We start from the raw sequence: 121896 nt of genomic DNA, 5'->3' as shown, positions 1-121896 counted from the left end.
CGTTGTCAGGCATAAGGGTGGCTGGGTTTAAAACTGAAGAAGTCTTGAAAACTATCAATTCTGGGTCTAGGAGCAGGGCCTAATAGTGTGAGATTTTAGCACTCACATTTTCAGGAGGGGTTTTGATAAGAGTCTCTAAACTGTGGGAGGTCACTACAGAAATCTTCTGTCCAAAAGTGAGGTGTTTTTTTTTTTTTTTTTTTGGCCTCTTTTAAGTAGCATTGCCACAGCGGCCAGAATTTTAGGCATGGAGGCCACCCTCTTGTTACTGGATTGAGCCTTTTGGAAAGATAGGCTATAGGCCTCTTTCAAGAGCCAATGTCCTGGGTTAGGACTCCTTTGGCAATGCCCCTGAGTTCATCTACGAACAAGGTGAATGGCTTGGTAACATCAGGGAGTCCCAGGGCTGGGGCCTCTCTCAAGGCCCACTTGAGCTGCCGCAAGGTCCAGTTTACATTTATCAGTCCAGTTTAGTGAGTTTTTTTTTAAGGGAGCCCTACAGGGGTGAGCTGTTTCAGTAAAATTTAGAATCTACAGCCTGGAGTATCCGACAGCTCCCAGAAATTCGCGCACCTGTTTCTTAGTTTCTGGGAATGGGATCTGCAATATAGCCTGGACACTTTTTTTAGACAAAATCCTCCTTTTTTTTTTTTTTTTTGCAATTTGTAGTCCAGATGAGTCACAGCCTGACAGCACAATTGTGCCCTTTTAGTCGAGACTTTATAGCCTAATTGCCCCAAAGTCCTTAACAGTTTCTCAGTTGTCTCTTGACAAGCTTACAAGCTTCTGTGGGGGTCGAGGCTATTAACAAGTCATCCATGTGCTGGAGGAGCACTATCTCAGGGTGTTTTTTTTTTTTTTTTTTAAAGATCTCTTGTTAATGTCTCATCAAAAAGAGTGGGAGAGTTCTTGTAACCCTGAGGTAAATGTGTCCGGGTCAGCTGTTTTTTTACCCCCGTATCTGGGTCAGTCCATTCAAAGGCAAAAAGAAGTTGACTCACCAGAGTAAGTGGCAAAGTGAAGAAAGCATCTTTCAGGTTCAGAACAGAGTACCAGGTGTTCTCAGGATTTGGCACTGTTGGGTATAGACTCAGAACTCATGTATTAACTCTCCGAGATCCTGTACAGAGCGATAGTTATTTGTCCCTGGCTTCAGTGACTAGAAGCAAGGGCATGTTCCAGGGAGAGACACAAGGAATGAGAATATCATTGTCTCTTAGCCTCTGCATGTGGACTTTAAATCCCTTTCCGGGCCTGCAGGCTTATCGGGCATTGTCACAAGCAGAAGGGGCATGCTTGGGGTAAGAGCTCCATCAGAAGGGGGACTTGGCTGACTGCTAGCCCTGGAGGATTGTCTTCTGCCCAGACTTCTGGAATCTCCTGATTCCATTTGCCCAACAGTTTTAACTCTAAGTCAGTTGTGAGGACTCAGGTACGCTGGACAAATTTCCCAGTAGACGGTAATTTTTTTAGTTTTAAAAGACCTTTTGTGCTATCTCTATCAACTGGCTGAGGGGCATTTTTTTTTTTAAACTCTCAAACCTTTGTAATCTTTTTTCTAACATGTGGGGCCGACTGAGTTGCAAAGAGACCAACTGGCGATACTAGGGAAACCTCCTTACCTCTGGATGTCCAATCGGCTTGGGACAAAAGGACAACATGGTTTTGGCATTCCATACCAGAGAGCAGGCTTTATCTGGATGGCACACCACCTTTTGTCCCAGGGTGCCACCTGGCAGGCCATCATTTTACTGAAATTACATACTTAACAAAAAGAAGCTTTTTCATAGGTAACAAAATTGTGCCATATAATCTCCCAGAGGTCCACAGCACATGTGAAAACTTATATCTTATCTCTATTATCATCTATAATCTCATATTAATGGAAACACTTTGCAGCAAAGGTTTAGAATCTTATAAATAAATCTATCAAAACTGATCTAATACTGTCAAACTTTGAACACATTTACTTCTTGTCAAACCTGTTGTCTTCAGTACTATAAACCAAGACAAAATTTATATCATCTCGAGCTTTTTATAACTTACAATATACCTCTAAGTTTTATCTTTTTTTTACATTTTGGCACAGCAGACATTTTACTTGAAGACAAACCACTTTTTTGTCCCTCTTTTTTACTATCACCAGTTAATTATCTTTTTTTTTTGCTTCTCAGACAACATTAAAACTCTTAACAAAACCCTTGAAGTTACCTTCTAGTAGTCTAAAACATATTTAATTAATTTTATGTCTTTTTACCACATTAAAATGCTGGGTTTTTTTAAAGCTATAACCTTTTAACTGGCTCAATTACAGTATGACCTGGTTTTTACTTGGTAAAGTTGATATGATTCTTAAAACCATAAATATACACATATATGTGCACATATATTTACTTTTTAACCAGAAAGAAAAATACTCCTTTTAAAAGGCATGCCAAGGTTGCAAGCAATCAGTTGAAGACTTACATATTAAACAAGGCGCCACAACATTAAAGACACAAACAAAGGGTGCTTTTTGCACAGTTTGGTGAGCTAAAGGAAATAATTTTTCTTATTATGAAGCTTGAATCTAATAAGCCATATGGACCCTGCAACAGAAATGGGCAACAAGCCCCTAAGTTAGTAACAAATCCAAACAGGCAAACAATTTTAAAGAACAAAAACACTGCAATCCCTTTGTCCATTCTGGGCTCGTAGAAGGGGTTCCTAGGAGAGAATGTTCTGTTAGATTTAGGGTAACCAAAAGGAGAACAATTAGAACAAATGGACAAACAAACAGACATACAAGACGAGACAAGCTGCAGCAAAAATGGCCTTTGCCCAAAAATTAGTCAAATTTTGGGATCTGGAGGAATTAACAAATTAACCAACAGAGTGGTTCCTCACCCGGTGCAGAGTCACAAATGGCAAAAACCAATTGACTCTGTCCTCAGGAGGTTTCACTTCCCAAATTAAGGGCGTCCCCTTCCAAACGGAGCTGTTCCCCACCCGGGGCAGAGTCACAAATGGACAGAATTTGTCCTACAAACCAACTGACTCTGTCCTCGGGTGGTTCCCGCTCCCAAATTGAGGGCGTCCCCTCAAAATTACAAATTGACCGCGGCCCAAACAAATCCTCCAGAGCACTTACTTTCAAATGTTCAGAAATGAGTCTGGGGTCTTGCTTCCATCCAGGGCGAGCCCCCAAATGTTATAACTTGAGCCCCGGTATAAAATCCAAGGAGGCAAGAGACCGAAAATTTAGTGGCAAAGGCTTTATTTCCAGGCCTGGCGACCAGTCTCCGGGAGCCAATTTGGAGACTGTCCCCTAGGAGCTGAAGGGAGGACTTTAAAAAGGGGCTGGAGGAAAGGGCGGGGGGAGAGAAACAAAGAAACCTGTAGAGCCATCAAACTTGTTGACCCGAGTCTGGAAACTGTATTGCTGTCTACTTAGCTCTGACAATCTAGGGAGTTTCTGGTGTTTTTTAAAAATTATTTCCATCCTGCAGACTGACATTATCTCAGAGTGGCACGTCTGCAGCAATATTTGGAGAAGAAAGTGGACAGTTAATTATCTCAGGACAGCTTGTCTTCGCTAGTGAGTGCGAAGGGGTCACAAGTTATGAGACGCTGGAACTTAAGTTTTATGAAGACCTGATATCTAACTCATTGGATACATACAGAACAAAAGGAAAGCACCGATTGGGGTTTGGGCCATAGTATTACCCGGTAATTTGTTTAAGATAAGCAGTTCTTAAAATTGGGGCAGGCTCATTTTACAACAGATCATCACCGGGTCAGGGGGAGGTCACCAGAAACCCAAATTCTTTATGGCCTAGATAGATAGGTGAGGGGAGAGGGAGGCAATAAGGCGCCATACAGAACAGAAAACGGCGGTAATGTGTCAAGGTCAGGGTAAAGGGTTAAACTCACACGCAAATCTCTCTGCACACAAGCAGGTTACTTTAAACAAATGTAAGTTAATTGCCATTCTAGTTTTCCTTAGCTCTTTAGCAGAGAATAGAGGCTCTTAGCAGTGATTAACAACCCTTGTTAGCTTGTTTTAGCACAGCTTCTGTAGTTTGTAGAGAGCAACAATGGTTAACATATCAATTAGGTGAGATTCTTGCAATTCTTTACAGAGGAGAGTGTTGCTCAACAGATCAATTAGGTCCCTTAACATATCAGTTAGGGAAAAAGGATAAAACAAACACATTTAGTAAGCCCCTATACAGGTTTGCTATAATACACATATAACAAAGCTATTTTGTTAGGGTACAACAAACTCAAACTGCATGGGAAATACTTCAAAGAATCAACAACTGGGATGTCATCTTATTAAAAAGTTTTTGCACACTAAAAGAAATCACCAACAGAGTGAAAAGAAAACCCACAGAATGGGAAAAAAAAAATTTAGCCAATTGTTCCTCAGACAGAGGACTTCTATCTAGAAAATAGAAAGAATTGAAAAAAATCAGAACCCCTACATTCAAAGGACCCAGTCCAAAAATGGGCAGCTGAGATGAATACGCACTTCTCAGGTGAAGAAATATGAATGGCACTAAACATATGAAAAAGTGTTTCAATATCACTTGTTATTGAGAGATACAAATTAAACAATCCTGAGATTTGATCTCATCTGAGAAAGAGTGGCTATCATCGAAAAAATCTACCAATAACAAATGCTGACAGCACTATGAGGTAAAAGGAACCCTTCTCCACTGTTAATGGGAGTATAGACTAGTGCAATCATTGGGAAAACCAGTGTGGAGATTCCTCAGAAAACTAGGATTGGAGGTCTCATTCAACCCAGTTATTCTCTCTCTGGGTATCTTCCCAGAAGAATGAATAACACCATACCACAACAATATATGTGCACTCATGTTTATAGCAGCACAATTTGTAATAGCTGAATCTTGGGAAAAAATCAGGTACCCATCAACAAAGGAGTAGATTAAAAAAGTTGTGGTCTTTTTTTAATATAATGGAGTACTACTCAATCACGTAGATAAACTGGAGACTTTTATAGGTAAATGGATGCAACACAAGATCATACTCATATAAGTGAAATCAATCAGACTCATATGTGTAAAAGTCATACTGTCTCACTAGTGTGAGAAACTGAACAATAGGGCCCAAAATGTATAAAAGATATTGTGAATTAGGAAGAAACTCTTCAAGAAAAAAGACAAACTGTGATAGGTGAAAGAGGAAAGGAAGAAAGACAAAATGAATATATGTATATATATATATATATATATATATATTTAAACAAAATACTTAAGATAATTATACAGCTAGCTTCTCTCTGTTTCTTGAAAATAATGTTTTGTGATAATATTTTTTAGACGAGCTATCATGCCTGTGTCTTTTACTATGGATAATTACTGACAAAGAAAACAATATGCAATGTATCAACTATTGTAGCTACCCTACTAACCCATTTTGATATTAGGTTTTATTGTTTATCTTTTTACTTTTTAAAATAATAATAGTAGTCAAGAAAAAGTATGCTTAGGAAACAACCTGTTTATATAACAGTCTCATCAGCATCTTAAAAAGGACATCCCAATTTGGGGTTTTTAAAGCTGCACAAGTGTAAATCGCACATGAGACAAATTCCATCTATTTATAAGATCTTGTGGTAGGACATGGAATGCTTGCAACACCTGTGGTCTCCTTTACACAGATAGTCAGAAGCAGATCCTTACAGAAAGACTTCCTGTCCTTTGATCCTGCTATCCTAGCCCCTACCACCAATTGAAGAAGGGCTGGGTCCTGAGTCAAAGCATTCCATGAGTGACTGGATGGAAGCATTTTGACAATGCTTTCCTTTCTTCCTCCCTGTTTCTGGTTTTTCTATGAATGTAGTATACTGTACCTGCCTAACAGAGACCTCTGCAAACATTCACCTTTCCTCTTAACTGCTTTCTTTCTAACTTCAATCCTGTTTGTCCCCAATTATCTATTCCTCTGTCACTGCATACCTTTCCGGATCTTGTCTCTTGGGTATCTATTAAGATCCTTTTACTTTCTCCCTAGCCTTTGCTCCAAACTAAGAATGACATATCTTTACAAAAGCGAGGGTATTTTCCCCGCTCATTCCTCGTTTTAGTAAAGGAGTAAACCTTGTAATCAAACAATAATCTAGAACATTCTTCTCCATAAGGGCATGAGTAGACAACTTGGTGAAATGTGTTGATCAGTTTGTTGTTTCCTGTTAATTTTTTAAGTGCTGAAGAGGACTTAATTTGAGTTGAAAATTCTCCTGGTGAGTGATCTTAATAACATTTCAGCCCGTGGACACTAGAAGCCAAGCTTCTGTACCAGAAATAACTAATGAGATCCTGTCCTTACTTTGGACTTCTACTTTCTGATGTAATTGCTCTTGTCATTTCTGCTGAGCCCATGTGATGAGTCACTGACAAGTCGTGTATATCTCTCCAGCAGAATGGCATTTCTGCCTCTGATCCCTGATCATTTGACCATTTCTTTGACCATTCTTTACATCTTTAATCCCTAACCATTTCTTGTTTAAGCATTCTAATTCAGTCTATTCTTGAAAATCCATTTCCCTGTAAGGAAAAACGCTGAGTGGAATTTAGCTATTGCTCTTGGGTTTGACACATCTGCCTGTTCTGCCTCTAGGCCATTTCATTGTATTATGTTTCTTTTTCTTGACCTGCTGTAAAGACCTTTTTCAAAGCCAGAATCATCTCTGGGTTGTAGAAAATCCCAGACAAAGTTGTGGATTTGTACAGGGGCAGTGAAGAAAAAACTCCAAACTGTTTCAGAAGAGAATGAGGGGTGCTTGGACTATTAAGACCCAAATTGTACCACTTAGCCCTCTTCTCTGCCCCTGTATTGTCTTTGGCCTGATCATCTCCTTTTCTATGGCTAGTTGGTTCCCTGTATAAGGCTGTGTTTGGATACATGGAATTCATTCTGGAGCCCAAGTTTCCCTGGGACTGTTAGTCCTTCAGCCTATGCATCTTAATGTTTAGAATATTCTAAGCACAAAACTGTCTTCAAATTAACATCTTGTCTAAGTTCCTCATTAAATGTTCAACCTAGGACACACAATTTGTACCTTTCATAATATAAGAGCCTCCTTGTCAAGTCCTGGTGTGCCTTCTCCATGTATCCCTAGTCCCCTTCCATTTAGGTACCCACATCTGTGCATGAGCAAAGGACAATACAGATGATATCTGCCACAGAAAGGCACAATATAGGTATAGGGTCCACAAAAGGAGACCTAAGCATTTCAGACCACTCCCATTGGCGATGACAATTTGTTTTTGAATCACAAAGTAGCAGAGAAATTTGGGTATGATATTTACTCAATAATCATCTTTCCATTTCCTTCCTAACACAATCAGGATTTTATTCAGCTCTTTATCCACCACTGTGCTTTGGGGAAAGGAAGCTAGCCACACCCTCAGTCCCAAGAAGGGGTTACTGGTTAGTCTAAAGCAATTGTGGTGACCTGGTTCCTCTGTCAGTGCCTGGGTATGTCACACAATTCTAGTCAGTGGCAAGAAGGAAAACCCTTCTTGTTAGGTAGGCAGAAGTATTGAGGGGAAGGGCTTCTCATTCTTGGAAACAGACAAATGAAATGCGAAAGCCCTATCTCATCCTTTCTCTGGATGTTTCGTGTGTCTGTATGTGACCCTTGTAATTGTTGCAGCCATATAACTTTCAGGCCAAAAACAGTCCCAAAGAACAAAACCACAGCCCTATTTATAGCCTACTCTGTCTCAGAAAGTTTGACTATGTAAAGAAAAATTTCAGCACTTCTTTTTTCTTTTCTGACAACACTGAACAGGAAATTTCAGCATTTTTGAATCCAGATTTTTTATTACTTGCAGACTGGGGGCTGAAGAAATCTCTTTAGCTTAAAGACACATACATTTCTAGGGTTGGCCTCTGTCATGGTTTATGTTTGTGTCCCCCAGGCTTCATGAGTTTGCATTGTTCATTTGTGATGGTTCATTGTATAGTGCTTGGATTGATGGTGTCAGTGCTCCACCCACATAGGGGTGGAGCCAGGATGTGATGTAATGGCAGGAAGAAGGTGTGTCTCTCTCTTTGCTGGTTTGAGTTTGCTGTTGGTGGCCGCCATGAACTGCAGCCCAGCCATGCCTGCCTGTCTTGGAGCCAACTGAGTGTGGACTGAAACCTCCAAAAACTGTAAGAAATAAACCTTTCCTTTCCCAACTTTGGGCTTCAGGTATTTTGTCTCAGTGACCAGCATAAAGTAACTAAGACAGCCTCATTCAATGAATGGACATTAAGGAGGTACAGAGGACTATCCTTGTGCATTGGTTGATACATTATGTCAACTCGAGAAGTTTAGACCTTTAACTAACTGACTCAAGAGGGAGTCAGGGTCCTCACTGTGTATACTTGTGCTCAGAAGGAACGCTCAGAGATGATGTGAGTGCTACACTTATCCAGAGGTGAGTAGTCTGCTTACAGTATGAGAAAAGAGACTTGGTCTTCTTCCCCTTTTGCTCTTGTCACTTTTGCTATCTTCTGCTGCCTCAAACTGTTGCCCCTGTGCCACACCACCCTGCCTTGGAGCCAGCTGATCATAGATTGAAACCTCCACAAACTGTGAGCTAAATAAGCCTTTCTTTACTTAATTTTGGACAATCAGGTATTTTGTCTGAGCAATGAGAGACTTTGCCTAAGATACCTTAGGCATCATAGATAGAGCTCCCCATGCAACCCACTGAAGCCTTTATTATAATTGTTTTGTAGTTCAACTGCATCCTCTGTCAAGTTTGGCCCCTCACTCCTTCACAGGTGTTGATCCAAAAGGCACTGTGCAGGTAATTTCCTGCATGCAAATATCTTATCTGTGTCTATTTCCTGAGAAATCCATTGTGTGATACAATTTGCTCGGTGGAAAGCAGACTCTTGTGTGGTAAGAGAAGAAATGAGAGATTAGTTAGGAGGCCAAGGCAGTTAATTATTAAGGCCAGAGATTCTGGTGGCTTGATCTAGCACAGTAGACTAGAACTATCAGATATCTATGGACATGCAAGTGGAGATGTTCAATAGGCTGTTGACTCTATGTATTATATTGGAGTTCAGAGAGGAGGTTGCAACTGGTGATATAATTTGAGAAGTCATGGGGTTGGGGATAAATAGAGAATTTATCCTGAAAAACCCAAACAGTAGATGTGGAATCCACACATTTAACCATTCTCAGGTCAAAAATATTTAAATTTTTGTGTCTATATTGAATTTCACAGAAGTTTTTCTTGTCCTTATTCTATAAATGATACAGAACAACAATTATTTACATAGCATTTACACTACATCAGGCATCATAAGTAACCTACATATGATTTAAGTATATAGAGAATATGTATTGGTTATGCGTAAGTACCACACATTTTTATAAGGAACTAGAGTATCTAAAGATTTTAGTATCCATTGTAGTCCTGGAACCAATCTCCCATGGATAGTAAAGGACAACTGGATTTGTTCAATTAATAATAATTGTGATTATCAAAAGAAACAGCTAAAAACCATTGCAAATTGTGTAGTCAGATTATGGTGATTTCACTGTAACCGTTCATAATAATCACCAGTATTATAGCTTTTAAATTATTATATCTTTATGTTAACAAAAAGTAAATAATTTAATTGATTTTTGGAGCATCAAATCTGGGTGTCACACATGCTAGGCAAGCTTTCTACCACTGAGTTACATTCCTAAGTCCTAAAAATAATTATCTAAAAAAACTTAGAAAACATTTCTGTTATACACTTTTGATGTTTGAACACCTGACTAAACAATCTGCTGCTGTGCAAACAATATTTGCTTATTGTCTGCTACTTCTCAAATTTGAGACAGTGTCCATTAATACACGTAAATGTATGGTGAACAAAACAAAGAGAGATTTGTGTGAGCAGTAAGTGGGTGAGTGTGCGGTGCAGGGAGCAGCTCAAGCTGAAGATTGATCACACATGTGAGGCTAGAGCAAGGTCAGCCCTGAGAACACAGAGGGCTTGAGGTGAGCTCAGCGAGTAAGTTGTTAGGCAGAGGGATTTCACCTGACATCAGCCTTTTGAATGACTGAATAAACACACAGCAGTCATTGGGCAGATTATTTTCTCCACCAAGAGAAAGGGCTCCATCTGACCTCAGCTTTCTGTAGTTTCACTCTTGTCTTAATTTCTTTATGGTTCTTCCCTGGGAGTTTTCAAGAACCGCACTGGATGTGGCAGATGAAGAGAAAGTAGATGAGCAGATGGCTATGAGGAGGGCCAATCGCCGTCTAGGTAGGGAACCTGGGGGACTCTAGCAAGGACTGGTTCATCAAAGTGTAACATTTTTCTATTCCGTTTTGTCACACTGAAACATTACATCAAAAAGTCTCATGGATTGGAGTCTTTTCAAGTTTATCTTTGGCTCATGAAACGGGGTCCTGGCAGATCTCTTCCTAGTGAATGCCTAGCTTCATCAAACCCGGTGAGTCCTGGTAGAAAGTCTCCTCTGACAATGCAATTCTGAGGCACAGCAACACAAGGTTAACTGCACGATGTTGGGAGTTCAGTGACTCCTCCCCCATCACCTTTTGGGCTGCTCTTTCTGCACAACTCCTCAGGGGCAGTTTTTTCTTGGCCCTCTTCTGTAGCAGTATCCTTCAGTACGTTACCTCTTTTTTTTCTCCAGATCTGAAAATGGAGAAAAGAGGGCCCCAAATGTATTCCAGAGTTCAGCAGGGACATGCCTAAAAAGACATGTATCATGGCTTGACCTCAGAGGAGGCCTTCCCTGTTTGATAGAAGTGTATGAAAAATTGTGTGGGTGAGAAAGCTACAAGATAAGAGAGGGGGAATGCTGTGATGACTTCTGTTAGCTTTTTGTCTAGCCAGTGGACTGGGGCCCAAGCACCTTCCCTTGGAATTGTACCTGCAGGCTCCACTACTCCTACCTTGGGTGCCCTCTCCTACTCTGAGTCTGGAGAACGTCTGCATGTGCATTTAGCAACTCAGCTCCAGAATTTCCTTCTTTGGGAAGCCAAAGAAAAGAGAGTGGACTCAGTCCAGTGAGGCTCTTCCCCTACCTTTGCAGTTGGCAGTACTAATCACAGTAAATGCCATGGAAGGGTAGAGTGGCAGGGCAGCAGGCTCCGTGTGAGGTCAGCAGTTGACAAAAAAGGAGTTAAAATGCCCAGTGTCCATCATTTCTCAGAGATGGCTCTGCATCAGGGTACAGGACTGAGGCGCCATGTCCAATAGCCTCAGCAGCCTTCTGGCCTCTGCTCTTTGTATAGGAGGCTCTGCTGCCTGAGCCTGAAAATGCATCTTGCCCTGAATTTCCTCTTGTTATCCTCCTCCAACCCCTGAGACACCCCACACTTGTCTAAACCCCAGGTGAGGATGGCTGGACCGTGGTGCACAAGCCCTCCTTCCTAGCTGAACACTCCCTAACAATTGAGGCTGCTGCTTTCTTTTTCTCACTCTAACCACACCATCATGTTGCCTCTGACCCAAGAGAAGGCGTTGTGCCAGATGTGGGTCCCTTTCCCTGCCTCTGTCACTGTTTCCATGGACACCAGTCCACAGAGGGTGTTATCTGCTGCACACTCTAAAGCATACATTTGATGCCAAAAGACTGTTACATGGTTCCAGTCTATCTTTATTTTTTACCTAATGAGAAATTTCTATCATAGACTCATGTGGGAGGGGGTCAGGATATGAGGGTGCAGGAGGTTGACAAGTTTAAGAAGCTGGGATACCATTCCTGGGTGTGCACAGCATCAGTCCTAGTCCTTGTGAGCTGGTTTGAAACTGGATTTTTTTCTGTGTCTGTACTTGTTAACTCTAATTCGTTAATTTTGTATTTCATTCAGATACTCAGTTTCCCTTAGAGACTGGGAATGTCATAAATGATTGAACGAAATAAATAATGAATAAATGCTTCTCTCTTGGATTCCAATTTAAATCCAAGGAGCCCTGGTGAGTTCTGAGGACTGGTCCTATCAATTATTTCTTCTAGACTGACCTCTGGCTACTAATTGACTCATTTAAATTCTGTCTTTTGAGGACAGTTTATAATGGGAGTAAAATAATTAAAGAGCAGCAAACTTGAATTTGTGGTTGGATAAATTTGAAGTTATTTCATTGTCATTATGATACTGGACAGCATATGAAATTGTGGTCCTGAGAAATGACAGTGGGTTTTAATTTTTAGCATGCAAGTGATGTTTCATTGCAAAACCTGAATATTAATAGTGATCCTTGATCCTTGCTGGCTTAGATCTCTATCTGTATCCAAAAACACTGGTTTAAGGCAGTACTTGCCAATACTTTTCACACCCTATTGCACAGAAAGAGGATGATTGTATTTGTGTTGCACTCTGGATAAATGAGTAAGGTGGTCATGTGCCTGAATGTGTGTAGCATGGCCACTCAAAATCCTGGCCCTGTGCTTGGTGGGATGTTGGACTCCATATCTCTATAAACATTTAATCCATTTTTAGAGGGACCTATCATTTGGGAGAGACATTAAAGAAACATTTCAAGAGATTTTCCATTTCATGTGTTTATGGAGAGAAAATAAAAACAGCATGAAGAGACTAGGATAGACAATCAGGTGTGGGGAAAAGACTATGAGGATGTATCTTGCAGGAAGAGCTGTTTCATCAGGATTTAGCCAAGCAGGGAATGGAGAAAAGAATCTTCCAGAGACAGGGAACTGAGACAGAAAGGTCTGCATATTTTTGAGGATTTATGAAAAGAACTAGCTCAGTGGAAGGGAGGGGCTTAAGGCCAGAGAAGGGAAGCTGGAAGGGGATAGAGCATACAAGGCATAGGGAGCCAAAGCATATCAGATCCAAAGTGTGGTGAGTAACTAGCAAAGGGAAGTGAGCCTGGACTGACAGGATCAGATTTGCATTTTTAAAAGATCATTTGTCCTGCTTGAATAGTGTAATAAAAGGGAAAGTAGACCTTAGAGAAGCAAGGCAGAGCCTGTAATGTTATAAATCATTAAAAGTTCGACTACCTGCTCCACATTCAGGTGCCTGGAATAGCAGGAATTTAAAGACAGGCCATTGCTGGTGTTTAGCTTTCATTTTTCACTAACATCAAGTCCCACACGGTAGGCTGAATGATGCCTCACTGAAGATACTCACATCATAATCCTGGAACCAATAAAAATGCTATCTCATACGGCAAAAGAATATTGCATAGATCATTATGTTAAAGATGATAAAACCAGGAAATTATCCTGGTGGGCTCAATGTCATCATAAGGGTCCTCATCAGAGGCAGACAGGAGGATCCATATGAGGAGTGGGAGATGCATCTGTGGAAACAAGAAATGGGAATTATGCAGTTACAAACCAAAGATTGTCAGCCGCCACCAGACACTGAGAAAGGGAAGGAATGGATCCTTCCCTGGAGCCTTCAGAAGGAACCAGTCTGTAAAACTCATTTTGAACTTTTAATCTTCAGAACTAAAACAATAAACTTGCATTTTTTTAAACCACTAAGTGTAGGACAATGTGTTACAGGAGCAGTAAGACACTAATGAAACCCATAGAAATCAAATGGCTGCCATGGTCAGGGTGTTCATGAGAAAAGCTCCTTTGCCTTCATCCATTCCCTTTGTCTGGCCTCTAACAGCATACGGTGTATTGGGTAATACTGAGAATTTTACTGGTCCCATCTCCCAGGAAACTTGCCTTCAGGATGCACAATTTTGGTTGCTCTGCACAGCCTACATACTGGGCCAGTCTAATACCAATTCCTCATTGTGCCCATCTGAGGCCTTATTTCTTCTCCTGTGTTTTCTGGCTGATGTGAAACTATAGCCCATAGGAGCCAGCAGAATCTACACACAGGCAAGAAGACCATTTTTGTTCATTTGCTTAATATAAACTTAGGTGACTCCCAGACATATTAAGTGTATACTACTAGACTGGAATACATAGTTCACCAATTAGGATGTCAATCTTGCCAGGGGAAGAATTGCTAAAATTCTGTGTAGTTCTGCAAGGATCTCGTAATTGGAACCCATGGGACTCAGGCACTGCTCAAGATGCCAAGCACAATCAATTGTATGGCTTTTAAAAATTTGTATAGCCTCCAATCCAGGGTGTTTTGCTTACTCATAAGGCAGTCTGAGAGAAACAAATATATCTAAAAAATACAGTGTGTGAAAGAAACAAAATTTGGCATCACCAAACTTGAAGAGTCTTGCAAATCTCCAGTATATAATGCTTATGGTCAAATTTAAGAAGTTGGGCTTCCCTCCTTCCTTTCTGTCTCTCTACATGGTCAAGGCAGTTGTTGAAAATTTTTCTCCATCCTCCCTTATCCTGACTTTCTCAAATTAGTTCCCTGCCCTTTCTAAGGTTAATGCAATTCCATCTCTGAGATCCTGTCAGATTTGTCTTTGCCTATTACCTAGGTGGATACAGTGGAGGCTGAGGAACCCAGCAGCTGTAACAACCACACACACACACACACACACACACAACTTCTAGGGAAAAAAGGGCAGAAGAAAAGTTGTTAATATTAAGTATGAACATTTTTAACCCATTTCACAGAAAGTAAGTGATCACAGGCACAAGTGTTTGCAGGAAGTTCAAGGTGAAGGTGCCGCATCATGGTTGCCCATGATGGAGTCTGGTTTCTATTGAAGGAAACAGCAGCACTTGGCCAGAAGATGGCACTCTTTTAAAACAAATGTAAGCAGTCTCCTAGCATGGGGGCTCGGAAGATGGTTGATAGGGTGGTTATCAATCCTAGTTGATAAAGATCTGTAGGTACAGAGAAGGGCAGAACAAGTAAGAGAGAGTAAAAAATTGGTGGAGTGAATTGTGGTGAAAGGACAAATGAGTCCTTAACATTTGGTACTGATTGATGTTATTTGTTGTGGTCTACTTTAGCCATGCCATGCCATGTGTTTTTTTTTTTTTTGTTTTGTTTTGTTTTGTTTTGTTTTGTTTTGTTTTTAACTTTCTCTGTCCTATATGGAACCCTTTCTGATTTGCTGCAAATGCAGATGCTTACAGAGACTTGAGGCCACATCCTAGTGGTAACTTCCCATTAAATCTCACTCCCTTTGCCCACGTTCACAGTAGCATATGCTTTTTTTTTTGTAACAGCACTGACCACAGCCTCACTGAATATACTGCTTGCAGTCTACAGCAGACTGTGCTGAATCACAGCATGGTGGCTACCTAGCACATGGAAGCTGCTCAGTAAGTTTGTGTTGAATAATTGTAAGAAACTCCAAGTGGTAACTTCTAATAAATTTACAAAAGTGCTGTTTGGCTGATACTTCTCGAGTGCTTGATAAATTAAGCCCTTACCTGTACTGTCTTTTACCATACTCTATAAGGCAAGTATTCTAAGTTTTAGAGTTGTTGTCTAGGGCATATAACAGTAAATGACACAAGGTTCATGTGTTCACTTTGGTGGTATCAACCCACTCTTTACTGTGCTGCTATGGACCTAAGTACCTCTCTCATTCTCTTTCCTTAATCCTCACTCTGTCCTCCTCCATCATAAACTCATGCCATTGTACTCCACTTAACTTTATCTGTCAATCCTAGTGGTTCATGGAAAATATCAGATGCTTACTAACTAGGAATACTTTATTTCCATTGAGGTATGACTGTAAAGGAGTGTAAATAAGTAATCTATGGATTATGTATACATTAAGGAAGGATTTATTAGGAAGTTTCATAGTGCACCTTGAAGGAACAATAAATTAACTAATCAGTGTTTTTACATGAGGGATCCAAAGCTATGTTCAGACACCTGGCTCCCAGTTAAAGCAACTAATTCACACCAGCTGTCATTTTTAATTCCGCTTTTGCTTTTGAACTCTGAAGAGAATTGGCAATGATCATAGAAGAGAAAAACCCTGAGTGCTGATAGAGGAAGAACTGTTGCTATTAACTCTTACTTTCCTTTGTTTTTATCCTCTTCAATGTCTTGGTAACTTCTGGCTAAGGTACATGTCTTGGTTTTTATGGCCACCGAGCAAACAGTATGGTTTTAAGAGGCTAACCCAATGTTGATGGTATGTTTACTGGAATTACATCATAACCAACACAGATGAAATGTTGACAGAAGAGAGGCAATTTCTATCTCATTGCAAGGAAGCTTTTCCCAACATCTGGCACCAATCTCGTCAATCATGACATTGACATAGCAGGAAAAACTATCTGGAGGAGAGGGTTATCTCTTGAGGGCCAGTAAACAAGAGCTTTTTTTGTCTTTGTTTTTCCTTTTGGCCCTTCCAATCAATACCTCTCTCACCTGCTTCAGGTAGTTTTATGAAATTGTTGCAATCAAAAGCATTCAAAAAGAGTTTGTAATTCAAGTGATCTCTATCTACCAAGGGACTTGATACTTTGTAAGGGACTTGAGGACAATTTGGACATTTGGGCTAAATGTTCAATGTGTTTTGATAGGTCAGTGTTATAGATTGTGTTTCGATGTCTCCCCAAAGCCTCACATGGTCATAGGTAGTTTTTCTCAGAGATGCCTGAATCTACAGTGCATGATGAATTCATAGTTTAATGCTGGGATTAAGGGTGGGTGATTACTAAAATTGTCCACTGATTGGTTTGGTGCTACCCTAATCCAAGTATCCTAGATATGGTATGAAAATGGTTGAAAGATGCTGTTAGGATCACTCTTGTTACTTTTGTTACCTCGTGGGTGCCATGAACCCCTCTGTGACCCCACTCTGCCATGTGCCGTCCTGCCTTGGAGCCAACCAACTAGGGATTGAAACCTACAAATTGTGAGCTAAATAAATCCCTTTACCTTTGAGTATTGGATATGTTGTCTCAATAAAAGTAACTAATACAACAATCATTTAAAGGAATTAGAATGTAAATGCTTTTCAGAGAGGCACATTATTTCCTAAGCCAGTCATACTTCCCACTACACGTCTCATGCCTGTTGCCATTCATTTTTAGCAATATATCTTCTAAAGACACTAGATTTTGGACTCCTGTTTATACCTACAGTACATATTTTCCCTTTAACCTGTTAGAAATCTGTAGATGGTACTCCAGGATAGAAATTGAATCATTTCCAGAGTTCCTTACAATTGTGGCATTTTTTTCATATATGGTTCAGAAATTTGTAAATGTCCCTTTATCTAATAGGGATAAATTCATAGATAACTCCAATTCCATCTATTCAAATAAAAGCTGAAGTCCTTAATGTCTAACATGTGAAAAGGCAGCTTTCTGCAGGACCAAAGGTACAGATACTGTGGTTCTATATGCTGCATTCTCTACAATATAGGACATCTAAATTCCCTGCTGTAGTTCTTCACTCTGAACTGCCACTGGTCTTGCCTCAACCAAGGTAGTACCCTTTCTCAGAGTGGTTAATGAAGGGCTACATGAAGCATACTTCCTTTCCTCAGTGGGGGACAACTCTGAAGGTTTTCCTCACTCTCCAGTGGGATCTCCTGAATTCTCAGTCACACCTACATTAGACAGTCTCCTCCTCCCTACTCTTATGTATATTTCATCACATCCTTATGTGTATTTCCTGAGCTCTGACTCAAATAGACTTTCTGCCTTGACTCATTTCAAAACTTGTTTCTAGAGAAACCCAATTTAAGGAGTGAACAAAGATACAGAAAGGCTAAATATTGAGTCCCTGCCATACCAATGAAAAATAGAAATAGTACTAGCAACAAAATGCATAAATTACATAATGCTGTCATGAGAAAAATCCTTAGAAGTTTGGTGCAATTCGTCCTTTCCCAGATGGGGAGAAGGACTGAGGCAGAGAACCCAAAGTGATGTGCTCAAGGTATAAGCTAATTGGTGAAAATCCTTGGTTTCAGAAGCCTCATCTGTAGCCTAGTCAGGCTGAATCCAATATTCCAGTATTTAATCCATTCCCAGACAACCTCAGGAACATGAGAGTCAAACTCAATGTTGAATTTATTCTCAATATCAAATGCTTTTTAAAGCCTATCCTCCAGAGGGTAATGCCACAGTCACCTCCTGCTGTAAGTAGCTACCAAATCTTTTTTCATACTCTTGCCTTTCATTTCATACATTCATGCATTTCAAGAATGCACTCCATACATTCTTCAACTGAGAAATATCTATCCATTTCAGATGCAAATTGTTGCAATTAAAGTGCAGACACACTTTTGATTGTGTCTTTAAATTTGGGAGGTATGATTTGAGTTCTTTATTCTAGATATGTCTATACCCACATCTTTGAGAGTTCTACCTATTCCCTCTTCTATTGGAGTTAGTGCTTCTGTTTTAATATTTAGATGTTTCATTTTGATTTTAGTTTAGTGCACAGAGAGATATGGGTCTAGCTTTAGTATCTGGCATGTGGAAAGCTAGTTCATTTGAGAGATGCAGATTACAACAATGTAGAGACTTCATTAAGAATGGCTATTATCAAATCAAACAGTAACATGCTGGCAGGGCTGTGAGGAAAAAGGAACCCTTCTCCACTGTTTGTGGGAATATAGACTCCATTAATGGTAGCAGTGAAACTAGTATTGATATCAGCGTAAAGGTTCTTCAAAACACTAAAATTAGAGGTTCCATTAGACCCAGATAGTCCCCTTCTTAATATCTTCTTAGCATCTTCCTGAAAGAATTAAAGCATCATACCACAGTGAGATATATATATATATATATACCAATATTTATAGCAACACAGTTTATAACAGCTAAATCTTGGAAATAGCCCACATGCCCATTAACCAATGAATGCATAAAGAAGATATGGGTTTTAACTTGATGGAGTATTACTCAGCTATAAGGAGGATAACCTTGAAACATTAACAGGTAAATGGATGCACCTTGAGACTATACTCTTACGTGAAATAAATTGGACACATGTGTAAATATTGCATTGTTTCTTTGGTGTGAAAAACTGAAACTGTAAATAAGGACCAAAATGTATTACAAATATTGTGAACTAGACAGAAAATATTCAGGTGGGATGGGGAACCTGGGAAGAGAGAGTGGGAAAGAAAGGAAGGGAAAAGAGTAAATACAAGAAAGAAATGGAAAGTCTGTAGATAAGGAGGTGAAAGCGGGCTTAAGGGATGAGAGGGGGAATGGGGAAAAAAGAATCAAGATATATCGTGTACAAGTACAAATTCCCTATGGTGCATGTTATCATTATGTATGTCTAAAATGTACCAATACACAATTAAACTAAAAAAATCTGGAAGAAAAAAGCCACTGAACCTTCTAAATAGACCCATAAAAAGCAGAGGCTATGAGGCTATGAGGCTATTAAGGGTAGCAGTGTACTTTATTAACAAACAAAACAGTACCACAGAGGCAAAAATTTACTTTAATGGAAAATCACACAAATATGCATATTAGCACTGGGGCAGATTTCAGTGGAGTATAAGACCTTATTTAACAATAATTGTGACAAGAAGATTGAGTTTTTAATTCTCAACTTAACTTTGGGGTCAGATTTCAGAACTGTGAAAGAGATGTCTCAACAGAGCCAGAGTAGGTCTGTCAGTCTCTTAAACTGACTTTTGTTTCTCGTCCAGAGAAAACATCTATGGTATCTTCTTTGTGTGGGTTAAGCCCACACATGGTGGGTGTTCTCAGCTCCAATTTCATGCCTAAGTATGTGTAGAGTGGCATTCATTTTGATACCCAATCTGTGGCTTAGGAGGGTTGATCTAATTCAGATGAATTCACTGGTTTTCTAAAACTTAGAGAAGAGGGGAAATTGCACCCTCAGGAGGCCTCCAACATCCAAAACTTCAATATGATAACAATCTGATTATTGTTAAAACTGTTGCCAGTTCAGAAGTTTAAACCAACATTTCTCAAGGCATATCAAGACTGAGTTAATCAGTACATGAATAGAAACAACTGCAAGTGATTAGGGATGAGATTTCTCATAGCCGTTTGATATGACACATGGCAATTGCTCATGTACTGGAACATATTCAAGCCCTTATCAAAACTTAAGTTAGCTAAAATGCTCTTGAATTGCAAGATAAAAGGTGGCAGAAAAATTCAGCTCTTTGCTCTGAGGATAAAGTAAACACTGGAAACTCTCCACATCAGTGTAGAGACTTAAGTTTGCATTTAGGATAAAATTAATGTTCTAATAGACTTGAGTTGGCTGATTTTATCTAGAAGTATTTAATTCTTCTTAAATAAAAACATTTTTAAAAGAAAATATTTTTGTTTTAAACCTTTGGAAGGGGCTTTTGAAAACCTGAATGTTCTCTCTCTCTCTCTCTCTCTCTCTCTCTCTCTCTCTCTCTCTAGTTCTGGGAATTTAACCCAAGATCTTGCACTTGCCAGGCAGGCACTGTGCCACTGAGCTACATCCCCAGCCAAAAACTTGAGTCTTTCAAATGTGAAGAACAGGAGGTGAGTACTGTTCTGGGACCCTGATCCATAGTGGCAGTTGGTCACCCTAGAAAGTTGTGAACTTCTGGGCTGTGTACCAACACTTCATCAGTTCCTAAAGATGTCACAGGCAAAGTCTTAACTTACTCCAGCTCTACAGAGAAAAACCAAATGATGTTTCTGAAATCATTAGGTGTTTTACATTAAAGGTGAGAAAAAGACAGTTGCTTCTCATGAACACTTTAACTTCTTGAAATCAACAGAGCAATCACAAGGTTTTAATAGAGTAACAAGCATGAGTTAGTCTACACAGACAAGACAGAATTTGGTCTTACTGAAATTAACTAGATAATTCTTTGGGTTATTTTTACTTTAACACAGACTGAGAATAAACTGAAAAGCGCTTAAATCAAGTGCACTTAAATGGCCCAATGACACAACCTTTAATTCACCCTTTCCTTTTGATGGTGGTTGGTGGTACTGAGAATGAGTAAGATGGAAGCCAGAAGTTGAAACTTCAGGACTGTGGCAGTAGCTTGTACTTTTGCAACACAAACCCGAAGGCAGTTAGCGAGGTTGATATTCCAATAATCTTCAGGAGGCCAGGCACAGAAGGCAGGTTCCTCTCCAAGAAGGTACGGGTGATCTCAACTGATGGAACATCCTGGATGAATGAACACATTAATTAGCAGAAAACTTTCTCCAATAAGGAGAAACAAAACCAGTCTGTATTACTGTTCATGGATATACTCTCGATAGTTGTATCTATAGTAAAATCAGAGGTTAAAAGAAGGAAGATGTGAGTTTTATGTGCTGGTGTTAGTATACAGAGAAGGAGCAGTGAGACATACCTTGCACTCAGGTTCTTGCACCCATATATCCTCCTTGGCCACCTTCCCAAGAGCATTTAAAACCTGAAAGAAAGTGAGCATGGCTTTATGAATTAAGATGGTATAACACATTTACTTTTAACAGATTTAAAGTACTATGTTCATAGAAGAGCCCCGTGAGTGAGGGGTAGAGAAATGAGATGACCAGATTCTTTCAGTGTCAAGAGCTAGGGATTAATGGCTAAAGAAATATATTAGCCATGAAGAAGAATGAAATCTTGTCATATGTGACAATATAGATGAACTTAGAGGACAGTGACTGAAAGAAGCCAGCTACAGAAAGATACACACTGAAAGCTCTTATTCACATGAAAAAAGCTAATGAAGTTGATCTTGTTGAAGTAGAGAGTAGAACAGAGGCTAAAAACAGTAGGAGGGAGTAGGGATAGTGAGAAGATGGATAATAGGTACCAAAATACAGTTTGAGAGGCAGAGTAAATTTTAGTGTACTATAGTACACACTAAAAAGGGTGGGTACAGTTAACAATGCTTACTTCATATTTCAAAATGGCTATAAGAGGTAATTTTAAATGTTCCAAATAAATGATGAATGCTTGCTGTTAAGGAAATGCTAATTACCCTGATTTGATCACCATACACTATATGCATATATTGACATTATCATACTGTATTCCACATATATGTATGATTACGATGTAGCAGTAAAAAAATCCAAACATCCAGCCTCGTAAACATGTTATAAACCCATTTTTTAAAAAAAGAACCAGAAGGACTAGATGCTAAAAATGTTGCCATAACTCAGGAGCAAGAGTGCCTTGGCTTACCTCTCTAGCTGCCCGTTCTCCAGCCTCAACTGCTCCCTCCATGTACCCGCTCCACTGTGTGGCAGTCTCTGTGCCAGCAAAGTAAATCCTGCCCACTGGCTGGCGAATCACTCTTCAAGGGAACAAAAAGGTCACACAGATTACATGGGAAGGTGCTGAGAGGAAATGAGCCTTTACTGCCTTTACTCCACATAACACAGGTAAACTCAAATTATTCACAAAATACCCACGTTATGGCCAAAGTAAAAGGCCAGCCTGTCTCTTGCTTCATGGGTCTGTATACAGGCATCTTAACATTCAAGCCATGGAGAATGAAACTGTCAGATCATCAATCACTAAACCTGATGTTGACCTTTCCCAAGCCAGCCAGAGTCAGTATGTGAAAATATGCATCCAATCCACAATCAGATCTTTTGGCTGTGTTTGCTGTTTGCAGTCTATTTTATTTCATACACTATTTTTCTGAAGTTTGCATTTTTTGAGATCACACACAGTCACAGAGCCCACTCTTACAGGCACTCCCAGTGTATCAGTACAGACTGCTGTGGCAAGGGGGAAGACAAGAGATTGACTGTCATTTCTGGCAGAAGAGACACCCACAGGATTATATGATGTGTCTCATTAAATGACATCCCCCATATAGTTTCTCTCAACTTTTTGGGGGGACTGGGTGAGGCAAGGAAATGAGGCTCTTCTTACAAAGAGGTCCTACCAATGAGAATCAAGGAAAAGCTGCACCAAATAGCCAACTGTCTTTTCCAACCTTTTCACAACTGACTCGTGCCAAGCTCGCAGTCACTTTTATGAACTCTCCTACGGCACATCCCAATCCCATCCCAAAGGCTTTCACTACAACCCACTGGCACTCATTTTTCAATCAAGAGTCCAAACTTCATCTATTCCTGATCCTAGTTCTATCTTTTAGATTCCAATAACCACTCTAGAACTAATCCCATTATCACTAACTAAATTGGTTTGTTTCAGATAAGAAAAAAGACAGGGTTAGAACTGCAGCTCAGTGGTATGGCATTTGCCTAGAAAAACATGTGAGGCCCTAATTTCCATCCCCAGCATCCCTTAAAAAAGAAAAAGACAAAAAGCTTTCCAAAGGAAAGGCTAACAAGTGCTTCTTTCTCAGTGGACCTTATGTTAATTTTCTAGCTTTGTTCTTCTGTAAACTAGACAAACCTATAATGCCACCTATGGGACTGGATAGCACACTGCTTATGCCATAGAGGTCTCCTCTCCTACTTGTATAGGCAAACTGCATTGACGCGAGGAAGACTCTGAAGGAATTATAAAATCCTGGTAGGAAGCTGTCACTTTGGCCTTGAGTGTAATGTCTCTTATAAGCAAGTGACCCTGAATGCTACACCTATGAAGCAGAGATCAAGGAACTTCTAAGTCAAGGTGAACCCCTGGCACTATTTGTATCTCATTTCTTCACCTCTTAGCCCTTAGCTGTATACAGCAAGTCCCCCACACCCCAGTCCACCAAGAAGATTGTCTAATATTCCTCTGCTGAACAGAAAGCCATGTGAAACACATCCAGTATCCTGTGTGACTGGTGCCAAGGAGCCCAAGGTGATCCTGTGGGATTAAATGTCAAACTAAGCTCAACAAGGGCTCTTGGAAGATACCGCAGTTTGCCTTATCTCACCTATATGGCTGACATATGAAGTTCTCTCCAGTCTTTGTCTATTCTTGTAAGTGTTGACATCTTTGTTCTTCTAGGGACATCTAGAAAGGTACAAACTATCTGGAACATTACAAATAGGAATGCTGACTGTTTCTCAAATTCCCACTGAATGCTGTTTCTTTTAGATGTGGGGCAGGTCTTGCATTAATTGGTGGGCAGTACCTTCCATACTGGGTCATGATCCCGGGAGGGAAGTAGGCTGTGTAGCAGCCCCCAGAGTATTGCTCCTCACACCAGTTCTTCTCTTCATAATGCACAGGCTGCAGGTCATGGGGAAAAGATTCCAAAGAGAAAATAACATTGAAATACTACCAACCAACAACAAGGGCTCTTGTGTACTTTAACAAAATATTTATATTAAAAATAAAGAAAACTTCATTTTTCTAACTCATTAAAGAGAAAACATGATAGTACTAAGTAATGGTATTTAATGAAGTACTAAGTTGCAAAGCAGGGATACTTTGATGTTTTTTCAGCCTTTTAATTAAAGGACATATGAAGTATCTCAATATCAGGGAGAGAAAGTATCTTCATTCTGATGCTCAGGAATACAGAGCTATGTCTTCAGGAAATCTCATCAAAAATCAGTTGTGGAAGGACTTTCTCCAATCTCTGGAGTCTCTAAAACAATAGTCTTTCTTTTCCCCATTACCCAGACAACGTTGCTGAGGCTGGGAAGAAGCAGAAGCACAGTGTCTAAGAAGACCCTGTCATAATCACTTCCCTGAACTGAAAAAGTACATGATAAGAATCCTGCTTTAGAAGGGATGATGAAGATGAAAAATGTTTCCTGGGTGACATGAGAGAATCTTATTTCCCTAGTACTATATTCTGAAAGTTTATCACATGAATTGTTCAAGATAACCAAACCCCAGCAAAAAAAAAAAGTCTCCATCTTTTATGGGGTCTTCAGAAATAATTTCCTTCTCTTTACTGTTTTCAATGGTGAAAGTATAGCTCTCAAATTCCTAAATGAGTTGTGAACTGAGTCTTCATGTGGAAAAATAAATTGGCGTGGCTTTGACCTAGGCAAAGAATCTATATTCAACTTATCTTGAAAGTATATACTATGGTGCCATCACCACCACATAATGAAACAACTGGAATTTTACTTCACAGTAGGCAGTTAATACTGACATGAGGGCAGAGGTTCTGAGCTGAGAACCAAACTCACCCATCCTTGACATACTAACTGCAGCTCGAGGCTGTGATCACGATTGGCTGCCAGGTATTCATAGAACCTTTAACCAGCCTAAAGAAAATACCAGACATTCCATGCACCTGCCATCAGTTTTTAAGAGTGTTTAGAATTGCTGAAGTTAATCCTTCAAGAGAAAGACATCCTTTTCCATTGCCTTCTTAAGACTGTCAGGAAACCAGAATCTGCTTTATCACTTAGAGGGTGTAGAAAGGAGCCTGCAAGGGATTGAAGCTGGGGGTTTCTTACCTCTAAAGCTTCTTGAGATCCCAGCACTTTGGCATACAGTTCACAGATTTTCTTCTTCCTATAAGAAAGAGCCCCCCAAAATGGTAATAAGTAGTGAGTGAGTAAAGATAAATATAGTGGGTTCTATGGTGCTTGCCGATGAACTAGATTTATCACAGAAAAATGAAACTCAATGGCTCTCTATAACTATATAAAAGGAACAAGTCAATGAATTTCTGTACTCAGATTAACTTTGTATGCCTCAGTATAGTTATTTGACTTAAATAGTCAATAAAATGTTCCTTCTTTTTTATATTTTCACCCCTTTCACTACCTGTTATGAGATAAAAACAGGAAAAATAATACTAAATTAAATTTAGTATTAGGAATTGACTCTATGTAACTTTTCTGTAATTGTGAAATTCTGAAATGACCCCATGTATAAGCCTACAGTACAGTATATCCTATTTTTGTGTTTTAAACATCTACAAACTTACAAAAAACTCATTTAATCTTTTAAGTGTAACATGTGCCATTCTTATTTTTCTGCTTCTGTCCGCCATCAAGTGCATGCTCCTGCGTCTGAGCATAATCAAGTCTTCTCACAAGTTTCAGAATCAAATGATTCCTGGCCCAGAAGCAAAATCAGAATCATCCCAATTCTTCAATGGATTAGGATGAAGACTGGTAATAAAATCAGGTAAAATTCCGAGACACTGGAGGAGGATCAAGCTGAGACTATAAGAATTGCATATGAGCTGCAGTATGCTTATCCCCTTGGAGGTCACAAGATGATAGGTTATCATGGTCAAGTTTATATCATCATATCAAGCATAAAAAATACCATTGGCTGGACAGTTGAACATTCTTAATCAGGAATCTTAATCTTTTTCTGTGATCAGTACTAATGGATCAACAATAAGTATTTGAAACCTTAAAAAAATGTGCTATTCTTGAAAAGAGTTACAGTCATTTCAGTCTCACAATCTGTCTTTGAACACAATAGTCTTTTGAATAGTTACCCTGTGCTCCAAAGGGTACCTGGAGGGTACATACAATACACTGTGGGATGTTACTTCAAACATGGCCTTTGGTTACACTCGTAATTCTTTAAATAAATGAAGAGTATAAAATACGGCACATGTTATGTCTGGCAAATCAGTAGCAACATTATCTTAACTCTTCTTGAAAGAAAAAAAAAAACACTTTAAACTCAGAACCACTTCTGGTGAATTTTTTTTTAAAAAGTCTAATTTGCTAAAGTCATCCATTTTAGAAATTAATGGTTCTATGCCAGAATTTGTTTGAATAGGTTTACACTGAACCATTACATACTTTTTATATTTACTTTTTTAGCCTTTATATAGTTTAAGCACACAAAAGTAGCTGGAAAATATTTGTTAAAGACTAATAAGCAACTGGAAAGGACATTTGCTAAAGAATAAGGCAAAAAGTTTAATTCAACTCTGTAGGACAAACACTAAAAGCTAGCAAGACAAATGGAAAAAAATACAGTGTGCAGTGAAAGGGACATTTAGCTTACTAGTAACAAAAGAAAAAGATTTTAAAATACATAATTTTACATTGCCAATTACTTTAGGAAATATTCTTAAAACATGACCCTGATTTCCTTAGATAATGTGGGACAAAGGAGATACCTATCAATCTAAATACACACCATTTATAAAACTCTCAGAACTTCTATCTCATGGGTATAGAGGATTAAGTCAAGAGAAGGTGGTAGAATTATAAATGTTGCTTTTTGTTATGCCCCTTTCCCTTTGAATGTTTTAAGGCAGAAACAAATGTCACTCTGAGATGATATCACACAATGTAAGGTAGATATTTAAATTTCAGTTTATTCAGGAAAGTTTGGCTCTGCCTTAAGAAAAACTTTTGAGAAGGTTAGCCACTGTGTGAAGTCACAGCTAAATGTCTACCTTCAGGCTGGTATTTATTTTATTATTAATAAAGAAAGAAAACAGGAAATCCAAAAGAAAATGTCAAGCTTAGTATGGTGTAATGAAAGAGTATATGTTATCTGCTATTCCTGACTTCCATACAAGTTAGCTACGATGGTTTGAATTTACATGTCCCTCCAAAAATTCGTATGCTTGAATTTAACCCCCAAGGTGATAGTATTAAGAGGTAGGACTTTTGTAGAAATCTCGTCAGGAGGCCTCAGCTCAGTTTGTTTTCTATGATTTTCCTCCACACATCTTGTAGGAAAACTCTACTTCTCAATCAATGTAAGAAAAGCACAAACATGTAAAATTAAATTAATGCATACATATGGACAACAGGGTATGCTAAATGGGGCCCATAGCACAATACCGAAAGACTGATTTTTTGGGGCTGGGAATATTTGTAAAGTACTGTTTTTACCAATGCCAGTCTATTATTGTTATAGTGCAATATAAAGTTAACCTTTTATAAATTTTTCAGATATAAATTCTTTACCTTATTTCCTTATGGAGTTTAGCAAGCCGATCAGCTTTCCGGGCAAGTATGAAGCTAGAATAAGAGGCGACATTTAAATGAGTCATTTATCTTAAAAAATGCTCTTCTTTTTGAAGTGTTCTTACTGCCATCAAGCCCTCTCCTAAACACCATATTGTCTTCCATCTCCCTCTATGTCCAAAACCATGCTAGGGCTGTAAGCTCTTAAACAACAGGTCACCTCCTATACAATATTTTACCCCTAAAGCTTAAATATAGTAGGTATACAATATGAAATCAAATGATGGATGAACCAATGTTGCACTAAATGATTATTGGCAATGAGTGTCACCTGCTAAACCCTTGATAAAACCTGGCCAAATATTAATATGGGTCCATACTGGATGCCATGGTGGCCCCCAATGTCCCCTTTCAGGACCAGTACCTGGTACCTTTCATTAAAAGTGAAATCTTTCCCCAGAAATTACACTAAGTAGCAACAGAAATGTCTGGGTCAAAGCTCCCCACTTCCCTGGAGGCAACTGGTGCTAAATGACCAGCTCTCAGGTAGGATAAGCACCAAGGTCAGTCCCCTCAGCTCAGTTCAGGAAAACTCTGAAAAGCTACCCCAGCTCCAGAGCTTTGAGGCTTTTAGAGCACAACATTACAGTCCAACTGTCCCTCAGCCTGATCCTGATTTGTTCTCCTCCCCTATAGGTAGTAATGCACATACCATTTCCAAATAAACCTGCTGTACCTAAATCTCCATCTGTGAGTCAGCTTTGTGGGAAATTGACTTAACAATGGTCCTCAAAGAAAGTAGGTCAGAAAAACTAAGTTATATTGTTTCCCTTTAATCAAACAGATTTTATTTATTATACTGATATTACTAACTGAATGCATATTTTGAATAATTGAATTGTGATATAAAATCCTTAAGTATCATTAGAAAGCTTTCAGAAATCCAGTGAGGACTAGAGACGTAGCTCAGTGGTAGTATTTGTGCTTAGTACAGAAATAAAAAGTCCAAATATACTAAGGACAATGAAGTTCGTTCTCCATTTTAAAAAGTTTTTATGGGGTTCGGATGTAGCTCGGGAAAAAATTGCTTGCTTCACATGTATGAAGCCCTGGATTCAATTTCCAGTTGAAGAAGAGTTTTTAGATTATATGTTTCTGTTGTTGTTCTAGACCAAAAAGGGACTAAAATAGTATTTCCTCTTCTCTCCACCCCAAATTAAACTGTTGCTCAATTATACTGACAATTCCTTTAGGGCTGTGATTTGAGATCATTATGAAAAGCAAAAATACAAAGTGTATTATCCCAGAGAATAGTTATTCAGAGGAAGTCAAGGTCTAGTTAAGAAATTTGAACTACTGAACTTTATGGGATATAGTCATAATTTTATTTAACATCTTAATAACACTCATTATTAATGATTGAAATTTTAGGCCTATGCAAGATTCACTAGGTTTAGACTTATACAGTATTTAAAAGAAAAATCATCAATTTCTGATAAAAGATTGATTTATCTAGCAATCTTTTTAGTCAACTCATCTTGTGCAGTTTTTATAGTTCCTTTTCAAGAAACTGTAAGTTTCTTACTAACAATAAGTTAATGACAGCTATATGCGTCAAATCTCAGGTCTTGAATGAAATAACCTCAACATTCAACTCACCTATTCCACTTCCCAGAAGAATTAAAAACATCATATCACAGAGATATATGCACCCATGTTTATAGCAGCACAATTTGTAGTAGCTAGATCTTGAAAACAACCCAAATGCCCATCAACTGAGGGATGGATAAAAAAAGATGTCTTTTTTCTGCAATGGAGTACTACTAAGCCATAAAGAAGGATAAACTGGAGCCTTTTATAGGTAAATGGATGCAACTCGAGACCATACTTATAAGTTAAATAAATCAGACACGTGAATAAACATCATATCATCTCACTAGTGTAAGAAGCTGAAAGAGTAAATACGATCCAAAATGTACAACAGATATTTTGAATTGGGAAAAAAAACTATTTGAAAGAAAAAACAAACTGATGGGAGAAAGGGGGAAAATAAAGGGAAAAAGAAAAATATATTTATACACAAGTTATTTAAGACAGTTATATAGCTAATTTCTCTTAGTTCATTGAAAAGAAAGGTTTGCACTAAATACTGTTTGGACAAGATATCATACTTGTATCTTGCACTCTGAATTACTACTAAGAAGACAACAATATGCAATGTATTAATTATTATAATTCTACTAACCTGTTTTGGAACTTTATTTTTCCTCCTTAAAATTAAAAAAAAGATAATGACTATAAACAATAAAATAATAAAATAAAATAAATTGGCAAACAAAAACAAGCCAAAAAAATCCCCCAAATCTGCTTTAACTTTATTTGGTAGATTTATTGTGGAAATAAAAATGCTAGCCTTGTGTTGGGGACATTTCACAGTTCTAAAGTGCAAAGTCCCTTCTAGTTTCTATAAGGTAATGGATATCAGATACAGTGCTAGGCGGTTATCACCTGTCTTTGAGGCTTTTGTGGCCAAATGCAAAGAGGAGGGCAGAGGCCACGTATTTTCAAGGTTTTCATTATAAAGAACGAAGTACAGGGTTGGTCACTGTCTTGATAAAACGAGAGAGAAGCTCGCCAATAGGTATGAAGGAGAAATTATAATTTCTCCTCAATCTTCATAGATTCACAGTTGGGAGACACTTATATAACAAAAGACAGTTTAGCAAGAGAAAAATAACCAAGTTTGTTATCATGTGCAGTTCAGATCATGTGGAAAATACCCTGGTGAAAAGCAATTCAAGGGAGTGTTTTACGAGTCTGTCTTATATAGTATATTGAACAAAGAATGGTAAATTTTAGAGCCAAAGGAAAGCAGTTTTAGGCATCTGAAGGTGGAACACTGGAAAGGTGAGTATTTAGGAAGACATTAATGGAATAAAGTCTGCTTGTAGATTCCTCTGGCTCTGTCTCTGAGCTGGTAAAAAGTTATTTCCAATACAGCAGAATTTGCCTTGCCTTCAGGTGAAGATGGGGGAAGGATAGAGAAACCTTTTGTCTGTAAATCTCTGTACTGCTCTTGGATAGATAGAATGTACAGAGCTTACATCCTGTCTTTAACTCAATTATCCTTCATATTGCGGGGAGATATATTCTAGTCTCCCATGGGTATAAAGTTTGAATTAGGCTGGAGGAATAAATTCTGATGATCTGTTTGCACAGTAGGATGACTATAGATAATAATTATGTATAACAGAGGATTGTAAATGTTTTTGCCACAAAGAAATATAACTATTTGGGGTGATGAATATGCTAACTAGACTGATTTGATCATTTCACAATGCAGACATGTACTAAAATACCACATTATACCCCATAAATACACACAATGGTCCCTGAAAGTCACTTGATTGCCACTGATGCTGTGGTCTTTTATAAGGGTGCGGTAGAATAGAGTTTATCTGTATGATTTTTATGAAAGGCCAAAAGTAGGCAACTGGGAGTTGTGGTCTACTTTAACATTTCCTTTGGGGAGTGGCTACTTCCTTTTCTGGCCTGGTAGTGCCTAACAGGCAGGTGATCCAAAAGAGGAGAGCTCTTCTCCTCTCCTCCCCGCCCTCCACACAACTCCCCTCTTCTGTGCACAGAATCATGCCCTATATCATCCATGCACTTTTGAGAGTGAGAAAGGTTTCACTGGTAAAAGGTAACTGTGGAATAAACAACAGCAAAAATTGCTATGCCATCCACTTGAGGCCTCACTCTACTGAACTATGCCTCCTAATTGGTCAGCCATCTTCCATCTCAGAGTAACAGCTAACATTGTCATGTGTAGGGAATGAAGAAAAGGATAAAGGCCAGAATCCCTATATTTGGAAGGTTTTACTAAATAGAGCAGTTGTTTTCCAAATGCTTCCAGGCAGGGTTGACTACCATCCACCTGTTTAAGCTGCTTTTTAGACTCTATCCTCAACATATAAGTATTATATGAGAAAGGAATATATGGATACAAGTTCAAAATCATGTAGTTTTAGTAGTTTGCTAGTATTCTTGTGTTATACACAAACCATTGCTAAGAATATTTTAATACACAGAAACATGAGATAGTTTTGTAGGGCTATTTATAGTTTCTTTAGCTCAATTCCAAAGCATTATACTTTGCCAGCATCTAAACCAACACAATTTGGAAAATATAGAACATGCAGCTCTAACTTACCCCATGATGGCGGGCACTGATTCATCTGGTTTGGTGTCATCCAGGGTAATGGAAATTGGGGCTTCTTCATCCTCAATGATCATGCAGCCACAGTAATCTTAATCAGGAGAAAACCCATAGATGTTTGAGACCAGCCTCATTAGAGAAGCATGCATATAAAACACATAAATTATTTTGCTAAGAGAAGGCAAATATTATGCAATTGGTATTTGTCTCAAACCTGGAAGCCAATTTCCATTAAATACCCACACTGACTATATAGGAATGTCTGTTTCCTTCACACAAGAACCCATTCATATCACCTTTACATAAAGGGCTCATGACTAATACATGGCAAAAATGGAGAAAAGAGGCGATATGTTGGAAAGAATCACCTCTATCAACCCAAGAATTTGTAAGAAGGAATCCTGTAAGTATAAGAAGAAAACTTATCAACAATACCATATCTGTCAAACCTACTAACTCCCAAACCCTCGTCGTTAAATACCCAAAACAGCCTGACAGGTATTATGGTTATCATTTTATTGATGCCAGTAAGCAAGTGAAGACCAAGAATATCTGACTTCAAAACACAGCTCTTTACATGGGCTCCCTTCATTCATTCAACACATGAAAAGTAAGTGGCAGGACAATGCCAAGAACCCCTCCCACTACCAACAAGTGCTCCTGAGGTCATTTTGTGTTGCCAAGGGCTATGAAGAAATCCACATATTTCTGATCCTTTCTCTACCAATTTGAAAACAGTTTATATGTATACAAGAGCAGCCTACCCTTTTTCTTCCAGAAGGCTTCCCTATAATACATCATGCACTTAATGACAGACCCCATTGGAAGGCGCTGGATTAACTGGGTTCTCTCTGGTGGAAGTTCTGGTCTGAAGTGGATCTTGGCAGTTAAAGTTGGAGGGATGGCGCTAATCACATATCTGCACTGAAACACATATATGCAAGACATTACTTCAAAAATGAGCTATAGTCTTTGCACAGAGTGTAAAACATCATCTTAATCATTTGGAATGACAATGAGCAATAAAGCCACAAAACATGAGGCAACTCTGAGGCAACAAAGTTGAACTTAGTAGGTCAACCATGGCTAGTAATTTGGGAGACTGAGGAACAAACATGTCTACATTAATTATACTACCGCTTGGATTATATTAGAAGTTGCAGAAGACACATAGTCTATTTACTATCAGCTCCTTTTAACTAAAATGAATTACCTCATAGCGTTCATGATTCAGTGTCTCTATAATGATGTTGCCACCTGACTGGTCAACATAGGTGACAGGACAGTTCAGCTTCACTCGGTCACCTAGGAGGCCCATTATTCTTTCACTCACTTGACCAGATCCACCCTTAAACTTCCGTTCCTATAAGAGAAAGTGGGGAAGAAAGGAAATATTATAAAAGTCCAAGGTCAAAAAGTCCTATTTGCAATTGATTAGGAAAACTCCAGAAAGTCACATCCAGGCCTCTGCCTTCTGCACACTTAATTATTGTTTTGTTTTGTACTGGGAATTGAACTCATGACCTCATGCTTGCCAGGCAGGTGCTGTGACACTGAACTGTATCACTGGCCCACACTTAACTTTTAGAAGAACTCATTAGGATTGAGGCAGAGTCTCAATTATCCTCTGCATAGCCCCCAGCTAAGAAAAGCCATCACTATAATAGTTTATAAAATCACAGACCAAAAAAAAAAAAAATGTTCTCCTTTGCCAGTGCTGCCCCAACCACAAGGAAACATGGTCTGTAGGCTTCAAATACACAAGAGTATGGTACATAAAAAGAGCCCTGGGAAGGGAATTGCTGTGCTTGCTCCTAGGGATGTAGTTTCTAACTCCTCTTGGCTTCTTGTAGTACTGGGTGGGCTGGAGTTATCTGGGTAGGTAAAGACGTAAGAGACACCATGTTATAAACATCTAAGAGAAGCGGATGAGGGTGCTCTTAGGGCTAGACATGCACTGCCAGTCAATCATCATCGAATAGGGTTCTAGGGATCTAAATCTCAGATCTTGAGCACGTTTTTGTAAAATTGAAAGTCTCTCAGTAGAGGGAGATAGCTGAAAGCTAAGTGCATGCTTGGTCCTTTAGACATTATTGAATAGTTCTCTTGAGAAGCCTTGTATGACCAGGAGCACTCTGCCCACAGAGATCTGCTATCTTCATGGTGGAAATACATCCAAATTAAGTTGCAATTCCTTAGCATGTATTTTTAGACTGCTGTAGGAAAATTCTTTGAATGGTTGGAAATTCATTTTGGTAGAATGAGTCACAGCCCAACACTGACAACTAGGTACCTCAATAATGAATAGCCATGTAATTCTTTTACTTTTATAACTGGCTAGTGTTTTAATGATACCACCAAAACTCTTTATAAAAATAGTTCCATCGTGGTTCAGACATAAATTCATGATTTACCTCTCCGTGGTGCCATTTAATTTATAATCTGACCTATTTTCCAAGAGTTGCTTTGAATTTTAGTGTAGATGAAAAACCGTGAACTACTCTGTTTTGTTTACTATCTACCCTTCCATGTTTAGTACTTGTTGAACTAAAGTATTAAAAGGTAAACTTAAGTTCTTTATAAAGATATTATGATAATGGATTGAGATTGGTATCAGAAACTAGACTTTCCAGAAGATCATGCAGAAGCCAGAAGTACTCTGGCTCCTCTGAGTGCCGCATACAAGTAAAAGGCATGAGTCAAGATGCCTCAGAGAGTAAAACATGGGTTTATAAAGGAGTAATATGAGATTTCTGTAAGTGAAGACACAAAAAACGCAACTGTCTCACATTTGTCAGTAGTAAAGGTCTGATGAGCAATACCTATTGGTGTCATGAGAACAATTTAGGAACCTCTGGTGATCTACAGAGAAGAATAGTTCACTTAACGGAGGAACATTCTACAGCTTGTACAATGCCTCCAGCATTCTACGACTCCAGGAACACAGCCTAAATCAGCAGTAAACTGCTATTAATTAAACTACATCCCATCTAGATATAACATTTCTAAAAAACACAAACTTATTCTCTGTTGATATGGAAGGGCTTAGAAATAAAGAATCTCAGTCTGACGAATCAGAGAAATGGGATTCCGGTTTGCCATCAGTTTGTCAGTGACCAGTTAATGAATCAAATGAGTTCACTTGTTAGTAATAGAAGTGATATGGAAACTGGGCAAATACATGTGGGGAACAAAAATTTAGAGTTCAAACTGTAGAATTTACTATGCAGTTATCATATATCACTTATGTTAATCAGACAGCAGTCATTTTCATTCTATAACAATTAACATATAAAACAATGAAAGAAACTGATGGGACAAAAGCCCTATGTCTAGAACAGAGAGACTTTAAATATAATTGTACAGTACTAGAGTTTTTTGAAATTCATCTATTTTAATAATTTGACTTCTCCTATATAAACAGTCCATTTTTTTCTACTCCCTAAAGAAAGGAACTTTTCCTAAGACCTACTTAATTCAAAATAAAAATTCTTTAGCTTTGAAATCTTTTAGAAATGAAAACAGGAAATCAGAAATTTTTGACATTTTTTGAGTTCCTTTTATACGGCTAATTATCCATGATTGAGCATACTGAAGCAATGACTAAGATAATGCTCTAGGTAAGGACAAACTCACAAATAAAGTGCAGTTTCAAAATAGACATGCCATACCTGGCCTCCATTGGTGATTGAGAATATCCGAGAGGTACCACCACATTGCTTCACATACCACAGAAACCACAGAGCAGAGACCTCATGGGGCTCAGAGGTCACATTGATATTCACAAATAGAGTAGCAAACTGCTTAGCAGTCCTGATCACAGCATAAGAGAGAAAAATTCATGCAGGAGTCAGAAAAATGCTTGTTTTCAAAACAATTATGTATGCTTACAATGTATTGCTACTGCTTTGGGGAAAACAATACCCTCATGGTCTTCATTTCCAAAGGAATATATTTTTTTAACTCTTGATGAAAATAAAGTTTTTTCTTCCTATTAAAAACTTAACAGTTTACCTCCCAAATATGCTGATCACAGTTCTGACTAAAGGGTCAATATGCTTGCCAAAAATACTTCGCAACTATTTTAATAAATAAATCTATTTTATGTCTCCTGTCCATCTCATCTATCTTGACTCTGATCTAGGCCACTATTGTTCCTTACCTGGACCACAAAAGTGGTAGCTGCTACCTGGTTATTCTCTTGTAATTTCTCCATACCTTACACAATGAGATCTTTTCAAGGTGCAAAACTCAAAAAAAAAAATGTACAGCTTATAACACTTCAATAGCCTAAAATGGAGAAAGGTCAAATCTTGAGTTGTAGCCAATACATACTGTGTCATAGACTGCTTCACCATACTTGAACTTTGCCTTATACTACCTGCCCCCGTCACCTTTGTGATCTAGGCATATACTGACAATTCAGTGGCTAAAACCTGTCAACCTCCTTTCCATATCAGAGCCTTCAAAAAAGCTGTCCCTCGTTTTCTCTGCCTTGAAGATAACATTCACTTATGTCATTCACTGCTCACTGTGTCTCCCTTTCCACCCTGTGGGTCACTCCTGGAAAACACCCCTCTTCCCCCAATCCTATCTCCCCCTGTCCCTGTGGATGATTCCTAGAAGACCCATCCTTACCTTTCTGTCTCCCCCAATCTTGTGTGTCATTCCTGGAAGATATTGTCCTGTCACAGGGTACATTGTTATATACCATCCCTCCCTGGTTCTTTCCTAGAAGACACCATTTTCTTACATCACCTATTCTTCCTCTCTTAGCTCAACCCCTGGAACTCATTGAGAATAACTTTCCTCCATTTAACATTTACATTCCTTATTTCTACCACGTCCCTATTGTTCATGCATGACAGACCATAAATCCTACATCACGTAATTTTTCTCACTGATACCATCCCCTTAAATCATCCAATTTTCCCTACCTTACCTCAATCCCTTCAAGTCATTCTTGAATTATACCATCCCCACCAAATCTAAATTTTCATCTCTCCCCTTCCAGCCACACTCCTGATGGACAATATCCTGACTACCCAAAACCCACACTGCTGTCTCCCCTCTTAACCCCTGAAGGACTATGTCATTCTACCACATACCGCACTGTCTTCTCTTCTGATACTGGCTCTTTCTTGAAAGACACCACATTTTCCCATGCCAACCATCCTCTGTTCTCTTCCACGATCATGCCAACTTGATTGGTACCTATATTATTGACATCCCCCTGTGAAACAGTCCCAATACCAGCCACCCTATCCTGCCTCTTCATGTTTCTGTGGCACATTCCTGTAATACACCATCTTTCCCCAGCAACAATCTTTCCAAAGTTTCCTAAGCATTTGGGGGTCAATTAACAGGAAATATAATTCCATGAGATGATACCACTCCTCCACCTACTCTCTTAGTCATTTTTAGAAGACACCATTCCAGAACAACCACCCTAAAATGTCATCTCCTCCTACAACTAATGGTCATTTCTGGAAGTTAGCATCCACCACACCCATGTCTCTCCCCACTCACTTTGATATATTCCTAGATGACACAAAATTTTCTAGGATCCTCACTTCAGTCTTCCCCTGCTCCCAGGCATCATTCCTGGGAGATACCATTCTTCTATACTGTGTTTTGTGTCCATTCTGACTCTTTTGAGTCAGAATGCCACTATCCACTCTTCTTCTGTCCCACTCTGCCTCCTTCCTGTTAGGTACAATCCCATCCCACAATACATATACTAACCAGAATCATTCAGGCATCTATGGATAATTACAGGAAGACATTATTCTCTACCCTAACATCAACCCATTCCTTTCTCTCCCTATCTCTGGTGGAACACTTTTGTAATATAATAAGTTGCCAAAGCAACCATTTGTCCTGTTTACCCTCAGGACCTTGACTATTTCCTGAAAAATAACATTTACCCATACCTCCTCCTTCTCATCTTCCTCATCACCCTGAATTCCTAAAAGATACCCCCATTCTTCTCCCCAAATTTCCATGCTTCCTGCAAGCCCCACTCACACAGTGGTTCTTTCCAGAAATATTTTCTACCAATAGCATTCACCCTGTCTCCTATAATTACCCCCATGGACCATCCCTGAAAGATACCATCCCACTACACCATGGAACTTTCCTTGATTCACTGTCTGTCTCTCTCTCTGTCTTGCTCTCTGTCTCACTCTGTCTCTGTCTGTCTGTCTATCTCTGCCTCTGTTTCTCTCTTTCTCACTGTGGATCCTTCCTGGAATATACCATCCTTCCCTAACTGCCAGTCTTCCTGATTTTCCATGCCAATTCCTAGATAATATGGCCCCTCAACTGCTTTACATTCCCTGTCTCCTCCTACACTTTGTGGTCATTTCTAGGGGATGCCATCCAGTCCAGTTCATGCACTGCCTGCCATACCACCTTGATACAATATGTACTCTTCTTGTTCACTTCTTGATCCTGGCTTTTTCCTGGCAAATATCATCTTCTTAGCCCACCTACATTTCCTTCTCCATTATGGCTCTTGGATGAATCCTGGAAGATACAATTATTGCTCCCCACCAGTCTTGATGCTTTCTGTGTCCTACCTTCACCCAGTGGATCATTCCTAGAACATACCATTGTCTTACATCATCTATCCATCCTGCCTTCCCTTGCTGCTATGGCTCATTCCTAGAAAGTTACTACCCTTTCTGAATTAGCAATTTGGTATCATCCCTTGTGTGTCCACATCCTAGTAAACAGGATCCAATGAAATCACCCTTCTTTGTCTCTTCCTAACACCTATAGGACAAAACATTCACCCATCTTTTTTTTTTCTCCTGGCATATGTGGAACTTTCTAGAAGATACCTTATCACACTTTCATTGATGTTATCCAGCCCCTGTGGTTCATTCCCAGAAGACACTACCCCACATTCTACTATCCACATTCCAGTTTCCCCTGCCACTGTGAGTCACTCCTGAAAGATACCATTCTGCTACATCCTTTGTAGCAAATTTTAGCTTTCTGGGTTATTCATGCAAAGTACATACCACCCTTCCTTACTCCTATTTTGACCTAGTTCCCCACTCTCCCCTCTAAATTATCCAAAATCCTCAGCATCTCTCCCCTTCTCTGTCTCCATCTCAGCTCCTGTGGCACCCTCTTGGAATACAGCATATTATCTTTACTATCCTGCCTCCCATCCCTCAAACTTTGTGGTTCATTCCTGAAACATATCTTGCCACAGGATTCACTATTCTTGCCTCTTCCCTGATATTGGCTCTTTCCTTAAGATACCACATTTCATACTAGCTACCCTCCCTTCTCCATGCCCTTGGCACCTTGGTAGAACACACTATCCAACCTTATAATTCCATACTTCCTGAATATGCTTCCCACCCAATGGAACACTTCTGGAAGATACCACTGTTCCAAAACCAGACACTACTCCTGTTACTTCTGCTTCAGTGAGACAGTCCTGGAATATAGATCATCCTGCCCCAGCAACCACCCTTACTGATTTTCCTATGCCCACATACATTAATTAATAGGAAATATAATCCCATGAATTTGTACTGATTTCCTATCTCCCTTTAGTCATTATTGGTCATTTCTGGAAGATACCATTCTAGCAAATCCACTCCCTGTACCTGTAAATCCTTCCTTGAATATATTATCAGTCCACTCATACCTCCTGTTCCCTTGTCCCTATTCAGTCCATACAGTGCATTTCTAGAAGATATTTCACTTTTCATGATCCTTCTCCAGATTTCTTCTGCTCAACAAGTCATTCTTACAAGATACCATCCTGCCACATGCATTCCTGATCAGATGGGTCAGTTTTTTAAGATACCATCCACCTTTCCTCTTTCCCAACCTTCCCTACAGGTTCATTCCTCCAGTGTCTACCAGAACCTATCACTTCAGTCCCTATGGGTAATTACTGGAAGATACTTCCTCTCCTAAAACATTACCCATTCATGTCCCCTCCCCCAATCTCTCGAGTGCCATCCTTGGAAGCTGCCAAATTGTTAAATCATTCACTCTCCCTACTTTCCCTTGACCCTAATTCTTTCCTAAAAAATAACATCTCTCTTCATCTTGGCTCTACCAAAATGCCATGGGTAATCCATGAACATAACAATCCCTACTAAATCACCCAACTTTCCCTATTTCTCTGTTAAGGCTTGTATCTAGATGTCTCCTCAAAGTCTCATGTGCTCATAGGTGTGGGTTTTAGGAGGTGGCTGGATCATGGGTGTGTGATACTGGAATAAGAATGTTCCATAATTGGATTAGTCCCCTAACTGAATTAGCACAGTTTTGGGTGTGGCTGAATATATTTATTAAAAAGGAAAGCCCTACCTTCCCATAGCCAGGGTATAGGTGGCAACAATCAAGAGGTTTGTAGCTTTGATGGAACATAACGGGAAAGAAGGCTTGTTGTTTACTGCTTCTTTCTGCCTGCCATGGATGAACTATTTCTCTTCTGTCATTTCCCTCTGCCGTGCTACCCTGAAGATAGCAAGCTGATTATGGTCTGAAACTTCTACAACCTGTGAGATAAAATAAACCTTTCTTCTTTCAACTTGTAGATGTCAGATATTTTGGCCCAACAGTCCATCCTGCAGTCTCCTTCTGTCCTGAAGGGTCAGTCCTAGAATGTACATTCTTACGTGCTCCAGAACTACAGGTCATTTCAGGAGCACACATCAACCCTTCCTATATCTCCTACACTCCAATTGGGCAATCCTTGGGGAATATTAACCCCTACATCAGTGGGGGCAAACCTATGGCACGTGTGCCACAGCAGGCTGTTTGTATATTGAAAGCTCTAAAAGCTCTCATCCTCTCTTGTACCTGTGAATCATTACTAGAAGCCACTATTTTGCCAAATCATCCACTTTTCCTGTTAGGCTCATGGACCCCTTTCTGCAAAATAACTCTTTCTCATGCCAGCCTCACTCTCATCTCCGTTATGACTGTGGCTTATTCTTGGAAGACACTATCAACCCCTCAAAACTTTCACACTCCCCCTCACCCCGCCGATTTAGAATATTATAGGAAGATAGTCTGTCATCCACTCTTCTTGTGCCCTCTATCCCTACTGGTCATAGACGCTATCCTACTTACAACATCTATCCTTTCTTTCTCCCCTGTACTGCACAGTGGATCATTTCTGAAAGATACTACCTGCCTCATCACAATCTATCCATCCTGCTTCCTTGTTTCTTGAATCATTTCTGCAACATATCATTTACATACTCCATGTCTCCCTCTATGCATTCCTGGAACACAGTATCCTTACTCCCCACCATCCACCTTCCTATCACCCCACTATTCCTGTGGATTATTCTTGGAAGATACCATTCTACCCTTAATACCTAAAATTTTCCTCTGTCTTTCTAGCCATCTTGTGTCATTTCTGGAAAATACTAACCTGCCACCAAATCTACCTTTCTTGTCCCATTTGGTAATTCTTGGAAGACACCACACCCTACACCATCCATCTTGTCCCTCGCATACACTGAGTCTTTCCTAGAATATACCACTTGCCTATGAGAATGTGAACACACCCTTTTCTATGTCTCTTTCCTCTCTATGACTTATTCCTAGAAGATACTTCCATTGATTTACACTCTACCACCACCATTATCTTTCCTTCCTCCCAGTTCCTTTGAGTCATTCGTCGAAGATGTCACATCCCCAGCACAATCTACCCATACTGTCTCTTCTTAATACTGTTGTTCACCCCTGGTAGATACCATCTTGTTCATATCTACCCTTTCCTGAGTTCCTGTCTATCAATCTAGGATCTTTATCCTATCTTCTTTTCTCTATTATCCATTCCCTTTTTCTTCTCTGCTACCTCTGTGGATCATTCCTGAAAGATATCACCCCTTCCATCTTCCCTGTATACTGTCTTTGCTCCTCACCCCAGTGGATCATTCCTGGAAGATAACATCCCAACACTGTCCAACATTTCTGTCTCCTCATGTACCTGTGGGTCATTCCTGGAATATATTACTCCATATCCAAACTTCTTTTGTCTTCTACATATTCTCTAGACACAAGCTTGTAAGATACTATCATTTACCTTCATCTCCCTTATATCTCTGTGGGTCATTCCTGGGGATACTACCTTGCCATTTTATCTAATCTTACTGGGTAGAACCTCTGACCTTAGCTCATATTTGGAAAAAACCAGCTCATAATCAACATCCACCCTTCCTGTTGTCTAGGATCTACTCAGTGGATAATTCCTGAAAGATAGTTTCCCTCCAATACCATCCTTCCATCCTGCTTTCATCTGCTCTGTGCGTCATTCCTAGAAGATATCATCCCTTTATATCATCTAACTTTTTCTATCTCCCCTCATACACTTTGTGTCATTCTTGGAATATAGAGTCCATTCACCTTTTGTTATCTTCCCAACCTGCTACAGGTCATTCTTGGAACATAGCTTCCTGCCACATCATCTACCAATACTGTCCTTTTTGCCCCTGTGGGTCATTCCAGTGAGATACCATCCATCCTGTATCATTTACACTTCCTTTGTTTCACTATGACCTTATCACTATTCCTGGAATATACCATATCATATCTCACCCCACAAACATCATCATCCTCATTCACCCTTCCTTGTCTCCTCTCAGCATCTGTAGCTCATTAATGGATGATACTATTCTCCCACATCATCTCTCTTCACCTTGTGACTCATTCACAAAAGATGATCTCCATGATATTCACCTTTTACTACTTCTCTTCATCCTCTTTAGGCCATTCCTGGAAGAAACCATCTTATCCAATACCAAACTACCCTGCCAGCTCTCTTGCAACCTGGGTCATTTCAAGAAGAAAGCATCCTCCCAAACCATTCATACTTTCATCTCTCCCTGCCCTTGTGCTCACTCTTAGTTAATGCATTGACAAACTTAGCCTTAAGAATTGTATCAAAAATTCTTTTACCTTCATATTGGGTAAGGTTCCCCTTGTTGCAGACACTCTCCTAGCATTATGTAACTATGTATACAAAGTTAGCCTTGTTTGCTAGATGAATATAAACTCCATGAGGGTAGAAAATTATCCTACTAAGTTCATTACTATTCTTGTCAGTGCTTGGTACAGTACCTTTACATGGTAGACCCATAATAAATACACACTAGTAAGTACATAAACATTATATATATATATTAATAAATAAAATACATGCAAAATATATACAGTTCTGTGCTGCATAATGACACTGTAGTCTACAATCTACCACATATAAGATGGTGGTCTCATAAGGTTATATGTCCTAGTGATGTTATAGCCATTTTAGTCTATTGATACTGTAGGATGTTCATGTAACCATGAAATCATTTGACAATGCATTTCTCAGAAGGTATCCCTGTAAAGTCATTAAGTCATGACTATACTGGTGAACTAGAGATTACTAAATTAATAAGATTCTAATTCAAACCATATTGTTTATATTTTTCAGTAATATAGACTATCTTTTCTCCTATTTCCTACTATTCAATATCCAGATAAAATTACTTTTTAAATGTCTTTGGAAATTACTTTTGTAGGCAATCTTTATATAGTATACAAGCATAATGACTATTTTTATTACAAATCATATGACCCTTTCATTAGAAGAAGTTTTACTTTAGGTACCTACTTAGGTTTTCATTTATTTCTGTTCAAGCCTTCTCTAAAGTAATGTGTGCTTAAAGTTGCTACTGATTGAAAGATTATTAGACTTCTTCTTAATATTATTCCTACAGGTTATTAAGAAAACCACTACATCTCCAGGCAGGACAGAAAGATTAGAAGGAAAGATAAAAAATAAATTTTAATCTGAGCATTCTGGCACAAGCATGTAATCCCAACACTCTAAGAGGTTGAAAGAGGAGTATCACATGTTCAAGTCCAGCCTGAGTAACTCAGCTAGATCCTGTCTAAAGAAAATGGGCTGCGAATGTAGCTCAGTACGAAGGCTCTGGTTCTAATATCAGAGAAATAAAAAAGCAAAAGTAAATTTTAAGTAGTTCAGCATACTTTGTCCAGCAGATTTTATCGAAGAGATCTTTCATGGTCATCTTGTCCCACTCCTGGGCATGTGGAGCCTCCCAAGGTGCATCATTTGGAATCTGCAACAGAAAGAGGTCCCACATTTAATTGCAATGACAATCTCCACCACCACTCACCATAAAGGCCTTTATGAGAATCTCTGAAAACTAGTTTCTTGGTCCCTGTTAGAATGTGTGATTGGCTTGGAATTCTATGTAGAAGTGGGGCAGCTCTTTGGATTCCATACCTTAATGCTATTGACAAAGGAATACTAAGCAGAATAACTACATATAAAACATGTATACATTTATATGTAATTACAAGTAGGATGACGATCATCATCACTATTATTATTGAAATCTAATATTCATTTAAGGTCCCAGATTCAAGTTTAAGAGAGTGTTATTACAGAGTATAGTGGTATCTTGGTTCATGAACTTCATTTGTTCTACAATTTTAGAAAAGATGGCCATGTTTGTATTTGTATGAGAGAGATGGCCATGGTTGTGTTTGTCACCTGATGTAGTTTGCAAACAAAAACAAAATTTGACCAAATACTTGTTTGCAAACCAAATTATTTGCACTGTATAAGAGTAGGTTAAAAAAAACTGGAGCAGCAACAAATCCTTTCCTCTTTTACCACTTAAAGTGGCATTACAGATGGACAAGATAACTATTATAAATAGATATATAGTAGTACCTCAGTTCATGAACTTAATTCTTTCCATGATTCTGGTTGCAAACCGAATTAGATAAGAACTGAATCAAATTCAATGGCTAGGTTCAATGCTGACCTTATGGAGAAATTTGATTTTGGTTCTTACCTAGTTCGGTTTGTAACTAGAACTGTGGAGAGAATTAAGTTCAAGAACTGAGGTACCACTATACTTGAAAAAAATGTATCATATATAAATAATTAATGGAATATAGTTGAAAGCACACAGGTATTATCATCAGCAAGGATAGGTCTGAACCCTGGTTCTCTTGCTGTGTGGACTTGGGCAAATTATATAACCACTTGGTATTCATTTTCTCCATTTGTCAGTGGTAATTCTACCAGGTATGTAGAATTGTTGAGTGCACTGAAAATGATGTGTATCAATGTCCAGAGCAATGTTCCCTGCCCACATGGAAAGATAACAAATATTTGTCACTATTGTTTCTGTAATAGGTTATGTGCAAACATAATACACATTTTACCTCCTTTCCCATGTCATCCATTGTCCGCCACAAATTGTTGTAATCCAAATATGCAATAGGATTCCATACAGGAGGAAATGCTCCGCGAAATGGGTAAGTTTTTCCCTGGAATATAAGAGCAAAGAGAATCAGTTGCAAAGGGTAATACTTAAAGTTAGGATAGAAAGTTATATTTTTCTCCCTTTTATCATCTATTCATCAATTTCTTCTGTTACCTTTTACCATAATTCTACAAATATTGCTCTACTCTCTAATAGGATCCTTTGTCCCTTCTCTCTCCTCATTCTCATATAGTTTAAAGTTTCAAATTTTTCTTCTTGAATTTCCCTGTTCCCAACTTCTTAATACCTTCAATAGGATAACTGTAAAGCTTTATTGGTCTTTAGGTAGTTGACTATAAAAAATTACTGTTGAATTCTTTTCTACCATTAGTGGAGATATAGCTATCACATACAATGTATATTTACTGTGGGTTAATATTTGGGCTGCCTTGATGTATATTCCACAATTGTGGATTTCTTCTCTAGGGTTAAGAGTGGGACATAATTGGTTCTTATGGTATGTTAATATCCAGTTCGTTTTGGATGATACTATGGTAGCTATTTGCTTGATATTACTAGGATCACATAACTGTTGCTATTAATTGATTTACTCTGCCATCAAACACACAGATTACATTTGTGACATTAACAATACTAGCGTACATTTCCAGAGAACGTGATGTTGGGTCACTTACAGTGCATCCTCCCTCCCACCCAAATTAACAGAGGTAGTTGCATCTTGAGACAGAGGCAAAGGACTATAGTTAATCATGCCTAAAGTACATATCACTGCAAAACAACTAAGAGATCTCTATAATAGGAACAGTCTTCGCACTAAAAAGATGCACAAAACAAAACAAACAACTAATAAAAGCAATAGATACATGAGACTAAAGGCAACAAAATGCTTCCCAAAACTGCAAACTCTCCCAATACCAATCTAGGGTAAGGGGGAGAATAGCATAAACTAGGTACCAGAATTACTTGAAAGAATAGGATAGCAGGTTAAAAATAAGATATTCAAGAGATACTCAGGAGGATCAAGCAGACATAACTAAATAGATAATGGAAATAAAAATCAAAATGAGCAAAGAGCTTTCAAAGACACTTAAAAAAGCTAGCTGAGCTAAACAAAAGGATACAATACATGAATGACCAGTTTAGCAAAGAAACAGAGTTCATGAAAAGGCTTCAATCACAATTTCAGAAGATTAAAAGTTTTAATTGAAAGTATGGGCAGCAGAAGGGACCAACATGAGAACAGAATTTCAGAACTAGATGATAATAATGCCTTCAAAGACCAACTACTCTAAAACACCTTAAAAGCAATAAAAGAACATGAAAAATGGATACAACAGATGCTAGATAAAGCAATGAAGATAATCTAAGAATAATTGGAAAAAGTAAAAAATCAGAAGACAACACAAATAGCATAAAACTTGTTCCCAGAAATTATGGTAGAAAATTTCCCAAATATAGAAAAAGAAATATTTCCTTGTTGAGATAAGTGAGGCATATAGAACCACATAGTCGTGACCAAATAATACTGTCCATGCCACATGATATTCAAAGTACCAGAAGTCCACCACAGGGACAAAACTAATCATAACAAATAAGCTTACTAAATACTGGTTCAAGAAACAACTGAACAGGAAGAGATAACAATTATAAACATTTATGCACCAAACACTGACATGCTCAACTTCATGAAACAAACACTATTGGACATGTAAAATCTGATAAACACCAATACAATTGTAATAGTGTCCTCAATACCCCACTGTCACAAATAGATAAAGAATCAGTAAAGAAATATCAGAGTTGAAGCAAAACTAGGAAAAATGGATAATATGTATCTACAGAGTATTCTACCCCAAAACAACAGACCACATATTCTCACAAGCACATGGGCCTTTCTCCAAGATAGAACACTTACCAGCCTATAAAATATGCTTAAATAAATGCAAAAGAGTTGAAATTACCCCATGCATAACATCAGATCATAGTGCAATGAAACTAGCATCAAGGGGAAACAACACCACAGAAACTATGCAATCACAGGGAAATAATCAATGGGTCTCAGAAGAAATTATTTCCTAGAATCAAATGGTATTTCTAGTACAACATATTGGAATCTATGGTACACAATGAAAGCAGTCCTAAGAGGGAAGTTTATAGTGGTGTGTTTCACACCAGGAACATACAGCAAACTCAAATAAATAGCCTAATGATCCATTTCAAGGTCATGAAAAACAAGAATAATCTAAATCCAAAGCTAGCATGAGGAAAGAAATGATAAAGATTAGAGCAGGAGTAAATGAAATGGAGACTAAAAAATTACAAAGATTCAATGAATTGAAGAGCTTTTTTTTTTAAAGAATAAGCACAACAAAAAAACCCTTAGACAACTGTACCAAAATAATGCAAGGAACGACCTAAGCTCATGCAATTAAAAATGAAAATGGTGGGCTGGGGATTTAGCTCAGTGGCATAAGCGCCTGCCTTGCAAGCAGGCAGTCGTGAGTTCGATCCCTGGTACCGATAAAAAAAAAAAAAAAGAAATCCTAAAAATGAAAATGGTGAAATTGCAATGGATCCTGCTGAAATATAGAAGATCACTGGTACCTGATTTACCTAACTTGAAGTGTTACAAAATAAAAAATCCAGAAGAAATTAGATACATATGAACTAAGGAAACTGAATCAGTAAGATATATATGACATAAACAGAAACAAGGACAGAAATCAAACCATCATCTGAGAAGATGCAGAAAAAGCATTTGACAAAATCCAACATCCATTTATGATAAAAACACTGAATAAAATAGGTATAAAAGGTTTTTATCTAAATAAGGTAAAATTTATCTATGAAAATCCAAAAGTCAACACCATACTAAATAGAAGAAGCTGAAAGCTTTCACTATAAAAACAAAATAAGGATGTCCACTGTCACCACCATGTAGTTATTAGCCAGAGCAATCAGACAAGAGAAAGAAATAAAAGGAATATGGATAGGAAGTGAAGTGAACTACCATTATGTACAGATGACATGGTTCTCTATATAGGTCCCCAAAACTCCACCAAAAGACACCTACAATAATCAAATTCAGTAGAATAGCAACATACAAAGCTAACACTCAAAAATTAATAGCAATCCTGTACACCAATAATAAACTTGCTGAGAGAGAAACAATACTTTTTACAATAGCATCAAGTTAAAAGAAATACTTCAGAATTGATCTAACCATGGAAGTGAAAGAGCTATAAAGTGAAATCTACAGTACTTTGAAAAAGGAGACTGAAGAAGGCATTACAAAGTATAATAATATCCCCTGTTCCTAGGTTGATAGAACCAATATAGTCAAAATAGCTATACTTGTGAAACTGTGATAAGTATTTAATGCAGTCCTAATCAAAATACCAATAGTATTCTTCATGGAACTGGAGAAAACAATCCTAAAATTCATATGGAAACAAAAGAAACTTAGAACAGCAAAAGCAATCCTGAGAAACAAGGGCAAGGCAGGAGGCATCACAATCTCAAACTTGAAGTTATATTACAAAGCTATAGTGATAAAAACAGCATGGTATTGGAAAAATACTTGTGAATCAATAGAACATAACAGGATAAAGAAACAACTTGAGGCACATTCAGGTATATTATCTTTAACAAAGAGGCCAAACACTTTCACTGAAACTTCCTTAACAATTAATGCTGGGAAAACTGCTTACTCACATACTGAAGATTGAATTTAGACCTATCTCTCTCACTATGCACTAAACTAAAATCAATATAAATGGATTAGATCTAAATATTACAATAAAAACGTTTAATCTGCTGGAAAACAAGATAAGTTAAACTCTTGAAGACAAAGGTATAGGCAAAGATTTTCTGAATAGAACCCTGATTGCACAAGAAATAATAATAAGAATCAACAAACGGGACCATAAGAGATTAAGATTCTGGACAGCCAAGGAAACCACCAACAGAGTGAAGAGAAGGGGAAAATTTTTTTGTCAGCTACTCATTGAAGGACTAATATCTAGAAAATATAAAAAAGTAAAAAATATTAGAATCCAAATTTAAAATCCAAATTACAAGTGGCAATGTGAAATGATAGACATTTCTTAGATGAAGAAGTACAAATGGTCATAAATACATGAAAAATGTTCAACATCACTGGTCATTTTAGAAACACAAATTAAAAGAACACTAAGACCCTACTTAACTCCAGACACAATGACTATTTTCATGAAATAAGCAATGTTGGAGAGGCTGCAGGGAAAATGAAGTATTCTTCATTGTTTATGAGCATACAAACTGGTACAAACACAATGGAAACAAGTATGGAGATTCTTCAAAAAACTAAAAATAGAAATTTCATTTGATCCAGCTATTCCCTTTTTAGGAATCTTTCTGAAAGATTTAAAGGCATCATACAACAGTGATATAGGCATATTCACAGCAATAGTGGCACAATTAATAATAGCTAAATCTTGGCAGTTGCCTAAATTTCCATTGACACATGAATAGACAAAATGTAGTATTGTATATGGTGGAGTATTACTTTGCCACAAAAAGCATAAGTTTGAGTAATTTATAGGAAAATGGATGCACCTTGAGACCATAATGTTAAGTGAAGTAAATCAGACATATAAACTTAAATGTTCCATGGTTTTTCTTATATTAGAGCCCCAATATATAAAGTACAAAATAAAAGAGAACAGGAAATAATGAGATGGATATTTGGCATATGGGAAGGGATCTAAGATACAAAAGGAATGGAGAGAAACAAAATTTTAAAAAGGGGGGATTGTGAAATGTTGTGTACATGCACCAAGTACCTACAAGGAATGTGATCATCACGTACCATTATGTAATCATATATGACAAGGGAGGGAAGGGGGTTAAAAAAGAAATGTTATGTACATGTATTGACTTCCTACAATGAATGTAACCATTATATACTACAATATGTACAATAAAAATTAAAAATAAAGGTAATTCATTCTAGCATCTGATGCTGGGGTCACAATATTTCCAGCTCCTCATAAGTACAAGATAAAGACACAGAAGGAAAAAAAAACACAGAATGCTGTCTTCAGATCCCATATAAAAGAGGAATAGCAACTCAGATTATTATTTTAAGATCTGTAGAGGCTAAATAAAAACTGGCTGGACCATGGAGTATAGTTGATACAAGAACATTAACAATGTGTAATAATACAATTAGCCAGTTTCTGGCTGTCCAGCATTCATTCTTTCCTTGAAATATCCTGGATTCTTTTCAGAAAGTTTTCTCTACTCTTCTGTGTACAACTAGGTAAGGAGGATGGTTGCCAGTACAAGCTGCCACTACAAAAGGTGATGAGTTAGATTCTTCTCTCCTTTCTTCTACCTACTACCTGATAGAGCCCAGTTACGAGCCTGTAATCCAGTCTTGGTCAATCATATATTCTACCTCTGGAGACTATCACCTAAGTATAGAAGAAAGTGGAATGTGGGTTTTCTTTCCTTAGGGCAGCATGCTGCGGAAATGTTTTCTGCTACAAAGACCATAGCTATTGTTCCAACCACTAACTTATCAGAGCTCTCTTGCTCTCTGTTTATTCTGAAGCATTGTGTCTTCCAGTCTCATATTGATTCTGTGAGCTTTCTCATTTCCTTTTAGTAAATCCTCTCTGTTAACCCAAGTTGGTTTCTATGCCTTGGTACCAAGATGTCTAAACATGAAAATAGCTCACTGTTAGTAATCACTTACTTCATTTCATCACATGCCATATACTGTGCTAAACAAAAGTAAGGGTGAGTGGAGTGTGAGTCTTTAGAAAGACAGACCAGGACTAAATAGTTTCTAAGGTCTTATTTTCAAATTTCAGTCCTTTTATCTATTTATTTATTGTTTTAATTTTAAAGAGGGTAACACAAACCGTAACAAAACAGAACAAAGCAGATCAGAAGAAAACAATGCAAGTGGCAGCCTCTGTATCTTTGTGTTCTGCATCTATAAGTCAATTAAATTGCAGATCAAGAATAATTTATATATTTCACCTGTACTGAACATGTACAAATTGTTTTTGCTTGTGTTACTATTTCCTAAACAATATGGTTTAACAACTATTTATATAGTATTTATATAGTGCTAGGTATTATAAACAATCTAGAGATTAAAGTATATGGGAGGATATTCATAGGTTATATGCAAATAATAAACAGCTTTTTTTGTAAACTTTATGCACCTTGGATTTTGGTTTTTATAGGGGTTCCTGGAGATATGGAAGGATAATTACACTTTAAAAATAAATGTCTTGTCAATATTTATAAGGTCAAAATATTTTCCAATAGTACAACATTGCCTAAGACTTTCATTTTTAATTGAGTATTTTATGAAGTCTAACTGCACAAGATTAAAAATGTTAGATTATACAAAAAGGATTGAGCAAAATTTGGCCATCAATGCAAGGACACAAGACACAACAACATATGCACACACCTCCCCATACACCTCACAACTGAGTAAGAATATAACGCATTTTTTTTGTACCAGGGATCAAACTTGACCTCATGCTTGCTAGGCAGGTGCTTATGCCGCTGAGCTAAATCCCCAGCCCTATAACACATTTCATAAGTGAAAAGAAGTGAATTTCTTTTCCACACAGCAAATTAAATAAACTTGGTAGATTATGTGATGTTATTTCTTATCTGAAGATGCTATGTTGAAATGATGGAATACTTTTTCACTCCAAATCCTTTATCATCTTGCTCCCATCCTCACTAACATTTACTGTGATCTTTCTCCAGGCCTAGCATTGGCTGAATCTCTTTATATGATTTATCTCATGAAATGTTTCCTCTACTCTGTGAAGGGAAGCACAATTAATATTTCCATTTTATATATGAGGAAGGTAAAGTCCAGTGACAGCAGCTAGTAAATAGTAGAAGTGAAATTTCTTGCTCACAAAGCTTTTCCTAGTAAAACACACTTTCCTGTTTTCTATAAGGAAAGTGTGATGAACTATGGAGATAGGTTCGTTCTAAAGACATCTGAATCTTTCCCACTAAAAGAAAGAGAACTCTGAAAAAAACTTATAAATCTTCCTGAGGCATCTTTTTTGTTTTATATGGGGTAAAAATAGAGATAAAGCAGTTGTAGGGGCATAAAAATGACTGCTGAGGAAACATAGCCAATTTTGGGAAATGTTTTTACACAGAACACAAAAATAGCTATGAAAGAGATGCTGGAGTTACGTAATTGTTTTGGCAGCCTCCAGAACAGCTGGTTCTTGTTATAAGTCTCTAAATTGAATTCTAAAGAAAATCTACACTTTCCTCTATAAAATGCATTTATTCTCGAGACATACTCACCTTAAATATTCTCCAAATAGGGACAGTAAGTATTATAAATATAATTCAACAAAATGTGTTCTTTAGTCCTAATGAAGTACTTCACAGAATGATGGCAAGTTGAGTGTTTACACAAAGTCCTATGAACCCTGTGGTCTGAGCCTCAATAAACATACAAAGTTGCTGGAAGTAGGGGGTTACCGAAGATTGAAGAATCTGTCCTGGCAATTTCCTAAAGCACTCCTCAGCAAGCAATTCCTTCCTTACCTAAGTATGCAAGGCAGGAACAGTACTTCTAAATGAGTGCTACTCTTTACAAATAAAAAGAAATAAAAATCTAGACAGCGAAGTTTATCTTGTGCCTTTGCTGTGAAACCATTACCTTTCCAAATGGCCTTTAATCTCTAACTGATTGACAGAGATGAAATTACTGAGTAGAACACAATGTCCCTCAAATTATGCCTCAAAATCTTAATTTTTTTGAGAAACTATATCTTTAATCTACCAATGTTCATAACAGGAAATTATTAACAGATCACAGTTTATGGCTCCCACACCACTTTTTTATTGTTGGTCCTATAAGATAAGCAGAGTTTATAGTAAGCAATTAAACTACTTATTGGACACTGAAGAGTTTTAATTCTCTGTCCTTCTACATTTTAGTTAAGCAAAAGTGGTTGCTATTATAGAATAATAGGTCACTGGGCAAGCTGCCAACTATCTTTCTTTAATCATCTTGGCAATAAACAGATTTTAGACTGGTTTAGGAACATGTCTGTCCAATCCATAGGAATTCTTTGGGACTTGTTTACTCCATTTTTTGGTGATATATTCTGTAAGAGAAATAATTTTGATGGTTTCTCTAGTCTATAATGCTTTAAATAAAGAAATAATTTAAGAGACTCATTAATGTGGTAGAATTGTGCTGTATTAAAAATTAAAATAATTTTCTTTCCCTTTCCAAACGCAGGTAGCCAACCTCTCTTCAAACATAGCTTCCATTCTACCTAGAAAAAGCCTTTGTACTCTCAATGGAAACACTGAAAAGATCTATGATATTGGTTTGTCATTTTCTTTGCATTCTTTGTCATTATCTCCTTCCTTTTTCTATATTAAAGATTGAACCCAGGGGCTTATGTGTGCTTAGCACATATTCTGACACTAAACTATACATCTCTAATGCTGCATTCTTTTAACAGTCACATTCAAATGATACCTCTGTTTCCTTCATTTTTATTTTCTAAAGTCTAATCTGTATTCTCAAAAAATCTAGTGGGTTCCTTTTCTCTAAGGACACTAATGAGTTCCTTATAGCCAGATCTAAATGATGTAATTCATCTCCTTAGCACCTCATCTCATTGTGTTTGTTCTCTCAAGTCTCCACCTATTCCCCAAGAACCTCCCTTCTCTGAACCACTGAATCCCCCACCCTCAGCCTTTTCCTTTGCCCACCCATTTCCCAGGGGAACTTATCCAGCATCTGGATTTATTACTATATTTGCACAGTGTTATGGTTTACATTTTAGTCTCTGCTCCTTATGTTTACGAATCCCAAATTGTTATCTATAATCTGTCACACAACTTCAAGGGCTAGCAGAATGTTCCTGCATGCTTGTTCATGACCAAACAATGCATTATAGTCCCAGCCCCTGCCTGTCTCAAGGCTTGCCCCATGACCAGCTAACATAATGGGCACCTAAGTTTGGCAGATCCAACTCTGGAAAAAGAACCATTACATCCAGTTATAAATGATGTAGCATAAAGAATAAAGAGTTATTAGTGAATAATTATGGCATCCTTCTCCAGGGATTTTAGTTATACTGACAAATTAAAAACAAAGCATTTAAAACAGAAATATATCCTTCTGGAGGCTCTTGAGCAATTACTGATCATTGGCGGAATAGTTTTTAAAAAATATTTTGCATTTCTCACAAATGCTATTAACTCATAAAAAAATAGAGAGTCAGGAAAAAAGATGAAAATGTTACACTGTGAGGATGAATGTCTGTTTAACGGCTTTAATAACATCATTTATATGCCCTACAATTCATCCACTTAAAGTTACGACAGAATAGTTTTAGTATATTTACAGAATGTACAACCATCACCCAAGAAGAAATCTTTACTCATTTTAGTAGTGAGTCATTTTTTCACACTCCATGTTAAAGAATTTCCAGACTACTTTCCAAAGTCACTGCAGTATTTTACACTTCCACTGTCAGTATATGAAGGTCACAGTGCCTCCCCACCCTCTGTAATATAGTATTTATTATTTTTATCTTTCTGACTATAGCTATTCTGGAGGGTATGAAATGGCATTTCATTGTGGTCCTTAATTGAAAGAAAATTTTTGAGAGAGGATTTCAGTGTTTCCCAAGCCAGCCTCAAATTCCTGGGCTCAAGAAATCTTCCTGAGTAGCTGGGACTGTAGGTATGTGCTACTACACTCAAATCCTCATTGTGGTTTTGACTTGGATTGCCTTACTGACTGATGATGCTGATCATCTTTGCATGTGCTTATTGGTCACCTGCATATCTTCTTTGGAAGTGCCTATTCAAGTCCTTTACTTATTTTTTAGTTAACATTTTACAATTGAGTTGTAAGAGTTCTTTACATATTTGGATAAAAAAAGATTTACAGATATTTTCTTCATTTCTGTGAGTTGCCTTTAAATTTTCTTGGGAGGATCTAAATGGAAAAAATATTTTTAAACATTAAAGTCCAAGATTTATTTTTTCTTTTGTTGCTTAGGCTTTTGGTGTCATCAAGTAAATCACTAACTAGGATCAAAAAGATTTACTCATATTTTTCTAAGAGTTTTATAGTGTTACCTTTTATATTTGTCTAAAATTTGTTTCAATTTTTTTTTTTTTTTTTTTGGAAATGCTGAAATCAAATCGAGGGCCTTAGGGCCTTGAGCATGCTTAAGTGCTCTACTTCTGAGCTACAACCTAGGACTATTTGTTGATAATTTTTCCTCACAAAACTGTTTTGCTGTCCTTGTCCAAAATCAACTGACCATGAATCTAAGGGTTTATTTCTGGGTATTCTATTCCATTTCATTGTGCTGGGTATGTCTTTCTAGCAGTGCCACATTGTTTTAATGACTGCAGCCTTACAGTAAACTTTGAAATAAAGAAGTAAGTGCTTCAAATTTGTGCATAACCAGCTCAGGCCTATACTTCAGCTGTAATAGATACTATTGATGCCCTGCCTCACATTCTACTTCTGAGTTCACCTGGAGCTGTAATAGAATACTGTATTCCTACACCTCTGTTGGCTGCCCACTCTAAGCAACTTAAACTTCAGTATTTATACTTCTCTGAGAGCTTTCTTTTGAGCTACCAAGAGTTTTTTAGCCTAGGGTCAGGACAGTTTGGAAACAGTAGGAATTTGACATACACCAGGGGAACATCAGCCAGTTGCAGACATAGGTAAAAATACCTACTTTGTCATTCTTAGTGGGGCAATTCTGTGGTATATTTCACACAGTTCATAAAGGAATCTTCAAGGGGGTCTGAGTTTTAGTTGCCCAAAGATAGAGAAACACATTAATGTACCATTTCCTCACCTGGAGTTAATTTGGGAGCTGATTCTATGTCTGCTAAAGCACAACCTAAAGTAGAATGCTCTCAGATTTGTTTTGCAGAGAAAACAAAAAAAGGCATCAGCTTATCTCTTCATATGCACTTGCTGGACAGCAGATACACTGCCTGCAATTCTGCCTTTGGGAGGGTATCCTTTCATTGTTGACTAAGGGCCAGTCCAGGAAGTGCTGAAATGTAGTGATCATCCACTTATATTTGGGAGTTATGGAAGGTACAGATTCTTCTGCAAATTAGGCATAAGTTTGTGTCCTCCTCCATCAACAACTCATAAAGAACTCTCCAAGAAGTTATATGTATGGGTTAAGGGCGGAGCTACTTCAAAGCAGAAGTAGGTATCTTTGGAGCCTTAACTACCTCCTGCTCATAGTTTGCTTTGACCTCCTAGAACTGCTCAATTTCATGTCATAATGGATGTGATGTATGCCTAATTTCGGAACTTAGTGAAGCAGATAAATGCACAATTTGAATTATGATCCAATCAAACACAGTTTGGATCTATGGTCACTTGGTTTCCTATAGTCAGTTATTCAGCTACAAGCAAGGAACTGAATTTCCAAATGAACAGACACTGTCAGTAGCAAAGGACATACACGGCTTCACTCTACATTTTTTTTGTTTTAAAAAAAATGTTAAAACAGGACATAACAAAACAGGTCAGAAAAGAATAATTTAACCAACACAGTGTTTCACCACAAGACAACCCAACATAACAGTAGCTACCATAGTGTATCTTTCATTGAAATATTTGAGTAAACCTTCATATACTATAGTATCAAACATAACAAGACAGTGTAAAACCATTCAAGACAATGAAAGCATTACAGGGTATTCAGAACCAACTAACAGAAAACAAACAATGGTTACTATATTATGTACTTGTCCATAAAGTATTTTGTTTATACTATCACATCTAATAAAATCCAGTAAGATACAACATGATAAAACCAATGGAGACAGAAGAACAAAAGCTTGGTGGGACTTTAAAACAAGATGATATTAAATCAGCACTAGCTATAATGATGTCTTGTTTTCTTCAAAACAGCTGTTCAAATAAATGTGTATACAAGATAGTTATGATAGTTATACAGCTAGCTTCTGTTTGTTCCTTGAAAAGAATATTTTGTGTTAGTATTGTTTAGATAAAGATATCATGCTACCTCTTGTACTCTGAATATCTACTATAAAACACCAATACGCAATTTATCAAGTATTGTAACTGTTCTACTACTGTATTTTGAAATTCATTTTCATTGTTTATCTGTTTTTCTCTTTAAAATAAAACTTTTAAAAACTAAAAAAAAAAAAAAAACAGCTGTTCATACCATCACAGACAATAAAATCAAACAACTCCGAATGAAGCCATCCCAATTAATGAATGAAAACATTATAAGGCTTCAAAGCAATATAATGGGGAATCATGATTACCACATACTTTATGTAATACCATTTCTTACACTAAGGAAACTATTTGGTATTTCTACATGTGAGATTGATTTATTTCACTTACCATTTCTTACACTAAGGAAACTATTTGGTATTTCTATATGTGAGTTTGATTTATTTCACTTATAAGTATGGTTTCAAGCTGCGTCCATTTATTTATAAATATCTCAATATGATCATTTTTTATAGCTGAGTAATACTCCACTGTTTAGAAATACATCTTCTTTATTCATTCCTCAGATGATGGACACTTAAGTTGTTTCCAAGATTTGGCTATTACAAATTGTGCTGCTACAAACACGGGAGCACATATGTCACTGTGGTATGATGTTTTCAGCTCTTCGGGGAATATGCCTAAAAGTGCAATAGCTGGATAAAATGAGACTTCCAATCCCAGCTTTCTGAAAAATCTCCAGACTGACTTGCACAATGGTTACACCAGTCTACACTCCTACCAACAGTGCAAGAGAGTTCCTTTTTCCCCATAGCCTTTCCAGCATTTGTTGTTGGTAGTTTTCTTGATCCTGGCCATTCTTTCTGGAGTGAGATGGAATCTCAGTGCGGTTTTAATTTGCATTTCTCTAATGAGTAATGATGATGAACATTTTTTCATGTATTTATTTGCCATTTGTATTTCTAAAGCCAAGAATTGTGTATTCATCTCAGATGCCCATTTTTGGATTGGATCATTGAATTTTGGGGGTCTAATTTTTTTTAAACTCTTTATACATTTTAGATATAAGTCCTTTGTCTGAGGGACAGTTCACTAAGATTTTTCCCAGTTTGTGGGTTTTCTTTTCACTATGCTGGAGATTTCTTTTAACGTGCAGAAACTTTTTAATAAGAAGTGGTCCTAGTTATTGACTCTGGCAAGTATTTCCCGTGTAGTTTGATACCTCTTCATGAATTCTCTATCTAACCCTATGTCTTCCAGGTTTTTATCCAATTTGCCTTTCAATAGATTTAGTGTTTCTGTTTTAATATTCAGACCTTTCATCCATTTAACTTTTAATTTAGTACATGGTGATAGGCATGGGTCTAGTTTTAGTTTTCAGCATATAGAGAGCCAGTTTTCCCAAAACCAATTATTAAAGACATTGTCATTCTTCCAGTGAACATGTTTGGCCCCTTTAAAAAAGATAGGTGGATGAATGTGTTGATAGTTGTGGTTGTATCTTCTAATCTATTCCAATGATCTTCGGCTCTGTTTTAATTCCACTACCATGTTGATTTTACTACAGTTGCTTTGTAGTATAACTTCAAGTCAGGGATTGTGATGCTTCTTGCCTTGCCAGTGCTGCTTAGAATTGCCTTTGCTATTCTAGGTCTCTTCTGGTTCCAGATGAATTTTAGGAGTGATTTCTCTAGATCTATGAGGTATGTTGATGGTATTTTTATTGGGATTGCATTGAATCTGCATAATAGTTTTAAGAGAATGGCCATTTTCACAATATTTATTCTTCCTATCCATGAGCAAGGGATGTTTTTCCATTTTCTGAGATCATCTTCAATTTCTTTTTTCAGTGTATAATTTTTCCTATATAGATCTTTCACTTCTTTCATGAGAATAATTCCTAAATATTTCATTTTATTAGTTAGTAGTGTGAAGGGTATGGCTTCTCTTATTTCTCTGTGATTTTGTTGTTAAGTGTATAGGATGCTATTGATTTCTGAGTATTGATTTTGTATCCAACTAAAATGCTGAATTTTTTTTTATTATACCTAGGAGTCTTTCAATGGAGTTTTGGGGGTCTTCTATGTAGAGAATCATGTCATCTGCCAATAATGATAATTTAACTTCCTCTTTTCCTATCTTTACCCCTTTTATTTCTGTCTCTTGTCTAATTGCTCTGGCTAGTACTTCCAGTACTATATGAAATAGGAGAGGTGATAAAGGACATCCTTGTCTTGTGCCTGATTTTAAAGTAAAGGCTTTCAATTTTTGGCCATTTAGTATGATGCTGACTGTTGGTTTGTCATAAATGGCCTTTATTATATTGAGGTAAAGACCATCTATTCCAATTTTCTGTAAGTTTCTTATCATGAATGAATGTTGGACCTTATCGAAGGCTTTTTCTACATCTATAGAAATGATCATGTGATTCTTACTTTTGGCTTTATTGATATGGTGGATTACATTTATATATTTACATATGTTGAACCATCCCTGCATGCCTGGGATGAATCCCACTTGGTCTTGGTGTATAATGTTCTTGATGATTTGCTGTACCCTATTTGCCAATATTTTATTGAGGGTTTTTGCATCTGTGTTCATTAGGGAGATTGGCCTGTAGTTCTCTTTTTTAGTTGGGTCTCCTCTCAGGTTTTGTTACTACAGTAATATTTCCTTCCAGGAATGAATTAGGAAGGATTACTTCACTTTCAATTTCATTGAAGATTTTGAGGAGTGTCAGCATTAAGTCTTCTTTGTATTTCTTGTAGAATTCCTCAGTGAATCCGTCTGGGCCTGGGCTCTTCTTTGTAGGTAAGGACTTAATTACATTTTCAATTTCATTAATAGAAATTGGGTTATTCAGCAGTTTTACATCTTCTTGATCTAGCTTTGGTACTTCATATGTATTTAGGAATCTGTCTATATCTTCTGTGTTATCAAACCTATGAGAGTAGAGGTTTTCAAAGTAGATCTTGATGATCTTTTGTATTTATACAGAGTGTAGTGGTTTCGACTTTTTCATTCCTTATTGCATGATTTTGAGTTTTTTCTTCCCTTTTTTAATAAGGTTGGCTAGGGGCTTATCAATTTTATTTATTCTTTCAAAGAAACAACCCTTTGATTCATTGCATTGTTTTCTTAGTCTCTATTGCATTAATTTTTGCTCTGATTTTTATAATTTCCTCCCTTCTTTTGGCTTGGGCTTGACTTGCTCTTCTTTTTCTAAATGTTTGAAGTGTAGCACTGGTTATTTATTTATATTCGTTCTGTTTTCCTAATGTGGGACCTCAGTGTAATAAATTTTCCTCTGAGGACAGCTTTCATAGCATCCTATGGATTCCAGTAAGTTGTATTTGTATTTTCATTCGCTTGTAGGTATTGTTTAATTTCTTAATTTCCCCTGTGACCCACTGATTGCTCAAGAGTGTGTTATCCAATTTCTGTGTGTTTGTGGGATTTTTGCAGTTTCTTTTATCATTAATTTCTAGTTTCATGGCACTGTGATCCAATAAGATCCATGGGATTTCAACTCTTTTGCATTTATTTAAATATGTTTTATACACTAGTACATGGTCTATTTTAGAGAATTCCCATGTATTGCTGAGAAGAATGTGTATTCTGCTGCTCCTGGATGGAACACTCTGTATATGTCTATGAAGTCCATTTGGTCACAGGTGTGATTCAGTTGTTATTTCTTTGCTGATTTTCTGTCAGGTTGATGAGTCCCTTTTTGTCAATGGTTTTTAAGGTCTCCTGTTACAATTGTGCTACTGCTAATTTGATTTTTCATTTCCATTAATACTTTATATAACTGGGTGCTCTGAAATTTGGTGCCTCTATATTTAATGCTGTTATCTCTTTCTGTGGCAGTTTTCCCCTAATCACTATGTAGTGACCTTCTTTATCTCTTTATCTCGATCATTAAGGTTTGAAGTACACATTGTCTGCAAACAGAATAGCTACCCCTGCTTTTCTGGGGTTCCTGTTGCATGAAGTATTATTTTCTATCCTTTGACTTTTAGTCTATGAGTATCCTTTCGGTTTAGATTGGTTTCTTGTAGATAGCATATGGTTGGATGTTGTTTCTTGATCTACTCTGCCAGTTGGTTTCTTTTAATTGGTGCATTGAGACCATTTACATTAAAGGGTATCACCATAACTGTTATATGTTGGTTTATTGTTGACATGTCATCTTTCTGCTATTGCATCTTTATCTTTCTATTCTGTTTAATTGTCTGTTTTGCTTAGTGATTTTTTTCCTAAGTGTATATAAACTGTCTTTCAGTATTCTTTGCAGGGTTGGCTTGGTGATGATGAAGTTCTTCAGCTGTTCTTTGTCATAGAAGTATCTTATTTCTCCATCAATTTTGAAGGACAGTTTTGCAGGGTACAGCAGTCTAGGTTAGAAATAATTGTCCTTTAGGATCTCAAATACTTCACTCCATGTTCTTCTTGACTTTATTTTCTGTGCTGAGAAGTCTGCTGTGATTCCGATAGGTTTTCCTTTATTGGTGATCTGTCTTTTCTCTCTGACAGCTTTTAATATTCTATTCTTATGTTGAATTTCTGAGATGGTGATTATTATATGTCTGTGTGTAGTTTTATTTTGGTTATGGCTATTTGGAGTTCTATATGCTTCACTGATCCTTATGTCAGTTTGCATTCTGATGTTTGGGAAATTTTCAGCTATTGGTTTTTTAGCCTCTTGATATCATTTGCGTTGTCCCCTCCTTTTTCATTTATCCCTATCAATCTTACATTGTTTTTCTTTGCATTATCTTGCAGATGTTCAATTGTTATTTTTCCTGATTCCTTGCTATTTTTAAAAGATCTTTCCTTTCCTGTTCACTGCAACCTTTCTTGTTTGCTGCAATCTTGTCTTCGAGGTCTGAAATTCTATCTTCACTTTTGTTGAGGTGGTTTTGACAACTTTCAATGGGATTTTTGATTTCTTGTATATCTTTTTGAATCTGCTTCATGTATTCTGTATCTTTCTTACATTGTTCTTCCAGGGATTCTTCTTGTTTTGTTCCTCTAATTTTTAAACTGTGTCTTCTTTAGATATGTTCAGCATCTCTTCATTTTTTTTAATCATTTCTTCTTTACCTGGTAGATTATTTCTAGTTTGAATTCCTTTAAAGCTTCCTGGAGTTACTTTTTTATTTCAGTTGCTATTATTTCATTTGTATGGCATATAGCTTCTTCTATGTACATAGCTCCTAAGGTTACTTGGGATGGGCTGGAGTTTTGAGATTGTATTTTGGTCTTTCGTTTTGTCATTTTCCTATATTTCCGTGTTTCAAGTGTTATCCAAGGCTTTCCCTGGGCCTGTTGGAAATCCTCTTCTATGCCCTCAGCTCCTGGGACTCTGGCCACCCAGTTCCCCGGTTTGAGAGGGTCACTGAAGGTTTGGCAGGCAGGCCCAAGTTCTGTGGAGCCAGTTGAGTGTGGCAGGAAGCTGTGAAGTTCTTTGGTCAGTGGGAGCAAGAATCTTCATCTCCTGGAGCTCAGGTTGTTGTGGGGACACTCGAGTCCAGCCGCCCAGTTTTCACAATTGAGGGCGCAAGCAGGCCCAAGATCCCTGGAGCCGGCCAAGCATGGCAGGAAGCTGGGAAGTTGGTGCAGGCAGGCCCAAGACCCACAGAGCCAGCCGAGTATGGCAGGAAGCAGCGAAGTTCCCTGACAGGAGGGGGCAATGATCCCAAACTTCTGGGTCTTGGGAAGGTGAGGGCACACTCACCTCTGGCCACCCAGTTTCCAGAATTGAGGGCACAGGCAGGTCTAAGACCTGCTGAGCCAATTGAGTGTGGCAGGAAGCTGTGTAGTTCCTTGGCCAGTGGAAGCGACAACCTTAAACTCCCAGGGCTCGGGATGGTGCGTGGACACACACCTCTGGCTACCCAGTCTCTAAAACAAAGGGCACAGGCAGGCCCAAGATCCCTGGAGCCGGCCAAGCATGGCAGGAAGCCAGGAATTTGGTGCAAGCAGGCCCAAGACCCACTGAGCCAGTCGAGTGTGGCAGGAAGCTGTGAAGTTCCTTGGCCAGCAGGAACAAGGGTCTTAAAACTCCCTGGGGCTCGGGATGGTGCGGGGACACTCACCTCCAGCCTCCCAGTTTCCAGAATTGAGGGCACAGGCAGGCCCAAGATCCCCAGAGCAGGCCAAGCATAGCATGAAGCCGCAGGAAGCCAGGAAGTTGGTGCAGGCAGACCCAAGACCCACCAAGCCAATTGAGTGTGGCAGGAAGCCAGGAAGTTCCCTGGCTGGTAGGAGCAAGGATCTTAAACTCCTGGGGCTCAGAATGGTGCGGGAACACTCACCTCAGGCCACCCAGCTTCCAGAGTTGAGGGCACAGGCAATCCCAAGAACCCTAGAGCCAGCCAAGCATGGCAGGAAGCTGGGAAGTTGTCCACTCTAAAATTTTAAGAGGTCCTTGCACAAATTGGTCTACTAGAAGGCTGTCTGTCATGACATTTCAAATTTCACTGGCTTTGCTGGATCAATAGTCCAAATGACAAAGGATCTCACATTGATGCCTGGACCTACTGCTATAGAACCCTTTCTTATTGTAAGCCTCACTAAAAATGGTAGCTTTATGAGTTAATGGTTAAATGTACTGGAACAGCATTACCAAGTGTGGTCATGTTGTTCTAACATCTAGAAAAGGCTCTTTTTGACTGAGAAGAGAATAACATAAAGCAGGGTGGAGAATGAATACTAGGGAACAGATTAAAAATTTAAAAGACCCCTGTTATCTTAAATGACATGAGGATGAAAATTAAAAATTCACTTACCTTTGTTCTGAATCTATCATATTGGCTTTCTAAATTCTATCAACTTTCCATTATGAATTATTATCTTTAAGGCCTTAACTTTAGAAAAACTTGTCCCCTAAATCAGTATGGCTTTACCATATCATAGAGACTCAACATGCAGCAGGAGCTTTTGGTTACACTGTATTCAAGTTCTAAATCTGGGGACTGGGAAAGTATTGTAGTATACTGTGATCCCTTGGTTACTTTGAGTGATAATCTTACAGAGAAAATTTGAGGGATAATCTCTTTTATATCAAAATCCATACAAGCTAATATGTTCTCCCCACTTGTGTGTCTATTACTTGAATGGAATAGCTGAAACATTCGAGTATGGATGGATAGGCCATTTCAAGAAGCTTTTCTGTGGGGACCTAGAACTTTAGGAAAGGTAGCTCTTATTTTTTGGTACCGGCAATGGAACTCAAGCCTCACTCTTGCCAGGCAGGCAAGCACCACTGAGCTACATTCCTGGCCCAGAAAGACAGTTTTCATTGTTAACATATTTGATATTATAATATCAGTATTACTATAACTGAGACCAAAGGGGCTTTGATCCCTACCGAGTAGTAGTTTTCAATCAAGGAGGGTTTAATTTGCCACTGTATAATTGCCAATATCTGCAGATACTTTTAGTTGTCACACCTGGGCAGGGAATGCTGCTACATATCCTACAGTGCAAAAGGAATCCCCCTACAAGAATTATCCAGTCCCTGATGTCAATACTGAGGTTGCTATAGGATGGCATATAAATTTAATAGACAATAGTAAACTCTTTTGGACTTCAACCCTTTCCATTTGCAATATTGACATTTTGTTTGTTTTTGTGGTACTGAGGAATGAACTCAAGGTCTTTGCACTGAGCTGAAATCTCAGCCCTTTTTATTGTTTATTTTGTGATGGTTTTGTTAAGGCATTAAGTTGTCTAGGCTGGGCTTGACGTGTGATTCTCCTGCCCCAGTCTCTCAGCATAGTGAGAAATGAATTTTCTTGTTTTAGATCCCTAAAACCTGGACTCCAGAGGCAGCAAAAGCAAGGCTTTAATGCATACTCTTGCAAGAGCAGTGCCCAAACACACAGACAGGTATATCAGAGTGGAGAAGCTGTGTACTTTTATTCTTAACTTGCAAGAGTCCCTCCTCCTATCTCCATGGCCTAGGATCCAGGGTTCAGTCCATCCTGAGCAATCTATCTCAGCCCACACCTGTTTCCCTCACATAGCCATTTCTCATTCTACCCTTCCTCTCTTTGCATTTCTTTTTGTGGTTATTCATGACCTTTTTGCTTCTCAGGACCATAATCCAGGAAAACTTGTTTAGGGATTATCTCTTATCCCAGGATTTTATCTCTAGTTTTTTTTTTTGTGTGTGTGTGTGTGTGTGTACTTGTCCACTATTTAATGCAGCTAATTCTGTGAATAAGAGCTTATTAGAGTGGTTAATGAAATATAGACCAATTAAGGTATTTGTAACTTTTACAACATGCTGAGATTACAGATGTGTGTCACCATGCCAGTATTGCTGGATTTGCAGAAGAAATTGTCTTACAATCATTTTTAGTGCTTGGTTAAATGCAGAAGATAGGGACCCTGACATTAGACCTACTAAATCAGTGATACAGTCAAGAAATGTATATTTTTTTACACAAATCCCAGGTCATTCTGATGTTCACTAAGACTTGGTCATTACTACATTATAGTGTTTGTATAAAATTTCTTGGTTTTTTTTGTTATTTTATTGCTAAATTTTAGATGTACATCGTGATAACACCATCACAGGGAATTTGTACCTGTACATGATATATTTTACTCCTATTCTCCTAGTCCATCCCCTGCCTTCAGTTCCTCTACCCCTCTTTATTTTAGCTATGTATATTTTCAATTTCTTTGAATGATGAAGTCAAATTTGCAAAAATACTTAATTTTATAACCCATTTCTTTTTTATCTTTATGTTATTAAACTTCAAAAGGTATTCAAGGAAATAATCCTATTTTCTGGTTACCCATTTCCTTCATTAATACATGTTTCCTTCTTTTTAAAAATTTTCTGGTACAGTATATAATGAATATATTCCTCAGGGGAATTGATATATGTACGTAGTATGTCTTAATTACTTTTTTACCCTCCTCTCCTTTTGTTGCTTAGTGAATCAATCACTTGACTCTTCTTCTTTACATCTTTAGTTTTACTGTGTTTGGAATTTCATGTACAATTTCTCTTGCTTTTCAATGCTCTCGTGTACCATTGTTCGATTATATGTGACACACATACGGTAATAAATCTGGGCAGCTTTGAATGAGTTTAATAAGCTTAATAATATATTTCTTCAAAGATATTAAGAAGCTCACATTATATATGTATTTCTATGTTTAATATATATAGATGTGGGGTATGGCACACACACATGTGTAATCTGTTTAAACCAAGTTGGTTCCTGGCAGAAACATGAATCCAGGTATGTCTTCATGCTTTTGGTTTAAGGCAACAGTGTACCCAAAGGTCCCAACCCATGCCTCAGTTTCCACATAAGGAAGATCAGACCTTCCATGCTACTGAGCTGAATAACTTCTAGGCCTGGAAATTATAGGTATAATTGAATAATGACCTAAAATAGACATGGTCCTCACCTGGCTTCCTAGATTAAAAACCACTTATGCTGGAAAACAGCACTCTATTAACTGTCCCATGGTACAGACGTGATACTGCATTAAACTGACTTATGTGCATGTTTAACTTGCTTATTTAGTCTCAATGCACTTGAAGAGATGGACTATGCTTGTATCTTCTATAGGTTTATATCTCCTAATCTATGTTTGTATCTCCTATGGTGTCTTGTTAACAGCAGGCTTCCAACCAATGTTTGTTAAATAAAGGGAAGAATAGAATTCTTGCTTTTATAGCCCACTGGTATCAAATCTAGCTCCCCTAGGCCCCGAAAAGGGTCCAATAACTCCCACTTTTCCATCTCAGACAAGATATTCAGTGAAGGTCAATTTATCAGTAATTTTTAATATCAGTTCCACAAACCTTCTCCAAAGTGATCAGAATCAATATTACCATCAAATTGACCAGATGCTGGAGGGAACAGAAAAGTTGAAAGACTCAGTTCCCTAGGTAACCTAAATTCTAAAATTATTTCCTACTTTAGCATGCTACATTAGCATCTCTCATTCTGATATTTTTAACGTATATGAAAATGAATTTCAAAGTCATGAATCTGGGAAATCTTGATTTATAGTGAAATAGTCTTTTATACTGCCAGACTTCCTAGGAATCCTAATTTGCTAGTGCATATCTTGACTCTCAAAGACATAGCTAGAATATGATGTTTTTCTAAAATTTATCCCATCAGCAAACTCTCTCCTACAAAGCATTTTTGAAATTAATGTTGTTTAGAAAACACTGTGGAAATATTCCTTATGTATTCTTTCTTCACATTCTGGCCGAACAGGAAGAAACTCAAGATAATATAGGAAAACAATGGGATGACAGAGGAGCTGTATAACGAGAATATGTATTTATTTTCTAGATGCTACCCATGGGAAAACATTCCTATTTGTATCCCTTCTGGACAAGAGGGTGTATGATCCCACAACACTGAGCTCAACAGGAGAAATGAAATGATGTTGCTAGCACATGTAGTTAAATTTGCAAGTTCCTCATGCTTTCCATGCTGAGCCTTGGCCCTTCTCCCTTTATCACTAGCTACAGCAATAAAAAAGTTTGTCATAGAAAGTAGAAAGAACCAAGGTGAAGTAGAATATGCTGGTTAGGCTGTTAAGTGAGTTCATCCACTTTATGTATTCCAGTGATTGGGGGCAGATGTAGCCCCAACTCTCTGCTGGGTCACTTTAGTGAAATCCCATGATGGCTCCAGGATGATGATGATGATAGAGGCAAGATGATGGTAGAAGTAGGCAGGAAAGTAGGCCAGCAGTCATTTGACTCTCAGTACAATTATCCTAGCATTTGAACATCAGAAAAATCCATTGGTAAGGAAAAATCAGATACCCAGTACTGTTTTGCTGCTGGATGCCCAAGTAATTATGTGTATTACCAACTGTACCCAGGTCTGTGCCTCAGAGTTTATTTGTATCATCTGATGCTCGTCAGCAACTGTGAATCAGAGTGATATCCTCCAACTATCTCTGAATCCTGATAATTGTTTTCAGAGACATTTACCTGTGGTATATGGCTGTGGAAATTAGGCCACTGGGTACTTTGGCAAGCATACAAAATTAAGTCTCAGCTTGCAGCTCAGTGTGTATCATTTGAGTCTGACAAATTACTAGAAAGCTATGGGAATGAAGGGAAATGGATGAGTTCAGCAACTATTTCTTTGTTTGAAAAATGTGACATAAGAAAAGTTTTCTAAAACAGAGGACTCAGTTTGATCCTGTCTTCAGGATCAAATCATTATTACATTGATAATTAACACTCAACTTTTCTGTGATTCCAGTAAGAATTTTCTCCTAGTTGCATGAAACCCAAATACAAAGCAAAAAAAAAAAAAAATAAAATGAAGCTCTATGAAAATGGCACCTCCAGGAGTTAGTTAGGTGATCTTGGAGACTGAAGTGATTTTTCCTGGAGAAAATGTATGTATAATATGTCATCCTATTTACAACGTTCTTTTGGCCATTACCAAAAATGCCAAGGCCCCACATGACGAGGTGATCAGAAAGTTCCACTACTTCCCAATAACTAGTTAGATACAATTCCTATAGTGAATTATCCCCTATTAAACATGAATAGAAGTAAGATTAAAAGAGTTCTGTGGTACTGTAGAATTCTTGGTATTGCTTAATAGTAGTTTAAGATATTAATACCCACCCTCTGCAAGCAAAAAAAAAAAATGCTATGGATGGATGGTAGTTATGGAGGAACAACATGTGAATGTACTTAACACCACAGAATTGTACACTTAAAAATGGTGAAGATGGCAACTTTCGTTATTTGTATTTACCACAGTTTTGAAAAATAAAATGAATAAATGGAAGAAAAAAATCTAATATCTAAATTCATTTTGCCAATATTGAGCTGTTGCTTCCAGGAAGTAGGAAATTTATATTCTAGATACCAAATCAATGATTTAATCCCTAAAAGTACAACAAAAGGAAAAGAGCAAGTGTTTTCAAAACAAGTGTTTTCAAAATGAAGGGGAAAAGAATGGAGATTATTAAAATTGGTTTTATATTATATTATATATATATATATATATATATATATATATAGAGAGAGAGAGAGAGAGAGAGAGAGAGTTTTAAGATAATTGATAGACTGAACTGAAACTGTGTAAATGTTTAGCCTATTTTTAAAATTTACTTATTGCCTACTTATTGGGAAATTCAAATGAGGTAAAACACTTTAAAAACACATGGGAGATGGAAGGCAATACTAGTAGCATGGAACCAGGAAGGGTAAATTAAAAGGAGACAAAGACAGGATAAGCATCCTGCAAAGGCTTAACACCTTTGGCTTCTTGAGCTTCCTTTTGAGAGGGGTTGAAAGTGAAAATATGAGTTTCTTGGAGACAAAAGAAATGCCTTCCATTATTAATATAGAAAAGGTCCTGAAAGAAGCTTAAAATTAACTGTCACTTACTTAAAAGAAACATTTCTAAGAGAGAGGCCAAACACACAGCTATATCCAGTAAGCATTAGGACAAACTAACAAAAAAACCCATCCTGTACCTTCTATATGACCTAGTGGCTAAAACCTACTATAGCTCATAGAGACAACAAAATTTACTTAGTATTCCAGGACACACACACTCTGAAATGCTTTTATTTCAGGCATTGACATCGAAAACTGGATTAAATGGTTATGGGGGAAAAGAACCAATATAGGGAAAAAGTGTTTGCAGGGCTGTTACTATGTATCAGGAAAACTTCTGTTTTTTATTTTAAAGAGAAAAAAAATAGAAAAATCAAAAAGCAATTAAAAAAATCCAAAGCCGAACAACAACAAAATCAAAAAGCAATAAAATTACCCCACAAGCCAACAGCAACAACAAAAATAATAGTGACACAGGATTTCAAAACAAGATAATAGGAATTTAACAATGCTTGTTATATTGCATATTGTTACCTTCAAAATAGTTGTTCAAAATTTGTTTTTTAAATATATCTTTATTACAACTCTAAAAACAAATGTGTGATACACACCTACAGTTTCTAGCTTTACTTAAAGAGGATGTGAAAAGCAGAAAAAAAGCAAGAATATATGATTATGTTAATTTCTCATTCAAAGCAACCCCTGCAAAATACTTTATTTTTGGCTGGGTTCTGCTCCACACCCTTACTCCAACTTGCATTATGATCTGAAGAACCCATGAAAAGACTGAGTATTTTGTCCTTACTCTCCAAGACTTGGCACAGCAAAATTTAACATCAGGTCACTATAACTCAGTGAAATTTTTCTATAGGACAAACTTAATAATCAACCATTTTATTTACTAATGCAAGTAATAAATCAATTCAGTAGGCTCAGATGGTTCCCTTATACCCAAAAGAAAATAACTGACTGGAAAATGCTTTAAAATATTCAGTTGATTCCATTTTAAATCTACCTTTTAGGTAAACACATGGTAAATTAATATTAGTTTCATGGATAACATATAGTTCCCCAAATAAAGCCATACCAAATTCACAATATTCATAAAATCTTCACTGTAGCCATTTCAGTGCTTTTTTTAATCAAAAAGAATGTACTGTATTAGACTATGGAAACCGGGATTGTTACAGGACACTACAGAATATCACAAAGACAATTTTTATTATTAACGCACTACACTATTATTTTGCAGCAATCCTTTATTTCCCCTAAAAAGTGGAGAGAAGACTGAGAGTTGAGACATTTTTAAATAAATGGAATTTTTGCTATACTGTTTATTAACAATCTTATCTGGAATGTTGAACTAAATAGCTTCCTACTTTTCCTTAATATCACCTACTCTCTTTGTAACTTTTTGATCATCCTAAAAACACCTACTACACCAAATATCGTAACAGTTATATTTCTTTAGGGCCAAAGGACTGAGCAAAATGATCACCAACACTGCATACGAGAGACAGAGAAAGACATGTGATAAATCTTAGACGAGAACAGCTAAATAGGACCAAGACAAACACAAACTGTAAGGCACCTTCATGGAGTCCAACCCTGAAATCTATAGTAGCAAGAGTCATCATGGAAAACAGAAAGACCTCGATCTGAATTCTAGTTCAGTGGCACTGATGTGCTTGGCAGGTTACTCAGCCTCTGAACTTCAGATCATTTCTGTGATATGGGGCTATGGCCTCTAACTTAGTGTCCTTCTCAGGGTTAAGTTAGATAATGGAAGTGAAGACACTGACAAAGGTCCTGGAACATGCTAGGAACTCAATAAAGGAAAGCTATCCTTAGCATTACTATGGAAGTAGTATTGATTTGAAAAGATCAATTCCTGTGGCAAAGGTTTAAAAGCATTATTTGTAGCCAGGTGTGATGCTACACATCTGTAATTCAAGCACTTAAATGACTGAGGCAGGAGGACTGCTTTGCATTCAAGGCCAGCCTGGGCTATACAGCAAGTTCAAAGTTAGCCTGAATTGCATAGCAAAACCTTGTCTCAAAAAATGCAAAACAAAAAAATGTTATCCTGGGGCTGGGGATTTAGCTCAGCAGCATAAGCACCTGCCTTGCAAGCAGGCAGTCGTGAGTTCGATCCCCGGTACCGATAAAAAGAGAAAAAGAAAAAAAAAATGTTATCCAAAGTGCAAGTGAAGCATGAGTCTTAGAATCAAACCTTTCACGTGCTGCATACTCAATAATTATGACCTGCTACGTGTGGTAGCATATTACTGTAATTCTAGCAGTTGGGAGGCTGAGGCAGGAGGATTGCTGCAAATTTGAGGTCCTATTTTAAAAAATTATGGCCTAATATTTCTATTGTGCTGATGTGCGTGACCATGCAATAGTAGTGAACTCAGTATAATTATTTATCTTGTATATATATATATATATATATATATATATATATTCTTTTCTCTTTTTTTTCCATTCCCCTATCCCAGTTGTTCTTTCCTTTTGAGCAGTTTCTTTCCCTTTCCCAATATCTATTGGTACATTTTAGATCTTATTTACTTATGAGTATGATCTCTAGTATGCATAGCATTTTATTAAAACTTTCTGCAAGTTTGACTATACCAAAGTTGGAAACAAAGCCCTGTCAAAGTACAAAATGTCACACTTGGATTTTTAGAAAACAGGGTTCTTCATGAAAGCCTGGGAAATTCCACATATACCAGAAAGAAGAATACTAATGAAAATTAACTCTTAAGATCTTGTCAGGAAAGCTGGACAAGATGTCATGATCTTTTGACAAGCTTAAGGCAAAGTTAAAATTCTCATATAGAATTTTTTCATTTCAATACTATCTTGCCTTTATCAGGAATAAAGAGGAGTTGGATTACTCACCAAAAGTGGCTATAAGTGCCCCTTCCATTTTAGTATCATGTTTTAGAATAAGCATAGTTGGGACACTGGTAGGACATACGTACATATTCCCAGTTTATCCAATGTTTTCAAAATATGCATAAAGAACAGAGTTGGAGGAAGAGTAAGAAAGTCATTGTATGAGCTGGGCTTCAGTGAAATTAATGTTGAAATACCGTGTTTGGTCAGACACTGGAGATCTAGTATGCTGCTGTTTAGGACTTACAATTTTGCTTTACAGGCAATGTATTGGGATGGTACAGAACACACATTCGGAAGTTAGTAGACTGTAGTTAGTTATATAGTCTTGGCATGTCAGTTTACCTCTTTGAACCTCATTTTTCTCATTTATACACAGGAATCACCCTGCCAGTCTACTGGGGTATAACTAAGAATTTAATGAGTTCATGCATAGAAGTGTTGAGTTGTTGTTTATTGTTAGCCTCTAGGTAAAATAAAGCCTGATTTTTAGGGGATAAACTGATTATAAGCATGAGTCTGTTCAAATTCCAGGATAATTATCACACTCATTTACTTCTCAGTTGGAGCAGAGAGTGAATTTCCATGACCATTTAATTAAAAGTTATCTGCAAAGGATTTGGTCTTCTTCCTCACATCAAATATGACAATATTAAAAAACTTAAATCTTAGCTGCTATTATTCTTACTTTTGTTATTCCTTATTAGACTAAGGAAACACTGTGTTATACAGAAAAAAATGAGAAAGCAAAGAGTTTTTTCCTTCTTGATCATGACAAAATAAAGCCAACATTGTTAAATACTTTGTATAATTTTTTTGCAGTGCTGGGGATCAAACTCAGAGCTTCATGCATCCTAAGCAAGTGCTATACCACTAAGATATATCTGCAGTTGCCACTACTTTTCTTTTTTTTTCTTTTTTTTTTAGTTAAAAATAAATTTTATTATTTAGGCTCATTTTGTAAAGAACATGAAAGGAAGGCCAACCCACAGATGGTATTCACATGTCTTAAACTGTCCTCCCCCTCCATCTTCCCTTCCCTTCCCCTGAGGTGTTTTTTTGTTTTTTTTTTTTTTTTGTTTGTTTGTTTTTTTATTTAAGGAGAAAAGAAAAGAAAGAAAAAAAAAACAGTGAAGGGGTACAAGTTATACAGATTTACAGAAGAAAAAAATGCGCAGTAGGAAATCACTAGTTAATGGATTACATATTGCCATCTTAGAAATAATTGTTCAAGTGCCACTACTTTTCCTATGGTATGTACCAGCAACTGAATTTAGGACCTTCCCAATGAGCTTATGTCCCCAGCACATGAATTCTATGTCATGCCACGCCATATCATGCCATGCTATGCTGTGCTATCTTATTCTGTCCTATGCTATGCTATCCTATGCTATCCCATCTTAATTCTATGCTATCCTACCCTATGCTATTCTATCCCATCCTATTCTATGCTACGCTTCCCTATGCTATGCTATCCCATCTTGAGCTCTGCTATTCTATCCTATCCTACACTATGCTACACCATCCCACCCTATGCTATGGTATCCCATGCTATGCTATGCTATTCTATGCTATGCTGTCCTGTCTTATCCTATCTTGTCCTATTCTGTCCTATGCTATGCTATCCTATCCTATCCTGTACTATGTTAATGTACGCTATTCTCTGCTATCCTATGCTATTCAACCATATCCTTTCCTATGCCATTTTATCATCTTATGTTATGCTATCCTGTCCTGTCCTGTTCTAGCCTATCCAATGCTATGCAGTCTTATGCTATGCTATCCTATGCTATGCTGTCCTGTCCTATTCTATGCTATTTTCTGCTATCTTATCCTATCCTATGCTGTCCTGTCCTGTTCTATCCCATCCTATCGCACGTTATCCTATCCCATGTTATGCTATACTATCCTACGCTGTCCTATACTATCCTATGCTATGCCATGTTATCCTATGTTATGCTATCCTATCCTATCTTATCCTACACTATCCTGCCCTGTCCTATCCTATCCTATGCTATTTTCTGCTATCCTATGCTATTGTATCCTATTCTATGCTATCCTATCCTATCTTTATTTTATGCTATGTTATCCTACCCTATCCTATGTTATCCAGTCCTGTTCTGTCTTATCATATCTTTTGATATCTCCTGATGCCATAAACTACTGACCCTCTGCCATGTGCCACTCTGCCTTGGAACCCGCCAATTATGGACTGAAAATTCCATAAACTGAGAGCTAAATAAACTTTTCCTTCCTTAATTTTGGGTGTTACATATTTTGTCTCAGCAATGAGAGAAAAGTACCTAAGACATTATCCTATTCTATCCTATGCTATGCTGTCTATTCTAACCTATGCTTTGCTATTCTATGCTATGCTATCCTATCCTATCCTATGCTGGGTTATCCTATCTTATGCTATGCTATCCTAGCCTAGGAAAAGTGTCTTGGCTAAAATGGTAAATTGCCCAAGGCTAGGTTCAAATGGGTGACTCTCTGTTTCTCAGCCTCTCAGAAAGCTGGGATTATAGACATACAACACTATGCCCAGTAAATTTTTATATTTTCTTCATTTCTCCCTTCACTTCTGAGCCTGCAGTGTTATGGTTTGTGTCTAAGTGTCCCTCCAAAACCTCATACAGTCATGGGGGCATGCTTTTTCGGAGGTAGCTGAATCTAGAGTGTGTATTTGATTCATAGTGTAATACTAGCATTAAGGGTGCTGACATTAAGGGTGGCTGACTGCTTGATCAGTCCACTAATTGGATTGGCACTGCCCTAATCCTCGTAGACTAGATGCAATAAAAGGGACAGAAGAGGCTTGTATGTCCTTTCCTCTTGTTGCTTTTGCTGTTTTCCACTGCCATGAATTGTTGCCCTTCTGCCATGTACCACTCTGCCTTGGAACCAGTTGATTATGGAGTGAAACCTCTACAAACTGTGAGCTAAATAAACTGTTTCTCTCTTAACCTGTGGGTGTTGAGTATTATTTCAGCAATGAGAGAAAAGTAACTAAGACATATAGTTTACCTAAAGTCTGTAAATTTGCTTTTATATGTGTCAAACTGCAACTTTCTCAAGCATCCAGAATGACATGGCTATTAGTTTGCCAAGATTATTTCTTGACTGCATCAGTATGCATACATCACAAGTATCTTAAACTCCCAGGATAGTCCAAAAGGCCCTGTAGCCTCCAGATCCACAGAGGCTACCTTCAGTAGAATTGGAGATGTTTTTGTTGAAAGTATATGGTTACTGGCATGGAATTCTTCCATTAGAATGAGTAAATGGCCTCTTCCCTAGTGACAATAGCTCCAGGAAATGGACTGCAATGACAGATAGCAAACTTTATTTCTTAAGACAGGTTTCCAGACTATAGCTATTCCATGTTTGGTTTCCATGAGAAAGAATAACAGTGGTAACAGCTGCTGTTTCTTAGATGGATATGAGCAGCTCCAGTTTAAACAATCTCTTGTTTAAATAGTAGAAAAATGCACAATTGCACTAAACTTCTCAACAGTCAAAGCCTGGTACAGGGGAAATGATCAAAGTGTTAAAAGAAAAGCTGATAAGAATGAAGAGGACTAACTAGTTCAAAGGCTAAAGAAATGGTCTCAATTGTGTTCTCTAGGACCTGAGAGTTGTCTCATAGGTGACTCACGCTGCTCCCAACTAGAGAGGGGTGGAGGTGTATGTGGTATGGTATGTATGTGTGTATGTGTATGCACAGTAGGAACCTCCAGCCCCTGTGCCTTGAAAATGCCATAAAACAAAGGAAGTGCAAGTACAGTAAGAATCATAGAGAGCAAGAGGGAGAAGGATCAAGCTGAGGCAAGATCTTACACAGATTCTAGGACCACTTAGATTTTTTTTAAATCAAGAAAATAAAGGTGGAATACTACTTGAACGCCAAGAAACTGTTTTTGATTTATTTTGGATAAAAAACAGCCACTAAATACTAAATGCTTTCCCAAATAAAATGCTTCCACATCAATCACTTGGGTAAAAAGTCAGGCTTACCTTGACATACTGAACAAGACGCTCATTGACATTCACTTTGTAAGTTTCAAGCCCCAGCTCCTTAGACAAGCGTAAGATTCTGTTCTGGGTTGGTCCTACATAGGCTCCACCAACATCTACCCAATTAACATGTTCATTCTGGAAAAAGAAAAAGTGGTTAGAAGACTAGTTGAATGTTGAAAATGAAATGTCTCTGTGTCTTATAAAAATATGATCTATTTTGCAAACTATGTCTTCCTTATCAAGTGCAACTGAAAACATCAATCTCTTCTCCCATCAAGAAGTGGGGCACAAGCCAGGTATGGTGGCACATGTCTGTAATCCCAGCATTAAGGAAGCTGAGGCAGGACATCACCATGCCTTTAGGTGAGCCCAGGCTACATAGTGAGTTCAAGGCCAGTCTGAACTACAAAGAGAGACCCTGTATCAAAAAGCATGCATAAATGAATGGACTTTGAGACCTCATTATTAAAAAAAACTGGGACACAACATTGACACTTCACCAATCATATCCATTTGCGGAGTTTTTAATGAGATCAATTCAGCAACAAGAAGCATAAAGAATAAAGAGTACGTAGTACATCTTGCTGGTCTAGATCCTTTGCAACATTTACATTATTATGTCAGACTTTTCTCTGGAGTTATCGCTGGAGGAGCCATCCAGATATTTATTAGCCCTAACGACCCAATTTTCATCACAAAAAGTCTTAAATCAGCCTGCATTGATAGGCTCTTGATGGTACTTGAAAATACTTCCAGGAATAAACATTTCATAAGAAAAGAACAACAAAAAGTACAAAAAAAAATGCACACATCCATTACATTATTTACAAATATGCAAACTCTCTTTCATAAACTAAGTTGCTAAATTGCCCAGGCTGGGCTCAGATTTGAAATCCTCCTGCCTCACCCTCCCAGAGTACTGAGGTTACAGGAATGCGCTACCACATCCAGTTTGTAAAGAATTTGTTTTTATTTCTGCTACTTGTTATCAGTTTTTGTGTGCACATGCTGCCTTTTCTCCTTGCTTGCCTATTTCCTATTGTGTAGAACTTGCTGTACTTGAAAAAAAATACAGAAATAATTTGGTCCTGAGGGATATCTTTCTCAAAGATCATTTGTTTGCTTTTGCCTAGTACCTGGGACATTAAGGATACTACTGGTAGATAACTTTATTCCTTTACAGTGCCTGAGATAATCTGAAGCTAGGCTGAAATACACACTTGACTGATCCCTCTTGCACGTCTGTTAATCTTAAAATGCTGTCTAAGCCAAATCAGGGAGTGGACCAAAATTTCCCTGCATACACACACATTGCTGGGCTAAGGATCTGACCGTCTCTATCAACTTGGCTCTGCTGACAGAATACTCCTTAGTTTCCCAACACCTTCTTTAGTGGTAATTCCTCGTACCACCTGGGGAAAGACAGGTCAATCCTTACTGGCTAAATGATTCTTCACTACTTTGTTAGCTTTCAGGTTCTCTGATGCTTTGAAGATAATGGTATTTTTTTTCCGTGTGTGTGTGTGTGTGTGTGTGTGTGTGTGTGTGTGTGTGTATGCAAATGCATATACAGTGCAATTTGAGTATTCTCTATATTTCAGTATAATTTACCTACATTGAAAATGAGTACTTGTGGCAGAATAAAAAGTCAATGAAAAGAATAAGGCAGAAGTGCACCTGGCATACCCAAGAAATACTAATGAGGCCAGTATAGCTAGAACAACCTTGAGCAAGGAAGAGAATTAGAGGTGAGGTTAGAGAGGCCAAGGGGGACAAAGGACAGGGCAGGAAAAAGCTCATGGGGCATTGTAAACACACTGGTTTTTACTGTGAGTGAGAAGGGGAGCCTTGAGAAGGTACTGAGCAGATAAGTGTTAAAGTGTGATAGATTTGAAAGGCTCATTCTTGTTGCTGCAATAAGAATACATTATAAGGATCAAGTGTGAAAATAGGAAATCAGGAAGTTGCAGTGATTTGGCAATTGGAAGGCATGGCTCCCAATAAGACGCAATAGTAAAAGTGATGGGAAGTAGAAAATTGAATGTTTTGAAGACAAAGTCAACAGAATTTCCTAAGTGAAAGAACATGAGTCTGGTGCTGAGCATGATCCCAAATTTTTTAAGAGTTGCCATCTTCTAATCTGGGGAAGGCTGCTGAAGTAGAGGCATCAGTGAAGATCAAAAGTTCAGTTTGAAATGGTTTCGTCTAAGATGTATTTTCAATATCCAGAGGATCTACAAATTTCTAACCTCTCTGTGAGTTCAGCATAATCTATTTTAATCAGCAGTTTACTCATTTCAATGGAGATAGTTATTCAGGGTTTCTGTTTTTTTCATAGTAGCCTAAATGAAGTGCTTCTTTGATTTCTTTAATTTGTCTATCACGAACTTTATTTTTTCTATTAATCATCAATACTATGCTCCACTCATCCTATAATCTCTAACATCCATTTTAAGATTGAAGAGCAAAATTGGAGCCAATTCTCTGATAAATTTCTAGTGTTTCTAACAAAGACAGCAAGAGTCTTGAGAGTTTCCAAGCATGATGTATTTAGCAAACTAATACTCAGCAGGTTGCAGTAAAACAGTAAAGTAAAGCATTACACAGATTATCCTTTCAAAGCAGAAATATTTTGAATGAGGTACCTCAGGTTCAGTGTGAAGATACTAGAAGTGAAAGATTGCTATGCTGCTCCTCATTCTTTAAGGCTTTTATTTAGATCTCATTACTCAGTTTTCAAAAAGTCCATAAACATGCAACTATATTGGAAAGTAAATACATCAACTTTGAGGGTAAATCTGTCAGCAATTTGACTATTAATTTAAATCAGAAGTATTATGGATGGATCACATTAGGAAAAATTGGAGAGTTGTGAACTACTGAAAAATCCATCTGAATAGCTAGCTGTCAGGTGACAACACCAAATTTCATATTTTGGTGCTTAAAATCCAAAACAGTTTTCATGGCATCTCCACTAAAAATTATTCTAAGTAATTATGCTGTTAGAGGTACTTCTAACAATGTTTGATTACACTTCTGTCATGGTTTAGGTCTAAAATGTACCCCCTGCCATGGCAGTCTCACATGTTCAGAGGTTGGGTTCTTGGAAGGTGATGGGATTATGGGGGTAATACACACATCAATAGAATAACCCATTGATAAATGCATAGCTGAATGTACCATTAGGATGTAAAGCCTGACTGGAAGAGATGGGTCACTGTGGGTGTGACCTGGAAGAGTGTATCTTGTTCCCTGCTCTTTCCCCTCGCCTTCTGCTTCCTGGTTGGTGTCCATAGGTTGAGCTGCTTTCATATCCTAGGCCCTTCCACCATACTTATTCTGCCTTTGGAGCTAGCCTAAAATGGAATGAATCTTTTCATAACATGAGCCAAAATAAAGTTGTGCTCCTTAGATTGTGAGTTTCAAGGTATTCTGTCCAAGTAATGGGAAAGTGGACTAATACTGATTCTTTTTTATTTTAAAGACAAAAATAAAAATAAAACAGTTTCAAAACAGCTTGGTTATATAGCATCTTACTAAATGTTATTTTGTTTCTTCTTAAAGCCTTTATTTTCTCCTTCTACTCATTTGAAATATAAATATTAAGGGCTCATTTCTAAGATCCCTTTCTTTTATACTTAAAAGGTATTTAATATCATGTTAAATACACATTAACCAGTAGTAGCACCTATCTGGTGCTGACATATAATATAAATGACGCAGCATGGCTAAGCAGCCTGGGTCAATAACATAGATTGGGATAAGCATAACGGAATTCTAATTTCTCTTATATAAAGAATCTTGTTCTTTACCGAAAATCTCCAACATGACTGATGCTCTTATTCAATGAGCAAAAGGTTTTTAAGAGATAAGAGTAGGGCAAGGGACAGCTTAATAACTATCTCCAAAATGAAGGAATATTTCTGAAAAATTTCATAAAATGACATTAAGAATCAAATCTACTACAGGCATGTAAGTAGACTATGCAATCCTTCTTTTGTACCACCACACAATGCGTTTAATTGAAATTCTAATGGAGTTTTTACTGGAGTGCATTTGGACTATATCTTACTGTCCAAATGAGAACTGGGATGTGCAGGGCTAATAAGACTTATCCAAGACAGCATGTCAGGCCAGTAAAGTGATTAGAATACTAGTCTGCTGGGCATAGTGGTACATGCCTGTAATTCCAGCTAAGGCAGGAGGATTGCCATGAGTTCAAGGTCACCCTGGGCTATCCAGTGAGTTCAAGGAGAGCCTGAATTACAAAGTGAGTAAAACCCTATCTAAAAAAAACTCCCCAAAATCCAAAACAAACAAACAAGAATATTAGTCTCCTCACTCTCTGACCAATTGGAGAATACATCAAAGAAAGCATACAGAAATTATCTGAACAAATTTAATCCGAATCGACATTAAATTAATGTAAGCAAGTAAACATACACTACAAAGTGGCATTTCTGTGGTTTTCCCCTGGGAGCTTGTTAAACTGAAAATTCAAATTCAGCCTGTCTGGGACAGGGCCTGCATTCTGTATTTCTATCAAGTTCCCAGGTGTTTCTGAGGCTATAGGTCCACATACCATACTTCAAGTAGCAAGGCTGTAGAATACTCTTACAGCTGAGCAAAGTGGAAATAGGCCTACAACCTCATATATCTGACAAGATAGGATGCAAATGATAGAAAGTGTGCATTGCACAGTGTGACTGAAAGAACTAGTACATTACCCTAGTAAAGGTATTGTTTGTTGGCTATTGCAATATCAGATTTTCTTTCCCATGCCTACTTCCATTCTGCAGCCTGGAAATGTTATATACTTGTTTTCCCAGGTTTCCTTTCAGTTGAGAGTAGTATGCAACCCAAGTCTGCCCAATGGGACAAAAGCAAATGTCTGCCGGAATTTTCTGGGAAAGGAAAGCTTAGTCACAAATGAGGTTGATGCTGCTCCTTCATTTTCCTTCCTGCCTTGAATGAAGATTAGATACTTAAAGTCACAGCATTCATCTTATTTCTAGAATGCAATAAGCAAACATGCAAAGAATAGCAGAACAAGATAGCAATAGTCTAAAACCTTGAAGACAGAGCTGAAGACCTGCACCAGCCTGGACTATCTAAAACCAGATTTTTTCTGTGAAATTTTCCCATGAGTAAATGACCTATGCCACTGTTATTATCACGTTCTAGGCCGTTGTGTTATTACTCTAACCAAAACATCTTATATAGCTGTTTTTTTTTCTTTCTAGCCACTGTAACTGTCTGGATTTTTCTTTTCTGCCAATCCTCAGGCTTTGTCATTCTTTCTGCTGCTCTAGCAAAGGCTTTCACTAATGACTTTGTAAATACTGAATACGGGAGCATCTTTTCTGTCTTTATCCTGTACCACCTGACCCTTCCTCTTTCCTCCATTGACTGGCATTGCACTGTTTTCCTCTTCCTCTATGGCTTCTCTCTGACGTCTCTGCCTCTGTTTCTCTTTCAGTTGCACGCTCCCCAAACTTATCTCTGATTCTATTTCCTTTCCACATACATCCTCTCCCTGTGCACTTTCATCAGCTCCCAGAGATCTACCTGCAAATATATTAGTAGTAAAGTATAATTATCATGCATTTTTCCAGAATAGTGAGGTAAAACCAAGTACAGCAAGGCAATGATGTAACAAGAACTCATTTCCTTTTCATGTCTAGTGATACCTGACCTGAGCAAAGAGGATAAAGAAAAACTTGCAAAAACATATACTCCTGATTCCTATAGTCACACTTCTTTCAAGTCATGTATTTTTGGATAAATGAACAAGGAACCTACAGCAAATGTGTATATCATTTCCAGTATATCCAAATCATAATTTCAAGCCATATTATTTTGACTTAGGGCTTTACTTTGGAAACAGTGATACTGTACTGGAGCTTTTCACTCACATTTGTCTTCAGTAGAGTGTAAGCAACAGATATCAGGGGTTGCTACTCTTTGGTGAGTGCTTATTGAAGAGAATCATCATTTATTTGATGGTCTACATTAGGATTATGGAGAACAAATGGCTTAACTTAAATGTGTAGAATCTCCACTGCTGTGACTTCCAATTGTCCCCACTTGAGGCTTTGAATGAGACATTGTATATAAATATAAAATCACTTACCCTCACAGTGAATGTTCTTCCTCCAACTCTGTCCCTGGCTTCTAAAACCAAAACACTAAGTTCATGTTCAGATAATAGTTTGGCAGCAGCCAATCCTGTAGGAAATCAAATAAAACAATTATTAATATTTAAGGACAGACATCCGGTATTTAACTTGGTCTATTCATAAAATATGTGTAGGTCATCACACACAACATGACTGATCACTAACCTTGTTCTGATCACTTAGGTGAGGAGGTGTTTTTCAGGTTTCTCCACAAATAATAATATCTATGTATCTACCTACCTACATATATATATATATATATATATATATATATATATATATGTTACATATATATTACATACACATATGTTATATATATATAGATAGATAGATAGATAGATGGTTAAGGACAGGAACTATTCAGAATGATTTTAAAACCCAGAAATTTGATAGTTCAGTAATAATGGTATACATCCTAAAGAAAACAAAAACTGCAAACATTTTTAAAAAATCTTTCAGTTTGTGCTAATACTAATGCTGTTATCCTGAAGTTATTTCTGGCATGGGAATAAAGACATACAGATACAAGAATGATTATGTAAAAACTCTATAGTCCTAAATATCAATTGGAATTATTGATATGATCTCTGGATATAGTCTTACTTTAAGAAAAAATTTCTTTGACCTGTCCAATCAAAAGGCTTAGGAAACTGGTGCAACCACTGTGGAAATCAGTATGGAGACTAGGAAAAGAACTTACCTAATAGCAATGAGCAATCCTAACACCTAGATCATGATTTCTAAAATTTGAATTCCTATTACGATGAACCATGGCTTTTGATCTCTTTCATATTTGAGGCAGAAAATGTACAAGACAAGCATGGAATATTGAATTATACCACAAAAAAGAGGCTGTTATAAACTACTAGGATTATATGAAAAAGACTCAAAGTCCTAACTACTATCTATAAGCTCTCACTGGCCGAAGATGGAACCATTTGACTATCAAATAAAGGGAACTATAATGACTTAAATCAATGAGTTTATAACAATGACAATAACAACACATATATACACACACAAATTCTCTTTATTCACCTTTGGAAAGCACTAACAGGCCAACATATCATTTTGGAAAATGATAAACAAAAGAATCTAACATGTATCATAGGCCCTACAGCTCAGGAAGGAATCTCACAGTGACAGCACATAGATCCATTTCAGTATCCTTTCTTCAAAGTCTGTCACACCAATTCCTTGGAATAGATTTCATTATTCTCCCATATTCCACATGAGAAAATGAAGTTGCTAATAGGACTAAAAGCAAATCTGACAACCTCACTTACAGCCTTAATAAAATTTAATCTGGCTTATAACTCCAAATAGGTCAGGTGAGTAGAATTCAGGGTTAATAATAACACTACATAGAACACTAAAGAGGAAAGGGCAGTGGGGCTTACTTGAACTCATGCAATCATCACACCAAACCAGTGTCCAAGGCCTTTTTGTAGCTTGTAATTATATATATAACCAAATAAAATTTAAATGCTGACAAAAGCGGTTGTTTACACATTACAGAAAAATGATTATTCCTTTCTTTGTAAGCAGAGTTTGAGTTTTTAGTACAAAGAATGTTTAAAATATTTTTAAAGCATTCAGAAAATGGTTTTTTACAAGTCTTAGAATCAAAAGGGGAGATTTAAATTATTTAAGAAAATTCACTAGAATCAGTCTTCCATATCTGTGGGCTCTGCATCATCGGATTTAAGCACCTGTGAATTGAAAATATTTTTAAAAGTTGTGTTTGTACTGAATATGTACAGACCTTTTCTTTTCATTCCCAAAATAGTATACTATAACACCTATTATTTACATAACATTTGCATTGTATTAGGCATTATAAGTACTCTATAGGTGATGTAATGTATATCAGAAGATTGCATAGGTTTTACACAAATACTACTTATTAAACATTTCATATAAAAACTTTGAACAGCCTCAAATTCTGTTATGCATGGTTGGGGGAGGGAAGACCTGGAACTAATACTAAGAAATGATTGTATATGCAAAGCAAATTTCTTGTAACATGCTAAAAAAATGGGTGCTATTGTTTCAGTTTGCATGTTTATTGTGAAGGCACTGACAGTTAAAAGGTTATACACAATAGTAGGGCTGGGGATTTAGCTCAGCAGCATAAGTACCTGCCTCGCAAGAGCACAGTCATGAGTTCAATCCCTGGTACCGATTAAAAAAAATACACAATAGTAATTTTTAGTGCTCAGTAGGTCGTAAATAAAGCATAGAAAAAAATTTTACAGTGCAGAAAGCTTTTCTTTCTTTGGTCCCACAGAGTGAATCCAGGGCCTTCATACTGAGCTACATCTCTAGCCCTTTAAAAAAAAAAAACTAAACTAAAAAGGGTAGAAATGATACAGAATTTCAAAAACATAACAGTAAGAAATCATCATTAGTTAATAAATTACATACTGCTATCTTAGTAGTTATTCACCATACAAAATCAAAGCATAAAAAAATAACAAACAATGTCAGCACAAACTATTTTTTTTTTCTTGTTTTGAGACAGGGACTCATTAAGGTGGCTAGGCAGGACTTCAACTTGTAATATTCCTATTTCACACTCCCAAAGTGATATTATAGATGTGTTCCCCCACATCCAGGTAAATTTTCTAACTGTAATGTTGACCTGAATGGGAAAAAAAACCTAAAGAAGATACCTACCTTAAGACTTTTTTGTATTTTTTTATATCATTAACCATTCTATTCTCCCCTATTGTGATAAAATTCAATGATCACTTGTAGAAAAACTTTACAACTCAATTGTCAATTCCACAAATTAGATTCAGGGCTCTTGTACAATCTTTCAAAATATTTACTTTAGCATTTTTGGAAAATAGGATAAAATTATTGGAAAAGGTTAGTTTAGCCATTTATTTATTTTCAATTAGTACATAATGTTTATACTCCTTGTGTGGTTAATGGTTATACTTCTTGTGTGGAGTTGATGCATCTACATAACACATCTTAATTCCTTTTCTCACCCTTTTTTCCTCTACTCCCTCCATCTCTGGATTCCCCCTCTCACTTGAGAGAGATATCTCCTTACTTCCTATTATCTATCCTTTGTTTTGCTCTTTATTTATAAACTGAGTTACCTGTAAATCATGTGACATTTAATCTTGTATTTCTGCTTTATTTCCCTTAACATAGTCTCAAAATATACCCATTTTCCTGAGAAGGACTTGAGTTTATTCTTAATGGCAGAGTAGTACTCCATGGTATATAAATACCACATTTTCTGTATCTGTTCATCTGCTGATGGACATATAGGCTGCTTCCAAGATTAAGCTATTATGAGTTGTCCTGCTTTAAACATGAGTATGCATGGATCACTGTAACATGTCTTTAATTCTTTCAGAAAGATACCTAGAAGGAGAATACCTGGATCAAATGGAATTTCTATTTTTATTTTTTGAGAAATATCCTTACTGATTTCCCTAGTGGTTGTACTAGTTCAATTTCCCATCAACAATGTTGAAGAGTTCCTTTTTCCGGCATAATTTCAGCAGCATTTGTTATTATTTGATTACTAAAAGGTTCTTAAGTATCAAAGCAAGTCATCACATAAAATGTGACTATGAAGACAGATTTTTGTCAATTTTTAATTTTCATATTTATTATGAAAGGAGAAAATCTCACCTTTAATCTATTATTTTATTTTCTTCCAAAGTACCATAGATTGCTAAGTCAAAACTAAGAGCACCGTACGTAATTATGCCTCCTTGATTCTTTCATTTTCATCATTTAATGGCCCTTGGAATTCAGAGAAGCAGCACCTCTATTAAAGGAGGGATTGATAAATTAATGTCTGTAAATTATTAACAACCAATGAGGTAAAGAAGTACCTATTTTCAGCATTTGGATTTCCACAATATAAAAGGGGTAGTCAAAAAATACAATAAATGTTTGAATTTAAAAATGTATTACAGTAAAAGACACACTGCCATTAATCCCCCTCAAAACACTCTCCCTTGCCTCAAACACACTTATCCGATTGTTCTTGGCAATATGTCATTTACTATATCATGTTTTTAAAAAACATTATACATTCATCTTTTTGTCATCACACACACACAAAACATTCCCGCTGTGAACTTCAAACTACTGGAGTGATTTCAGGCTACAACATGATTGCCTATTAAATGAGAAAATATTTATCATATTGGTTGCTAAGAGGTCACCTTGGAAAGGGGCCATACTCCAAAGTGCTCTGCTGTCAAAAGGCTGTGATTTTTCCACTTGCACTTTGGAGGGAAGTCTAAGAGGGTACTAGCAAACTCTACCATTCCTTATATTTAGAGCTCTTCCTCTCCCAAACCACAGCACACAGAGTTCATTAACAAAAAAATGCACAAGCCCTGTGCATTTGCCCTGCACAAGTGTCCTGTAGTTTTTCTATGACAGCAATAAGAATAGAAAGCCCGAGAAACTACATTCATGAAGGTCTACATTAAGGTCTATGTCTTATGTAATAAAACAATCTGATCACTTTCAAAAAACAAAAAACTAAAAATAGGGAAATAGTGGTCATGACACAGGATAATATTTAATCATGTTCTAGTATATTAAATAGGGAAGGTGAGTTGAAAACAACAGAAATCCTTTGTTGATGTCTCTCTCTTCAATCATTTAGGTTCTATAAGAACCAAAATAGAATAATGGATTTATTAGAGAGGTTAACAACAGCAACAACAACAAAGGAAGTCTGCTAAAAGCACACCTCAATTTGAGAGTTCAAGCAATGCTCCTCCTGGCTGTTAGATGAGGAGACCCTGGAGGAGAGGTTGCACACAGCCAGCAGTGATAATTGCCATGCAACTTCGAATCAAGTTCCAGTTTTTAAAAGCCACTACTCAGGAAAACTGTGTTTCCACAGATTTTGCAGTGCTTCCAAACATCCTAGAATGGTTCCTATTTCTGGAGAAATGGTATAGGAAATTATTTTATTCACACAGCACATCTTGTGATGAAGCTTTTAAGGGAATGATCCTTTGCTCCTTGGAGTATAAATCTCAGGCACTCTGTCATACGGAAACTAGCTTCCATGTTCATCACTGCGTTCTCTACCTCACTTTTGCTTTGCCCTACTTCTCTAAGCACATTCACATTACTCATTAGAGGAAAAAAACTCCATTTAACTTATGCTGCCCTTTCCACTCCCTATGTGTTTTGTGATTTTTCTTGTACAACACATAACCTGGTATTTTCATTCCTCCCTAGAACAAATTACAAAACATAGCACATTCCTTGTGAAAAACATTCAGCTGCCCCACTCAATATAGTCATCTGTCACATTCTGTTCCCATTATCCTGATTTAATTTTCTCCTTAGCATACATCACCACTTGGCACTCCCCCACACATACATTTCTCTGTATTGTTTAATTAAGCCTTTATAAAAGTAGGGTCTTTGCTTGCTGTTGCTTACTATATCTTCAGATCATGGTACACAGATTTTCAGGAATTATTTAAATGAATATAATATCCTTCAGAGACTGCAATTCAAAACCTTCATAAATTCAAAAGTATGTATTCCGACTGAATGACAGTCACAGTTAAATAAATAAAACAAAACTATCATAATGAATTAGACAAACAAAATGTACCTGCAGCAGGTTCCTATTTGATTCTCTTAGTATAGTTATTCTTCTTCCCTAAGTATCATTGGAGGACTAATTCTAAGATGCCCCATGATTATCAAAGTCTGTAGATGTTCAAGTCTTTTATATACAATGATGTATAATTGCATATAACCCATGCACATCTTCCCTATACTTTAAATCATTTCCAGATTACTTATAATATATAATACAGTGTGAATGCTATATAGAGTTGTTATGCTGTACTGTTTAGGCAATAATGATGAGAAAAAGGTATCTGTGTGTGTTCAATAAAGATGGAAATTTTTCTTAAAAGTTTTCAATCCAAGGTTAGTTCAATCTTCAGATACAAAACCTGTGGACACGAAAGGTTCAATGCACTATGTGGAAGAATTCCTGTTACTGACATAGTACGCTTTTGAATCACACATCACTGTGTGATCTTCGGAAAGTTTTCCCAGGTAACATTTAAGCACAGAATCAAGCTAATTACTCCAAAAGTTCTGAAAGCCTTCCCAAATACCCCCAGCAAGTTATTTTATATCCCTTCATAGCACCATTTGCATGCCATTATTATAGATTGAACCACAGTGAACTTGATCTTATGTTTATTTTACTGAAAAACCCTGAGAAATCCTGTGCACAACTCAGAGCAGTAATTTTCCACAGAATGCCCTTTGGGAAATGCTGAATTTGACAAATCAGGGCCACAAACTAATGCTGAAAATAGAATCTGAAGCTACAAATAAATGATCAGCATTACCTAACATAAAAATTTTAAGTATTGAAGTAAAGCTATGAGCCTTTAAAAAATTGGAGGGTCACAAGTGACCTTAAGAATAATGGTGTTAATGACAGTTCATTGTAATCGGACTTTTGTTAGGCACCAGTCACTTGGCTGAATAATTACATGTGTGCCCTTATTTAATCCTAATATTAGCCACCAAGAAGAAAACCATTATTATCTCCTTTTATTGCTGCAAAAACAACTTGGGAAAACTTTCATAAGATCATAGAGAAATCATTCCATTTTTGCAAAGGCCTTCAGTTTCAATAAGTTAAAAAGACAAGGGCATCTTAAATGATAAATAGAAGAAAGCCAACAATTAACTTCAATTTACTCTGAATTCAACAGACTGGTTGTCTAGACAGTTCTAATTTATTTGATTACCACTCAGTGTTCATTTTTACTTGAAATAAACAGATCTCACCCATGTTAGGGAATACAATCATGCCTTATTTGTCCTGTTCTTTTACTGAAAATTAAATGTAAGTGTTTTACATGGCTGTCCTCAGATTCTGCACACTAGAACACACTACAGTCTAAAGCCATAGTTTTTGAAGTGTTTATGGATCACTAGTCCTAAAGTGAGATGATCTAGCAAAAGTACTAATGTCTATAAAAGTTGGGACACTTTATATCACTGCTGACAGCAAATTCCCTGCAAATCCTTGCATATTAAAGCTCTGAAGAAATCATGCAGCAAAAATCCTATTTAATTCAACATTTCTCCACCTTCTGTTACTGTTTTTAAAAAAATCTTCTATCTTAAAACACTCTAGAAAATCGGGTTTCAACTCTTCTAAGATTGTTCAAATATCTATAGTAACAAACTGCCATAGGCAAGGTCCTAGTTTAACAAATGTTGGAGCAAAACTTTGGTGTAGCTGTAGCTTATGTTCTGCCACCACACATAGGTCTTATTTATTCCTAAAAGCAGTATTTTTATTGAACTTTGACATTTTCCACCACACAGGAATGAGTACAGAGTACATTGCAAAATACATTTTAACATTTACTATTTGGTGATGCGGTTTCCTGGCCAACAGAATTCTTACATAACTGCATGTTTGGATTATTGGACTGAACATTCCAAGGACCATAAAAAGGATAGTTAAACATCAACTCACACTGAAGTTTTCAAGGTAATATTCCTAAAGCAAGAGAACAGAGAGCAAAATGTACAAATTTCATTCAAGGCACATAGCTAAGTATTCAATTGACATGTATCAAATAAATGAATGCAGGCACATAAGGAAAAGGGCTTTAATTTAAGCTACAGCTTACAGCTAATTCATTTAATTTTGAAATTCTATTACACTTCTGTCAAGGATGTACTTTCTTTGTCGTTTCCTGCAGGTAGAATGAACTGGTCCCTACACAGTACTCAATGAACCTGTGAACCAATCTTGAGTACAGGTTGAGTGCCCCTTAACCAAAATACTTGGGATCAGAATTGTTCCCTATTTCAGAATTTTTTCAGATGAAAGCATGTATATAATGCATATATATGAGATATCTAGAAGGTGGACTGAAGTCTAAACAAAAAATTTATTTATATTTCATATACAACTTATACATATAGCCTTATAGTAGGTTAGTACAATATTTTTAGTGTGTCTGCATTTTTACTGTAACCCATCACATAAGGTCAGGTGGAATTTTCCACTACTGGCATCGTGTTGACACTGAAAACAAGTTGCAGATTTTGGATTTTGGATCTTCAGATTAGGGATACTCAACCAATACCAAAAACACTTCAGGATCATAGCTCAGAGAAGAGTCCTATGTCTAACAGTCCTTGCATAGACAAATGGGCTGACAAACTAGAGAATACCCTGTGACCAAACCTTCTCTTTTTTGTATGGGTCTAAACTTAATCAAATGCTTTCAATTGCCAATGATCTTTGTAAGTCATTACAAATCCATGTTAAATAATAAATGCATATTTAATATCAATGGCTTCACTTCAACATGTAAAAACTTTAAATCCAAATCTTGTAAAACTGCTAACAGTAATCATATCAACTACCACATTTTGCCTCTCTCAGAGATTTCTCCCAAAATTCTTTCTTTTCAAAACATGTCAGGTTCTTGGGGTTAAGATAGAACAAGTAGGTTTCTTAGTTTTCAGCCTATATTTTGACTATTTTATGTTCTATTTCCAAATTCATCACTAGTAACTGCATAATGATATAATAAGTTTTAATTCTTAATTTTTGCCTCTCCTGTGAATTGTATCAGTCCAATCTGTATTGTATATAGGGTCAGAAACACTGAAGAGGTTTCCAGAGCATAAGACATTGGCTTGGTGCCAGACTGGGAAAGTCTATATGGAAAAATACACATTTCTAGAGAAAAGGTCTAAAAGCTCTCATTAGATTAGGTTCAAAAGAATGAGAATCACTGACTGAAACTTATCCCTACACACTATCCCAAATTCACAATATTTCTTTAAAATATAAAAAGGTAAATAAATTTATCACATGAAACTCATTATATATAGTAGGTACCCTATATTCTGAAATTTAAGTGTTCAAAAAGTAATATTATCCCATGTAACTTAAGTCTAATTTATACATTACTGTTAAGAACAGTTACTAGTTTTAGAGCATCAAACTTCAAAGCAACACAGTAATGAAATTCAATGAATTGTCTATGGACAAACCTATAGAGCAAGTCCAGTGAGGCAGGGTATAGAAAAAGCACTGTCCTCAGGGGTCACTATTTGAGGGGGGCTCAAGGGCAAGTTATGTTACTAAACCGTTTTGTGGCATTTGGTACTTACCTTCTGAGCTCCCATTTTAGTCCCTTAAAACTTATATGGGTCATCATTCTGTGATCTTGGACATGGTTAATATGTAATTAACTCAACGGTCAAAGTTTATCATCTTGTTTTTAAGTTTTTATTGACACACACCTTGTCAATGAATTAGATATTGTTAATAAGCAGATCTTTGTTTACTTTTCCCTAGCAATAACTAGAAAGGGGCTTTTCAACAGAGACTCAGAGAAACCATGGAAGGTGTGAATTAGCCCCTATGAAGAGACCTAGGTGCTGATTTAAGTCAGTGGAGGATGTTGACACATGAGGTGATGCAAACTACTTGCAGAATAAAACATGTAGTAAAAACATTTTGAGGGGAAAAAAAGCTAATATATAGATCTTCATTAAGCTGACTAAACACAAAAATTATTCAAAGATAAATATTGGATATAACAATCTAATTGCTTAGATGATAAAACCATGGCTCAAAGACTTTAAATTTCCTTAAAATGCAATACTAGATGACAACACAGTGGGGAAGAAGTCACCTGAAGGAAAACAGAAACTGCAGGTGAAAACATATTTATCGCAATGAAGGGGAAAAACAGTCCTAACAATCTGCTTATTGTTTTGTTTTGAGACAGCATCTTACTACATAGTCTAGGCTGGTCTTGAACTAACTATGTAGCTCAAGATGCCTTTAAACTCACAGTGATCTTCCTACCTGTCTTCTAAGTACTGTGCCATGATCGTCAGTTCTCAAACAACACATTTAAAAAAATTTTAAAGCATTTTGTAAAGTTTTAATCGCTCAAAATTAAATTTAACCATCTCATATATGCAAGCATATTTTAGACAATTAGTTGGTGTCTAAAATTTTTAAATCACAGGCTTAAGCAAGCCCCTGTACATGATGTAAAACTATGAAACAACCTATGTTTCTGGGTACATCTGCATCCTAATACTGCAAATTTTTTCCTATGTTAAAATATTACTATGCCACACCTGCACAAATTATATGACACAATATTCAACAACAATGGGTTTACATATTTATCTTTATTTTGGTCTCTATGATTCATGAAATCATACTAAAATACATTTTAAAAAATTTTTTTCACATTACCTGAGGATTATGTGTAATTTCAAATCAATTAGCATTGACTAAATGATGAAACTGTCCACTAAATGTCAGATCCATTCAAGAGCTCATTTAAGTATCAAGAGTTTTAAATATTAGAATCCAAATAATATTTTTATATTTTGTTCAACAGGGAAAGAGAATGCACTAAAATATTGTGGGGTTTTTTTTTAATGAAAAAATACAAAACTGGGGCAAAAAAGTGTACTAAAAACTACAAAATTAATTTTTATCTTGCAATGAACAACACAGAATCCAAATAACAAAGCTATAAAAATAAGTGTTTTTTAATGCAAGCTTATCTTAATCATTGCAAAGTCACACAGTATGTACTGCCAAGCTCTGGGTTAAAATACTTTAAAGTGGTCTTACAGAAATGATTCTCATGGGTGATGTATTTCAGCAAGAAGGGAAATTGTAGTATGCTGTGGACTCAATTTGTGGAACTCAGAACATTAGTCATTATTCTGGCAAAGAATGGCTTTTCTGTTCAGATGATGAGAAAAATCCAATCTCTACTGTAATACAGCACTGAGTTCTGGGCAGCAAGAACTCCTAATTATTTTAGTAGAGCTCAGCTGATGAGCAAAACCAAGGGTTAGTTCTATTTTTTAGAAACTGTCTGGACACTAAGACCACTTTCTATATGACACTTGGAATTCAATTGTAAAACACATGGAAAAACTTTTTATTCACCTAGGACCATTCAGCACAACAACTAAAGTGTTTTCATTGTATACTCACTAACCATTAACAGTTCACATAGGCACATGGGCAGATATGGCATACTACGGTCAGTAGCTACCAGAATTATATCACTAGAGAGATAGGAGGCAATTATTTTCCTTCCATTGCACTTTTGCCATGAGTTTAAGTTAAGTACTGCTCCTATCTGGTTTACATACTCCTGACAGTGCATCAGTGTTGCTTTGCTCTCTTATGTTTTTTATGTTCGTTTTCCATCCTTATATCTACCTTTTAAAATCCTAATTCTTTCTCAAGGTCCCAGCACTTTGTTCACATCCATAACATTAATATTTATCTCACTATATCCATGTCAACTACTTACCTTCTTGATTACTTTTTCTAAAAGGATAAAGGCTTCTTCCAGACAGGCATGCTACCTACTTCTTCTGTTTATATACCACATTCCTATGATCAAGCCACTGCCTAACATAGTAGAGACCCTAAAATGCTTGAACAAACCCAGAGACTAGAACTACCTCTACTCATTATGAGCTGTTTTGAGGGATAGAGTATTCCCTTTCCCTAGATGTGTTCAGAGCTACAGTCAGATAACCACTAAGAAGATGCTGTCAGGAAGATTAAAATCTTAGGTAAATGGACCAGATTGCCTTTTAAACCCCTTTAAACAGACACTGTACTTTCAAGAAGTCCCACAAAGAATGTATACATTGTCTCTTGGAGATGGGATTTCTTTTTTCCTTATTTATCTCTCTAAAGAGAACCATTTCAGAAATTCTCAGTTAAGAACAGATGTAAATATGTTCCATCTTGGGTTCTCTGTCATTTGTTCTATCTGTGGCAGCTTATAAGAAAAAAAAAAAAACTAGCATCTAAAGTTAGTGGTTCAACTACTGCCCTTAAAAGAAAAATCAAGAAATGGGCAGAAAATAAGTACAAATTACAAAATTGATATTATGAGCTCTACAAGAGAGGAGACAATTCAGTGAAGCTAGAATGATCAAGGAAAGGATCTTTACCTACGTATTGCAGGATGAACTGGATGTAAATGGTCAGAGAGAAAGTACTTCTGTGTTAAGAAAGATGAAAAAAAAGGGAAGGCATGAAGGACAAAACATAGTGGAGTAGTAGGACAAGAAGAATCATGAGTAAAGCTCAAGTCCATGCTGAAAAAGAGTGGGAAATGCTACTAGTCTAACAAAATAGGGCCCGATAACTGGGAGCAGGGAGAGGAGCTTGAGAGTCAGGTAATACGAGAACACGGAAGGTCCTGAGCACAAGAGTTAAATAAGGAAAGATTTATTTAATGTAAATCAAGTCTGGGAGAATACTGCATGCAGGGTGGATGTGAAGGAAAGCCACTAATATGGGGGGGAGGGGCACTGGGAAAGTATCAAAATCAGAGGTCAGAATCTGTCCTGGGCATAGGGGCAGAGAAGTAATCAGTGAGGAGGCAGAAGAATAGCTCAAAAGAGGAAGTAGAAAGATCTACTAAAGGGGTGAAGGAGAGCTGGGGATGTGGCTCAGTGATAGACCATTTCAAGGCACTGAGTTTGATCCCCAGCACTACAAAAAGGGTAGGGTGGAAGATGAAAGAAAAGGATGCGTTAAAAATGATGGAAAAGTTGATCACGCCAAGAAAAGAGTGAAAGAACTGAGAAATACCTAGGAACAGATAAGTTATGGGACAGGAATTCAGAGAAAGAAAGGAATTCAAATTAGGGCCTTGAGAACTTTCTACAGATAAAGAGACATGAAAGTTCTAAAATGAGAGAGAGAAAGAGAATGAAAATGTTTAAACCCTCAAAAGTGATGAACAGGAAAACCTTGCAGCCATTTCAAAACTAGAAGTTCAAAAGAATATGCTCTCAGTGAAAGGAAATGGAAAAGAAAAAATGAGTATAGGGTAAAAATTCCGGATCCAATTTTGTCACAAAACACAAAAGATTTCAAAAATCTAAATGACTAACAGATGCTGGATGATGACAGATAGGAGCCAGTATAGTATATAGTATAGCAGTTAAAGAAACTGCTATACTAATAAAAGATCAGGGTTGTTTCCTCTCTCAACAGCTATGAAAATTATTTAATTGGCTGGAGGACAGAAAAACGGCTTTGTAGGTTTAAGTGTGCTGTTTTATATTTTTATGACAAAAAGGAGACACATCAAAACACTGCTGCTCTTTGTGCAAAGAAGTTATAATTCTGTTAATGTCGACTGATTTTGAGTAATGTAATTTAGCATATGTTCTCTTTGGGAGGAATACTATAGGAATAATACTGCAGATGCAAAGTACTGGCCACATATTACAAATGTGGGTACTATATCAAACTGTGCAATTCCTGACACACATAAGGATTATCCAAAGGCATTTAAAAACTGACACAGAGACTATTAAGTAATTCATGGGATATGGCCAAGAACACACAAAGGTGATATGTTTTGGTCTTCCAAGAATGCTTGAGAAATAATGGCTCTTGCCCACCTCTGAAATGCCTAGTTTATACCTAGGACCTAACATGAAACACAACTGCATCTACTTTTACTTGTCAGCCAGCTACCACAGATAGAAAAAAATGTTTCTAGGCAGTTTGGGTATTAAAATCACTCACATCTGACGGATAGAGAGGACATTTGGAAGTCAAATGCTTTTTCCACTGTCACTGACAGACTGGACACTGGATTCTGGAATAACAGTATGCACTAGAATTTAGAAAAGGCGCTCTAATCCCTCCAAATAGAAATGAACAAATAATAATTAACAATGACCATGGAAAGATCCAGAGTTTGTGGGTCCTTATATAATTTGGATGCCCTCTTTAAGATACAAGAAAGCAAAAATGTGAATACAAAATTCAGTACGGAACTAATTATTATTTAGAATGAGAGCCAGAAGAGACCTAAAGTTGTAAGGCCATAAAGCACAAGATTCATCATTTCATAATAAATCTATCTCTGCTAATGACTATTACCAGTCAAGCACAGGAAAAGAAAGATTAGGCAATCAGGCAGAATAAAAAATAAAAGACAAAATTCATCAAGGAATATCAGAGACAGATGAAGAAAAAGACAAGACTAAAATCCCAGAAAAAACCCTGAATTGCAGCATAGTGATGAAAGGAGACAGAACTAATAATTTACACTACACACAATCATATTTATTTTGTAGTAATCAACAATCAAGTTGCTCATAGGATTCTTGCCTAGAGGGAGTAGGTTTTTGGAAACATCAGTCCACTTCATCACAGGCACGCAACAAGTGTTTGTTAAATGAATAAATAAATGAAAGGGAAATGAGAAATGCTCCATTTTCTTACTCTCCACCAGGATGTGCTTATTTCTCCTGGCACTAGGTGGAACTTTCAAAGCCAACCAATCTTTTCTCTGGCAGTTAAAGACTTGTTTATCATTAACAAAACAAATCAAAAGCTGCTTCCAATATTAATTTATAAACATGGTCAATCTCCTCAAAAGGATCACATATAAAAATGAGTAATGCAAGTCACCCGATTTACCATTTCCCTCTTATTTCTCTTTTTAAAACAGACCATACAAGTTTATCTCTAAAATTAGTAATACCTGGAAGGAAAAGGATAGATCAGTATGTGACTCTATGAAGGGTTGAAACACGATGTAATTCTTAAATTTCAATTATTTTGCTAATTATCACAACATAAGTGTCAATTTATCAATCATAATGGGGCCTCAGAAAGATATGGAAGAGCTTCACATACCACTAAAAGCTATAAACCCAAGCCAGGACCAACCAACAAAATGCAGGTAGTAAGAGCTCTTAGTGAAAGGACACAACAGGTCACTCCCGGACTTGCCTTCAACCCTAGTTTCATAAAAGAACCCCCTTTGGGCAAAAAATGCCTTACACTTTCCTACAAGTCCTGAAAAAACTGCAGGGGTCAGCTGAAACTAAAAGCTCACCCTTCTCTCATTTTTCAAAATTTTACTTTTTACTAAAGGATTCCACCTCCTTGCTCGTCACTCACCTAATGTTCCAAGGAAAAGTGCTTTGGAGAACAGCAGAACTAGGTTAATATTATTATCTCATTACCGCAAAAATCTGTATCCTTATGTTCAATTGAGGGGAAAAAATAGGAAATCAGTGAGCCAAAGCAATCTGCATTATGAATCTGGGTCTTAAATGGGAGTAAATTGTTCAGGCACTTCACAGTTAGGCAATTGATCTCAGAAGAGTTACTGCAATTCCCTAGACTTTGCTTGGTTTGAAAAAAAAGGTGGGGGACAAATTTGATACTATCTCACAGGACTGTTGGGGATTGAGAAAATCCACATAGTGTTAAATATAACTGCACAGCAAGACCTAATCAAATAATAGTATTTAATAGTAGGAGTACAATTTTTGCCTCCCCTTTCACACCACCAGCAACAGTGACGGAACCTCCATTCCCACTTTGAAAGATCTGGAGCCTGGCCACTGTCACACTCTCTTGCAGAAGAGACTCCTCAAAACACCACAGTGGTATTGCACATCCCTACCCCCGGGCCAGCCAGGATCTCAGGCCACCACTACGGTCCACACTAACCTGAAATGCCGCCTCCTATCACCACTACGTCGAATATCTGGCCTGCAGGGCTTGCTTTCTCCGAACTCGCCATGCTTTGGTTGAGATTCTTCTGAGGCTTAGACACACAAGTAGGGACAGCCAAGGGCGGGGCGGCCCCTTCCACTGACCCTAGCTTAGCATTCGGGGGCGGAGTCAATCTTCCTACAGATATCCCGGGGGAACCGGGCCCCAAGCTTGGGGCGGGCTCTTGTGCTGACACTCTGAGACCGCCCGGGGGCGGGGCTGATTGTGGTTTAGCTCCCCGGGCGAAGCCGGCGCGCGCTCCCCCGTTGTTACTGGATAAAGGCCCTTGTACCGACTCTTGGGTAGGACTACAATAGGGTACAGAAGGCCGAGCTACTGATATCCAGGGGTGGCTGGGCGAGTGCTGCTCCTGTGCTGAGGGTCGGGGACGGATACTGGGTGTAGAAGGAACCTGCACCGGCGAGTGGAAAGCATTACTAGGTGCAGAAGGTCCCGGTTCCAGTAGGCAAGGAGGGTGAGACTTTAAGCTCGTAGTGATTTCTTGTAGAGACCCTTGGGGTGTGCCGGAAACTGAAGTCTGGGAACTCCGTATCGAATCTTGGACAAAGCTAGGTAGAGATCTCTCTGAAGAGCCATACAGCGACATTGCAGAGGAGCTCAAGGATGGGGCAGGTTCTACAACACGGCGGTGGTTAGCTTCAGGGTCATGACTGGAAGCTGGGGCGGCCCCAACAGAGGCACTCGAATGAGGGGCAGATACTGAGTTCTGCCCTCTATAGCCTCCCGCACGGAAGCCCCTGAAGCCAGTCGTGCGGTCACGGTTAGAGCTCCGGGCACAATTAGTGCCGGAGGGCCCACCGGAGTTTGGGTCTAAGGCGACCGCGTGTAACCGGTTGATGGAACGAGAGTGGGAGAGAGTCGGTCTCTCAGCTAAGGCATCCCGCCCTGACCAGTGGGTCGCGGATGCGCGAAAAGAGGGGGCCAGGTTCTGGACCTGGTTATTGGAACCCGAGTTTTGGAAACCCTGCCTTGACTCACGCCCTCTCCCTCTGCCGCGGCCACCGCGGAACGGGACTGAGCTGTGTGAATTCATGTTTTTAGCTTTTGGGTCGCCAGGGGAGGCGTTTCTTATTCTCACCCTCCCTTACCAGCAAATGGCTTTCAGGCCCTAAGGTCTTCGGCTGTTACCTCGCAGGCGCGGCTGAACACCCGGCCCACTCTTAGGCGGGGAAAAGAGAGCGTGGCGAAGCCTAACTCCGCCTTTCCTGTTTGCAGGCGGTGCGGTGAGTACGCACGCGCGAGAAAAACCGCGCCAATTGTAGCGGGAAGATACCACTACAAGTGGGAGGAAAGTGGCCAGGCGAAAATGGATGAGCGGGTATGCTTGTATCCATGTGGTTCTTAACATGAAATTTTCATTAATACACTTTATCTGAGAAGCATATTGGCTACAAGGCTCATAGGGTCGCACGTATTTGGAGGAAATAAGCCCCGAAGTGTCATGAAATCACCTCCCACATGGTCTAGTCCACTAGGTCGTCTGTTTGGGCGGGAGAGCTCTGCGGCGCTACACGCTGTCCAAGGATGGGGCGGGGAAGTGGGAGCAGTGAATTGGGTGAGTTGGGGTAATTACTAGTTCCTTATCGGGTTTTTCAAGCCCCGGGGCTTAATGAAAATCAAAACAAAATAGGCAAGAAGACTCACCCAGATGTCACCCAGATGTGTTATTTAAATTTAAAGTGTAGGTCAAATTGGGTGTGGTGGGGCTCGCCTGGAATCTCAGCACTCTGGAAGCTGAGGCAGGAGAATTGGTACAAGTTCAAGACCAGCGTGGGCTACAAAGTGAGCTCAAGATCACTCTAAATTGCATAGCAAGACCCTGTCTCAAAAAGACAAAAATAAATAATAAAGTGAATGGCAAAAGTGCAAAAAAAAAAAAAAAAAAAAAAAACCCTATATTGCCCTATCCTACTGAAAGATTCAGATTTAGTGCTGACAGTAGTACGGAGCCAGCTGTCAGTGTTACTCCTTTATCCCTTGCTTAAATTTCCAATTTTATAGTCTTTCTAAAGCTGAATGTGTCATCACTGGAACCCTCAAAAATAGATGACTAGGAGGCACACATCTGTAACCCCAGCACTCAGGAGGCTGAAGTGGGAGAATCACTGTAAGTTCAAGACCAACCTAGGATACATAGTGAATTCAAGGCTCCCCTGAATAATAGCAAGGCCTTGTCTAAAAAAAAAAAGTATGACAAGAATTCAGAGTGATGAGAACTCCACGAAGTTAACTAGATATCTTTTCCCACCTCTAAAATATTTCTTGTGTCTTCTCATGTGCATTCTGTATAAAACATCTTGTTGGATAAGCTGTAAGGAAATATAGATGTAGTTTTATGCTTTTTAAAATAGTTTTACTTAGAAAAGGACCTGACACTCTGGAATGTTCTAATCATTTTCATTGTGGTAGCTTTTGCAGCATAGAAGAAATACTCAAGAATTCACCTTTTTCTAATGTGGTTCTACCCAACTTTCTCCTTATTACTATTGCTTTCATTTCATTTTATTCAAATATTGACTTGACACAATGTGTAGACACAGAGCAAGATACTAGAGATAAGACAGGCAATGTATGAAAGCGATCATCATCAAACAATAGACAACCACATGTTCAATGGGTAAATAGAAACTCTGACCAAAGTTATGTTGGAAAGATTCTTAGTGAGGGAAAATTCTTCAGGCTGATTATGTTAAGAAGTTTATCTTAATATGATATAATAACAAAAACACAAAACAAAATTAAGCAAACAAACAAAAAGTGATTCGGGCAGCTCCCAAAAACAAAACAGGTTCTTAGAGCACCTATCAACAATCAGATCAGACAGCATCTATTGAAAAGTGGAAGTGAACTATACAGAAATAATTTGATACAGCTCACTCAACTGGTTGATTGGTTACAGCCTAACTGGTTAATTGGCTTCAAGGCCTACTGCAAAAGATGAAAGGCCAGCCACTGTGATTAAACTCTACATTGGTTTGGTTTGTACCCAGTGTAGGTGCCCAGTCCAAATGCATGACCTCCCACAATTTTATTTGACAAGTGGCCTGACCACTTTAGAGATGACCTTTAGGAGAGGGAGTACAAAATATTCCAGAAAGAAGGAGCATTTTAGGAGGCTGAGGCAGGGGGATTCCAAGTTCAAATAACAGTTGGGCAATATAGCAAGATCCCAGCTTAAAAGGGGAGGGAGGCTGATAATGTAGCTCAGTAGGAAGGCCATGGCTCAATCCTCTGTTCTACAAAAAGTAGTGAAAAATGTGTTCAACAGCACTTTCCTAGAAAGCATAATTTCATGATGGGACAATTGAAAGGCAACCAGTAGAGCCATGGCAAAGTGAGACACACAGGAGACAAGGCTGCTGAGGCAAGCAGTGTCAAAGTCAGATCCTTGACCTTAAGATGGAGATGTAGCTCAGTGGCAGAATGTTTGCCCAACATTCACCAGTCCCTGATATTCAATCCCTAGTACTGCAAATTAAAAAAGAAACAAACTTGATCTGTATCCTCACAGCACTGGAAGCCACTGCAAGAATCTTAAGCAAGAGGCAGTATGCCAAAGTTACATTTTGAAAAGGCTTGCCTGCTTGCCATGTGAATCATGGGCCAAAGGAAACAAGAGGAGATAAATACAGGGATACCAAAGTTATGAATTCTTCAAAGAAAGTGATGAGGGTGTTTTAGCCTAAGCAGCCATTTGAGAGGGGAAGCAGCCAGCTCACAGACAGCTAGCAGGGGCAAAGCCAGGAGTATAAATACTCAAACTTTCCAGGCTCCCTCCTTCCAGTTTTCTGCTGCTTCTTTCCAGAGGAGACACAGAAGCCCCTGACTCTTTGGTTTTTATTTCCCGTGCCGGCCAGAAGGACTGAGGTTTCTCCCTTCCTTTGCTTCCCTTTGCTCTCCCTCCCCCTAGAATGAACTTGGACAACTTAGCCCTTTCCTCAGTATCCAGTATCCTCCTGCGTCCCCCGAGGTTGCTTTGTGACCTTTCCAAACACCAATAAGCTGTGATGTGTACAACTAGCTCTTCCAAAAATTTCAGTCCTACCACTTTTCATGGAGATGTGACAGCCATCAATCAAACAGCTCTCACTGCCCTGCTCTCTCATGGAATCACTGCCATGGTAGTTGTGGTTGACCCAGACACCCTTAACTCACCCTCACTCACCCACCTGAACCAATCCCAGGCCTACACTTGGACTAATCAGCAGGTCTGAATTTAAGACAAGTGTGTGCTTACTCTTGGACCAATCAGAAGCCTGCAGCTGCCACATAAGGAGCGCACCCCTCATCTTTCTTTCTTTGAGTTTAAATGCACTTTATTTTTAGACAACCTACATGACATGTGTTTTTTCCCTAAAAGATAATGCCTCCACTCCAAATAAATCACGGTCAAAATAAATGAAGCACTGAAGATGACATCAGTCCCATTTGTTTAAAATCCTGGTGTTGTGTGGATGACAAGCAGCAACCAGTTATGACAAATGATAGATCCAAAGTAACCACCAAATCCACTAACATTTCTCCATTTCTAAACCATCCTTAAAGAAAATCATAAATTCGATCACACCATCCTCACGGTAGTCCAAGACAGCATCCATGCCATCAGGATTCATGTTTCCACCAATAAAGAACTGACAATTTTTGGAATTAGTAAGGATGTGCTTGATTTGTTTTGCAGCTCCTTTCATAAATGGTTTTACTCTTTCTGGTCTTTGTTCTAAATTTTAGCTTTGATTGATTTCAAATAATCTTTGATGCACTTTTTGTAGGTCTCTTGTGAAGCTGGTTTCCTGCAAGTGATGGTTTATGACACCAGTGACTACAGTGCTTTTGGTGCCTTAGGGCACCTCTAATATGGTGCAATAGGTACATAGTCTCACATATAAAATACTCTTACCAAAACTGTTGACTTGAATCTAATCATGAAAAAAACAATAAAACAAATCTAGAGAATAGGACATTTTACAAAGTACTTGCCCTAGATCCTTCAAAGAAATCAATGTTATGAAAAATTAAAACACAAGAGAACTGTTAAAGATTAAAACAATAGGGCTAGGGTATAACTCAGTGGTAGAACACTTTTTTTTAGCATGCATTAGACACTGGGCTTGATTCTCCAGCATTTAAGAATTAAGAGAATAAAGAAGTATGGACACAGACTCTGTGTAAAACTTGATTGGATTCTGGACTGGAAAATTAAAATTCTATAGACATAACAATTGAAGAGTTTAAATATGAACTATATACATTTGATGACATTGATTAATTTTTCTAGGTGTGATAATATACTTGTATTGGAAAAGAATGTTCTTATTCTTAGGAAATGAAAATTGAAGTACTTTGAGGTGAAATATCATAAGTGCTTCAATTTATTTTCAAGTAATGCTGAAAAAATCAAGCAAATAATAAAAATATGGCCATATATATGTATATGTATAAAACAATGAGTAGATCTACGTGAAAGGTGTATCAGTGTGGAACAAAGTATCCTTTTAACTGATTTTCAGCTTAAAATTATTTCAGTGTTAAATGGTGGGGGACAAACATTCAGAGGAAAAAGTATTCTGAGTCAAATTCTTTATTAAGATGACAGATGAAGGCCAAAGATTTTTTTGTTTTGTTTTGGAATCAAACTCATGACCTCGCGCTTGCTAGGCAGGTGCTATGCTGCTGAACCATAACCCCAGCCCAAGAAATTTATTTTTATACAAGCAAAATAAGAAAGTTAATCAGCCTTTCTTAAAGGAAACTGGAGGACATACTCCAGAAAAATCAGATTGAAAATTAGGAAGTTATCTAGGAATGCTATCATTCCAGGGAAACCACAACGAAAATTGCAAGTGCAATGAAATAAAACTAGCAATAGGTTAGGTTTGCTTGAGAAACAACGTGGAAAACCACAAGTTGTAGTGAAATGAGCAATGAGAGAAGGAGAGGTAAGAGTGGGGCAGATCTTACTAGGCCTGTGAACTACACTAATTACATTGGATTTTTTTTTTCTGAGATGAAAAGCCATTTGAGGTTTTGAGTAGAAGGGTCTAATAATTTGATCTGAATTTTAGAAGAATAATCTGGGTTGCTTTGTGATGATTAGTCTCTAAGAGCATTGGCCCTTGAACTATGTGACTGTGTCAAGCAATAGAGTTTGGTAGAAATGATGTTATGTGATTTCTGAGGCTAGGTATTGCTATGGTCTGAATATTATTGTTTCCTCAAAATTGATATATTCTGCAATGCATAGTGGTGCACTCCTGTAATCCCAGCACTTGGTAGTCTGAGGCACGTGGATCATTGCATGTTCGAGGAGAGCTTGGGCTACAAAGTGAGCTCAAGGCCAGCCTGAGCTGCATAGCAAGATCCTGTCTCAAAGAGACAAAAAAATTGATACATGGAACCTAATCCTGGTGGTGATGATATTAAGTGGGGTGATACCATTGGGAGATGATTAGTTCATGAGGTTTCACTCTCATAAATGTTCTTAGAGCCCTTATGGAAGAGGCTCCAGAGAATCTGTTTGCCTTTTCTGCTACTTCTACATAAACAAAGAAAAGGAATGCACCTCTCCAGACAATGATTATGCAGCTTGATCTCGGGACATCCCAGCCACCAGAACTATGAATAATATATTTCTGTTATTTAAAAATTACCATGTCTAAGGTTTTTTGTCATTGTAGCCAAAAGAGACTAAAGGCAGTCATAAAATTTTATGAACTTTCTATCTGACTTGCTTGGCATGCTTACTGTGATAGATAGATGTTGCTCATCATGTAGAAGTTTGACTGAGATACCTATACTTGATTTTTTTAAATCAGTACCGGGGATCAAACTCACGACTACATGCTTGCAAGGCAGGCACTTATGTCACTGAAGTAAATCCCCAGCCCCCCCCCCCCCACAAAAAATACCTATACTTATGGAGTCATATGTTAGGAACTCTGGTCAAGAGCCCAATATGAGTTCACAGCTGAAAGCCCTTGAATGCACAATCTTGGACATCTTGCCCAGCTGAGCCTTTAGGTGACGATAGCCCTGGATGACACCTGGCTACAATGCCATGAGAAGTTCCAAGCAAGAACCAATCAGCCAACTACTTCCTGTATTGACACAAAAACTCATGAGTGAGATGAAGTGGTTGTTTTTACATGCTATGATTTGGTATAATGTATTATGCAGGAATAGTAACTAAAATAGCAGGTAAGAAAGAACAGTATCTTGAAACTGAGTGGTGGAGTTGGAGGTATTCATAATCCCAGTACCTGGGAGGGAGGAAGGAGGATCATTGTGAGTTTGAGACCAGTCTGGGCTACAAAGTGAGCTCAAGGCCAGACTGAACTGCATAGTGAGGCTGTCTCAAAAAGACAGAAAGAAAAAAGAATGAGAGGTATTCAGATGTAATCATGGCATATGAAAATACCTATATTTAAGATAGATAACCATACTATTAAGTTTTTCTTGGTTTATCAAACAATAATTTTACTGTCATTGTTTGATTTTCTATCCACTTTTTATACTTTGATTTTATAACTTGAACAATTATTTCTAAGAAGACAATATGTAATTTATCAGCTAGTGCTTTCTTAGTTTTTTTTAAATTCTGTAATATTTCTACCCTTTTTTCTGTTTCTCTTTTTTTCTCAAAGTAAAAAAAATGACTATACATTACAGCAGCCATTATTGATTTCCTATTACCTTGTTTTGAAGTTCTGTATAACTTTCACTGTTTTGTTTCTATTGGCTTTGTTCTATTTTAGTTTGGTTTTACTCTCTTAAAAAGAAAAAAAAATAAAATGACTATACAATATTGGATGAATAAAAGCATAATAAAAATTTAAGTGGAGTATGTCTCAATTATAAAATGCAAAATCTATAGGATGAGAGCATTACTGAAAAACAAAGTTACAATTAGGTTTTTATTTTGAAATAGTTATAAATTCAGAGATTTGCAAAAATATCACACAGATACTGGGTACTCTTCATCTGGCTTCCTTCAAAGTTAACATGTTAAATAACATAGGACATAACCAGGAAATGCACTTATATAGGTTTGTCTGTGCTCACCAATATCACTGAAACTTAGTTCACATAAGGCATTAGCAATTATACTTGACTACTGAAATGCTAACACTTTGATTCTTAAAATATTATTTGGTAAAATCTAGGAAATATTTGTAGTCAAATTACTGGTATTATACAGCTGTCTATTTCCTGATTTGGTCCTCCATTCTCCTTTCCCACCTTCCCCCATTAGATTGTATGCATCAAACCATAACAATACAAAGCTCTTGTTTGATTACATTCCTTTACTTATTCCTGGGCTTCATTCTCCTTATATGTGAAATGTTTTAATTAAAAACAATATTTTGAGACAAGGTCTATGTAGTTAGGCTGGTTTTGAACTCATTATGTAGCCCACACTGGCCTTGAACTCTCACTGATTCTCCTACTTCAGCCTGCCATGTGCTGGGATTAGAGTTGTGTGCCACTATGCCTGGCTTGCATTTTATTTTTCTAGATTAAGTCATTTCTGCCATATGAACCTTTCACAAATTGGGTTCTCTGGGAAATTGAAATTTAGACGGAGCTAGGAATGCAAAAGGTTTATTGGGAGTAGCACCCCTAAAAGGAGATGGGAAGGAAGCAGGATTGGCCAAGGGGAGCCATCAGGGGGAAATGTAAATTTCAAAAGTTGATGCCAGCCTAGTGGGACCTTTGAGTATACTGTGCCCATCAAATGAACTTCAAGTTGGGTATAAATGGCTGGATTCTGTACCACAGCTTTACTTAATTATTCACTAGAGGTTAATCTAAGAAGATTGTTTTTGCTTAGTTATTGCTTGTGCTTCCTCCAAGAATATTGTAAAGTTATGATAATATAACAGGGACCTAGAGATTAGGCCTGCAAATGATCAAAGTTTAACCAGAAGCAGGATGAAATTTTGATTATCTTGAAGCTTTGAGTCAAATTGCCTGTTTAGCTCTGCACTTTAACCATGTTAATCACTTAAGGAAAGTCCATCATGCAAGTTTTATTAGCCCTAAAGTTTACTTGCTTATTTAATCTCCCTTTAAGACTGAGATAAGTGTAACTAAAATGATTTCAGGATTTTCAAGGGCATTCAATGTCAGCTTTATTTTATAAAGTCCAGTTCCAGAACTCCTGGAGCCATGTCTAGCAGTCTTGAGTCATTCTCCTAAACCTGCAGTCACTTTAAGTGCCAGGGAAAGCAGAGCCTTATAGACCACCCCATGATGAGGTCACACTCAAAGTGAGAACAATTACTCCATGTTGTGAACTGAGGCTGCCCCCTAAGCAGAAGCCATCAACTCATGATTGGAACTCACTTGTCTCTCAAATGACAATGACTTTACCAGAACCTCACAAAACTATTCTGGAGACACTAACCAATCAGACCCCAATTGGACAAGTATTACCTATGCTTCCAGCTATGCAACCACCCAGCCCTGTAAATCTCTGTTCCTTGCCTTTTTCCATTTCCTATAAAATGCCAAAGTTTCTGTTAGCCTCTTGAAGGCAAATCTTGAACTTCTTTCTATTTTCCAGGATGATCATGCTGATTAAACCTCTTTTCCTGCCCTATACCACTGCTCATCTCCTTGATTAGTATTATGGGATGGGTGGACAAACCTGGTCTGTTGGAACCTCCTGGAGTTGAGGCTTTTACTCTAAAAACTACAGTAACAGTAAAGCTGAGGCAAATTCTGAAGAAAATCACAGTTGGAGAGCGTGAGCTAACTACACTTTTCACATTTGATCAGTACTCTCTGGAAGGAAAGCATGAACAGCACATCTCCAGGGCTGGCTTCATGAGGGTGTTATCTGCACTGTCACACAAGGTTTCATGCTCAGAAGGGCCTTGCCCTTAGTTTCATGCCTTGCTGTCAATGCCTTGAACTTCTTAATAATTTTATCTTTGAACTTACATTCTGTAAATGAAGCCCAGAGACAATTTAATGGGAAATAGAGTATATGGATGAGCTGGGGAGATACATATGACATAAGTGTACTGTTTCTTGTTACTCCCAAGGATACCTCATTTGTATACAGTGTTAGCAGTGCTCTCTTTGAACAAGGGTTCCTACATGTTTATTTTGTGCTGGCCTTTGCAAATTACATTTCTGGCTTTTACCATAACACTCCCTGACCAGGTTCTAGTTAGGAATCGCTGTGTATCCTCTGGCCCTACTATGCAGTGTTCCATCTTTTACTGAATATAGTACAAGTAAGTATATTAAAGTTATGCATTCCTATACCTTTGGTTACATTATGGGTACTAATTTTATTTTAGTATACTTCTACTCTTAATATGTATATATGCCAATAATTTATTAATTTTTTCTGCCCTTTTATCTTTGTCCATCTAACCTCCTAACCAACTCCTACTCCATTGTATATTAAAGGTCACCATGAAAATCTCTGTGAAAGAGACAATCACTCTTCCCCATTATGTTTTCCCTTTCTTCCTTAGGAATAGAATACAGGTTTTGATTCTTAGAGTAAGAAGTATAATTTTCCTGCCTCCCTTACAGCTAAGTTAACAGATATAATATGAGATGTTATAATGGAAAATGGTACAACATTTTCTTTTTAAAAAATTTAACGAGAAAAAAATGGAGCAAAATTTCAAAAGAAGATAATAGGGAATTAACAGTGGTTAATATATTGTATATTGTTATCTTCAAAGTAGTTACTCAGAGTACAAGATATAGGCATGAAAAATTGACCAAAAATATTGCACAAACCTTTCTTTTCAATGAACTAAGAGAAATTGGTAGTATATCTTAATTATCTTGCGTGTGTATGTGTGTGTATCTCCTTTTCCTTTCTTTCTTTTCTCCTTTTCCTATCCCAAATTCTCTTTCCTTTTGAACAATTTCTTCCCCTTTTACAACATCTGTTGTACATTTTGGATCTTATTTACTCTTTCATTTTCTTGCACTGGGGAGACAATATGGTGTTTGCACATAGTGTTTGTAAGTCCAATTTACTTCACTTATAAGTATGTTCTCAAGTTGCACCCATTTACCTACAGAAGTCTCAAGTTTATCCTTTTTATGGTTGGATAGTACTCCATTATATTAAAAAAACACATCTTTTTTTTTTTATCTATTCCTTGGTTGACTGGTACTTGGATTATTTCCAGAATTTAGCTGTTACGAATTGTGCTGCTATAAACATGAGTGAACATATATTACTGTGGTATAATGTTTATAATGCTTCTGGGAAGATACCCAGAAGAGAAATAGCTGGGTCAAAGGGAACATCTAATTCTGGTTTTTTGAGGAATTTCCACACTGATTTCCACAGTGGTTGCACCATTCTATGTTCCCACAAACAGTTCAGAAGGGTTCCTTTATCCTCACAGCCCTGCCAGCATTTCTGATTGGTTGATTTATTGATGAAAACCATTATTTCTGGAATGAGATGGGATCTCAGTGTTGTTTTAATTTACTTGAGTGCCAAAGGTGTTGAACATTTTTTCATGCATTTGTTTGCCATTGGTATTTCTTTTCTGAGAAGTATGTATTCATCTCAGGTGCCCATTTTTGGAATGGGTCTTTGGATTTGGGGAGTCTGATTTTTTAAAACTCTTTATATGTTTTAAATATAAGTCCTTTGTCTGAGGGACAGTTGCTAAAACATTTTCCCACTCTGTGGGTTCTTGTTTCAGTCTGTTGGTGATTTATTTTGCTGTGAAAAAGCTTTTTAATAAGGTGAAATCCCATTTGTTTATTCTTTGTAGTATTTCCCATGTGGTCTGTGTTTTGTTCATGAAGTGTCTACCTGCACCTGTGTTTTTAATAATTCTACATATTTTTTTCAGCAGATTAGAATATTTTCATAGAGGAAATAATTGCTCACTTTTCTCTTCCTCCTTTCTGTTTCTGGAATATAGACAAGGCAGAATCTGAGAACATGATATAGAAGGAGGCTAGAAGAGTGATTAGAAAGAGTATGGTTATTTGTAGACTTGTGTTATATGAGAGATAAACTTCTTCTTAAGCCACTATTATTAAGTCATAAGTTGCTTAACTTAATTCAACTTACATAGTTCTTTAAATAAATGTGGAACTTGCCAGGCACGGTGGCACATGCCTGTAAACCCAGCACTTTGGAGGCTGAGGCAGAAGGATCACAGTGAATTTGAAGCTACTCTGGGCTATGTAGTGAGTTCAAGGCTAGCCTAAATTTTGAGACTCTGTGAAAAAACCAAAATAAGTGAATGAATCAATGAATGAATGTGGAATACTAAATGTTTGTCTGCTCTTGCCTCCCTCAACAAAAATATTCCCAATTGATCCTGTTCATTCTGTCTCACCAAAGACTGAGGTTCTCCTTTCATGTGTGCTGTCTCCACCTTTTTGTTAAGGATAAGGTTACAGGATTACAAATGAATCTGACTTAAGAAATTCTCCTGAAACAGAACGTGTTACTAAGTTGGGGCTGACTGTATTTTTATTTGAGCTTCAGTGTAAACTGCAAGAGTGAAATTGTTCCTTAACCTGTCAGTGACAATGAAAAGGGGCAAGAGAAAACAGGAAAAAATCAGACAAATACTTTGAAGCATAATGCATTATAGGAAGAAGTCTTACTGGTTATCATGATGGAAAAACAGTAATGGTACTACTACGTTAACTGTTTTAAATTCTCAGAATATCCTATCTACAAGAAATATAAATCCTTAATAAATGACAGGCAATTTGAGCTCAGAATGAGGCACTATGTATACAGTGGTGAGGTAGGAAATAGATAATTTCATCTGATCAGTGGTCAAAGGTAAAATGTCTGGCCTAAACCATAAGAGTTTCTGGCCATTTGAAGAAGTTCTTGTATGAAGGGACAGAGGCTCAAAGAAAGGTAGAGCTTTCAGAGCACATCAACATCAATTCTTTCCAGACTTCTGGTCAGCAGTGATATTGAATGAAGCCCTTTGGATAATTTTTAAATGCTGTCTCTGGCTGTCTGCACCAACAGCCCCAATTGGGCGATGTCTGACATTTATAAACATGTTTACTCTTCACCTAAATAGACAAGAGTCAGAATCCTGTGAATCATGCAGCTCTAGGCAATTTTAAGTCCGGGCTCTTCAAATCATTCCTTTAACTTTCAATATTTGAAGACACAATTCCAACAAGAGGTATTTGTTTTTTAAAGGTAGGCAGTGCTCTCTTTTGAGCAAATACCAATTAAGTTTAAATCACCTTCACTTAAGAGAGTGAAGCTCCAGGCATTCCGTTGACTCCAAGCAAGAAGGCAAAGTAAAATGGTAAGGCAAACAAACAATTATCTACACAATTTGATCAATATGAAACATTTGGCAAACAAGATCTTCCTTAAAAGCATCCTCTTAAAAGAGTGACTTGAATTATAAATCAGATATTGCCTTCAATTTCCTCAACCTGTTTTTGTATATTCACTAATCTAAAGGGTGGGCCTGTGCTGGTTATTCTCCATTCCCTCCTCCTCCACACTGACTTTTGACCCCTCTTTGCTTGCTCTGACCTCCTTGGAATGCATCACTGTGATGTCCCTGAACTTGTGATTCTAGATAGGTTGGGCCATGTGACTAGGTGCCAGCAAGAGATTAAAAGGGAGGACAGAAAGTTCAAAATGTTTATTCTCACTATCAACAATCCTGTTTCACCCTAACTGTACCCTTATTTAGCTGAGTCACAGCCAAGGCTGCTTGGCCTCTAGAGTTTCTGCAGGCTTCCACTGCTCTAGTTCTCAGTTCAGATTCCTTGACACTTTTTTCTCTGCATCTTGATAGGTTAAATAGTGGCTAATCCCAGGGTACCTCGCCATCTCTTCACAGTTTCCTTAACTCAGCCTATATAGTACCTTTGTAAATACTCCCTTCTTGAAAAGTCTATTAGAAATCCCAGGTGAAGTTTTCATCTGATGTCCCTAGGGTGTGCTCAGTTTTTTTGTTTTATATTGCAGAAATCATAGTTTCAGCTTTTAGTTCTCACCAGGCAAAAAATTTTGTTCAAAATTTAGCAAAAAAAATATACCTCAGTGGCAGAAGCACTGGCCTGACAAAGCACAAGGTCCTGAATTCAATTCCCAGTACCAGGGAAAAAAATAACTTAGTATATCACAGATATAAGCTAGACACAGGGTCACATGCCCGTAATCCCTGTACTTGGAATGCGGAGGAGAAGAGATTGTGAGTTTGAGACCAACCTAGGCAATTTAGCAAGATTCTGTTTCAAACAAAAAAAAAAAATCACAGGCATGAACTAGACAGATTTCCACAAATAGGAGTGCGCTATACTTGTGGTAAGAGCTGTTAGTGCCAAATGTTCATTCCAAATATGAAAGCATTGAAAATAACATGAGACTGATCCATGCTCATATTCACCAATCTAAACTGTTGTAAAGAACTTTCACCTCCAAAAGGATCCTGCATTTTCTGTTTTTAAACATTGTTTTCCAGCTCAACAAATCTAGAATAGAATATTCAGTATACAATATATATTGTCATTACATTAGTTTAGAAATATTTTAAGGAGCTCATTCAGAACTACAACATATAAAGTGGGCATAGTACCAAAGCTTTGCTTGTCACCTACTCCGGTAGATCATACTGACATAGCTGACCATCAAGCAGGGTCAACCTGGATAATTTTGACAATGAATGTACGATATGAACTGTATCTATAATTGTCACCAACAAATATCTGAATTATTGTCATACTATGTAGCAATTGTTATAGAGCTCTTAAAAATATGATTTTTAAATTTTTTTAAAAAATGTTATGATTTGCACAATTCTTCAAAATTTGTCAAAAATCCCACTGTTAAATCTTTCAGTAATAAGAACCACTCATAATGATATAGGGGAATGAAACCTGCTAGAGGTCTGCAGTGCTGAGTTTGTATTCTCTAAAATCGACAAATGAATGCTAGGAACAACAGAGATTAAGAATAGGAAGAATTTATTGGAAGAAAGAAAGCTTCTGTTTGAGAAGGACAGGAGGAGGCCTGGAAAGTGGGTTGCCCTCCAAGTCCACTTCTCAAGGGCATTTATTAAGCAAAATCACAAGATGAGGTGGGTTTAAGGTGGGATAAAACTATAATGAATCAATAAGATTGTAAGTATAATCACTTAGGCAATATTGAACCAATGGCAAGTCATAGGATTTGTGTGAGGTGGGACAAAACTCTGGTATCAACCAATAGAATTACAACTATAGTCACTTGGTAATATTGGTTAAATGGGGGCCAAATGGGGAGCAAATCTTGTATCAAGCATACAAGGGCAGACAAGGACTTTTCTGGAAGGGATCCTCCTTTCCTTAGGGAGCTTTGGTTTCCCATTCCGAGGTGACTGATGCTTACTTAGAATATCAGTCACTGCTGTTTATCCCTAGGGGAAGTATATGGGTGAGTAGTTATTATTTTTCTTGAAACCTGGTCTTCAGTGAATGCGTCTCCAGCTACCATTGTCTTCTGCATTGACCTCTTGAAGGCCAGCCCTGTCTGACTGCCTACAATATTTCTACTTAACTTAGCTATCTATAATAATATCATTGTACTATAAATTTTAATGCTTTGACAACTATGTTCAGTGTAATTGGTTTTCTTTGTAGTTTTAGGTCTCTTATTCATTGAGAAAAGTATAGACTGCCAAAGGATTCAGGGCACAAAGTATCTTCAAGAGCATCTGTCTTAAGCAGCTCTGACTCAGAAATTATTAAGTTTTTTTTTTAGTATATTGATTTTAAAGTCCCAGTGACCATTTTAGTCATTAACATTTGAATAATCAGAACAGTTGTTCAACTTCTACTGAGAAGACTCAGTAGAAGGAAAGTTGAGGGAGAGCTATCAGTTTTATTCAAGAGCTGAAATCTTGAGAAGATGAGTGGAGCTCTTTGCTTGTGAGGCCCATCTTAGGTAACTCTGACCATTGAAAGGGCTTTTATAGCATGGAAAAGGAGATGGCAGAGGCAAAGGACAGGAAAACTTCGTGATTGAGTTCATCATCAAGTCACCTCCCTCCTAACATGTAATTAACCTTGACTTTCTGGGGCTGGCTCCTGGATTTTCTTTAGACAAGCATTACTTTTCTGCATGTTAAAATTCACAGGAATGTACGTGTTTTGTGTTAGTTGATCCACAGGATTAAAGACTAAAGAGAGGCATTATACACATTGATATCACCTGAAGGTCACCAGATATTGCAGGTTCTATGTAAATCCACATGAAGATAATTTAGTTGTAAACATTTAGGTAGGGCTTTTTTTTTTTTTAGAATTTAGACTGCCAGGCAGAGGGAAATGTCAAAGGACAGCTGGCAAAGGGACAACTCTGAAGGCAGTAATCACTGTTACAAAACTGCTGAGTTTAAAAGGTCAAAGTATTGTTTGCTGATAAGTACCTAGTGTCTTAGCAGAGTTTTCCCTTTCAACATATTGATTTAAATTTACTTTCTGCCATATTGTACTTGGGTTACATGGTGTCAGCTTCTGCAAGCAGTTGTTCTGGCAGGACTTCTTCCGGCTTGAACTTTTATTAACAACTTGGATTGCCTAACTCCTCCTTGCATTGCCCAGTGCATAAGGCCAAAATATGCTGACATATTATGATTTTAAGACACTCAAATATGCCATACCAAAATATACCTATTTTGCATAAACATTATTTGGAGTGTTTTAGTTCTTGAGAAATGACAACCTTGGGAGAAACTGAAAACAGTAGAAGTTAACTTTTCGTAAGGAAAATATGCAGCCTTAAAGAATATACCATTTGTGTCTTTTCTAGTAACAAGAAAGGAACATTTAATCACTAGAATCTGGTATCAATACCAAAGGCACAGATTTAAATTTAAGTAAGAAATATTACCCTTGTTTACCATGTTTTTCCTGGGTATCTCTTCATAGATAACTGTTCTCCACATCTTTCTTTCTTTTTTTTTTTTACAGAATGATGTTGTGTTAGTCAACTGTTGTCACTTTGACAGAATACCCATGAAAAACAATTTAAAGGAGGAAAGATTTATTTTAGCTCATGGTTTTGTTATCAGATAGCCTGTTTATAAAAGTGGATCACCAACTAAATGTTACTGAGTTCTGGATTGCTCAGCTCTCCCTTTGGAGTTAGATTCTAGGTTCTTCTTGTCTTGAACAAAGAATTAGACAAAATAAGCCAAAAACAGTGCCAAAAGTTTATTTGAAAAGTGAGGGGTGAAGGAATATGGGAAAAATCCAGCTCTGCAGAGCAAACTTGGGCAGAACAAGAGTAAAAGAGGATAAAAGCCAAAATAATAATACATGCTTCATCTGTGAAATATAGTGTGGCTAACATGAGAAGTCATAATAGCAAATTCTTGGCATCTATTCCTTTTATACTGTCCAAATATTGAGGAAACCTGTGAGAACTTCTACATACAGGTTCTGAAAGGTAGTGCTGAGATCCTGTGTCTTAGGCTGACATCAAGACAAGGCCATCCTATTGAAAATTCCAAGTTCTTGTGAGAATTCCATGAGCAGGGCTTTGGAAACTGTTCTGTGCATGTGTTCTGGGGTCCCGTAATTAACAGGTCACACCCTACTTCTCCAAGCAGGTTTGCCATGACCTAATCTCTTCTCTCAGTTTCAGAGATTTCATTCCATAGTTCACTGGTTCCATTGTTTCTGGGCCTGTGGTAAGGCAGTATTTATGTCAAAAGGGCATGGTGGAAAACTACTCAACTTATGGTCATGGTAGAGAGAAGGAGAGAGAGAAAAAGGGAGAGAGAGAGAGAAGAGAATGAGTGTCTGAGTGAGTTCAAGTTCAAAATATTACCCTTTCCCAAGAGTTTCTGCCACCTCCCAGTAATACGACCATCTGGGTATCAGGTGTTTGGGGGACATTTCAGACTCAAACTATAATACATGGAATTTAAGCTGAAATTCAAGTCACCCTTTGAGGCTTGCATATTTTCTCTGAGTATTATACATAACATACATATTATATGTGTTATTAAACATTTGTTTTTCTGTTACGGATCTCTTTTTTAAAGGGTCTGTCCTAACTAAGACAGGATAGAGAAAAAATTATTTTCCCTCTTCTATCAACTTCCCAACTGGATAACACATCTATAAAACCGAGATTGTGTCTCATAGTTGGAAATGTACTTATACAGCATGATACATGCTCACCAGCATTACTGATATTATTCCCAAGTGACAGCCCACATAAGACATTAGCAATTACACTTGATTTGTATATGTATCACTATTGAAATAATAATACTTCAGTCTTGAAAATACTTATTTGGTAAAATCTGGGAAAGATCTATAGTCAAGTAATCATGTTATGTTTATGTCACTTTCCTCATTTTGGGGTAGCTTCCCTTATCCCATTTCCCACCTCCAGCATAGTATGTGTGATTCTATGTACTAGTAATAGCAACATAATGTTTTATAATGTCACCCCTTACTAGTTCCCCTTCCTGAGATTTATTCTTCCTATATATAAACTATGATCTTCATTCATTCTTCAAACTAAATCATTATCTCCTTATGAAGCTTTAAGTTGTGGAGTTCTACTTATAGCAAGGATCTGCATTTCCAGGTAACTTAGTTTCCTTTCTTTCCCCTGTTTTCAAATAATCATATTTAGGGTCTCTTGTCCCTCCTCTCATCTCTTCAGATATTCTTTGTTTTGCTCCTCATTGTCTTACTTATTTCATTCTTTTTTTTTTTTTTTGTCTTTTTCGTTTTTGTCGGTACCAGGGATTGAACTCACGACTGCCTGCTTGCAAAGCAGGCGCTTATGCCACTGAGCTAAATCCCCAGCCCCACTTATTTCATACTTGCATTATTTCCTACACTTGACCCTGTCCATGTTAGAACTTTTAAATAGAAGCCTATTGTACTGTTTACATGAAGGTCATTGAAAGCAAGACCAAAAGCTGATTTTTCATATAATCTGTCTTTTGCGAGGAGTATCCATAGAAGATTTAAGGCGAGTCATTATCTCTAAAGCAGCCTGAAAGGGAAGAGGTATTCAATAGAATTATTCCTTTGCTTCAAGGAAGAGAGCAGATCCAATAATCTTAACTCATTTAGGATATCTGCTTCTTGGGACATCAAATAAAAGATGGCACATCCCTCAGGCTTCAATATTTTGCTTGCTTTCTCACTCTCTTACACTCCTCCTCCTCCTCCTCCTCCTCCTCCCCCTCCTCCTCCTTCTCCTTCTCCTCCTTCTTCTCTCTCTCTGTCTCTGTCTGTCTGTCTGTCTGTCTGTCTGTCTGTCTGTCTCTGTCTCTTCTTTCATTCCCTATTGGCTTGTTCCTAAGTAAAACATAAAATCTTTTAATTGAGTTAAGTTTTAAATACCAATGGAAACTTGAATAAATTGTTCAGTTTTGCAATGCTCTACATCTTTACACACATTCTCAACCACCTTTTTTATGTCATAACCTATAATTTGCCAGGTGAGTACCATCTGTGAATTCTAGGTATTTTTAATTGTTTGTATCTCTCTCTCTGAGATAGAGGAATTTTATTAATTACATTTGGACCAGAAATTATTTTCTCAGTAGTCTACGTTTCTTTCCCCCAGGCTCTGACTGTTGTGTTGCTGCTATTTTAAAATAGGGTTTCTATCTACCCTATCTACCCTAGAAGCATTATTATATAGGTGATGACCCAAGAGCCTGCTTACTTAGTGACTTCCCTTCAATTTCTATTGCTGGTCCTTATGTAGCAATTTGTTTTGTTTATGGTATTGGGGATTTGAACCCAGGTCTTTTATACTGAGCTATGTAACCGTTTTTATTTTTTGTATATTTACACACACACACACACACACACGCATAATCTTTAGTACTATTTTGTATATTTTTGCATATGTATACATAGCTGAGAACATAACCACATTTAAGGAAATGAATATCAGCCCTATGTTTTCATTAGCCCCATTGTTATGTTGCCCTTATTTCTAACTCCCAGGCAGCCACTGATTTTTCTGTTGTTGTTGTTGTTTCCTTTAAGACAGGATCTCATTATGTAGTTTGGGTTGGCTTAGAACTCATTATGTAACCTAGGCTGCCCTTAAACTTGCAGTGATCCGCTTGCCTCAGCCTCCAGAATGCTGGGATTACAGGTGTATACCACCATACCCAGCAGCAACTGATGTATTTTAGCTTGCATTTTCTAGAGTTTTAAAAATTTATTTATTTATTTGGGCTACTGGGGATTGACCCCAGGGATTTTACACTGAGGTATACTCTCAGCCCTTTTTAAATACTAAATTGCCCAGTTTGGGCTTGAATTTTCTATCTTCCTGCCTCAGCCTCCCAGAGTGCTGGGGTGCAGACATGTGCCACCACAGTTTTAGAATTTTATACACATGAAATCAAGCAGCATATTCACTTTACCTGTTTTTTTCATTTGACATAGTTATTTTAAAATTTCAAATGACTGCCATATGTATCAATAATTTATTCTTATTGCTAATATTGCATACTTGTGGCATTTGAACAATTGTGCATATAGCAGAATCTATTTGTGTACTCCATTTCTGATGGACATTTGAGTGACTCCAATCTGTATTGCTATGATGGAACTTTTTTTTTTACTTATCCTTCATTTTTCTTGAATAAACATCTGTAAGTAGAATGGCTGTATCATATGGTGAGTACTGTTGTAAAGAAGCAAATATAATTTCCCCCCAATATTCATAAGCTCATAGTTGGAACAGACTTTTGTAACAAAAGACAGCTAAAAAGAGAAAAATAAACAATTTTACTGATAAATGCATTGCACATCACATGAGAGAAACTTCAGTGAAAAGCAATTCAAGGCCATGAATGGTACAAGTCTAGATTTTTCAAAAAAGAACAGAAACATGTGGAGAAATGAGAGGATAAATGAAACAGGTCTTAGGCTTCCAAAGATGGCAAAGTGTGAAAAGGTAAATATATGAGGGACAGGGTCCATTTGTAGCTTCTCTTGTGCTTTCAGTAAGAGTTGTCACTAGTAAAGAAGAATTCATGTTCTGTCTTCAGGCAAAAAGGAGACAAGAGGGAGAGAGATCCTGCTTGCTTTGTTGCTGCTTAATTGCTTTTATTTCAAAAATAATTTTTATGCTTAAAGGGGGTATATTTTTGAATGACATATTCTGATTCCTTTCAAAACTTTGCTTTTCAAGAAACTGCCAGATTATTTTCGAAAATGATAGCAACCATTTGCTTACTAACAATCAATGAAAGTTCTAGTGCTACATTCTGGCCATAATCTATTGAATGTTAAGAGTATCTTTTGGTGAAGTGGATCTGCTATGATTGTATCTAAAGTGAAAGGCTTTTTCCCACTACTTTATGTAAGAGTGCAGACAAATGTGTTTGGGCAAATCAGTATACTGTTCTAACAAATATTATCTGTTCTCAAAGTCCAGTCTTCTACTATATTCGCATAAAAACCTTATTTCACTCAGAAGAAAATAAGCAATAAAGTTCAAGTATAAAAACTAAGGAAACCATTAACTCAGTATTTCTATAGCTAAAATATTTTAACATATAGGAGAAAATTTGCAGTTACGTGACAGAGGACAACGGATATATTTCTCACCATATTTTTGGTTTGAAATATAAAAAAACCCAAACATTGAAAGTATCTGAGAACTGACACATTTGTTAGTGATGTGTGATTTTTCATGTACTGCTGCAGTAAGCAAACTGATTATTTTTATTTTTTATTTATCTTTTAAATTTTACTTTAAAGAGGATAAAACAAAAAAAAACCCCATCAAAACAAACCAGTATAAGAGATATAGGACTTCAAAACATTATGAAATCAGCAATAGTTACCATAATGCTTTTTGAGGTCTTCAAAATAGTTGCAGAACAGAATAGAACAGAAACAATAAAAACAAATAAAGCAATAAATGATTTCAAAACAAGCCCATAGCAAATCCAAAATTGCTACCTTAATGTATCTTGCCATCCTTGAAATACCTAATCCTGCCATTGGATTTAATATAATCAAACAAAACAAAAGAGACTAAAACCCAACCCAACAAAACAATGGGAAATGATATAGGAACTCAAAACAAGACCACAGGGAATCAAAAATGGCTGTAACCCTTAAAGAAGATTCCCCCCTAGATGTCATACTGTGTATCTCTATCCTTTAGGATCAGAGCACTGGCCCTAGACCTGTAATGTTAGTGAAACACCAAAGCACCACAGGCATCCAATTGCGTTTCACCTGGATAGCTATCATCACAGCCTGTGTTTCTCTGGATAAGCTGGTCACTTAGGGGAGGGAGGGATTGGTACTTCTTGTTTACCAGCCTGCATGCCAGAAGGGGCTTAGGTCTAGCTTTGCCCAGTCTGGCGGCGTCCAGCACATGGTGCTGGTTGCCAGACTGGGCTTGCTTGCTGGTGAAGCATTGTCCTCTCTCCCTGTAGTCTGTAAATGGCACTGACTCACTGGGAGAGGCTTGGATCTGGCTGTTTCCAGTTTGGTGGCAGCCCATGCATAGCATTGGTTCCCAGGGAACTGATTTTTATATGTATCAGTTTTATTCAGGTCATTGAGAATAAGGAAGTAAGTTATGGACTAAACTTTCTAATGAATATTTCTATCCTCAAGAATTGTTGTTTTTGAAATGAAATAGAAGCTTTTCTGTGTTTTGAGTAGTTCAGTGTGAGTTTTACTTCAGAATGCTTGTGCACAACACAAAGCCATCAGCTTTACTTCTGATTACATGCTGCTCAAACAATATGGGGCCCAACCAGTTAACAATAAGTGCACAACTAACTCTGCCTGAAGGTCCTTGGGCTTTATTAATAACCTCATGGATCAAATGACCTTGAAGCAAAATGCTTTCAGTAGTTCAGTAAATAAATCATTTAATCACATTTTCTGGAGCAAATAAAATTAGAGCAATGATCCAGAATTTTGGATTATTTGAAAGTCCTAATATTCTTCGAAGCTACTGCACAGTAGAATAATATTTTAACCTGATACAATATTGTATTCCAATCAAAATTTCTAATTCCTAGATATACTGATATCCAACCTAAGTGTTAAAACTAAGTAAAATTGATAGAGATAATATCTTTTCAATATCTAAAATTGTTGAGAGAAAAAGTGTTTATTCTTTTAGACAGGATCTTCCTAAGTAACTCATATTGGTCTTAAACTCGGGGATCTTCCTGCTTCAGCCTACCAAGTGCTGGTATTATAGGCATGTACACTGCACCCAGTTTAAAATAACAGTTTAAATGCAGAATATAATTGCCTATGAGTAGCATTAGGTGAAAATTTTACTGTTTAATGATAGAGATCAAATATAAAATGTATGTTTTTTCTTTCATTTAACATTAAATTATGAACATTCTCCACATTTTTGTGAACTTGTAGTTATTTTCTATGATGGTATAACACTTCATCAGATGCATATACTGACTTTGTAAAAACAAATCTGAGCCTTACTGTTTTTGCAACCTAAATTAATGATGTGATAAAAATTTATGGAAGAGTTTTCCCACGTTTAGAATTGTTTCTTTAGGATAGATTTAAGAAATGAGATTATTTTAACAAAGAATATTATTTTAACATAAAATGTTTAAATGCTTCTTTAATATAAAA

General features: G+C 37.4%; 1 protein-coding gene across 2 annotated transcripts; it reads right to left on the bottom strand.

The window, feature by feature from the left end:
• Positions 1-19302: 19302 nt before the first annotated feature.
• Maoa (monoamine oxidase A) lies at positions 19303-99489 on the bottom strand. Of its 2 annotated transcripts, none has more exons than XM_063245747.1 (15): positions 99372-99489; positions 82601-82695; positions 76465-76602; positions 45069-45173; positions 43857-43948; positions 35504-35645; positions 33046-33195; positions 32597-32756; positions 31827-31923; positions 27614-27667; positions 25175-25232; positions 23890-23987; positions 22029-22140; positions 21205-21267; positions 19303-21017 (listed from the first exon to the last, which is right to left on the bottom strand). In XM_063245747.1, the coding sequence occupies exons 4-15, from the start codon at positions 45087-45089 to the stop codon at positions 20871-20873; spliced, it is 1194 nt and encodes a 397-aa protein (XP_063101817.1). In that variant the 5' UTR covers positions 45090-45173; positions 76465-76602; positions 82601-82695; positions 99372-99489; the 3' UTR covers positions 19303-20870. The 2 variants fall into 2 exon arrangements, with proteins under 2 accessions (XP_063101817.1, XP_063101816.1); XM_063245746.1 differs by lacking the exon at positions 99372-99489 and adding an exon at positions 98218-99327.
• Between the last annotated feature and the right edge of the window lie 22407 nt (positions 99490-121896).

This window comes from Cavia porcellus, unplaced genomic scaffold (genome assembly GCF_034190915.1).
Source record: "Cavia porcellus strain 051 isolate PalLab524CR breed Dunkin Hartley unplaced genomic scaffold, mCavPor4.1 scaffold_3, whole genome shotgun sequence".
Lineage (NCBI taxonomy): Eukaryota > Metazoa > Chordata > Mammalia > Rodentia > Caviidae > Cavia > Cavia porcellus.
This window is presented reverse-complemented; position numbering and strand designations above follow the sequence as displayed.

Excerpts from the sequence above, each read along its gene's own strand:
- Maoa (XM_063245746.1), bottom strand. The coding sequence starts at position 99,316 with ATGAATTCACACAGCTCAGTCCCGTTCCGCGGTGGCCGCGGCAGAGGG. Across the intron at positions 45,174-76,464 it reads GTCTTGTTCAGTATGTCAAG|GGAAAAACTTACCCATTTCG; the intron begins GTAAGCCTGACT and ends CTTATATTCCAG. Across the intron at positions 33,196-35,503 it reads CAATCACCAATGGAGGCCAG|GAACGGAAGTTTAAGGGTGG; the intron begins GTATGGCATGTC and ends TTTCTCTTATAG.